Here is a 112,035-nt window from a genome sequence, read left to right on the forward strand (position 1 = left end):
TGAGGTATTGGGAGGGACGATCGATCCCGAGTCCCAGGTTACTATAATCCTTCAGAGTCTTCCCCCTAGCTTCCAGCAGTTCAAGCTCAACTTTGAGATGAACAAACGGAATTATACTTTAGCAGAGTTGCTGACTGAACTTCAGTCGGCGGAGGACCTTATGGTTCAAGCTAAAGTAGCTATGATGAGTATCGCGCCTAATTCCTCTGGCTCTAAGGCTAGAAGAGGAAAGAAAAAGGCACCGAACCAAGTAGCAGTCAACAATGCTAAGGGAAAGAAGAAACAGCGGGGTGACAAGAAGCAAACTGGAAAATGCTTCAAGTGTGGAGAGAAAGGTCATTGGAAGCCAGATTGTCCTAAAAAGGGCAAGGCTACAGGTATGCACCATGCTCTAGTAGTCGAGTCATGTTTGGCTTTGACATCTACTCATACTTGGGTTATTGATACTGGAGCAACTGATCATATATGTTTTGATCCTGACTTGATGCAGGTGACAAGACGGCTACATGATCGTGAGATAGAGGTCCAGCTGGGCGACGCTACGAAAGTGGCGGCCGTTGCAGTGGGAGACGTTTATTTACGTTTTTCTAGTGATAGATTTTTGATTTTGAAGAATGTTTTGTTGATACCCTCTTTTAGAAGAAATTTAATTTCAGTTTCTAAATTGTCTTATGATGGATATTCGATTTCTTTTAATGACAATTGCGTTATTAAGAAAGATGGTTCTTATATCTGTCGCGGTATCATGGAAAACAATCTGTACACGATCACTTCTACACAATTTAATCAACGTAAATCAGAACTCAATGCTACATCGAAAATTTCTAAGAAAAGAAAAGAACCTTCAACTTCAATGAATGAAACGTACTTATGGCACCTTAGACTTGGTCATGCCAACGAAAGAAGGATTCATGCGATGGTTGATCAAGATCTTATTAAAGGTCTTGAGAAGGAACCGTTTTCGAAGTGTGAGTCCTGTCTCGAAGGCAAGATGACTAAGAGATCTTTTAGATCAAAGGGGAATAGGGCCAAAGAAGTACTTGAGCTCATTCATACTGATGTGTGTGGACCAATGTCAACCGAGGCAAGGGGCGGTTTTCGATATTTCGTCACCTTTACAGATGACTACTCGAAAATCGGATACATCTATTTGATGCGCTACAAGTCTGAAACTTTTGACAAGTTCAAGGAGTTTAAGGCTAAAGTAGAGACGCAACATGGTAAGAGTATCAAATGCCTGCGATCTGATCGCGGAGGCGAATACCTAAGTGCCGAGTTTTTGGACTATTTATCGGTAGCTGGGATTGAATCCCAAACGACTGCGCCGGGCACACCCCAGCAGAATGGCGTGGCTGAAAGAAGGAATAGGACCTTATTAAATATGGTCAGATCGATGATGAGTTATGCACGGTTACCTGTTTCGTTTTGGGGTCATGCTTTGCTTTCTGCAAACTATCTCTTAGACGTCTTACCTTCTAAATCTGTTCCTACTACCCCATATGAGTTGTGGAATGGGCGTAAGCCCAATCTAGAACATCTCAGAGTATGGGGGTGTCCGGCTCATGTATTGGAAAAGGATCCAACTAAGCTGGAATCTAGGACTGAGGTTTGCGTGTTTATAGGATACCCTAGAGGAACGAAAGCTTATGAATTCTATAGTCTCAGAGATCAGAAAGTGATTGTGAGCACTCATGCCACATTCTTAGAGGAAGACTATGTAATGAATCATAAGTCCAGCAGTGAGATTGCTCTAGAAGAGCTAACTCAAGTTTCAACTTCCATTAACCAAGAACAATTACCAAGTGTAACAACAATTCCAGAAACTTCAACTAATACTCCAGATATTGTAGTGCCGCGCCGCAGTGGGAGGGTCTCTCATGAGCCCGATAGATACATTGGTTTGGGTGAGTGTATGGATCACTCCTCGGACAGCAATGTACTGCATCCCTGGAATTTTGCAGAGGCGCAGGCTGATGTCGATCATTGCGAATGGGTGAAAGCAATGGATTCGGAACTACAATCTATGTTAGACAAAGACGTCTACGATTTGTCTGTCCTACCCGAAGGCTGTACTGCCATTGGGAGCAAGTGGATATACAAACGTAAACGTGGACCCGATGGACGAGTTAAAGTCTTCAAGGCAAGACTAGTGGCTAAGGGGTATACCCAAAAGGAAGGTATCGATTACGATGAGACCTTCTCCCCAGTGGCCATGCTCAAATCGATCCGTATACTTTTGTCTATAGCAGCTTACATGGATTGGGAAGTATGGCAGATGGACGTTAAGACTGCGTTTCTAAACGGGAGTCTTGAGGAGACCATCTACATGGAACAACCCGAAGGCTATGTAGTGAAGGGCAAGGAACACATGGTTTGGAAGCTTAAGAAGGCCATTTATGGTCTCAAGCAAGCATCTAGATCATGGAACCAGTGTTTCGATCAAACTGTTCAAAAGTTTGGATTCGAAAAATGCCCTAATGAAAGCTGCGTGTATAAGAAGGTTGAAAAAGGAAATGTTGTGTTCTTAGTTTTGTATGTAGATGACATTCTTCTAATTGGAAACAATAAAAAGATGTTGTCATCAGTGCGAACTTGGTTGTCCAGCCAGTTCGAGATGAAAGATATGGGTGATGCGGGACACATTCTCGGTATCAAGGTTCTTAGGAACCGAGGTAAGAAAATGTTGTGCTTATCCCAAGAATCTTACATCGAAACGGTACTTAGACGCTTTAGCATGCAAGATGCCAAGAAAGGTTTCCTACCTTTTAGACATGGCATCCAGTTGTCTCAAGAGATGTGTCCTAAGACAGCATCTGAGATAGCAGAGATGAGAAGAATACCATATGCCTCGGCAGTTGGTAGTCTCATGTATGCTATGCTTTGTACTAGACCCGATATCTGCTTTGCTGTTGGCATGGTAGCAAGATATCAATCAAATCCCGGCCAAGGACATTGGACTGCCGTAAAGAACATACTCAAGTACCTTAATCGGACTAAGGACTATGTTCTAGTTTACAATGCAGCCGAGCTCTGTCCTTTAGGATATACAGATTCAGACTTTCAGGCTGATCTGGATTCGAGAAAATCAACTTCCGGATATGTGTTTACCTTAGGAGGTGGAGCTATAGTTTGGAAGAGTGTAAAGCAGAAATGCATTGCAGACTCTACCATGGAAGCCGAGTATGTAGCCGCTTCGGAGGCTGCAAAGGAGGCTGTATGGCTTAAGAACTTCCTTCTGGACTTAGGTGTGGTTACGAATATGCCCAAGCGCATCACCGTTTATTGTGATAACTCTGGTGCTGTGGCAAATTCGAGGGAACCACGGGCTCATAAGGCGAGCAAGCACATAGAGAGGAAGTATCATATCATTCGAGATATAGTGCAGAGAGGAGACATACAAGTGGTCAAGATTGAGTCAGAAAACAACCTGGCAGATCCTTTCACGAAGGCGTTAGCGGTAAAGCCGTATGAATGCCATGTTGAAGGAATGGGAGTTCGACTAATTCAAGACCTCAATCCGCTTTCAGTATAAGTGGGAGATTTAGACGTTAGCACATTTTGTATACTCGAAAGTGTTTTGAGTATAAGTGGGAGATTGTTAGAGTTTGTATACTAGAAATCACGTTTCGAGTGATTGAATACTGTAAAACTCTTATTTTATTTTCCAATGAATAAAACAGATTATTTTTGTCATAATGTTGTTATGTTTTACATTTAATGGATGTTAATGCATGTTTAAATGTATAAGTTAACTTAACAAAGTCTAAGTCTTTGTTTTAGTAGACCGGTTGTGGGCGTCGTCCACTTTAAGGTAATACGGTCAGTTCTAAACAAAGAAAAATATGAATTTCACAACCTAGATGGAATTAGACTACCCATCGAGAAAGGTTGCAATGTCAGTCCGTATATTTCTAAGCCTTACTGAAATAAGATGACATTGGTGTGGTATAGCACTGAACGGATCTAACAGCAAGACTTGCCTTGGGCTATCTACTGAAAGGCGAGGTCTTGATAAATATTTATTTCTTAATCAATGTAGGTTAGCATTGAGCATACGGTATTGATTATGCATTGCTTTGACTTATCAAATGGTGCGGGTTTTTCGTAGCCCAATTATCCTGATATATTGGGCAGTGGTGATCGATATCTAGCGGTGCTAGGATTGCTATTATATTGAATCGTGCACGAGGTGAGTCTCGTTTGATAATGTCCTCAAGAGGAGCGCGAAACGAAGTTTTATTATTCGGAACCTAGCTAGTTGGAGTATGATTACTCTATGAATAATAAATAAGTGTTTCATGCTAAGTCCACTCTTGGAATTAATAAGAAGTTAATTAATTAAGTCAATAGCAGACATTAATTAATTAATGGACATATTAATCTTAAGCACGGGAAATGAAAGATAAACGGAAACCCGGATTACTTATAATTTCGGATTTGGATGGGGAGAGTTCAATATTACTTCTGTAGTGGCTGCTCGTAATATTCCAATTATAACTTATATTAAATTGTGGGTTCAATTTAATTAGTAAAAAGTAAATTGGATGAGCCCATATCCAAAGCCTTCCATAGATCCCTGTCTGGGCCCAAAAGGAACTTAATATAAATAGGAGAATAAAGGAGACAGAAATAACACAATTCAGATTAGTGTAATTTTCGAAAATTATAGCTCCAAGCTGTAGAGATTTTCGAATTCCTCTCCTATTCCAAAAAGGATTTCTTCTGTCTTCTTTATTTAAGTCCTAGTATTCTAGTAAGATCAGCCCACACTGATATTGGGATACAGTTCGGGAACCAGAGAGAAGATTTGTGGTTTAGTACTCAAAGCATCACGTGGAGAAGAAGCTAGCCATCTTCAATTCTTTGGAGAATTAATTAGGTATTTTTCCTGCTCCGTAGAAAAGCATGTTTTAGGTTTTCAATATTCTTAAAGCATGATTAATTCAAGTTATGAGCATGATACATGTGATAATTACGCGAATAGCTTTTGTCTAAATAATCTGCTAAATAGATCTGATTATTATGTGATTGTTATTTATGCACCCGCTTCCGCTGCCGGTTCCAACAGCATCCCCCCCGACATCCCCCCCCGCCACATCATCCCCATCATCTGCTGCAGCATCATCTGCTGCTGCATCTGGGGCATACCCCCCCACCCGGGCGCTGACTGCCCGCCGCTCCCCTGCCCGCCGCCCGACATCCCCCACGGCATACCCCCCGGTATACCCCCCTGTTTCCCCCCCCATCGCCCCCCCGGCGCACCAGCCATCATCCCCATCATCTGATTCCAAGGGATGTTAAATCCCGGGCCCATCTGCCCCCATCCAGATCCCACGGGTACTGTGGGAGTCTGAGAGCCGCTCGTCGCCGGACTGGACTCGTTGTTGTGATCCATCACTCGATGATGCTCTTGAACAGAAAGTTAGAGAGAGAGAAAACTCGTTAAAACAAGTGGTGCAAATGAAAATGAAACGAAAATCGTGTTTATATATGATTTAAAAAAAAAAAAATCTGAAAATCGGCGCTGGCCGATCGGGCCTCCACAATGGCGGCTAGCCGATCGGCTAGCGTTTCGGCCAGCGACGAGCGATCGGCGAGCCCACGCCGATCCGCTCGCCGATTTTGCGCTGGCCGATTGCAATGGTTCGGCTAGCCGATCGGCCAGCGCGACGAATCGGCTAGCCGGTCGCTAGCCGACCATTGCGGATGCTCTAATACATACACTTTTTTGTGAATTGCATAAATCTGGAAAAAGAGTGGAGGAAGTGACATAAATATTGAAATAAAATAAAAACAAAATTTCACCAGCACACAAAGATAAAAGTTGAAAGTCCAACAACGTTGTATAGTTAAAATTGATGATAACCTAGTAGTGCATGTGGGCCCAAACACATTCTTATAAAAAGGTGGAGCCCAAAACACTAATACAAAGTCTCAATATGAGCCCAATTCAACTATTGAAGGCTTGCCATTTATATCCCATTTTTGTTGCTAATAATAAAGATTAGTGTTGCATGGTTAAATCGGAATCTCTGGTTTTAGCCTGGGATTGGACCGGCAAATAATGGTTTGGAACCGGAACCGTGGTCATCATACTGGATGAGAACTGGCTTTGCGGTTTAGGCTGTCCGATCACAATTTTAAAAATCTTATAGTATAACCGAAAATCCTATTAAGATTTTTTTTTTGTACATCCAATTAAGATTAATTGTATATTTAGTTAATGCTAGAAAATTTGATTTGACAAAAGTGAAGTCAAAAGTATGTTGCCTGCGTCCTCACACACCCATAATTTTTTTGATACAGTCTAAAGAAACTTGTATGATCAAGAATAGAAACTTCAATTGCAAATAAATAAAAATAAATCCATATGGCTAAATTGCGTGTTTTTCCGGCCACAATTTCCAAAATAGGCAAAGTTTGGATTTGTCTCAAGCATCCCGCGACGAAAATATGGATAGGCTTCATCGCAAACAGGTTTAACAATGTTGTTTGTTCAGTAAGAATTTTTTTATCGCGGATGAGTTAAACGATATCGCTTGGTCTATGATTTTTCTAGCTAATTTGTAAAGTTGGGACAAAACCAGAATTTGACAAAATATTTCTTGTTTAGACAATTTATTCTATGTATAATCTGTTTTGCTTTTCACTCAAATAATAAGTAGCAACACCACATCTCTCAATAATCACTGAACACTTTATATATTTGTATAAAATAATGAATTAAAGCTGGTGGCGGCAGAAATTAGGGTTTAGGGCTAGCCACCTCCCTATGCAGCCCCCGTGAAACTCGTGGCGGCAATGCAGCGTTGCAACGAGTCCACGGTGGAGATGTTCGAGACATATGCAGCAGTCATCTTGTCCATCATCAACAACGTCGCGGTTGCTGTAATGACGCGTCTCGAATTGAGAGAGAACCTCGTCTCCGCCTCCGCCTTCGTCTCTGGGCGGCAACCTCGCAAGGTAGACGGCGGCGATCGCCTCCAGCCGCCGTATTCGCCTCTCCATCTCATCAACAACGTTGCTTTCCACACTTTCATCCATCACAGAGATTCACAGTTTACGAAAGAATGAAATTTAATCAGAGACTTTGATTTATTGGCCTTTATATATGGGACAAGGAAAGTTTTCCATATATAAAACGGGTAGAATTTTAGTGTAATTATATTCATTAGATTTTGGCCTTTATATTAACTCAAAGTTTTCCATATATATGGATAGATTTCGAGTGTTATTACGACTTTAGAATTCGATTTGGAAAAAGGATTGTTGAAGATTTAAATATTGTGTTACATGGCCGTGCGACGTGGAGTATACTTTTTTTTTAATTAATAAAACTGATATAAAATTTCGCATAGTATTTAAAATAATAGTACTAGGTTTAAAACTAATAATTATATGCACATTAAAAACTACGTTAACAATACAAATAAATATAATTTGATATATTGAAAAAGTTACATATAAAAGTTACATATAATCAACAACATAAGATATAGTAATAAAGATATTTACTGATTAATAATACTCCATTTATTACTTAAACTCAAAATCCCAACAAATAAAATAAGTTTATCATTATTATTATAAATCTTTACCACCATGAGCTTATAAATATAATAAATTTACAACAGATGTATCTAATGGCTCTAAATTCCTAAAATGAAGGTGGCGAAATAAAATAATAATAAGAATAACATATTACTCCCATCGTCCTATAAAAATATGTGTACTCATAAAAATATGGATATTTTCATTTATGAAAAGTTTTTCAACTCATTACTCATATTCGTACATCAATTTATTTACAACTTATACATTGTGACCCGTCATTACAACTCATCAAACACTCTTCAAACTATCTTTCAAACATTTTTCTCAATTCAAGTATATCTAGAGGAAGGGGACGAGACGAGCCAAACCAATTGAGAGGAAGGGGACGAGACAGGCCAAACCAAAAGACCCATGATTCTTTAACAACTATTTTATTTGGAATGTTGCACGTCGCTACAACGGCAAACACTTCTCTTATGTTGCCGTCCGAACGAGCGACACATCAACAAACAATTGCACTCCTCATGTCTCGTTTGAACATGCTCCCACCGCCGGAAGAGTAATTTTTTTAAGTATGATTTGAAATAATGTAGTAATTTTTCATGTGATTTTTAATATTAAGGATTAAAATTATGTACTCTAAAATATTTAGGATTTAAATTATGTAAGTTTTAAAATTTTAGGAATTTGTAATGCCATTTTCGGATTATTTAATGATGTTTTACTATTAATCGGGTTTTTAAATGAAGTTTTATAGTTTTTAATTGAATAGTAGAATAGTGGAGCACGTGAATAATAGGATATAAAATGGAGACTTTCAAGATTTAAATAAGCTCTACTTGTAGAAGAAAAGTTTCATTTATAGTGTTAATTTTGGACTCTTGTTCAAGATTTAAAAAGCCATGTTAAGTACTACTCCCTTCGACCTAATAATTTGATACCATTTGACTCGGCACGATTTTAAAAAATGTAATCAAAAGTGGGTTGAAAAAGTTAGTAGCATGTGTATCCTATTTTTATATATTAATTTTAAAATAAAATGTGAGTGAAAATGAGTTAGCGGAATGTAGGATCTACTAAAAAAAATGATAAAAGTAAAATAGTTGACAAATTTTTAGGAACGGACTGAAAGAGTAGTAGTTTATATACAAATCATTTACTCCATTAAAGAATTTTTCGAGTGTAAAAAGCAGTTAACGAGCCAAATCTCCCTAAGGGCAAATTGCGGTATAACTAGTTTAATTTGTTCCGTAACTTTAAAAATCATTCAAAATTTGGATTTGACTCAATTACTAGTCATGCATTGACGCCCTTGCTGGCAAGTTAAACAATTATGTTGTTAATTCATAAAGAAAACATCATCGCCGACGAATTGAACAAAATTGTTTGTTCCGTGACACATCCTAGTTTTTTTGATAATTTATTCTGAATATAGCGTGACTTGTTTTTCACCCAAATAAGTAGCCACACCACTCCTCTCAATAATCAATCAACACATTGTATACATGTATTAAGTATAAACAATGACAATTGACAAAATATTAAAACTAGAATGAATGGAAATAGTATCCTTTTCAACAATTTGTTACTCATATTTTATGTATCCAATGGAGAAAAAAAAAATAGTACTACTATGAAATTAGGTCACTTGAATTGATAGCCCTAGCTTTGCAGAGAGGGCAGAAATTCCGGCCACCGCGGAGCCACCTCCCTATGCAGCCCCCGTGAAACTCGTGGCGACAATGCAAAGTCGCAACGAGCCCACGGTGCAGACGCTCGAGACATATGCAACAATTATCCGTCTCGTCTCCATCCTCAACGTCGTCGGTATTGTTGTATTGACGCGTCTCGAATAGAGAGAGAATGTCATCTCCGTCTTCGCTGATAACCAGCCATTCCCGCCGATACATCGTCGCAAGGTAGTCGTTGACGATCGTCTCCAGTATCATTCGCATCTCCAGCTCTTCAGCAGCACTTTCATCCATTACAAAGATTGAGAGTTTGCGAAAGAATGGAATTTAGTGATTTGAAAGACTTTGATTTTGGCCTTTATATAATGGGAGAAGCAAAGTTTTCCATATATAAAACGGATAGAATTTTAGTCTAATTATTAGGACTTTAGAATTCGATTTGGACAAAAGGATTGTCGAAGATTTAAATAATGTACCATGCGAAGTGAAGTATACTTTATTTGAATTAAAAAAACTGATATAAAATTTCGCGTAATATTTAAAATAATACAGTAGGAGCTGTGATCAATGTCTAACCTTTCTTAAAGATCGAACTAGAGACCAAATTTGGGCCACTCATTTTTCTTAATCTTATGGTTCTGATTAATTTACAAATAATTTAGTATTTTATTAAATAAAAATGTTTTTTTATTTAATTTTATTTTAATTTTAATTTTTTTTAATTTTTTTTAATTTTTTTTATTCGATAAAAACTTGCTGAAGTAAATAATGAACTATATTCACAACATAATGAACTAAATGAATGTATGTTATGAATTAATTTTTCACATTCATTATATACTGAATTTACTTCAACTGAAAGATAATTATGTCATAACACATTATGAAGTAATAAACTAATGAAATGAAGTAATAACATAACTGAATGAAGTAATAAACTAACGGAATGAATTAATAGCATGACTGAATGACGTAATAAACTAACGGAATGAAGTACTCTGTATTAAACTAATAGAATGAAGTAATAACATGACTGAATGAAGTAATAAACTAACAAAATAAAGTAATAACATGACTGAATGAAGTAATAAACTAACAGAATAAAGTAATAACATGACTGAATGAAGTAATAAACTAATAGAATGAAGTAATAGCATAAATAAATGAAGTAATAAACTAACGGAATGAAGAAATAGCACGACTGAATGAAGTAATAAGTTCATAACATACTTCATTTAGTTCATTATTTAGTTCATTATGTAGTGAATATAGTTCATTATTTACTCCAGCAAGATTTTATCGAATAAAAAAAAAATTAAAAAAATTAAATAAAATTAAATTTTTTTTATTAAATAAAATATTAAATTAATTGTATATTAATCCTAACCACAAGATTAAAAAAAGGAATGCCCCTAATTTGGTCTCTAGTTCAGTCTTTAATAGTAGATTTGTGGTTAATATGACTCAATACAATAGTATATACATATAAAATATAAAAATTCATATAATCCTAAACATTAAATGATAAATCTATTTATTGATAAATATTTTTTTTACTTAAATTAAAATACTCTACAAATATAATAAATTTATTATTATTATAAATCTTTACCACCATGAGTTTATAAATATAGTACTAATAAATTTAAGGTCTAGTGTGTAAGATTGGTCTTAGTTTTGGATTTGAGTACTTCATGCAATTTAACATGACCCATTATCATATACTTAAAATTAAATTTTTAATTAACTTTATTTCTTTTATGTACATGAATATTGTTAATAATTTATTCATTTTCTTATGAAATTATTTTAAATTTTTAAAGAATATCATTGAGAGTAGAAAGTTAAAATAAAAGAAAAGGAGAAAGTTTTTTTATTATTTGTAATGGTATTTATGTTAAGTATCCAGAATCCTAAAATAAAGGGGAAAAAATAAAATATAAATTATTATTAACTTTAATATGCCACACAAGACGTGCACGGTCCAATATAGGCACACAAGACGGGGTAGCCCTTATATGTCAATTTAAGTCCAATTAATACAGCAACATAGCATACGTCGTCTAGAGATTCAAAGCATACTAACTTGCTGTGTTTGTACATCGGGATTTCAATCTATAGGAAAAGAGTATAAAGTAAAAGTAGAAATCGCTTCTAAAAATAATAAGTGGCATTTTTAATGTACAATTGGTCCAAACCCTAACTCTCTGAATTTGAATTGAATACAATGTAAGCAATATAACATGAAATTAGGTCACAGGAGAGACCCTAGCTTTGCAAAGGGGGGCAGAAATTGTGGCCACGGCGGAGCCACCTCTGTATGAAGCCCCCGTGAAACTCGTGGCGACAATGTAAAGTCGCAACGAGGCCGCAGTGCAGACGCTCAAGACATACGCAGCAGTTATCCGTTTCTCTATCAACTTCACTAATCGCGCCATTGTTGTAGTGACGCGTCTCGAATTGAGAGAGAATTCCGTCTTCAACTTCGGAGACAGCCAGCAATGCCCGATTCAACGTTGCAAGGGAGTCGGAGAGATAGTCGTAGATCGCCTCAAGCCGCCTTATCGTCATCTTCATATCAACCAGAGTTTCTTGCATTTGCCTCACCACCTCATCAACAACGTTGCTTTCCACACTTTCATCCATTACAAAGATTGAGAGTTTAATTTAGTGATTTGAGAGACTCTGATTTTGGCCTTTATATTATGGGACAAGCAAAGTTTTCCATATATATAAAATTATATATGGATAGATTTCGAGTGTTATTAGGATTTGGATAAACTTTAATACGAGTATTATATTTATTTGTCTATCTTATTTTCACTCCAAGATCTACCACCGAGTTATATTCTAAGTTTCTAACGGCCGAAGCCAATATCCAAACACCAACTCTCCAAATTTAAATACACTATTGTACAATGATGTTTAATTAAACTATTCTAAATTTTAAAAAATTAGGCAATATCTATAAATCAAAACAATAATAGTATGAATAAATATGTGTATGCAACAACAATTATATTCTCATCTCTCTAAATATATCTTGTTTTACTTTTTCCCAACTAAGCTTAATAAACAGCAACCATTTGAAAATATATTTGCATACATATATACCAAAAAAAAAAAACGACAATTACCAATTTGTCCAAAACCCTAACTCTTCCAAATTTGAAAAAATACATCCAATCAAACAATAGGTCGCCGGAGGGCCCTAGGTTTGCAGATGGGGCAGAAATTCTGACCACGGCGGAGCCACTTCTCAATGCACTCCCTGTGAAACTCGTGGCGACAATGCAGAGTCGCAACGAGTCCACAGTGCAGCTGCTCGAGACATACGCAGCATATATCCGCCTCTTCTCCACCATCGCCGGTACTGTTGTAGCGACGCGTCTCGAATTGAGAGAGAACCTCATTGTCGGAACTGTCCTCTTCGACTCCCAGCCATTCCCGAAGCCGCCTCTCAAGGTGGCCGGAAATAGCGTAGATGAGTTGCCTGGCGACCACGGTCGCGAGACGGCTTATTATCTCAACCACTTCGTCTCTCTCCATTACAACCATACAAAGTTTACGATATGACAAAAAAGAGATGAAGGAAAGGAATTGAATGAATGATCTGACAAGTCAAATCTTGATTGGTTTCTTTCTTCCCAAGACATACGATGGATTGTTACTTGATGTTCAAGTAACCCATAAGGAATCTATTTAGGGCTCTCGCCTGCTGCTCGTGCAGGAGGAAGGCCGCCAAGGGAGCCGCGGCTGTGGCGGCGTTTCTTCCCCCGGATTTGATTTTTTTTTTTAAATTTTATAGTACATGTATTTTACTCTATAAGACTATAAATATTTCTGAGTTCCATGAGTTTATATGTGAACATACTTTAATGCCCGAGAAAGAAGTCCATGCTCAACTCCAGCGAGATATGATCGAAGAAATTTGGTCCTGTAATTATTGAAGTTTGTTTGTACCTTTTTTTCTAGTTTTTTCTCGTTGTGTTTTTTCTGCAATTAATATTATGTAGGTTTTAATATTTTGTTTTTAAAAACTTAAAAATGGTGAAGAAAGTTGGGGCGGATTTTGGCGCTAATGCTATTGCAGGTGCTGAGATGAGACTGAAATTTGAAATGCTGACATGGTAGGTAAACATGAGTTGAAATTTGAAATATGGTCAAATATTTGTTGTTATTTGACTGATTTAGAAGCTAGACAGATCATATTATGCTGCATATAAATAAAAACAAAGAATGATCCATCACCAAATGTGTGTCGGGGCACGTGTTTTGAAAAAAAAAATAATAAATAGTTAAAGTAAGAAAATTTAATGTAGAAGAAATAGTTTTTATTTATATTTCTTGTTTTCATCCCACTATATTTGCTTATGTGTGATCACTGTTTCTGGAATATCGCTGTTTCTTGTGACCGACTTATTTAAATTTATGATTGTCACTGTTTCTAACTAAAGTCATATCCAAACCAACTCTCCAAATTTAAATCAATGTATCTAATGAATCAACAAAAATAAAGCTCCATATATATAATAACCCCAACATGAGATGGAGTATGCAAATAACTAAATATGAATGTGATCACAAACCACATGCAATAGAAGAACATCACTTAATTAAAAGCCCTAGGTTTGCAGAGGGGGCAGAAATGCTTGCCACGGTTGAGCCACCTCCCTATGCAGCAGCCGTGAAACTCGAGGCCACGGTGCAGACGCTCGAGACATATGCAGCAGTCATCATCTTCTTCGCCGTTGTAACGATGAGCATGAGTTGGGAGAAAAGGTCATCTTCTTTATCCTCAGACGGGGCGGAATGGGTTTCGCTGGAATCAGGCGTCAGCGGGCCGAAGTAGTTGGGAATAGGGCCAGGCTCGGACAGGAGGCGCTTCCTAAATATTGTCCTCACCACTTCAGCCATAGCTTCTTCTGCTATCCTCTCCGACTCGGCTATGCGTTCTTCCATGGCCATGACCTTAAGAAGAAGGAAAGGAATTTAGTGATTTGAGAAGTAAATTAGAGTTTGATTTGGGAGTCTATTTAACTATACCATATGGAACAAGGACAGATTCTTGATTGTCATTATCTTTTTGGGGTTTAGATTGTGATTAATTTGGGATATTAATTAATGCCTTTTCAATAATTAAATTAGGTGTATCTCTACTTTCGGACAACATATACCTCTACTAATAAGCCTTTTGATATCTGCTGTTTGTTTCTTGGCATTTAATATCATTAACCTTTTATTCACGCTTGCTATTTTAACAACTTCTCATTTATACTCTCTCTGGAGAGCCCTAAACTATTGCTCTTATTTGGCTGTTAATTCTGATTTCACTTTTCTTAAATTCGGTTGATTTGTATGTAGCTGTTGAAAATTTTATAACTTCAGCTCCATTACTAAAAAGATTTCTACCCTTTCTTAATTCATTGATATATACTCCATCAGTCGCAATTAGGAGTAATAATAGCTTCAGCTTCAGTTGTTACAAGCTTTCCAAACATTTCGATGCAGAATAGTAGAAAGATACCTATTGGAAAAGATTTGACCAGAAACAAACTTATTGTTGGATATTGCTGCTATGTGAACTCGACTTCCAAATCATAGAATGGCCTTTTAATCATTGGGATCAAAACTTACCCTGAATTCATATATATACTTGCAATGAAAAACGCATGAACAAGTTGAGTTTTAACACTAAACACAATACAATAACATCACTTAATTAATTAATAGCCGTAGCTTTGCAGAGGGGGCAGAAACGGCGGAGCCAGCTCCCTATGCAGCCCCCGTGAAACTCGTGGCCACAGTGCAGACGCTCAAGACATATGCAGCAGTTATCCGTTTCTGTATCATCTTCATTTGTCGCGCCATTGTTGTCGTAGTGACGCGTCTTGAATTGAGCCAGAATGGCCTTGGCTGATGACCGCTTCTCGGAACATCCTCAGCAGGTAATTGTCTTCGGCCCATCGCCGCTCTACTATGCTCTGTAGATGATCAATATTCACGTTGCCTTGAATACTTTCTCCCATCGCCTTGCCTTGAGAGTTTGAATTTGAGTTTATTCTCCGAGGGGGAAAGGTACATTGAGAAAGTATATTTCTCATTTACCTCCTCAAAAAGGTTATTATACCTTCTTAAAAAGTAATGGACTCCAAGGAAAGAAGGTAAATTCAAAAAGCAAATAAAATAACTAACTTTATACCTTTTCTATCAAGAAGAGGTAAAGATACCTCATCAAAATAAAAGAAGGTATAATACCTCCTCAAATACCCTTTCCCTTGGAGCATGAAATTTTATGAAGAATATCTGCATCACTTGCTCCACGTGCTCTTCCATAGTCTCCTCTATTATACTATATATTCTCCAGCGCAACATCATCATCACTCAAGCCTTCATACTCGACTATACTCTCCATTTATCACAATTTCACCAACTAATTATTTCTTATTGACACAAGACTTAGGTTTAGGGCTATATGTAAAGAGCCCAGGGGAAACTGAAACTTTCCATATTTAAATTCAATAATTTCCGTTTATAAAATGGAGACTTTCAAATTTAATTATGCTCTACTAGCTCGCTCAAGGAAAGTTTCCATATTGGAGTCTCTTTTTTTTTTAAATTGAAATGATAAATTTTGATCGGCTGTTAATATCCATTCAATTTTCGATTATGAAAGATGAGTTAATATTGCTTTTCATGATGTTATAAATGAGACGGAGTGAATTTCTTAATAAAACACTGATTTATACTCTTTTAAAATATTTCTTATAAATGACTTATACAATTACATGGGCAAAATTGCCATTTTGTATAGTGGACTGGAAATCGAGATCAAATCCTTGTATGTTGATGAAGCTAACTAACTTAGTTGTCATTATTTTGCAGCTCTAATAAACAAAAGTAAACAGAGTGATGTTGTCAAGATTCTTGATTTAGCATAACAAAATCTTGATTTAAAGATTCAAGGATACACAAAATTCAGCCTTTTTTCATTCATTAGTAGAGACTACTGTGCTTGTAATTTTGTAAAGTAACAACAGAGGTGATGGCAGGGGAAATAGGTTGCAAGCTTTTACTTAAGTATTTTATTAAAACACCGAAGGCAATAAAACATGAAAGGAAATTGAACACCAACTCAAATTCATCAAAACTAAATGGACTTGAGGTTGATATGTACAATCTTGCAATATTTTTGGATTAAGAATACAGAGATTATTGTTGGAGATGTATAAGAGTTATTCATAATTAATTCAAAACTTATAGTGCAAATATTTAAGAAAAACGCATGAACAAGTTGAGTTTTAACACTAAACACAATGACTTAATTAAGAGCCGTAGCTTTGCAGAGTGGGCAGAAATTGTGGCCACGGCGGAGCCACCTCCCTATGCACTCCCCGTGAAACTCGTGGCGACAGTGCAAAGTCGCAACGAGCCCACAGTGCAGACGCTCAAGACATATACAGCAGTTATCCGTTTCTTCTCCATCATCTTCATTGTTGTTGTAGTGACACGTGTTGAATTGAGCGAGAACGTCATCTCCGCCACCATCGTCTTCATGGCTGACAGGAAGAACAACGTTGGAGAGTTGTTCGTCGAGACTAACCGCTTCTATGAATATCGTCATCAGGAAATCTTCCCTCCATCGCCGCGCAAATATGCTCACTAGATCAATCACGCTGCCTTCATTACTTTCTCCCACCGCCTTGCCTTGAGAGACACAATTTGAGAGTTTATGATACGAAAAACAAAGGAATTTGGTGATAGAATTTGAGTTTGTTAGAATTCTTTAGATTTTGAGCTTAAGTTTGGCCTTTTTATTATTAGAGAAGTATACTTTTCCATATAGAAAAAGGAGTGTTATTAGGTTTAGACTTGAGAATTTGATTCGGGAAAAAGATTCGGTAAACTTTTTAAAATGTCTACTCTAGCTCTTTCTTTTAGATACTTTAGGGTACTACATATCACATTATAAGTGATGAATTTCTTTTGGATATGAATTTTAAGAAAACTATATTTATTTGAGTTAATTGGAGAAAGTAAAATGAAAAAATATGAGAGATAAAAATATAATAAAGTAAGAAATAAAAAATAAAATAATTAACACAGAATTAAGTAAAAAAGACTATGAGTTGCTTTTTGACCAAAAAAAATCAAGCATTTATGTTGGAATAAAATAGAAATAAAATAATTTCTATTTTTAAATAATGAATTTTAATTGAGACAAACTAAAAAAAATTAGGTCAATCTTTAAATTTAGGTTACTTAATAGCCGTACAAAAATTCTGGCCTCAGCGAAGCCCACGTGGCCGTGGACACTTTCTTCCATGGGATGAAATCCCCTGCTGTGTAGCAAAACACAGCACCAGGTGCTGTGGTCTAAACACACAAATTTATTAATGAAATGCACCTGCCAATTAATTTAGTTATCAAGCATGAATTTTTTATAGTATTGATATGTTTAGTTATCAAGCATTTAATCAATCCTATATTTATTCTATTTATATAGTATCTGACGTAATATTTTAATATGTTCCCTTTTTATTTATGTATATGTCAGAATTAAATTTAATATTTTATCACATTCGATATTTATGTAAAAAATAAATATTAAACAAAACTAGGGGAGCACTAGGGTGCCCCCTTATTTAGAGTCACAACGTACATCCAATCTGGTGCTGCCATGTGGCACAAAACATGCAATATTTTAAACACAAAAATGCAATCTAGTTGTATATGCATTTTCGCAGATTGCATTCTAGTTGTATGTAAATTGCATTTTATAGTGTTGAGTTTTGCATTTTCACATAAATTGCATTTTTTATTGTTAAGTTTTGCATTTTCACATATAAAAATGCAATTCGTCTATATATAAAATGCAAATTAAACAGTCAATATCAAAAATGCAAAACTCAATGATAAAAATGCAATCTGCATATAACAAAAATGCAATCCGCCGAAATTTATTTATAGCTTCTACAAATGTGTATTGCATTTTTCGTGCCACATGGCAGCACGTGGTTGGATGTACGTTGTAACTTTAAAATTAGTTGTTATACTAGTACATCCCTATATATATATACTAGCCCCACGATTTTGTCATCTGACGGTTAGATTAATGCCACATGTCATTTAATAATGCACATTTTCATTCTAATAATGCACAGCGGCTAATAATGCAACATTATAGACTAATAATGCACATTTTCATTCTAATAATGCACATCGGCTAATAATGCAACATTATAGACTAATAATGCATTGACCACAACCATCCAATTCAAGGATCCAAGGGCTGAGATTAAGAAGGAAATAGGATACTTAGGGTGCAAAGGAGCCTAACGCACCCCTATATATATATATATATATATATATACTCCATTCATCTCCTAAAAATAGAAATTCTTTCATTTTTTGTCCGTAAAATAGAAACTTTCATTTTCAGGAAATTTCTTTCTTTCTAATGAGACGTGACTCATTTTCCACTATCACACTTCTCATTTTATATCTCTCTTACTTTATCAATTTTGCATTAAACTCGTGTCGTTTCAAATGTTTTTATTTTGAGGGGACGAAGGAAGTATATATGAAGATGATCACAGTATAACTAATACTCCATCCGTTCCACAGTAATAGAGACATTTCATTTTGCGCACTCATTTTGAAAAAATAATTATAAATAGTTAAAGTGAAGAAAAAGTAAAGTAAGATAGAGAATAATATAGAGAAGAGTCTTATCTACAATATTCTCTCTTACTTTACTTTTTCTCCACTTTAACTATTTATAATTATTTTTTCAAAACGAGTGCAGAAAATGAAATGCCCCTATTACTATGGAATAGAGGGAGTATTAAACACATAATATGTGAACACAAATTTAGTTTACTATTAAAATAACTATAAGAGCGATTTAGAACACTATAACTTATAATGAAGTATTTACTTATTAAAATATTTAGTTCACTATAATGATATTTTGGTTTATTTTGTGTTTTGAACTTTTAAATAAAAAAACTGAATAAAAATAAACTTATTAAACAAGAAAAAGAAGAAAAATAGGATTGATTAAATGCTTGATAACTAAACATATTAATATTACGTCAGATACAAAACTATGCTTATATAAACAGAATAAAAAAATAGGATTGATTAAATGCTAGATAACAAAACATATTAATATAAAAAAGTCAAGCTTGATAACTAAGTTGGCAGGTGCGTTTCATTAACAAAATTGTGCGTTTAGACCACAGCACTGTGTGCTGTGTTTTGCTACACAGTAGGGGATCTGATCCCTTCTTCCATTGGCTTGCCGTTTGAGAGAGAGTGTGTTTTTGATAATAAAAGAAAGGAATTTGGTGATATGAGAAGTAAAGACTTTAATTAGGAGTCATCGGAGTTTAGATAGTGATTTCAGATAAATGCGTTTTCAAAGAAAAAAGAGATTCAGATCAACTCAGTCATGATGCACTATCAAAACAATCTTTGTCTATTCTGAAAAATAATTGCACATTGTAACTCAATAATAGGGTTTTACAGGTGAAATAGCAGAATATTGGATTTTGTTACACCATAATTGAAGTTATGGTTTAAATGAGAATTATGTGTACAATCTACATTATATCGGGATTACATTCCAAACCCTATCGGAGAGCCGCAGCTTTGCAGAGGGGGCAGAAATTCCGGCCGCGGCAGAGCCACCTCCGTATGCAGCCCCCGTGAAACTCGTGGCGACAATGCAAAGTCGCAACGAGGCCAGAGTGCAGACGCTCGAGACATACGCAGCAGTCTTCTTCTTCTTCTTCTTCTTCTTCTTCTTCTTCTTCTTCTTCTTCTTCTTCTTCTTCTTCTTCTTCTTCTCCATCATCGCCGTTGTTGTAGAGACGCATCCTGAATTGGGAGAGAATCTCATCTCCATCTCCGTCATCTTCACCCAGCCATTCCCGCATCAACATCCGGAAGTAGTGAGCGATAACGGGAGCGAGTTGGTGAGCCAAGTCCCGCGGCGCTTCGAGATGAGCGAGCACAAGATCAACCGCTTCTTCCACCGACGACAGGGCGCCGGTTGCTAGTCGATGAGTGGATTGGATCAGCGTCGTCGGGTAGTCATAGCAGCTCCATCGCTGCCCTAATATCTCCTCCAGTTCCTCCACCTGCTCTTCCATGCTTTCGTCTACTATATTCTCCAGCGCTACTTCTGAATCGCTCCATGCCTGCCTTTCTTCTATACTCTCCGTTTTTCACATGACACAAGACTTAGGACCTTAGGCCTATATATAAATTAAGGCGACGGGAAAAACTTTCCATATTTAAATTCAATTAGTTTCCATATATTAAATGGAGACTTTCAAGATTTAAAGGAAAGTTTTAATCGCCTGTTATATCCATTCAATTTCCGATTTTGAAAGATGAGTTCATATGCTGTTATAAATGATTTTTACTCTTTTTAAATTCTCCCTTCGTCCCCCATTAGAAGTCACACTTTGACCATACACATGTTTTAAGAAATGTAAAGAAAAGTTGGTTGAAAAAGTTAGTAAAATGTGAAACCCATTTTTTTTATATTGGTTTTATAATAAAATGTGAGTGAATTGAGTTAGTGGAATGTGAGACCTACTTTCCATTTATGGTAAAAATGAAGTGTGACTCTTAGTTGAGGACGGACCGAAATGAAAAAGTGTGACTCTTAATAGAGGACGGAGGGAGAGAGTACTATTTTTTACAAATGACTTATACAATTGTGTGTATAAATTACATGGGAAAAATCGATTCGAGATTATTGATTTAGTCTTAGAATTATTTTTGTCATTATTTTGCAGCTCCAATAAACATAAGTAAACAGAGTAAATGACTAGTGCTATAACAATGATATTTGATGTCAAGATTCTTGATTTAGTATATAACAAAATCTTGATTTCAAGATTCAAGGATACACAAAATTCAGCCTTTTTTTCATTCATTAGTAGGTATCAATAGTACTGTGCTTGTAAAGAAGCACTGTTCCATAAAAAATAAACGTTTCCTAAAATGGAAACATCTCTATCTCTATTTTTTCATCTCTACTTTACTGTTTCTTTATTAACTCATAAAACAATACTACATAAAAACTCGTGTTAATTCTCAAATATTGCATATTTAATGGGACGAAGGGTGTACAATTGAGTGTATTACATGGGCAAAATCGCCATTTTGTGTAGAGGACTGGAAATCGAGACCCAAATCCTTGTATTTTAATGAAACTAGCTAGCTTAGGATTTTTTCTTCTTCTAATATAATCTTATTTTCAAGATTATTGATTTAGTCTGAGAATTTTTTTTGTCATTATTTTGCAGCTACAATAAACAAAAGTAAACAGAGTGATGTTGTCTGATGTCAAGATTCAAGGATACACAAAATTCAGCCTTTTTTTTCATTCATTAGTAGAGAGTACTGTGCTTGTAAAGTAACAACAGAGGTAACGGCCGGAGACGGTTGCAAACGGTAAGCAATCGAGTTAGGGTGGTTAGGCTAACGAGAATGAAAGTAACTGACTCAAGGCAGAGGCGGAGCCGGTTCGTCGAGAACCACTCGCACATGCTCCGAGCTATGCGACGTCCCTCGGCTCGACTGTGTTTCTGCAGCATCCCCCTCACTGCCGTTCTCCGACCGTACGGGACGGAGAAACCCCTGCATTCTCAACAGATAGCTTTGGCTAGGAGTCTGGTTTCTAACATATGGAGCAGCAGTGACAACGTTGGTAGAGGGCGGCGGCCTCTCTGTGTCAGTGGGGATGTTCGACAACGCACTCAGGTCGAGGTTCGGGAAGACGGAGCAACGGCATCTGGGGCATTTCACGTTCAGCCGGAGCCACTCGTCGATGCACTCCACGTGAAAATTGTGAGCACAGGGCAAACCTCGAACCTGCAACAGACAGTGTATCATCCTTTACTCGGACTTGTAAACACACCAACGTCGCCTTTGTTAGACTAAACTAGACCTTTTTTTTACCTCGTTTCCAACGCGAAACTCCTCCAAGCATATTGGACACTCACTGCAATCAGTTGGAACTGCCTTGAGCCTGAATTTTGGAAGTTCTTGAATGAGTGCCTCCACTGCTTCTCTCTGTGTGCAAAAAAAAATCAGTAGCTCATTCATTAGAAGACGAAGGTAGAGTTTTGCTCGTTCGTTACCTGAGCTGGGGTCATGTAAAGTCCTGGGTGGTACGTCGCTGCTGCATCTTGACCCATCCCTCTCATCTCTTGCCCAGCAGCTTCAACGGCCCAATCTGGCACTCTAACCATGTCGACGAGAATCTATAGGAGAAACATCCCAGCGAGGGGAAAAAAGGTTAGACACAGCTTGTATTGCACAGTGAACGATCAGTGATATTCAAGGGGGAATGATTCGGTATCAAAATCGACATTATACCACTATCACTGAGAACCACTGACATTTAATCTCTATTTATAGCAACGTAAATGTCCTAACTCGGTGCAGTTTCAACATATGCAATCTTTCCCCACAAAGACAACATGTGAAGGTTCCAATAAAGACAAAGCTCGTAAAAGCTAGTGAACTCATAGTCATGGAATACCGAGCGAAAACATTGTTCCAGAACCACTTTGACCAAGTGTAGTAAAATTTTCACATACAAGTTTAAAGCTATTGAATGAACAAGAAGTTAAACGAACTTACTCCATATTCTGAAACGGGGATCCCTTGTTGTGCACGCAATTGATGTGCCTGTCTCCTTGTTAACCACTGCACGATATGAAGGATGATAAACTTAGAATAAAAAATTGTTAAAACGAACAATCTGTTAAAACACATGACATTAGCGTCGTCATCTTATAGGCTCATTCACGTGCAAAAAGAAGCTTGCAAAAGCTCGGACAAAGTAAGGTGAGGTCTAACTAAAGGCATCTCTAACCTTTCCCATACAGATGCAAGCAATGCACACGAGTCCACAATAGCTGAAAAGCAGCCAAATAAGGAAACCCCATTTTTGACCATCTTCTGGCAACTGAAAAATGGTTCTAAACATTATATCCGCTCCAGTTTTACCGCAGTGTAATATACTAGCTCATGCTCAGACGAGACAAGGGGAGACTTACGCAGGTTCTTGAACGATTGAACCAAAGAGTACCGATGACCGTCCAAGCCAGAAGGAAGGGATAAAGTAGCAGAACAAGGACGGACAGCACAACAATCCTTCCGTAAAAACGTTTATATCTCTGCTGCCAACCGAGATCTCTGAGCAATTGTCAACAAGGCTAAGGTTATTACATAAAGAAAAGACGAGTAAAAGCATCTCCAGAATTTGAACATTTTGGCCAATGAATGAACATCTGTTACTATTCTTTATCTAAACGCACCACTTACTATATAGCTTAAATATATAGCTTGACCTCTTACTATTACTAATCCACGATTCTACTATGATGTTGAGACCAAGATTTACATCAATATGTTACATCCTAAATAAATACGGCAAAGAACTATAAACCACACATCCTAGTAAATTTTACAATATAATCATGAATAAAACCGAGGCTGGGAGAAGAAAGGTCCTTACAATCCCATTCCAGCAGCCAACCCATTATCCACAAACATCAAGAGCCGGAAAATGAACACAGTCGTATAGTCAACCTAACAATATGAAGAGAAAAAAACACACTGATTATTAACAACCTCAATACTCTCTTCAATAAACCCCATTTAGCCTTCTTGAAAACTTAGCAAGCTCACCACAATCCATATGTGCAACGGGTTCGCACATGAATGGTATCTCTTCCAATTGATTGCCACAATGATTCTAATATTCAGTCAAGGAAACTATACAAGATGAATTATAATCATTTTTATATTCTATCAATCATGAACAAAATATTGTTAGATTTTACAGATACATAACATCCCAATATCTGAAATTGATAGAACTAAAAGATATCATTAATCAAGAAATGAATTCTACAACATCCATTCATCAAAAGGATACACACTTGTAGCTAGCATAGACAAGAAGAACCCATCATACCTGCAAGAAATTAGAACCCAAATTCAAAATCCAGAAGTGAAAACCATAAAAATTGGAACCCTAGATAGATATTCACCCAAATTCAAGAAATTAGATAGGAACTACACAGTCATGAAGAAACAAGCAAAAACAAAAACAAAATCAAAAGCGAAAACTAAAGTTTCTGCTTGATTTACTCAGCGAAATGGAAATTAAAAGTTGCAGTGAAGACATACCACTTGAAATCAACCCCTTTGATCGCCATTTGAATTTTCAGCTGTGAATTCAAGATTTGATGTTCATTTCTCCGATTGAACTCCCAATTAAACTGAGCTCAATTGAAAGTAAACAACAATTGGTCAAGCGGAATTATGAAGTGAGTGTGTAGAAATCGAATAAGCAAGAAACTATATTTTGAGGCCGACAAGATTAAAGATTTCAAGTTTTTGTTTTTCCTGGGAAGGGAAAACAGAATTTGGGCTCTGTCAGTAATTTTCTTTTCCATTTATAAATGATTACCGCGATTACTCTTTTAGTTTTACCTCGATGCAAAATACTATAGCTCCAGTCAAATATATTCATAGGATAACTTAAAATAAATAAATACTGTAAAGTTTCAAGGAGTCTCGATCACTTTTGCAAACTCATTTTATAAAAATTATATTCCCTCCGTCTTTGATTAAAAGGCACACTTTGACTGCACACGAATTTTAAGAAATATAAAAAGAAGTTAGTTGAAAAAGTTAGTGGAATGTAGGTCCCATTTTTTTTATTGGTTTTATAATAAAATGTGAGTGAATTGAGTTAGTGGAATGTGGGGCCTACTTACTATTTATGCTAAAAATGAAATGTGACTCTTAATTGGGGACGGACCAAAAATGGAAAAGTGTGACTCTTAATCGGGGACGGAGGGAGTAATAAATAGTTAAAGTGGAGAATGGTAAAATAATAGAGAAAATAATATTAAGAAGACTCTTTTCAATATTATTATTTTTCTTACTTTACCATTTCTCTATTTTAACTATTTATTATCATTTTTATAAAATGAATGCGCAAAAGTGACCGGGACTCCTGTTGGCTTACAGAGGGAGTATTGAAGAAGAGAAAAAGAAAAGAAAACTGGGAGAATAATGCATTTTATTCATTAACCAAACAAAGTCATGAGGCAATCCTACGCGTAGTAAAATGATTAAAATAAGTAAATAATAATCAATACTTTCTGTATTTTAAAAAATAGTTATATTTTTTTCATTTTAATACATCCAAAAAATTAGTCAAATCCTATTATCTTACAACATTATCACTAATTATATACTATTAATCGCCTTTATGGGTAAGTATTAAACAAAAGCCTAAATAAAAGTAATTTAATGAAACACTTAGTATTTTTCTATAGGATTGCCTCACATGTACTTAAGTGGTACTTAAGTGGTGTTCGGATTCAAAGATAAAATAATAATAAGATATAATATGATTGAATTGTAAGATTATTTTAGTCATTGGAGATTAGCTATGACTAATTATCCCATGATTATTTATCTAGGATTAATTTATGGAGTTGAATCTAATAAATTAAACATATTACAAATTTAATTCGTATACAATCTTGCAGATCGAACACCCCCCAATTTATTACGTGGAAAAGTGAATTGCATTACTAAGGCTGCTTAACCGGTCGGTTCCGGTTCTATCCGGTCCGGTTTGACCGGGTACCCGGTGACAATTTTTCATGAATCCCAGAATCGGAACCGGAACCGGATCCGATCGGTTCCGGTTCGGAACCGACCGGGTAAGAACCGGCCGATTCCGGTTACGAACCGAATCCGATTTATAGTTTTTGATTTTTTTTTTTAAATAATTCAACATCTAGAAATATAGCAATTAATACCTACAAATTCAAATAAACACACAAAAATACAAATCAACAAGATAATAATATTTATCATCCAATACCTAAAAATAATAATTCAATTAATACCTAAAAAATATAACACCTAAAAAATAAAATCAACACAACAAAATACTAACTAGTATACAACCAATATTCCAATAAGATAATAAATAAGAGTAATTTAGTTAAACTTACCGTAAGATTAAGATCCTGTAATATTATTATTTATTAGGGAAAGTTATGTAGTATATTTATATTTGATATTCATAATATTATTAGAATTTAAAATTGAAAATCTAAAATTGATTTATTATTCGGTTCTGGGTAAGAACCGGTCGGTTCCGGGTAGAACCGGAACCGGAACTTTTTAGAAACATTAGAACCGGTACCGGAACCGGAACCGGAACCGGTGAACCGGTTCCCGGTTCCTCAATTACCCGGTCGGTTCCGGTTCCGATTCCGGGTACCCGAGAACCGGAGAACCGATTAAGCAGGCCTATGCATTACCATGAATCTGAATTTCTTTATTTTATGGAAATAAGTAATTTTATTTTCTTTTTAAAGTATTGTGCATTGTTAGGTCGGTTTAGGTAAGTCGGCCAAATAGGCTTACCAACCAATCATGTAATTCAGTAGTATTATTAAATTACAATTAGATATAAAAATATTAATTTACGAGATTAATTGGTTGCTTACTCGATGCAATTCTCAACTCAACACCTTTTTTTCTGAATAGTGCATAGGACCATAATTTAAATAAAATACTAATAAATCTAATTTACTATTTCATCCCTTGAATTAATAATAATAAATTTGGAATTTTTCTCGAATTCTCTCTGGTTTTATATCGATTTTATTTCGTGTAAATATGTAATCAGAAAAACAAATTTAATTTCTTTAATTTAACATCACCTTAATTTCATGCATTGTCATATACTATCTGTACATAGTGAAGAACAACTGAAACTGAAACTAAGATGTTTGCTTCATAATGTTTTCAAAATATACAAGGATTAAGAAAAAGACTAAATGAGAGTATCAAGTGCAGTTAGGAGGATTGAAGCACTTGTAAACTGCAGATGCAGGCGGTTTGTAGGCTGGTATGCTGCTTGCATCAACAAGCCTCACTTCACCGGGACGAAAAGCAAGATCCATATGCCTTCTTAGTTCAAGCCCAACCATCCCGGCTTGCAGCACCGACAAGTTGTCTGAATCTGGGGAGACTATAACGACCGTGTTTCCAGAGTATTGAGTCTCAAGAATCGACATCAGCTGTGTCACGCGAACAAACACATCTTGAACGCTCTCGTTTGGTGTTCCATCGCTTACTGGTGGTGGCTTGATGTTCGCGGAGAGGCTATCCGAGGCGTATACCTAATTAACATGGTTTATACCACAAACTATTAGATAGGAAGGCAGCTATTAAGGTTAGCAGTTAGCACTACGTGGAGTAGTATTTTTTTTACCTCTGAAACTGAATCTAGTGTTTTCCCTTCGTACGCGCCCAATCCTCGAGCATCCAAGAAGCTGTATTCGGGTACTATATAACTGCAACAATGTAGTAGCATTTTACATTGTTGAATTCGGAGCTTCTCATCCCAATTTTTGATCAATTCTAGATAGTTGCCAATAAACATGTAGTGACATATTATTTCACATGATTTTGAGGACAAGTGCAATAATGTAGTAGTAAAAAGCAAAATTCCTTTTCTCATACTTCAGTATTGTGCCATTAATCACATCTACTCTTAAAAAGGATAAGTTTGCATTTGCCATTCTCTAGTTCAAGACAGAACAAAGTAATTCTATTTCAGAGTTCGAACACGACTTCAACCACACATTCAAGAGCACATCGAACAAGATAAAACGCACAACACGGCAACATTCAACACGCGATGTAGCTTAGAAACTCAAAGCAATGAAATGAGCAAAGTGGGATGAGAAAAGCAAATAGGAGGTGAGAACCTTCTAGAAATGCCATTAACAGAAGCAATAATCTCAGCAGCCTGATAAGCCCTCTGAGTAATAGAAGGCCAAATCCAGCAATTGCTTTCACATGCCCCTATTGATTTCAACTCCAATGCAGCCCTCACTGTCTGCTTGATCCCTTTCTCAGACAGCCCATTATCCACCGATGTTTTCGCAACCGGATTCGTGTTGATTATGCCCAAACCCTCATACTGAGACTCCCCTGCCCTCACCAAATAGTACCTTCACAAACATAACCCACAAATCAAAATCACTTTTTCCAACCATATAGAAACCTATTAACAAAGTTGAAGATTCTTAACACCTTTACACACATAACCCAAAAATCAAGATCACATTTTTCAACCCCCAAAACATGTACTACTGAGACTCCCCTGCTCTCACCAAATAGTTACCTTTACAAACACAACCCACAAATCAAGATCACACTTTTCAACCCCCAAAAATAAGTAAACACAATACTGAGACCAAATAGCACCTTTACAAACACAACCCACAAACCAAGATCGCATTTTTCAACCCTTTGCAACTTAAAAACCTACATCTACATGTAACAAAGAAACTCTTGAATTGGTCGTCTAAAGTGAAATTAAAGCAAGATTAAACTCAAGTAATGGCTAAAAAATTGTTTTGGGGTGAGAAACTATACCTGTTTACGAGGCGAACAGGGGGCATTTGGAAGAGGCCACGGGCGTGTGCATAATGTGAGTAGTTCTTGAATTCATCGAGTGTAAGAAATGGAGCGAGAGTTAAAGAGAGAGAAGCGAGAAGATTGCGGCGGTTGACGGAGATGATCTGGGATTGTTTGGAATCCGATGAGAATAGAGGTGGAGTGGGAGGATTTGAGCTAGATGATACCAGTTTTGTTGTGGCAAGCATTGTGTTGTGTTAGTTAACGGTTAAGATTCCTGTTTTTTGATGAATGTAGCAAAAAAATATCTTTGGGATGAAGCACGTGATAGCACGTGCTTGTGTGATGTAGAGTAAGGTAATCATGTGGCATCCTTTGCAAATTACTCCACTAATTTTTGAGTTTGAAAATCTTGATTCATTTTAAAAAGCAGCAATATGATAGATGATAGTTGTGTAATAAATTGTTGTTGGAAAATGGTCTCTAAAATCACAAATTTTGATCCAAATCTGATAGTTTGAACTAATTTAAAATTTGATCATTGTATCATAAACTTACACCTTATAATGAATTTTCCACAAGTTTGATAATTTTTTAAAAGTTGAATTTGAAGTGAGAGGTCAACGGCGTTGTATTATGCATTACTTGAGATCTAAAATCTCTATCAAAGTTTACTAAAATTTCATATTTATATTTTAGATAAATAAATGTAAATGACATGCAGAGGATAAAGATCCACGTGGGCTATATAACTTAAATGTGGCCCAAGTTTCAATTCAAATTAATGGGCTCGTGGAGATAATATACTGTTTCAAAAACTCATACTATGATTAATTTAACTTCTTTTTATACTCTAACGAGGGGTATAATTTGTTAGTTTTCTATTATAATTATGATTTATTTTTGTTTATAGTTAGGATAAGAGAACTCTATAACATAGAGTTTTTTCATTGTATAACTCATACCAAAAGATTACTACTATAGTTAAGCACTTTGAATTGATATCGCTATCAAATATAGAGACACATAATATTAAATTGGATAAATAATTTATGTATTAATTTCTTTCTTTGTTCGTGATTATTTCCTAACAAAATTTCCCTAAATTGATCTTGTAACTATGTTAATGCACCTGGTGCCTCTCAAATTTATTACTACTAGTACATTTCTGTGTTTTATGATTCAATTATGTGGAAATCGGAATCTCACTATATTCAAAGTTCAAACTCTAAATGCATATATTATCCGTACCGTACGTACAACTAGGTACGGTATACTATAATTTGTCGGTGCTAACATGGAGTCTAATTAAATTAGTAATAACCACATAAAAAATGAAATACTCCTATAAAAGATTTACAGCTTCAAGCAGAATATAAAAGGTTCTATACCAGTCCACATCATGTAAAGATGATGTGATAAAACACAAACATTTTGGGAAGACGCTAGTTCAAGAATCACATTTAGTTCAAAAATCCATAATTGTTGGCGGGTTTTGCTGTTTTTTTTTCGATTTTTTTCCAATTTTAGATCAAAATCAGTGTCACGCGCGAGTGATTAAAGATGGATACCCATCACGTGGGTAGGCAATGCAAGAGATAAGAGAGAACCATCATCGATGTGGGCCGGAAAGGACATCGGTCTTCCACTCGTGAGGTAGATAAGAAATAAAGAGAAATCCATCATCGACTTGGGTCCGCTCTGATACCATATTAGAAATGGGCCACTCACCCCTTAAAGGCCTCTTAAGGGGGAGGGTTATCCACACTTATATAGATTAGATTGGATCATCACCAAGTCGATGTGGGACAGAATTGAGAGAATTTAACAATAGAGTATAAATTAAAACATAAATATTTTAGGACGTGACACGTTCAAGAATTTTAGTTTTGTTCCAAAAAATGTAACCATAACTATTGGTTATTAGACAGTTTTAGCCGTTTTCATCAATTTTTTTCATTTCTTTTGTTTTTGACCAAAATCAGCTGCTTAACCATCAACTACAATTTCAAAAGTTACGAAACCACACTGATGGAACCGATATGTGGTTCCAGTTTATCAAGTGTGAGGCAATTGAAATTCGAAAATCAGAACCGTTGATCTGTTTCCTGACGAAATCGACGATTTCGATTTAACTATGCATGGTCCTTATTTCCGAGGAAAATTAATACTCCCTCCGTCCTACTTTAGGAGTTCCGGTTTATCATTTTTGGATGTCCAACTTTAGAAGTCCGGATTGAAATATTCCATAAATGGTATTAGGCTCCACATTTCACTAACATTTTTCCATCCACATTTTATTATAAAACTAATATAAAAAAATAAGACTCGCGTTTCACTATCTCTTTTCACCAATATTTCTGTACGTTTTTTAAAATCCATGCCGAAGTCATGTGGGACTCCTAAAGTGGGACGAGGAAGTAGTAAAATACAACATGAGATTGCACTAACAAGTACTCCAGTACTAGAGGATTTGAATGAGGAAAATAGAGTGGTAGTCAAATGTGGGTCATACACACACGTTGCCTCAGGCAATTCCATGTGCCCACATGGCGCTGCTCTCTCATCATATTTACTCTCCAAATGAATTCAACCCCATTTCCCACCCCACCATAAATCAAATCAACCAAAAACCAAGATTCGATTTTGATTGTCGTATGCACCAACACCCTCCAAGAACCAGTTGAGAAATGGAGAAGAGCAGCAGCAGTGGGTTTGTGAGGGCAGACCAGATCGATTTGAAGAGCTTGGATGAGCAGCTCGACCGCCATTTGAATAGGGCTTTGACTTTGGAGAATAACAGAAACACTCAACACGACTTTTCTCACTCCTCCTCCGCCGCCGCCGCCGCCCTCAGGAGGCCGAGGCAGGAATGGGAGATTGACCCTTCTAAGCTGATCATCAAGACAGTCCTTGCACGTGGCACTTTTGCCACTGTCCACCGTGGCATTTACGACGGCCAAGATGTCGCCGGTCACTCTCTCTCTCTCTCTATCTTTTTCAATCATAAAGTTGTAAACTTTATGCATATTCATGGTTAAGAAATCTTGTTTCTGTAAATTTGTCACAGTTTTGATGGATTAATGTGAAAAGATGGAGTCTTGATGATGGCCCAAGACATTAGTTTGGTCCAAAAATTAATTCCTTTTGATATGTCAGTTTGTAATGTGCCTTGTTCCCTTGTGGGGTAGCTCCAAGAACTCCAAAGATTTCATCTTTTTCCACCAATTTTGTTTGGGAGTTAATTTTTTTTGACCTTTTTCCCTTTTTGTGTGTGGATGTGTGTATGGATTTAAGAAATTGAGAGTTGTGTAATGGAATCCATGACTAATGGTGGGGTTGAAGATGATTGACATAACTTAATCTTGTATTTTAGCTTTCATATGATTGAACCATTTTATTTTAATGTTTTGACTTGTAGTATGTATCTCTCAACATAGATATGAGGGGAAAAAAGAGTTGTTTAGTCTTGGCAAAGAAAGGCCTATTATTTTAATGTTTTTTAACTGTAGTGATTAAGTGAAGATACATTACACTTAACTTCTACCTAGAATGCAGGATCTTGGCTTTCTATTACAACTTTATATACATCATGTGATGTTAACTTTTATCATAGTTCATGTTTTTGGAATTTTTTGCCTTTTGTTGTTTCATTGCATCACAGTCATAGTACTTTGTTAGCAGCTAGTATCAGTCTATCACTCCTTTTTCCCTATTGATTATTCAACATTTTGCTGAGGTTAGTGTGGTTATTAATGTTTCGGTAGTGTTTTGCGATCCTCAGTTAAACTGCTCGATTGGGGGGAAGAGGGCCACCGGACAGAGGCTGAAGTCCAATCCCTTAGAGCAGCTTTCACTCAAGAAGTTGCTGTTTGGCATAAACTCGATCATCCTAATGTAACAAAGGTCGATCTCCGTTGCTATTTCTTGCACCTTATTTTGTCGATATTGGAAAGAAATCACGTTTAAGCATCCATGTCATCCAATTGCAGTTCTTAGGTGCAACAATGGGCTCTTTGGGGCTCAACATTCAAACAGAAAACGGCCATATCGGCATGCCTAGTAACATTTGTTGCGTCGTTGTGGAATATCTTGCTGGCGGTGCGTTGAAATCCTACCTCATAAAGTTCAGGAGAAAGAAGCTAGCGTTCAAAGTTGTCGTGCAGATGGCACTCGATCTGGCTAGAGGGTACCTTCCTCGTTCGGTTAATTTGCAGTTTTTTTCGTGTTGATTTTTTACACGTAGCATCATCTTGTTTTGGCCTTGTAGGTTGAGTTACCTTCATTCTCAGAAGATTGTTCACAGAGATGTTAAAACCGAGAATATGTTGTTGGACAAGTCGCGGACAGTTAAGATCGCTGATTTTGGAGTGGCTCGTGTGGAAGCCTCAAATCCAAACGACATGACAGGGGAGACGGGAACGCTCGGATACATGGCTCCAGAGGTTCTCAATGGCAACCCTTACAACAGAAAATGCGACGTCTACAGCTTCGGAATCTGTCTGTGGGAGATATACTGTTGCGCCATGCCATATCCCGACCTCAGCTTCTCCGAGGTCACATCAGCGGTCGTGCAACAGGTAACGGACATTGCTCGTTTCTGATTAGTGTGGATCGACCTCGATCTCACTGTGCTTGTCAACAGAACTTGAGGCCTGAAATACCGAGATGCTGCCCGAGCTCCCTTGCAAACGTGATGAAGCAGTGCTGGGATGCGAATCCGGACAAGAGGCCCGAAATGGACGAGGTGATCGCCATGATAGAGGCCATCGATACGTCCAAGGGTGGCGGAATGATCCCGGTCGACCAGCAACAAGGCTGCCTCTGCTTCCGTACGAAACGAGGTCCGTGAAATTAAAGTTTGATTTGTAACAACAACAAGATATATAGGCTAATTAACAACCTTAGTTTGCTTCATATCTTTTGCTTGGTGTAAAATTACAAGTATTCTTCATCTCCATTCTATCATTATTAATTCATTTTTATTTTCTTTTCATTCAAGATGTGATTACATGAAGAAAAAAATGTGTTAAATTTCACTAGCTTAAGATAAGCTTGCAAATGTAGTAGTAGAAAGCAAAGGAAGGTAAAATGTGTATTGATGTAGTGATTATTGGGATTACATATATAAGAGAATGCAACATCAAATTAAATAAGTGAAGAGGAATAACCAAGAGCAAACGCTCATCTAGGATTATTAATGATGCGTGCATCGAAGAATTAGGCCTTGTTGTGGAGCTCCGTTTCCGTAACACTATCGTCCTCGTCCCAGTTAGTCGACTTGTAGTAGAATGCGTACAACCCCAGCTGCACCAATCCGGATATTGTTCCCAAACCATTTGGAATCTACACACCACAATCAAATTAAATCATACACATTGTCTCCGAGAACTGAAAATCATGTCAGTTTGCTGAGTATCTGTTGACATCAAAATATATTAGTAGTTTCTAATATTGAGTCTGACTTATATTCATGAATCATCGAACTAATATGTTTTGTGATGTCAACTAATGTTAATGTATTTACGAATTGATATAATTTAGTGTTTCTAAGTTTAAGAAAAGTTGTAAAATGTAATTACCAAAATGTAGGAATCAAACTTGATAAGAGCATACATGGACCACACAGTGCCATTGGCAAAGTTGGCCAATGATAAGTAGAATGGCAAGTACTTCACACTCTTGGTCTTGATAACTCGTTTCTACACACAACCATGAGTCATTGAATAAACTATAGTGAAAAACATACGTATCAAATTTAGGTCAAATTAATAGGTACCATGACGGTAAGGGGAGCTGTGTACATTCCAATGTTCATGACGATGCAAATGAGTCCAACGAGCATGGACCGATTCGTGGTTCCATGGAGGAAAAAGAAGGTGACGAAGATGACTGCCATGAAGAAAATGGCTTCCCCGACAAGGCACATGATTATCGTTTTCTGGTAAAATCAAATCAAATCAAATCAAATAAGAAAGACGTGACCTATGTATAAAAAATGTAGTGACTAAAAACTTACGCGTTTGGGCCAGGTGTTGGAGTAGATAAAGAAGATGGCAACATAGATTAATTCAATGACAAGCCCGATGCCGTTGATAGTGATGACGAGGAGGCTGTCGGGATGCACGGAGGGCGTGCCATACAAGCACCACAATGCACAATTGAGCACCGTCACGAGATAAGGGTGTGGTTTGAAATGTTGTACTGATTTATCTTGCCATATCTTCATGAATGTTGGACTGCATGCATTCACCAAATCATTACATATAATTTATTGCAGACCAAACAGTAAAACTCATCAGTATCAGTAAACTTCACATCAGTTGATGTGGGATACTAACTAGAGTCTATAGCAGAGGGTCAGAAAATTACACGGGGGAGAGGAATAGGAAGAAGGAGATCACATTTCCTACAAATGGAAATGATCAAATGAGGATACATGCATATATAAATATATGTATTGATTAAATAGAAAAAAAAAAGGTTAAATAACAAACCCATGACCCCAACAAGGGTCCTTAAGGCATCTGGATCCATAGCCATATTGAAGACTTTAATTTGTGCGAGATGTGAATGAGATGATTGATTGTGCAAAGAAGATGATCAGTGTATGTTTTGAGTGGGAAAGTTGAGACATATATATACAAAATAAGTGAGAAGTGGAGGTTGAATATTGACCGTTTATCTTAACTAACGAACTGAACGCACACAGTTGAATATATTTCTCTTTCGCATGGTGAGAGTTTTCGGGATAAATATGGTTTTGGTAAGTCTTGTGTCTTTTGAAACTTTCCAACTACTGATTTACTTCTACTTGCTTTGTGTAGTGAATTTTAATTATTGTTATAAAAAGTCATGTCACGTTAAAATAAAACACGAATGCCATGTAGAAAAGAGAGTTAATTATACAGCTATTAATTTTTATTATTTTTCTGAAATATTTAACAAATAACTAAATTATATCATTAATTTAAAACATATAATATGTCAAAATCAACAATATATTACAAATTAAATAGGAATTCGAAATATTTTATTGTGGAAAATTGAAGAAAACATTAAATTCTACTCCATGATTTTTACGGCTAACTTTTAATGTTGCTATTTTTCGTCGCTATGATAAAAAAAAGTCATTGTTAAATTATTAATAAGAGGATATATCAACGACAAAATCTAACCTTAAGGTGTCGCCGTGAAAAAAATAACGTTAGAGTCCGTTATCATAAATATTTCAAAAAAAAATGATCTATTCTGTTTACAAAAAAATTATCTACTTTTTTACAGCAATAAAAGCTTCATAATCTTTGTTTGTAAAATAATAATAGTCTCACAAATAAAATAATCACATCATTAAATACCAAAACAAAGAAAATGCATGCATAGCGATTACACATTTCCCTCGTAGATATAGCTGATCTTTCCAAAAATATGTTAATATGTTTTTTCAAAAAAATTCTAATCTGTTTATACAATGATTGAATTTTATTTCATAATAAATATTTGAAAAGTAAATTTATTAGCAGAACATTATAGAACACATAAAATTATGGGACAAGAGTTTCACCCAATTCTCGCAATATATGATTGGAGTCGTCGTTGACACAAATGTTACTTAATTTACTAAATAACATTGCACCAATATATTAGGTATATGAACCTTATCTCCACATTAATGATCCAACCACTGGAATAGGAGGATCTTTCTTTTTTGGGATAATTAAAACAAAAGTCTTAATCTTTTGGTAATTTACAAAAATGGCAAAAACACATCAAATGTAGTGCGCATTTTTTTAAAAACGACATCTTAGATAAGCATAGCGTATTAAGTAAAAATCCGATTGCTGAAATGATTATGAGGATATTTGACTATGTATTAAAACATTATGTGGATAGACTTAGGTTCATTTAATAAAATCTATTAAGAACATTGGATAATTTATAGAGATAAAGTTATATTTAATCACAAAGTCAACTTCTAGTCAGCCAGTAAGGCTTGAAAATTGAATTAAATTTATCATGAAGATTTAACCTTTTAGTTTGTCCACTTGTGTACAAAATGACTTTTTCTTTAATTCTCAAAACGACGTCGTTTAGCTAAAGTAAGTGCTCTTTTCTTTTCTTTTCTTTTTCTTTACATTTTCTTTTCACATATTTTAACCGAATAATGACAATTTTAGGATCACTAAATATATCATTTTATACATGGATGGACAGTTGAGAAAATATGAACGTTGCAATTTAATTGTATTATATTTTTTTAATCTTATGAAACTGGCCAAATCTTGCAATTTAAATGACTATTATAGAACATCCGCATAACTTTCATAGTTGGCATGCACTCGCTGCGTTTGCACCGCTGATGCAACAATCCATTCGAGGGCGAGGCCGCATTTCCAGCTATGGCTGTGGACGAAAGTCGACATGGATGGAATGCGGCCTCATCGCAGCTCATGTGGCAGGTGATAATTTGTCTAGTATTTAATTTTAGCTGCTGTTTTTTTCATGGGGTTTACATTTATAATAATATTTGAATTTATCTAAATCTCTCACTTTAATATACTCCCCTATCAAATCAAATTAATTTTAGTGGATGAACTAAATCGAAAAATAAAGTTGATTTTTGTAGTCTCTCCAAATATTGCTTATACCATTGTTGAATATATGGATGTTTGACTCAATATTATACTATCAACTTGATTATTAAGCTAACATCAAAATAAGGTTTGATCTTGTAACACAAGCCTCAGTTGACCTTCCCCTTCAAACAAACTAATTTCACGAGAAGTCAAAATTCACATACACTCATGTTAGTCCAAATTCATGCTCTAAAAGAAATTGTTCCATTTCTAAATAAAGGTAGAAACATTAAATAACAATCTATCTTCTCAATTAATAAAATTAACTACCAAAATTTCAAAAAACAATCATTCCAGCCATTTTCCTCCTGGATATCATACTGGAATCCACATATAAATATCTCTGCAAAATCAAGAATTCCAAATTCAGCAGAAGAAAATAAAGAGGGGAATAGTTATGGAAATAATCATATCTATGATAATACTATTTTTCGTGGTAGCCATTTTGGTAACCATTCATTGTTGTGTTGTGAGATGGGCTTTTAGTGATGATCTGACCGCTGGGAGGCCGTCTTCGCCTTACCAAAATCCGAGCATGAAGCCCGAGGAGATCAAGAAGCTCCCGTGCTTCGATTACAAAGCGGAGGAGGAGGAGAAAGAGATGGCGAAGAATTTAGAGTGTGCAGTTTGCTTGGAGATTTTTGGTGTGGGTGAAAAATGCAGGATTTTGCCAAAATGTAATCACAGTTTTCATGCCAAATGCATAGATTCTTGGCTTTTGAAGACTGCTGCCTGTCCAGTATGTAGAGCTTCTGTAAATTCTTCACATTGTATTAGAATAGATGTAGTTGGAGTGGTGTAGTGATTCATTCATTTAATTCTTGCTTTGGTTCACCTTTTTTAGGACTGAATTGTGACCAATTTATTTGGTATACATAAAAAGGAATCTTGCTTTTGAAATATGGAGATGTATTTGAAGTTTATCTTGTTCATGATCAAGGCGTGCATCTAGGCTAAATTCAACCTGTTCGAATTTATTTAATGCTTTATGGCCTGGCTGGGCCATCAATAATTTTACTCTAAATTTATGAGATTGAGATCTGGTAGGAGATTATATACTACTATCTCCGTCCAAAAAAAATAGACAAGGTTATAGATGACACAAGTTTTAATATGCAATTGGTAAAGTAAGAGAGTGAGAGGGAAAAAGTGGTAGAAAGAGTGTTAGTGGATTGTGAAATCCACATTTGAAATGATGCACGCGTAAGGTTAGTAGTTAGTACTCCCTCCGTCCCAAGGAAGATGACCCCTTCTTGGGACGGCACGGGATTTTATGCATGTTAATTTTAAAGTTTTTAAAAATAGAAAAAGAAAGTTATTGAGTGTTAAAAATCGGGTACGTCCACGGTCCTTTTAATCTATGAGTTGGAGCCATGAATGCTTATTTTGATTCAATTTCATATTTTTAAAAAATAAATCGGGTACGTAAAGATATACTAGTAAATATTATAATAAGTACTCGGTATAAAATCAAGGTTGTGCATATACATTTTCACCTTAATATAATAATTAATTTATAATTAAACAAGACAGTCCTTTTATAATCATTTAAAATTTATTTTTATTTGTTAAAATCTTAGCCAATACCTGAAATATTATGAATCACGATCAATTGCTCAGGATTAATAACATAATGTTGATTTCTATCCCCTAACATATAATTTAGTTAGTGCTTCGATGATAAGATCATTTAAGATAATTAAGCTACAATGAGCTATAATTTAAGATACAAATCATGATGAGAAGATAATAATTTTAGTTATTGTTTGGTTGACGGAAAACAAGATAAAAATGATAAATACAGTACATTTGTTAGACTAGATTGCATAGTAGATAAAAAAACATTTTTTTTAATTATAAGATCTTATACAAATATTTTAATGTTTATTTTTAAAAGCACCATTTTTCGGTCAGTTACCTTAGCACAAATTTATATTACTCCCTCCGTCTCACAAAGATTGTCCTACTTCGACCGGACACGGATTTTAAGAAATGTAATGAAAAATGAGTTGAAAAAGTTAGTGAAATATGAGTCCTACTTTTATATATTACTTTTATAATAAAATGTGAGTAGGAATGAGTTAGTGGAATATGAGGTCCACTACCGAAAATAGTAAAAAGTGAAATGGGACAAACTTTGTGGGATGGGCGGAAATAGAAAAATAGGACAATCTTTGTGTGGCGGAGGGAGTATAATTTATGTTTTTAATTTATTTAACTAATTTTCAATTAAAAGTACTTTGATACCCTAAATTATTTAAAGATAAAATGTAATATAACATTTTTGTTATTGTGCAATATATGAATATGTTTATCTTATTATGATTACGATTAAGTAAACAATTAAATTAAAAATTAAGCTAAGTTAGGATTAATGTGATCCAAATGAATTATTACATCTACTTAGGATTGTTTAAGCTAAATTAACTGATATTTAGGCTGTTATATTGATGAATAAATTAGTTAATTAATAGTATAAGGTAAAATAGAGAGTAAAATAGGGCCGCGTTTCTCTTTCTGGCGGGAACGGCCCATATCCGAGTTTATCTAACCTTTTGACTTTTTGTGAGGGTAATGGCCCACCAATACACCAACATTACTTAAGGGCCTGAGTCACAAAACTTGAGATAGCAAACTGAAATTCTCAATACAGTAGCGGAGAAGATAGTGATGGTGAGTGATGTGTGGTTACCCGTCCGCAACTTTGCATAGTAACTCCCGTTGGTCGTCTCTCAATAAACAGAAGACAAAATCAACAAAATAGTGTCTTAACCAAGAAATTCTCTTCTGGTTTTAATGAATTCAATCTGGTCACTTAGTTATAGTAGCTGCACCAGTTATTGTGGAACCCTTGAAAGATGTATTGCCCGTGGTAAGTGCTCCTTCAAGCTTAGCATTGCTCAAATTCACCTAATTAAAAGAGGGGTCATACAAACACTTCTATAAGAGAACAGAAACAGCATTGACACCTTTGTTACATTAGCCAAGGAGAAATCTGCTCCTCGGAGATCAGCTCCTGAACATGACAAGTCTTTTTAAGAAAGGTAAAACAAGATATACATACATTTCATTGGTTCAAACAAAACAGTATCTACTAGTTTCATATGTCGACTTGTTAGCATGAACAAGCTCCCATAAACGAAGCTTAAGATTACAGAATGCCATCTTCATTTTATCTGCTCTCTATGTCAATTATGTAGGCTACACTTTCGGATGTAAATCATTGTCGCCATGAGTTACCTTAACTTTTATAGGGTAATAAAATTTAGTCACAAAATCGTAGACATTGGTGCCCGTTGTCGGACGGTGACGTAAATGTGATGGTGGGGATGCCTGATTGATACTCCTATTAGTTGTGCACAAATTAATTTATAATGATGATGTTTTAATATGTCAGTGATGTATGATTGCTCTATTTGTACTATAGTAATTTATGATATTTATTTTAAAAGTTTTTTATTAAATAAATGAAATTTAAACATTAAGCTATTTAATATTTCTTTATTTCTCTTGATAGTATATTGCAATTATTTTTAGATTTATATATAAACTTTTTTTTATATTTAATATTCAAGATATTTAATTTATAAATATTCAAGCTATTTATTGTAGTTAGAATGACACGTGTCACCATTTTTGGCGGGAAAATGAGTGTTATATATGCATTGTACTACCACAGTCTGTGTATATATGAAAGCATACGTATTATCAGTATTATCGAGAAAGGAGAAAGTGTGTAAATAATCTTTATCAGAAAAAAAAGGCTTGCAAAAGCCTGCAATCTTTATAAGTTGTCATGGGAGCTGGCGTGCCAATTCAGCCAAACATATCAAAAGTTCTGTAAAGCGTGTAGTAATACTTAAATTTTAATTTTAATTTTAACTTTAATTAAAAAAAGCTAAAATGCGTAAAAATAATTTGTGTATAAATACCAAGTCACATGTTGGTGAAATGCAGTGTACAAAATCAGAATTTGTTTGCAGTGAGGAAATACTCCAAGTTTCACATATAAAAAAATGGCATCATCAAATTCATAGTAGGACTTTTGTTTCACTTCAGGGGACTTTTTGTAGTGGGAATGGAAGAAGAGAGTGAGATAGATAGAGAGAGAGATGGTACTTCTGTGTGAAGCTGATGCAAAGACCACCATCTTCTGTACTTGTACACCACGGGTGAGAATTCTTTGGTATTGTGTATGAGAAGTTTGAAGAGCAACATTCATGAATGAGTAAAAGCCAAAAGGGTGTTCCAACTTCCAAAATGATGATATGCAATAAATGAGATTCTTCTTTATCAAGAAGACCCTTCCTTACTTGGAGATCTATAATGGAACACTTGATACTCTCGCTGAATTTTTATTAAACGTTTTTGGGTAGCTGCCATAAGAATTTCATTTGTGTTGAGCTTTGTAGAACCAGATCGACACCGATGATGGGCTCCTAAATCGAGACATGGTCGCAGATGAAGGTCTCGGGTTGGGCTTCGGCGGCGGATTCGCTATTGCAGTCGATGATGATCGAGCGGAGGATTATGGTGACAGCTGACAATGAAGAAGCAAGCCATGGCCGCCAGAATTGATTGAACAAGACGGTGGATTCTAAAGAGTAATGTGTTGAAACTGAAAGTGTGTACTATCGCAGTGGGCCAAATAGATTTTGAAACTGAGTCAAGATCACATTTTTGTATCGATTAGTAAATCTTTTGTTTATTATAGTCGGTTTATAATAATGCATGTATAATTTTGTTATTCTATACTTGAATGAGTACTAATGATATTTCCATCTTTGTTCTTTAAAATATAGAATTCACTTCTTTTTTTCTTTTTTTTTATTCAATTTCGCGCTCTAAAAACTTTATTGCCTCGTGACGTTGTTAGAATGACCTTTTTGATTTTATGAATTATTGGATCCAATAAAAATAGTTTTAAACAATGATTGTATACGATTAATTTTTTGATGTGTGTGTATTTGTTTGTACCTTTATATATCGTAATTCCATATTATATTCAAAAATTTTATAAAACGACAAAGAAGGTTAATTACAAAAATTAAAAGGTGAGTAGTTGATTTGAGCACATACAAAGTAATGGTTAATTGTAATTAATAATTCCTAGCTACAATAGTTTTGAACAATAAGGGTAGTGGCAAGTTTTACTTCCACTAATGTTATTGTAGTTAGAGAGAGATCCAATGATTTGGGAAATGACAACATAGGTAACTATCCCTCATTAACTATTTATTTAAACTTTCTTCTCAAGTTTATGATGAACAATAAATTTTGTTTGCCAATTTAATATTAATGGGAGGAATGTTTTTTATGGACGAATGAATATAAATTCAAAGTTCACACCACAATATACTTGAACCCGGGGAAATTACCACTCTATTACTTGGTCGACTCACACACATATTGGATGAATGTATTTCTATTTATGCATGGTTAAAAGAGACTGAAAAAACTTTCAAATGTAAATCATTGTCGGCATGAGTTAGCTTACGAAAAAAAACTTTTATAGGGTAATAAAATTTAGTCACAAAATCGTAGACATTGGTGCACGTTGTCGGACGGTGACGTAAATGTGATGGTGGGATGCCTGATTGATACTCCTATTAGTTGTGCACAAATTAATTTATAATGATGATGTTTTAGTATGTCAATGATGTATGATTGCTCTATTTGTACTATAGTAATTTATGATATTTATTTTAAAAGTTTTTAATTAAATAAATGAAATTTAAACATTAAGCTATTTAATATTTCTTTATTTCTCTAGATAGTATATTGCAATTATTTTTAGATTTATATATAAACTTTTTTTTATATTTAATATTCAAGATATTTATAAATATTCAAGCTTTTTAATTCAAGCTTTAGCATAAATATTCAAATTTTTGTAATGACGTGGTTAATGGTACATATGATATAGAAAAAAAAATATTTACAAAGTTTTCATAAAAAACATATCTTAAACTTATTAAAAGAAAAAATTATTAACCCTCATATCAACCCAATCATTCATTATTTTCAATTTAAATTATAAAACAACTACTACTACATTAGACCGTACATTCGGTGTCACTTCAACTCAAGAGGGAAAGTAAAATTTCAAATCCTTTTTACTAAGTAATTATATTAAAGGCGTGTTTGATAAGTTAGTAATACCAAGATAGAGAATTATATATGGACATTTCTAATTGTTTGATACTCCCTCCGTTTCTTCATAGTTGAGTCATTTTTCCATTTCGAGAAGTTTCTTCATAGTTAAGTAATTTCCATATATGGTAACTTTTTTCTCTTTCTTACTTTACTCTCTCTTACTTTATTCTCTACTTTATTCACTTTATATTTTATTCTCTCTACATTTTCATCTCTCTTACTATTTTATCTATTTATTTAACACACCCAACATTCATTTCTAAAACTCCGTGCTGAAAAGTTCCGCATCAACTATGAAGAAACGGAGGGATTATCATAGTTAGCTTAACTCAAAGCCCAATATAAGACAATGGTCCTCTCCAATCTTACCAAAATTATAACTTTAACCATGTTTATGTAACTCACCAATTTGTCAAGTTAAGCCATGTTATTTAATATACTATACAAATTTAGATAATTTCCGTTCTATCAAACAACAACGAAAAAAATCATATCTTTGCATATCTTGACATAAAGCCCGTATTTCTTATCTTATTTTACATATCTTCTCATATCCCATCTTTTTTATCAAACGAGTCCTAATAGTATATAGTTAGAATTCATTTGACTTTGATTTAAAATTACTCATATTTTCTCTTTTTAGACTTTTCAAACTATTGGAACATTAGCTAAAAATTATTATGTGTATTTGCAGTTTGATAAGTGGCTTATATGGCAATATCACGCGAATAGGATGAAAAATAAAAATAATTCTAGAGTGGGTAGAATAGAATGAAAATAAGATAAAGAAACAATCTTTTTATTTCTATCTCAAAACCTTTTCAAATAGAATTACATTTTTCTTTATTTATATGTCTTATTCTATTTCATCGACACGTGCTCTTCTTTTGTTACTCCGTATTTCTTTTATACTACTACACTCATATCAAATTTTAAAATAATATACAATCATCTGCCAATATATGAAATGTTTTATTGAGAGTGGGTTGAAAAAAATACAAATGCCTTTTTGTTGTTGTTTATAATATTTTAATTATTTAATATTACAAATACTTATTTTAATTAGTTCTTAGCTGTAAATATTTTTTTATATTTATTTACTCTATATTCTTTATTTTAAATTAATATATCTTCATTATTCAAAACTCTTTTGTCCTGTGCATAACACAGGTGGTAACACTAGTTGGTAAAGTAAGAGAGTGAGAGGGAAAAAGTGGTAGAAGTAGTGTTAGTGGATTCTGAAATCCATATTTGAAATGATGCACGCGTAAGGTTAGTACTCCCTCCGTCCCAAGGAAGATGACCCCTTCTTGGGACGGCACGGGATTTTATGCATGTTAATTTTAAAGTTTTTAAAAATAGAAAGAGAAAGTTATTGAGTGTTAAAAATTATGAGAGGTGAATAAAGTAAGAGAGATTAAAGGTTGTTGATGTTTAAGAGTAAGAGAGATGCAAAAAGTAAGAGAGATAAAATGTTGTTGGGTGTTTAAAAGTAGGAGGGATAAATAAAGTAAGAAAGGGAAAAGATAATTGAGTATTTTAAATATTTCCTAAATAAGAAAGGGGTCGTATTGATTGTGACGGACGAAAAAGGAAAGTGAGTTATCTTCGGTGGGATGAGGGGAGTATTTGTTTATAACTGGTCTAATTATAGTGAACATTCAAAATAGCAAAATTAGTTTATTTTTTTTTTGGACGAGGGCTATATTTACATACATAAATTAAATTAAGTTTTTTTTTATAAATTCAATGGTGTGGGGCTTTGCGTTTCTAGCCCAATAAAGCCTCAACGTACCTTCAATAAGTTAATAGCGGCCATATATTAAGGGTGTCTCCAACGGCGCCCTTTCCATTCGTCCGTTGGCGACGTTCGACCGGACGAGCGCCATAGTGGGCGGGAAGGGCGCCCACGCCCGTCCCGAGTGCCCCTGCGATGGCCTCGCCCCTTCCGTCGACGGGCGAGTGGGACGGGCGCCACTGTGGCGAAGGTCGCCCATCCCGGTCGGACGTCCGACATTTTTATTTTTATTTTTTTTTAATAAATAATAAACTATGTCTTTTTTTTAATTTTGTAATTTTTTTAAACTATGTTTTTTTTGGAAGGGGATTATGTAATTTTATTTTTAAACTATGTTTTTTTTTTAATTATGTACGTTTTTTTAATTATGTAATTCTGTTTTTTAATGTAATTTTCGTATTTCCCGTTCGTAATCGTGTCGAATTTTATTTCCGTGAATTTAAATTTTAATTGTGAATTAATTTAATTGTGGGAAGGGCTAGTGGGAGGGGCGAGTGGGAAGGGCTAGTGCAGTGGGAAGGGCTAGTGATGTGGCAGTGGAATGAGAGGGGCTAGTGCTGACGTGGCATGGAAAGGACGAGTGGGAAGGGCGCCGCCGGAGACACTCTAAGAAATGGGCCAAAGAATCAATATAATAGTAAGCTATATATGTTAAAATATAGTAATCAAATAGAGATAGAGAAATTTTTTTTTGGAATACTGTTAGTTGAAAATGGATAAATGGGAGAACGAAAATATGTAAGAGGAATAAAACTAGTGAGAGAAAGACACTAGTATTTTAAAAAAAATTAAAATGAAAAAAATGAGGCTATTAGTCGTGGTATGATGAAACGAGCCGTTTTAAGAAACAGGGGGACATCTTTTTTGGTCCACGAACTTTGTCAAAGTATCATTTTAGGTTCGTCAACTTTGAAAATATCATTTTAGGTCCGTCAACTATGAGTTAATATCATTTGAAGTACTTTTTCACTATTTCCAAATTTTTCTGGACGAAAATGTCCTCAATACCTTGAAGGGTATTTTAATAAACTTTATCACATACTCATACTTTTTATAAATATTTTTACTATATATTTTTGACGAATTTTATAAATATGATTTAACCTTCAATAAGATATGGATACTCGTAAAAATTAATGTCACAATCAATAAACGATACTTGAATATTGATATATTGATATTATTTTTAAATAATATATCAACATTCAAGTATCGTCTATTGACCGTGACCTTGATATTTTACGAGTATCCATACCTCAAAAATATTTTAAATTTTTTTAATAATATAATGTTGAAGAAACTTTTCTTGCATGTTACAAAATTAAGTGATAATATTGAAGGCCAAATTATATTTAGAAAATTCGTCGAAAAAATATGAGTATGTGATAAGTTAGTTAAAAATATGTACTTTCAAGGTATTGAGGATATTTTCATCCATAAAATCTTGGAAATAGTAAAAAAGTACTTCGAATGATATTAACTCATAGTTGATGGACCTCAAATGATATTATCAAAGTTTACGGATCTAAAATAATACTTTGACAAAGTTCGTAGACCAAAAAAGATATTCCCTCTAAAAAATAATAATCCACTTGTACTTAAGACATAGTTCATTTTGTCTTTTTGGTGCGTCAACCTAAATTAGTTTATTTATAATTTTGGAATCTGTCTTTTTCATCACGCTTTAAACTACCAATGATGTAGGTTTTCACCGTCCAATAATATTATTTTCACAAATTCTTTTCTCATTTTCTTTTCTATTTTTTTAGTTTTTTATTAAACTTTCTATCTTTTTCAAAGGTTTTATTTTAAAAGGTCGGAAGAGAATATAAGAAAGTGAATACAATAACTCATCATGTTCTTCAATTATTTAAACCGAGTACGAAGGGTATATGCAGCGCCATGCCTTGAACAAGTTTTATTAGATTGTTAACATATTTACTATTTATATTACTCCCGCGTCCCATAATAGGAATCATATTTGATTAAGCATGAGTTTAAGAAATGTAAAAAAAATTGGATTAAATAAGTTGTGGAATATGAGTCTCAATTATATATACTGGTTCTACCCCTGCCCCCAAAGATGGATTCATTCTTTGTATGTTTGTCACCGTGAGAACTACGTTTGGGCATTCATCTCAAACTCCATCTCCTTCCATCCCTCTCTTTTGACCCAACTCAGCACCTCTCTCAAGTTAAGAAGCTCGGCCATAGAAGGGTCAGCTACCCTTCCCACCTGTCCGCACATCGCCGCTACCATCATCCCTTCAGAATTTCGAACAACCGCCTCACAACCTACTTTTCTTTGCCCCAGGAACACAGCAACATCTATATTGCATTTTAGTACACTATTCTGCGGCTTCACCCATTTTTCCTTCGATGAGGTCTCCCACCCCGTCCCCGTCCACCAATATCATTTGAACCTGAGCTTCTCTCCAAGCCGTCAGACAACGACGAGCAGCACCAGTAATTCCAGCAGCTGACCCGTTCTCATTCTGCCAAATAATTTTGTTTCTGTTAAACCATAGATGCAACAACACAACAACCACTTCTTCAACTTCCACCTCTAAATCACCACCCACTATTTTTTCCAACCATTCAATTAACCCCCTCTCACCCGGCGAGATTATTGGCACTCCAAGCCTCTGCCAACAATCACGAGCAAGACCACAAGAAATAAGACAATGGATAATAGTTTCTGTCTCAAAGTTGCACACCGGGCAGATCTCCGAAACCTCCATCTGGAGTTGTCGCAATCGGTTCCTCGTTGGAAGGAAATTTTTACATGCCTTCTATAAAAATATTTTCACTTTAGGTGGCACTTTTAATTTCCAGAGTTTACTCCACACCATCGAGTATATATCCACTCCAAAGGAGCCGTCGCACAAAAACTTATATGCTGAGCGTATAGAGAAAGATCCCTTTTGCTCCGGCCACCAGAATAATGCACCCTCTCTAGAGCTCCGGGCCAGTGGGATGCTCAGCAGCTGCTCTGCTTCTTCTTCATTAAACACAGCTCTCCCCACTGCTTCATTCCACACATGTGCACCCTCAAAGAGCAACTTTGATAATATAGCATCACAGAATCGAACATCTCTACAAGAGATTGGATGGAGTATATCGACACTCGGCCACCAATTTCTCCCATAAATGGGCGTTTATCTTCCATCGCCAATGTGTTGCCTAAAGCCAGCCTTCAATCGATCTTTGACTGCCACTAATCCACTCCAAAACGAACTTTGATTACCCACCTTTCTAGCATCAAGAATCTCATGTCCAGGAAAATATCGAGCTTTAAGAACCCGTCCAAATAACGAGTCAGGATTCTCAATCAATCTCCATAGCTGCTTTCCCAACATTGAGATATTAAATTCTTTCAACTTTCAAAAGCCCATACCTCCTTTACATTTTGGCACACAAAGTCTATCCCAAGCCGCCCAATAAATTGTTTTCTTATGTTCTTATCTCCCCACCAGTGACCATTTAGTATTTTTCCAAGGTCATCACAAATTCCGTCTGACAGTAGGAACATATTTATCCAATAGATGGGTTAGGAACATATTTATCCAATAGATGGGTTGGGCCTGTATCCCACTTTTAATAAGTACTTCTTTCCCTGCCTTAGAGCAGAGATTTATTCCATCCTACCACCCTTGTTCGAACTTTTTTTTTAGAAACCAAAAAGCAACCTTTTTATCTCTCCCAACAAACATAGACATCCCTAAATAAATACCACATCCATCTGATATATTTACACCAACCATGGAAAAGTATTGAACCTATAGATGAGTCGGTGACTAGACGAAATATTTATCACCTTCCATCCATCCCATCTAATGTGTTATTCTAGCATATAGTTTTATACTACAATATTGGTATTTGTGAGTTAAATGAAAATAGAATAAAATTAATAGAGTGATATTTTTAATATTAATAAAATGATAGTATTTTTTAATTTGAAAAATATGTCATTTAAATGGACGTCTAAAAAATAAAATTTGTTACTATTTAAAATTAGACGGATGAAATATTTATTTTATACTATATACAAAATATGAATGCAATCAATAACGAATAGGTTAATACTGTTCCGCCACAAATTCTCGTATCAAGAAGCATCACAAATCATGACATGTAGAAAGGTGAAATCTCCAACATAAATTATCACAATAAAAATGAGCCGAACCCGAATATTGAATATATCAATTTTATAATTATAAATACAATTAATTATAAAATTAGAGAAGATCTTCCTAGAATAAACCGTGGGGACTAAAGTCCAATTAATTAGCCGATTACATTAAATGCTAAAACCGCTTGTAGTGAATCAAACTCCAGCCTATAAAATTAATAAAAAAAGTTTTATCAACTAAACTTGATTTCATAGTCTACCCCTATTTATCTTCGTCTACAATTAATAATTTTATTTTTCTAATTTGAATAATCCATAAATATTATTCTATTTTTTATATATTTATCTTTGAAATAAAGTGAATTACATATTTCCCTAATATTACTTAAATTATGAAGTGCTATTTTTAGAGAGTTGTCAAATTCTAATATATTCACACTTTTCAAAATCTGAAAAATAAATCACTAAAGATAAAATTATATGTTTATGTGAAAACATATTTAAAATTCGCGAACAAAACTTCTTTCCGAACTTAATTAGACATTATCATTTTGCCCTAACGCCATTTTATCCACGTGTTTTAAACCGGTTGCCACATCAGCACGCAATTTTCCAAAAAAGAGAAAGGTTGGGATGATTGTCCTTTTCCCAATCCCAATTTGCCATTTTGTAAATATCTCTAGTGAGATTAATGTTAGTAATTAAATGAAGGGAGTATAAAGTGACACTCCCCCACTCTACAAAACCTTACACCATAAACAAATTTGTCTCAACACACACAAAAAAAAACTATGGGTTCTAACTCTCCCCCAACCCTACACTTTGCCATCTTCCCCTTCCTCTCGCAAGGCCACATCATCCCCCTCCTCCACCTCTCCCGCCTCCTCCACCGCCGCTCCGCCGCCGTCACCATCTTCACCACCGCCTCCAACTCCCCTCCCATCCGCGCCGCCCTCTCCGACACCAACATCTCCGTCGTCGACCTCCCCTTCCCCCAAAACACCCCCGGCGTCCCTCCCGGTGTCGAAAACACCCAAAACCTCCTCTGCGAGTCCTCCTTCGCCCCCTTCGCCAACTCCACCAAACTCATGCAAAAAAGCTTCGAATCCGCCCTCGAAAACCTCCATCCTCCGCTCTCCTGCATCATCTCCGACTCGTTTCTCGGGTTCACTCTCCAATCCGCCAACAAATTCAACGTCCCGAGGTTCGGCTTCTTCGGAATGGGGGCTTTTTCCTGCACCATGTACGAAACCCTAGGCCGAGAGAGGCCTCATTCCGCCGCCGCCGATTTAGACGAGGCCTTTCCGATGCCGGGGTTTCCCGGCCTCATGCTGACGAGGAACGACTTCGAGCCGCCGTTCAACGCGGCGGCGCCGGTGGGGCCTTATGTCGATTTCATGAAGGAGCAGATGGCGGCTCTGGCGAAGAGCGATGGCTTGATCGTCAACACTTTTTATGAGATGGAGCGGTCTTATGTTGATTACTGGGATCGGAAAATCGGGCCGAAAATGTACTGCGTCGGCCCGCTGTGTGCCGCCGCGCCACCGCGCACGGCGGCGGCGGCATATTTCCGGTTTTTGTATGAGAAATTGGCGGAGGGGAAACCGGTTTTGTATGTGGCGTTTGGGACGCAGGCGGAGGTGTCGCCGGAGCAATTGAGGGAGATCGCAATTGGGCTCGAGCGATCGGAGGTGAGTTTTTTTGAGTCCTCTGATGCACTATTTATTAGCACTAAAACTAACTGTAAGTATACGATATATGTGAGTTTTTTTGAGTCTGATGCACTATTTATTAGCACTAAAACTGACGGTAAGTATACGATACAGGTGAATTTTCTGTGGGTTTTGAAGGGGGAGAGGGTTGAATTTGTAACCGGTTTTGAAATTAGGGTTGGAGAAAGGGGGATTGTGGTGAGGGAATGGGTTGATCAGCTGGAGGCGCTGAAGCATGATGGGGTGAGGGGGTTTCTGAGCCACTGCGGGTGGAATTCGGTGCTGGAGGGGATGGCCGGCGGCGTGCCGATTGTGGCGATGCCGTTTATGGCGGAGCAGCACCTGAATGCGAGGCTGGTGGCGGAGGAGCTCGGAGTGGGGATCCGGGCGATGCCTAAGGGAGGGTCGGTGAGGGGATTGGTGGAGGCGGAGGAGGTGGAGAGGGCGGTGAGGGAGCTGATGGGAGGGGAGAGGGGGGCGGAGGCGCGGCGGAGGATGGTGGAGTTGGGTGAGGCGGCTCGCGGCGCGGTCGGGGAAGGGGGGTCGTCGGTGCGGACGTTGGATTTGCTGATTGATGAGATGAGACTTCGTGCTTGTGTAATGTGATGGTATAATGTTTTTATTAGTACAATATTTGAAGTATTAATGCAATTACAATTACAATATTTATTCAATTTAATTAGCTCTTCTATTTCAAATTTTGTTTAGATTATAAAAATTATGACTTATCATCAAACATATATACTATCTAGAAAATTGTAAAAATAATTAAGTTCGCACAAAAATAAATTCATCCAATACTGTAGACCATCGTTCAATATAACAACGAAAACGAAAAGTATGTCTTAGACCAAAGGTATCGGATTCGATTATTTCGTGATGCAATCCTTAAATTTATGTTCCTTTACTATTAGAAAAAGTAAATAAAAGAAATATTCTTTTTGTCCAATTTAAAATGTCCATATTATAAAATGATACGAGATTTTCAAAAGAATTGTTAAGTGGAATATGTTTAGGAAAAGATATTTGAATATTTTAATAAGGATAGAAAAAGATGAATTTATTTCTAAATAAAATTTGGACATATTGGGTGGAAATATATACGTACTAAAAAGTACTAATTGAAAGATAGAACTTTGACTCCGTGTATAAATCCACAGTCAATAAAAGTAATTCAAAGATAGAACTTCGCTTAAATCCCTTGGGGTGCAATAATAAATGAAAATTGCTAACTGCTGGAAGTTGACTTTGCTGTATATCATAAAATCTCCACTAATAAATTTAAATTGTACTAAAAGTTAAAGTATCTACATTAATGGCATTAATTGGGATGTTTGCCTGCATACGGTCAATTTCAAAATCAAAGTTAGTGTAAAATTGTTTTATTTTAAATTGAAGTCGTTCACATGCAATGCATCAATCCTAGCCCCACCAGAAATATAATTTCGACTCTAAACTAAATTATTTTACTACGAATTACAAACATTCGTTGCCAAAACAATTAACCATGTTACTTAATTAGTGAGGGTTTATTATAGTATATCCAAATTAGTTATAAAATTAATTTTCAACGTTCATTTTTCTTACATAGTAATTAACTGTTGGGGTGGACAAACAATGTTTGTGAATGCTCACAGATTGCCTAATCTGAAATTCTGTTAACAAGATTGATCACGCTGTTAATTATTTAAAATTTTATAGAACTCTCATGTGTTTTTTTTATATCATAGGAGAGTATTAGTCTCAATTGAGTCGGTAGTACCAATTACTCCATTAAATCATGCAACTTTCAACAGATAACAAATTATTTATAGTAATTTTAAATCATGCAACTTTGAAAGTCTTTTCGGAATCGACCCCATAAAATTAATATTTTTGGTCTGATATTCTAACATAGTTAGAAGGACGAATCCATCCAAAATTAATTGGGATATGAATGGTTTCCTCAGCTGATGTAGCTGGGCTCCACGCAATTATTTATGTAGTACTATAATTTAGTAACTAAATAAATAATTTGGTCAATTATTAATTGAATAAAGTATTAAATTTAATTGGACTTTTTTAAACACAAAAATTCAAGATTTCTATATATGATATTCATATAAAAAATCATTCTATTTGGTTATATGTATTGTGATTGGCAAAAACATATACTCGTTCAATCTCATTCAAGATTATCTCCATATTTTTTAATGGTACGATGTTTTGGGTGGAGTAGTTAAATATGATCAATGTGATTGGATATTTTAATGAGGAGGTATGAAAGAAAAATTTGTTTCTAAATATGGAAAGTGGAGAATGAGATAAAATGTAAGGAAAAGATGAACATCTTGAATGAACGGAGATAGTATATTTCTCTTTATGGTTTCAAAAATAGTTTCTCTCTCTTTTATATTTCTATCTCTAGTAGTACTATATTTATTCACTAAATATTGAAGATAGGAGCACTGTTGTGGTTATAGTTGAAAATATTGTGGTAACATAGTTTTCCAGTTTTGACTGAATATACAGTCATAAATAACATCTCCATTATTAAATTAGTGTTTCTATTTGTTTGCTTTTCCCAAGCACAAGCTGACTCTAAAATTGTTGTCTATCACTTTAAGTCATTCACATCTAATAACTAAACTATAGGAACAGAAATATATGTGCGCATGTGAGTTGGCGTAAAAATGTTGATGTCGAGGCTAGAGATTTCAGATTAAAGTTCTCCATATCGCAATTTTTAAATTTGAATTTATTTACCTAAAAAAAATTAGAAACATGGTTTACATAATTTAGGAATTTCAGAGTATCTAATTAATTAACTTAACACTAAACATATAAATGGTTTACATACTTCAGGAATTTCAGAGACACGCCTCAATCAATTTCAAACAAGCTGCTACCAAGCTTAGCAATATCAATTTTAGGGTTAGTAGCTAATTTAACATTAATTTTTGTTAAATTCATGTTTTAAACATGAACTGTTAATATGGTGAAAAATTAATTTGTAGTAAATTTACCAGGTTTAAATTTTACAGCAAATTAAAATCCTCTGTCTCTTAAAAATAATTTTTTTTTGAAATGATACAAATATAAAATTGGTAAAGTAAAAAAAAATAGAGAAAAATGTGTTAGTAAATGGGTCTCACCTCATGAATTTCAAACTATATATTTGAACTAACCATTATGTGTTATTTAAATTGTAAAATACAGCCTAAGTAGAGTTTTTTTTTGGAGCTCAATAATTCAAGCCCAAACTCATAATTTCAAAGGCCCATAGTCTAATAATATCTTACAACATTGCATTGCTTGATAGTTGAAATTTTATACTCCCCATTTTCTAAGATTTAATGGTCCCAATATTTATATGGTTGGAATGGGATCATGTTCGATTTTGTAGTATAAGAAACGTGTATGCCATATAATGTTTTGTGCGTAGACACATATTAACATAGCGTGATATATAAATAATTTGACGTTATATTTTTTTAAATTTTAGTGATATTTTTTAATACCATTTCATATAGATCCTGACATATTAGACGATGTGACACAAAAGCACAACACTATGTCCAAAGTTCAATAATACTAACAGTTAATAATAGGCTATAAATTTATAAATTTTGACCGAAATTCAGTATTTCCCACTGAGTATGAATTACCCTGAATTGAACCGACGGAGAACCTATGATTATGTAGGTGGTCAAACCGGTCAATATTAGAAACAAAGTCGATTTTGTATGTAACTTGGAGCTTAAAAATTTCTTTCAAATTTCAACAAATTCCAAATTGTGAGAATTAATACAACATTAGTTCATATTTTTGCAACTAAATTTTAAGTTTATTTTTAGCTAGTCTAAATAACGTCATTTTTAATAAGTGCAAACAACATTTTGTGCATAACTTGAGCTTAAAATTTTCTCACAATTCAACAGAGAAAATTCACTATACTAAACAAGTTCATAATTTTGCAACTAAATTTTAACATCATGAAAAATACTCCAGACTTTTATCAAAGTTTGTAATTTTAGGGACAAATAACCCTATTATCATTATAAAAAGACAATTACATGATCAAAATAACACATGGACCTTATTAAAACTGTTTTATCCATCCATGTCTGAAGCAATTAAACAGTTTTATCTTACAACCAAGCAGGATTCTTCAAAGGGGAAACCACAGCTTTCACCTGCAGGTAGTTGCTGAGGCTGTAGATCCCCTTCTCCCGCCCGATGCCGCTCATCTTGTACCCTCCGAACGGGATCCCCGCGTCGAACACGTCAAAGCAGTTCACCCACACCGTGCCGGCCCTCAACCCCCTCGACAATGTGTTGGCCGTGTCAATGTTAGATGTAAACACGCCCGCTGCTAGTCCATACCGCGAAGCATTTGCTCGTCTGAGCACCTCGTCGATGTCCCTGCACGCCCCAACATCGATCACTCGTGCCACACTTGTACAAATGTGTAACCAAATTAACAAGAGTAGTGCAAGACTTACTTGAACTTCAAGATGGATTGGACCGGCCCGAAAATCTCGTCCTGTGCTATCAACATATCGTCCTGTTTCACACTCGTCAATTAGGATCGTAAATAAATGAGTAAAGGACAATTTTGGTCATAAACATATGACCCAAATACGAATTTGGTCCAAGACATTCACTTTTTGGAAAACAGATCCATAACAAATGAAATCCTTGTCGGAGTATTCCTTTTTTGACTGTTCCGTCAAAAAAAGGACTACTTCGGTGACATTTTCATTTGTTATGGACCTGTTTTTCAAAAAAGTGAATATTTTGGACCAAATTCGTATTTGGTCATATGTTTAGGACCAAAATTGACATTTACTCTATAAATAAATCCACATCGACTTGGACCTACTCTGATACCAAATATAGACAGCCATACCTTAACGTTGGAGAACACCGTTGGCTGAATGAAGTAGCCTTTTGATCCGAATCGTTCCCCTCCGCATTCCAGAGTGGCATTGCTGTCAATGCCCGATTTTATGTAGCCAAGAACCTTCTGGAACTGCTCCGAGTCGATCTGATAAGATGTCGAAAGCAATCTTTAAGCAGATCATACGACGAATGTGGTTACAGTGTACAAATGCAGAAAGTTACTTACCTGTGGACCTTGCTCGATCTCTTTCTTGAAGGGGTCGCCAACCGTGCGTCTAAGAGCGCGTGCCTTAGCCTTGGCAATGAACTCGTCGTGGATCTTTTCGTGGACATATGTGCGCGAACCAGCGCAGCAGCATTGGCCCTGTTTGATGGTGGATTTGAGTGATGAAATTTAAGCATTTGATCATCAAATTGAGGTAGTTTATTTAACCTGGTTAAAGAAGAGAGCAAAGTGTGCTAGCTCCACGGCTCTATCGATATCAGCGTCCTCGCATATGATGAATGGAGATTTGCCCCCGAGTTCGAGTGTTACCGGCTTGAGATTGCTCTTTGCAGCTAGCTCGAGGATGATTTTACCTGTCTCGGTTGATCCGGTGAAGGCAATCTGCAGAAGAGCAGCAGAGGTTTCATAAACTAAGTTGAGAGTTTGAAACTTAGATGTCACAAAATACCTTGTCTACATCCATGTGACTGGCGAGAGCTGCACCGGCAGTTGGGCCGTATCCAGACACGATATTGAGAACGCCCTCAGGAAGGCCGGCCTAATGAAAAGCCGAAACGAAATCAACCTTAGGCGGATGAGTATAACAAAAATTGAACTTGTTGGTAACAAGTTCAATTTAATCACATTGTTGATTTCAACTATGTTATGAATAAAGATACGTTGCACGAACAACAAAGACGAAAAGAAAGCTACCTCGTGGAACAATTTGGCAACGTACAAAGCAGTCAAGGGCGTCTGCTCGGCACTCTTGAGGACAATGGTGTTTCCACAAGCAAGAGCAGGGCCAACTTTCCAAGCGAACATGAGAAGCGGAAAGTTCCACGGAATGATCTGGCCAGCAACACCGATTGGCTCGTGCAGAGTCTGAACGTGGTGAGGTCCGTCAGCAGGCACTGTCAGTCCGTGGATTTTATCCGCCCAACCTGCACATACACGAAAAACAACCAGACTCTCACAAGTTTTGCCTCATTCAACAACAACATATCGGGCACTCAAACGATACGTTACCAGCATAGTAATGGAACAATCGAACAAACATAGGAAGTTCAGCTGTCAAAGCTTGCTGGTATGGCTTGCCATTGTCCCATGTCTCGAGCTGAGCTATCTCTTCAATGTTTTTCTCGACTAAATCAGCGAAACGCAGCATTATACGCGACCTTTCCTAAACCATCAAACACCATCAGGTATGTAACAATCTTAAAAAATGAAGGGGAATCAAAATGCACATATCCTTACATAAGCACTCATTTTAGGCCATGGCCCTTCGTCAAAGGCCTTACGAGCAGCTGAGACTGCGCGGTTGATGTCTTCCTTATCGCCCTCAGCAACGTGGGCGATGACTTCTCCGGTCCGGGGATCCAATGTGGGGAATGTTTTCCCTGAACAGAGAGAATTGCTGCTGATTAAGTCCATATCAATTGAACTATGCAGAAAGACTAATTCTTGCATAAATTCTATTACCAGATGCTGAATCCACAAATTGGCCATTGATGAGAAGCTTGGTGTAATTGATTTGAACAGGAGGAGTTATTGGCTCCTCAAGAACTGCAGCAGTACTAAATCTTTGCATTCCCCTTCCATTTCCATATCTTCTACCTATAAAAAGTACATCAATTATTAAAAAAACACATCTTTGCATTAATATCAAGTAATAGAATCATTTTGGTCTAAATCAATTCATTGGATGCTCAGAAATTGGATTCCTTGCAAGAAAATGAAAAAAGGGTCATTTACTACACGATAGAAAATACAGAAACTCATCATCAAAACATAAAACCAAGAAAAAAATCTCATCTTTAACTAGGATTATCAAGATTATCCACACCCATAAGTCTCAAAGTCCTAAAACACTTGCTTGAATCACTAGCAAAAACATGAAAATGAATCCACCATTTAATTAAACCAACAAAAAAGATCACAACTTTATCTAGGATTATCAAGATTACCCACACCCTTTAAGTCTAAAAGTCCTAAATCACTAGCAAAAACACAAACAGGAGAAAATCACCAAATGAAAAACAACAGTGGAGGTGAAGATGGATTGAAAAATCACCAAATGAAAAACACACAGTGGAGGTGAAGATGGATTGAAAAATCACCAAATGAAAAACACACAGTGGAGGTGAAGATGGATTGAAAAATCACCAAATGAAAAACACACAGTGGAGGTGAAGATGGATTGAAAAATCACCAAATGAAGAAGCAGAAGAGGTGAGAGAGAGAGAGCGAGAGAGCATGGAGGAGATTCTTCGAGCTGCCATGGAGAATCTTTTTTCCTTTTTTGTGAGCCTGCAAAATTTTGAAGATATGATGAAAATGGTGAAATGTATAGTCACCCTCTCACTTCACTCCAGCAAAATCCCCCTTAAAAGGCCTGTTTGGAAAGGTATATTCCAGAATTATAATAGGCTAACCTTTTACATCATGACGTCTAAATCCATATTTATGTGAGAAAATGAGCCAAACACGGCCTTATTTAATCTCCATATTCAACAAAGGTGACTTGTCTTTATCTTGCATGTCACTATTTGATTTCATAATTATCTCTATAGCTTTCCACGCCTTTAGAGCATCCGCAATGGTCGGTAGGCCAGTCATAGGCCAGCCATTCTCTCCCCTGCCACGTCAGCAACACTAAAAAAATCACCTGCCACATCAGATTTAGGCCAGCCATAGGCTAGCCATAGGCCAGCCGCAATAAAAATAATTCAAAATATACTACATTTACGGAATTAAATTTACGACACATATACTGAAAAAATTCGTTAATTTTATTTAAATAAAAAAAGTACATTAACCAAAAATAAAAAAAATTACATAATAAAATAAAATCCGGGCTTCAACACACGAGCCACCGCCCCACTCTACTCCTCACTAATTTATTAAAAAATACATTAACAAATGTTAGTATGCTTTGAATCCATTATAGTTTGCCGCTAGCCGAACGGGGGTCTCGCTGATCGCTGGCCGATCGGCACGCCACAATGGCGGCCAGCGCATCGGCCAGCGCAACGCGATCGGCTAGCCCACGCCGAAATTTTGGCCGATTTCCCGCTAACCTACTCCAATGGTTCGACTAGCCACGTTAATCGGCTAGCCGATGGCTAGCCTACCATTGCGGATGCTCTTACCCATTCTCTCTACCAATCCAATCCAATTAGTGTTTTGATTAAGCATTATCGTTTAGCTTTTAATGATTATCGTGGCGTTTAATAATTAATGGCATAGCAACTAGAGAAAGAACAAAAGAGACATGCTTCAATACCAGATCAATTACCTTTTATTTTTCTAATTTTGAGCAAAATGTTATCATCAGTCAACATTTTCTTTTTGAAATTGACAGAACGCCACATGGGATATTTGTACTTGAAACTCAAAGTGATATTAGAAATAAAATATTATTGGTGAATGAAATAGAGGTAGGACTTAGGAGTACTCCATTTATTAATGTAAAATTTAGAATTATTTATTTAGTTAGGGAGAAAACTCATTATGCTTCCCATGTGGAATATAGTAGTGAGATAGTGTAAAAAGATTTGCGTTTATAGGTTGCGTGATTATGTTGGAATACAAAAGCCTCTAAATTTTCGTGTGATTGATTTTTTAATAATATTACTTATTTTATTCAAAAAAAGGAGATATAGAGATAATGTAATATAATAACTTATGGACCTTATACCTTTTGAAAAGATATTTTGAAAACTAATCCTTTGAGAGGATTTCGAGATTTGATCTGAATAAATAAAATTTATTTTTTATTGACACATGTCACTTAACTACCATCCTTAATTATTGACTTATATTTTGACTGATGAACTCGCCATAATTATTATTGCTATAATAAAAATGATCGCAAAACGTCATAATATATCAATCAATTTAAAGATATAATATAAATAGAATTTTCATCCTACCCCCTACGTTTTGAAAAAGTATTCAAAACTAGCTAGCAAAATTAGAATTGATTTCCTAAATTTAGAAAGAATACAATTTACAAAACTAGCATAAAATATTTTGAATAATAAAAATTGATATTTTGCTTTTTTCTATTTGTCACTATTTCTTTTATGTAAGTATTTTTATATCTTGTTATTTGGCTATAGTATTATTTTAGTAGCAGTATCATATGAATAATAAGACAAGAATGGGGTGGAAAGTTGTTACCTCGGCTTTCGAACACCTCTTTCCACTTTCTAGATGTTAACGAAGTGGCTTCACATTTATGGCATTGGCAACTCTTCAGATTGTAGAGATTTCAAAATAAAAATCATTGTTTTGAGAAGTTGAAAAAAATAAAATAACTGTACTGCCTTAAAGAAAAAAATATTTGTATACTTCCTATGTGTGTGTATTTATAAATAATAGAATAATTTGATTAGCAAAACCAAAGCCCAAGTTATATGCTACTATGTCCTCAACTTATAATTTTTTCCATCAAAATATCCATAACTTTCGATTTTTGTCCCTAATTCATAGCATTTGTGCTAAAACAATATTGTTATTTTTGCTAAAACAGTCATGTGTAAAAGAGCATCTCAAACTATGGCAAAATGATTCAACTTTTTGTGATCAAATTTTGTATAGCATTTTATGATAAATGCTTAAAGTTGTGGACATTTAACGAAAAAATGAAAATTGGGATATTTTTAAAAATTCACTAAAAGTCAAAAAACAGAAAACACTAACTACCAAAATATGACTATAGGAGTAAGAACAAGTGATATATTCCAAATGGATCACACTAATTCTCTATTGTTCTCGGATAGTGATTTAGAGACATAATGTCTCCATGACATAATACCCCTATGTCTCTTTGACATAAGATTAATTCAAATATGGACTAATATACCCTAATTGGATTATACATGCCAAATCAAATTAGATATATATCTGTATTGATTTTAGCTAAATTGTAATATTGTTTTCGTTAATGCGTAAGATTAGACTTTATTTTTACAAATATTAGGCAGATTTTTATATTTTTTTAAGCAGTAGTATTAGGAAGCTAGTATATTTTATTACTATATTATTTTTATATCTTAATTATATTCGTAATGTGCTTTGTATAAGTTTGATTTTCTTTCTATTTTTTATACTTTTTATATACCATTAGTTAGTTTGTATTTTAATTTTTATATAAGATATCTCCATATTTTGTATTTTATTGTTTATTTTGTGATTATAATATTGTTAGTTTTACATAATATGACTTGTTTTCTTAATTCTGCTATAAAATAAGTAACTATTTTAATTTTATATTATGTATGACTTTGAAATTGAACATTATGGTGATAATAACATTACTAAACTTAAATTAGTAATATTAGTCTATATAATATTATTAAACTTAATTAGTAATATTATATAGAATAAAGACCAAAATTGGTCCTGAACATATGCCCATTTTATGATTTTAGTTCTAAACTTTATCTTTTGAATTTTTTGGTCATGTACATTTCAAATCGAATCACAATTGGTCATCCGTTAACAATTCCGTTGAGTGGAGTGGAGCCAAAAAGTCTAATAGTACTATTTTATAAAAGAAATTTGACGAGTTAAGAACATATGATTTTATGATTTTATTTTTATCGAGGTTCAATTGTAACGTTTCAGAAATTAAGGATATATAGAGATTAAATTTTGGAAAGAACAAATATTAATTATGTAGACTTAGTAATTTATTTAAATTAAAATTATAAAAACTAATTTGATAAGAAATCCATTATAAATTATTTGCGGATAAATATATCTTACTTTATTAGATCGATAAATGAACACTAAATATATAGATGGAATTACACTATTTTAAAACTTTAAATATGTGTCTTTAAATAAAGTGTAAAGGCCAAAACTGGTCCTGAACACATGGTCATTTTATGATTTTGGTCCTAAACTTTATCTTTTTGATTTTTTGGTCATGCACATATAGAAATTTGATCATTTTGGTCCTCCGTCAATATTTCCGTTTAAAACTAAAATCAACGAGTTTAATCCCAATTTAGACCAAATTAGACTTTTAATTCTAATTTTGTACTCCCTAATTAATTCCCTAATTTGTAGAAACCCAATTAGCAAAATGCACTTTTGGAGAAAACCCAATTAGTCCGCCCTCTTCTCGCCGTCGCAAGCCACCCTCCTCCATCTCACTCTTTTCTTTCTCTCTCGCAGCTTCCGTCTGCCGTTGCTGCCACTGATTCTCCGTCGCCGCTGAGTTTGGTACGAGCAGCTGCTGTCAGCCACGATCATCCAGCGCTGCCGCTGCTGTGCGGTCGCGATGCAGACTGAAGCCGCCGCCGTCGTCGCGGTCAGCCCCTACTCCCCCTCGCCGCCACTGCCGGACACGCACAGGCAGCGGCGTCGCCTTCTTGTGTGGTGAAGAATCTGCCTTTGATAATCTGAACTTCTGCCCACTCTCTTGAGGGAATGTGTAACGTGAAAGTAATAGATAATTTTTAGGGTTTGCTGAAACTGATTTGGTTCCTAATTTTCAGGTAGTGCAGATCATGGCCTCAGTGATTTTGTGGAACGGAAAATCTTGGGTTGGCCGTTTAATTCTCATGGAATAATTGGATTTGCTATGATATGTGTGAGGTGATGTTGATAAAAATGTTTTTGGTCAGAATCTGAGCAGGAAAACGACGGCTTGGCGGCGGGGGCGCTGGGACTTTCTAGTGTGAAAACAGAGGCGAAGATAGAGAAGGAGAGGGTGAGGAAGAATGTGAGGAGAGAGACGAGGAAGGAGAAGGGGAAGATGGAGGACTGAAGGAGGGAGGGGAGGTGCGGAGGAATGGGAAGAGGGAGTAGAGCGAGCGGAGGGTCGACAAATGGGGCTAATTTAGTAAAATAATTAGAGAATTAATTAGGTTGTAAAAATCAGAATTAAAAGTCTAATTTAGTCAAAATCAGGATTAAACCCGTTAACCGTTAGTTTTTAACGGAAATATTGAGGAGGACCAAAATGATCAAATTCCCATATGTTCAGGACCACAAAATTCAAAAGATAATGTTTATGACTAAAAACGTAAAATGGTCGTATGTTGAGGACCAATTTTGGCCTTTACTCTTAAATAAATGAAAGAAAGATGTGATTAAAAAAAATATTGTCAATCATAAATATAAAGGTCGTATGCTCAGGGGCGGAGCCAAGAATTAAATTCAAGAGGGGCAAAAATATACATAAGCAAATGATTGAAGAATTGAGAAGGAGCATTTTAGAAGAAACTCAAATAAATATTTTAATTTAAAGAAAAATTAGTATAGAAGAACATTTTTGAACAGGGGCATTGCCCCACTACTAATACATGTGGATTCGCCCTGCGTATGCTAACAAAATAATTGAATACGCATAATTAGAGCAATGTCCTTAATTAAGTATATTAATGAACAAAAGGGTAGTAAACTATATAAACATAACATCATTTTGAATACAAATAATAATATAATGTACAATTACGACTTTAACCTCATAATGTCTAAGACATTATGTCTCCAATACATTTTTGTTCTCTATTATAGGATATAACTCAAACTTGTCAAACACAAAATTTGACTATAGGATTAGTTGATCTTAGTTAACTAATCATTAGTAATTAATGAAATACTATTGATTAAGCAGCTAACACTCTTCAAAATAAGTACTTTTCCTCCGTCCCTGAAAGTTTGTCTCATTTTACTATTTCCATCCATCCCAACAAAATTTGTCCTATTTCACTTTTTATCATTTTTTGTAGTGGATCTCATATTCTCTTATCTCATTTTTACTCACATTTTATTATAAAACATATATAAAAGTAGGACTCACATTCTCCTAACTTTTTCTAACTCACTTTTCATTATAACTTTTTAAAACTCGTGTCAGGTCAAAGTGGGACAATATTTGTGGGACGGCGGGAGTATTCGTTTAATGTACATTTGAAATTTAAACATGAACTGTATTGTGAGCCCATTCTTTCCCTCACTTTCAATGGGGGAGTTGATCCGCGGATTCAACGATCTCCTTCGTGTTCATAGACAGTACGCACAGCCAGTGCGGGAAGAAGAAGAAGATGCCAAGGAACACGAGGACTCCCAAGTCAGCCTCCTCCCCAACAGCTGCACGACGAGGCCTGACCAAATAAATCTGGCTCGCGCACCACAGGCAGTATGCAACTGCCACTGCCAAGGTCAAATTCAGCGACTTGTGGTATTGCCTTCTCACCGACTTCAAGGGCTTCACTCTGCAAAAGGGGTAGAGCAACGATAGAATGAAACATCGCGATAGCCATTTGCTAGATCTCGACAAATTTACTGACAGACGAATCCATGAAACCTGTAGATGTATATAAAACCTCCAATTAAGGCTGCACAGAGAAGGCCAATAACAACAACAGCATCGGGATTGACTGGTGCTCGGGTTTTCCACCAGCCGGTGCTCAATATCCAAGTATACATGGAAGAATGCCCATTCTCCTGTAAATGAATGAAATCGATCCCGTTCAAGAAACTCACTCCAAAGCACGCCTCATAACAACGAAACCTCAAAAACTTCACTAGCATAGTAACGTTCATATATAGAATGATTTAGTCATGATCAAACATCGAGCAGCCTTGAACTCTAACTGCTGTTCGATAAAGGACATAAACCAGCAGAAGCATTACCTCAAACAGATGATCCAAGAAAAAATGTGACAAAGATCCAGCAAAGATCAACAAGAAGCACTGTCTCGCGTTTAAGGGAACCTAAACCACAAAACTCTTCATGAGTAACTACATCATCCTTTATAACGAACAAAGTTAGGACTGAATAGAAAGATCCGAACACAAAATGCATACTATACCATTCACTGCTGTAAACTGAGGCACACTACGAAAACATAAAACAGTTTGAACTTCATAATCCTCTACATTTCTCTAAAGACAGCCGAAATGAAGAATGATCCGTAACTATTTCCACTCGCGCATACTTCAACACAACTCATAATTTTCATACTACTATTAGCTAGTATAGTTCCTAAATTTCCTATCTTATATACACAAGTATAGCCTTAAAATCAACACTGACCCAACTTCTAAACAGCTTGTATACACATAATACATGGAGAACATCATATATGTGTTAAATTCTTCCATTTATTGGAGCAAACCATGTTTCTTTTAAAATATTTAACTGAGCATCATATTTTTTTTTTAAATTGAGGCAATAATAGCCTATGATGCACCGAATTCAAAATCTCAGCTAAATATTCTGGGGAAAAATGCACTTGACAAAATTTTAATCAAACTCAAAATTTCAATCCCTTTTAGGGTTAGGGTTACCTACCAAAGAGATCGCAATTTTAGGATACATGATCATTCAATTTCAGTTGGTGATGGCTTAAAATTTCCAGATTCGCCAGCAAAATTCATACATATTCCAACCCGAAGTTAATCCAAGTCTATGTAAGGAAATTCCTAATAAGGAAAAACATTTAAAAAACTAAAATTCATCATTATAAGTGAAAGTTGCGTTGATACTGACTGACCCCAGAGAAAGAATCAAGGACGCCCTTTTGCAGGAGAAATCGGGAAACCCAGGTGTAGAGAAGTGAAAGAGGGAAGCCCAGAATCAAAGCGTAGTAAAACGGGTTGTGGATCCATTGCTCGACGGAGGAGCCCAGGAACCGGCCCGAACCCATAGTTGAGCTCAGCCACTCACAGAACGACCCTATGTCCGGCCCGAAGAAGGCGTTGATGGCGTACGTGACGCAGTGGTGCGGCCCGAATCGCCCGTTCGAGACATGCATCAGCCCTTGGCCCGACCCGATGGCGTAGATCATGTGCGGGCCCGGGCCCGGCATGCTGCGATTTTGCGCGATTTGGGATTTGCTCAATCTTGGTATGTGATTTGTTTGAGATTGTATTTATCTTTTATTCAATGAAGTGTTCTTTTTTCCCTTTATAGATGTAAGACATTTATTAATATAAAAACATTTATTAAGATTTGGGGGAAGAAGACATTATTGATACCTTATAGGGGAAATTACAGCTGATGCTATTAATCACTAATTTCTACTGAGGTGTGGAATTAATTATTTAGTGTATACTAGTATATATTAGTAGTATAAAAACATAAATTACTTGACAACATGTGACTAGTTGCAAAACATTTAGGCTCACGGCTTAAATTGGACAAACTCTGTGATGGAGATTCCAGTTGGTGCCGACTGTTGGGCTCGGGCCTCGGCGATGAGGTTGAAGTGGAATTGTGTTCGCTACTACTATGTTGTGTGTGCTTAGGATAACGCTCATGGCATAGAGTGGTCTCATATTTGCGCTACCATATCATGTGGGCCACATGAAACAATGCATTAATTACTTTAATTATTTCTTAACCAATTCAATTAATAGTAATAGTACTTAATAAGTAGTTACCTTCAAACATTTTTAGAATTTACTGTAAAATTAATCTGCGCACGGAATATGCACGTATATCAAAGTGTTTATCTTATTTTCAAGATGAGAATATGTTTAGTCATTAAATTTATCTTCAACTAAAACTAAAACACAATGTTTTACCTAGGGGTGTCGAAACGGGTACCCGCGGGTACCCGCACCCGACTTTGGCCGAAAACTTTGTCCCGATACCCGTCCCGCAGTGAGTTGGGTATTACCCGATACCCGAGTCGGGTATCCCGCACCCGACACCGCGGGTACCCGACCCGAAGCCAATTTTTTTTTTCCAAATCTTCTTTTTTTATTTATTTGTATAGTTTATAATACAAAATACTACTTGTTGAATGTTGTAAATTCTCACTTTAACCCTTTAACTTTATTAATTAATTTTGCTGAGAATTGAGATGAAGCATGTAATGTAATTGTAATATTTGATTCTCTGCCTTCGTGTGTTTCCAAAATTTTAAGTTAAAATGCTTAATTTCTCCTTCTATGTTGTTTACATACTGTAAATAAGGAATTAGAAACTTATATTTTTTTAAAAAAAATTGAAATATCTGCTTCAAATTTTCATGTTCCAAATTACCACCTGTAAATATGTAAATTCAAATTAAATTACAGTGCCAAAAAATCCAAACTCCTAAATTCATATCACCATTCAAAAAACTAAATATGAAAAATTAACAAAGTAACCAACAATGTCTCACTTTCATCAAAAGTAGTAAATAATTATAACCAAAAGTCACCAAATATTAAAATTAAAAATAAAAAATTATAAAATATTAATATACATATCGGGTATGTCGGGACTAACGGGTTACCCGAGCGGGTATCGGGTATACCCGATACCCGCAAAATCCAAAATAGTCATACCCGATCCCGCCCCGTTACCCGACTCCATCGGGTATCGGGTACCCGTTACCCGACGGGTATCGGGTCGGGTTCGGAAATACCCGTTACCCGCTACCCGTTTCGACACCCCTAGTTTTACCACTAATAAGTACCGGTTCGGGAATACCCGTTACCCGCTACCCGTTTCGACACCCCTAGTTTTACCACTAATAAGTACCTTCAAACACATTATTACCTAGACCTATATCAATTGTTTTCAGAAACAATGAAGTGAATAGTTCATAAATCGTTTTACCACTAACCAATGAGCTGACCCTAGGGTTAGGTTCACACGGGCTACAGAATTAATGTAAAATTATTATTTATTACTCCTATATTTTAAAAATAAATATTATTATTAGGCACGGTCCATTTGTATTGGGCCAATAAAAGATAGCCCACTTCTCTGATATGATCAGTGGAGCCCAAGAATCAATTCTTGAAAAAAAAAAATGAGAAAGAGAAAGAGAATGAAAAAGGTAAATGTAAAAGGTAAATAACGTCGCTCAAATTCACAAAAGTTCACTTCTCAAATTGTTTCACTGACGTTTCCATCGTCGTAGCAAGAACATGGGTCCCCATTTTAGGGTTTCTGTTACACCCCTTTTTCTCTTGATCACTCTCATTTCTTCCTCGGCGCCGCTAATTAATAATTTTATTCTCTCTTTCGAAATCAATTAAATAAAATGTGGTACGTGATCATTCATATATTCACTGCTTATGTGAATTTATTTGTATGCGTGCGTGTGTTTCCTTTCCCCTTTATTCCTCTTTTTTGGCGATAGGCATTTTCTGAAGTAGAATCATCTTTGCCGGAGAGTGTCGACACCTTTCTCGATCGCAATCGCCAATCTCCAAAATCAGATCAAGTAATTATGCTCATTTCCGCTGTACACCATTTGTTTGTATTTAATTTTGACACATTGTTGAAATTTTGCTCTATGGTTAAACGTGGTATTACTACAAATTTGATGAAATGCTTATGCAACGAGCTTGTAGCTATACATTTCGGAGAGTTGGATTGCTGCGACGAGCAATGACGCACTCCTCCTACTCAGAGGAGAACAACAAGGCTCTAAGCGTATTGGGGGAAAGTGTCATTTAAACCTCTGTCGTGTTGCAATTGCTAAGGAAAGATGTGGATATTTCGGCCAAGGATTTGAACCTTGCGATTGCTGAGGCGGCTAAGGTGGAGGGTTCCTGCAATGCTGAGGGGTTCCGGCTTGGTTTGCAGAACGTTGTGAGGGTCGCGAGCAAGACTAATGCCACAGCTCCTGCTGTGGTCTGTGGTGCGTTCCGTGCACTTTTTGGGGCGATTGCCATTGATTCTGGGAGCTCAGACGTGGCCGGGGAGGTCTACGGGAAAACACGCGGTGGAGTTTGGAGCACGGTGACATTGTAGGTAATACTACATACAAATGGTGTATGCATTTGATAGTTCTGAGATTGTGATCTATCATCTATGCTTACTGTTATGTGTTTGAATTAGGTAGTGTTATGTTTATATTACTTGACTCTGTGTTTTGAGTATTCCGTGGTGAAATGACGATTGTAACTTTGCTTGAGGGCTGGACTCTCTAGCCTTTCAGTTGTCTTATAAATGGCTCTGAGTCGGGTTCTTGTCCTTACGAATGACAATGCAATATTGTAAGAGAAAGGCCTTGTTCAATAGTTTACTTAGAGCAGTATATATGTAGGTATCATCTTTGGGGAAGGGAATGGGGTATATGTCTCTTTCAATTCTCTGTTTCGAATTCAATTGAATCTTATGTTATGGTATTTATCATCTTGCAAATGCAAGTCTAGGATAAGTTATGCATCTAACTTTTTATACATGGAATTGGATCCAATTTGGCTAGAAAGGTTATACTCATTTCTATGAGTTTTTTTAGTCTGATTTGAATTAATAAACAGTTTATACTCGAATTTAAGATTTATTGGAATTTTTGGATTTGAATCGAATGGTTATACAGTTATACTCGTTTCAAGCAGTTCTTAAATAGTTTGTACTTGTATTTAGGAGTCTTTGAACTTGAATGTTTGAATAGTTTATGCTCATATTTAGGAGTTTTTGAATGAGAGACATATAATGGAATGATAATTTCAAGAGCTGGAAAGGACAGCGAGCGTCACGCAATCAACTCTTTGCTGTGTATCTTCATGTTGATTTTCTATGAGAATGACTCATGTCTAACTGTGCAAACTTGTTGGATACTTTTGGTATCTCATTTGGCATATACTCTTTGCTCTGTGTGATCTGTCGACGCCCCTGATTGTGATACTATATGGGCATGGTGAAGAGGTTACTTAATGTAACAAAAGTGTGTCAACAAATATTTGCTGATATTTGATGGCATATTAGGTGCATATCATTGTCATGTATATTGGCCCTATTAGTAGAAATTGACATTTCTGCAGATTTTTTGAGTTTGGGGGATTAATATGATGTAACATTGTGATATTCTACTATCCATGTCCATCACACACAGATACACAGTAACACATGTGGTTGTGTGTGTATGTTTTTCTTCAAAAAAAAAGTTGTGTTAAACTTATAAAAAGTCATCTGCTACAGCTACTGTAGAGGATCAAGTTAGTCATATTCTAGCATATGTTTGGTTCTTAGTTAGAGGTGACTGCTGTCTTTTACATATGTTATTTTTTTTGGCAAGGTTGGTGGCTGTCTTCCAACAATCATTAACTGTATTTAATATTTTAGGGTCCCCACTATAATCTGGTGCAAATAATATTCATTTAATTAAATCCCAGTCTGATTGGAAGTATTTATTGGATATTCTTTCAGGCCTCATCTTTATCCTAATCTTAACTGGAATGGAGTACTAATTATTTAATTCATAAATACTTTTTTGAAACTGTATCACAATTAGGATTTAGGTGGTCGAAGATTCAAAAATTAATAAATGTACCCAACTATCTTTCATCCAAACTAAAGATATTTAACAACTCATTCAAACTTTGTTTGAAAGGTAAATTAGGTATGGCAGAGCCAGTTTAATTCCAATTGGATGATAATTAGGTATGACTGAGTGAGTTTTAATCCAAGTTGATGATTTTAAATCCTGTAATGAGCGAATCAAATGTGATAAAAGAAACCATTAATATTTTGGCTGTGCTTGTGCCAAGCCACCGACCATTAATACACACAAAAAGTGAGCTTATTATTAATGTTTAATTCCATGATATTTAATTTCATAATTAATGTTGTCAATATTGTGAGTAAAGATATGCGCGCCCAAGCTTTCATATTAATGTTTTATAAGACTTTGTAACACTTCAATTACATCATAGGAGTAGTATTAAGTCAAATAGAAAATTAGAATAAAGTATAAAGCGCATTTGTCTTCACCTGTCTAGTGAGAGAAAATATCTATTGACAGCACACTTGAAATTGGGCCATTTTAAAAGAAAAAACATTAAATTTGATTAAATTTTGATGTCATGCAATTTTGTAAAATTAGTGGGAAAACAATAAAAAAATTTACTTACATGTCATGTTATTGATTTTTTCAATCAAATTTATTTCTTTACGAATAAACAATCTCGTTTAAGTCACTTGGCATTGACATAGTAGCACTATGCCTGATTCCCCGACTACAGTATCGGATAACTACTCTCCCGTCCCATAAAAATATGGGTAATAGGATGGCACAAAAATCAAGATAAAAATTGGTTAAGTAAGAGAGAAAAGGAGAATGATATGGTAAAGTAAGAAAGATGACGAGAATTGTAGTGAAAGTAGTGTTAGTGGATAATGAGATCTGCATTATTAGATTGATACTGTAACTTTCCAAAAATGGAATGTATATATTTTCGTGGGAAGGATGAAAATGAAAAGTACATGTATTTTGGAGTATAATTTAACCGAAAAATCTTAAATAACTACAAATAAATAAAATTTTTATATACTTTTAGCTATTTTTTATATTATGAGACGAAATAGAATTGGATTAATAGAATTTGGTTTTATGGATTGTATATTCACGAGTAAATGAGTAGTGAAGACTGAACCTTATCTCTTGATGACACGTATACAATGGGTTGGACTGGTTTCCGGGCCCAGTCTGTTCCGCCAAATTACATTTTTACCCCCAAACTCCCGCTATACTCCCCTATACGATAGAGCCCATTTTCGGAAACATCAATAACTATTTCATCCGTTATTCGCTGCAAAACCAGAGCTCACAAACACACAGAAATGAGAGAGAGAGAATAATTCGCCAACCATTTCACTCTCCGCCGCTCTCACATATACACACACACAATTATTGAAGTATACATGCTAATTAATCAATTCATGGAGCCTCCTCGCGAATCCCCAATCCAAATCACCGAAAACGCCGACGAATCCTCCGAATTCCGCCGCGGCTGCTTCAGCCTCCCCTGCTTCGACCGCCGCCGCAGCGACGAATCCTCCGGTGCGACGACGTGGTGGCAGAGGATGCGGTCGCGCGGCGCGGGCGCGGTGATGAAGATCCGCGAGTGGTCGGAGCTGGTGGCCGGGCCGAAGTGGAAGACGTTCATCCGGCGGTTCAATCGGAACCGCAGCGGCGGAAAGCACGCGAATTTCCAATACGATCCGCTGAGCTACGCGATGAATTTCGACGAGGGGCCGGGGGGGCAAATTGGGGATTTCGCCAAGGAAGGGCAAGACGACGCCGACGGTTACTACTACGCGTCGCGGAATTTCTCATCCAGGTACGCCAAGGGATCGATGGACATGGGCAAGGATGGGCCCACCTTCGTCTAGCTGTGTATTGTATTCGTATACACTGCAATCATTTTCAATTATTTGTAAGTATTGTATTTTCATTACTTGTTTGTGAATTAATACTTTTTATTTATTTATTTACAGCTCATCGATGTTGGACTCATTTCTTTATAGTTTTTTTTATTATTGTTTGTTGTTGGAGGCATAAAGTTTTGATGTGGATTAGTGAAATTGGAAGGCATGCTTACTTTTTTTTGTGGATAATTTTTGCATTATCCCAATTGGTGAGGTATAACAGAAGATATGCTGGGATGGTGAGTGAGTGGTGCCTTTTCTATTATTCTTGACCTAAAAAGACCTATTTTTCTTAAAGCCATTGATTAATTTTGGATTATTTGCTATGAGTCATGATATTTTGACAAGTGTTTTCTAGATTTTCTTTTCTAATAGTAAACTAATTTTTTAAAATATGAATCAACTTATTTGTCGAAAGTGACTGTGCAGCAAATTTTGACTGACTGTTTGTTAAAAGGAGTCTTTTTTAATAGATGTATATTAAAGAAAAGAGTCATATTTAGAGAAAGTAGATACGGAGTATTTTTCTATTTTTGTTTAAATCTAATACTTCCTCCGTCCCCGATTGACCAAACATGAGTTTTAAGAAATGTAAAAAAAAGTTATTGAAAAAGTTAGTGGAATGTGTGACCTATTTTTTTATATTGATTTTATTATAATAAAATGTGAGTGAATTGAGTTAGTGGAATGTGAGACCTACAAAAATGAAGTGTGAATCTTAATTTAGGACGGATCAAAATAAAAAAGTGTGACTCTTAATCGGGGAACGAAGGGAGTACTCCTTTTAAAATTTTGGCTTGATATCCTTTTTAGTTTTTACTGTAACTAATTTGGAGATGCTAAAGATTAGGATTGAGAGCTTTTGTGCAATCGAAACTTGCGCCACTGATATGTGTTAAGGTTTTGTGAGAGAATTTTATTTGAATCGAGTGTAATCAAAAGTTTATGACATTCTACAAGTCAAGATATCATCACATTATATTACTTTACACTTAACAATTTGATTATGAAAAGAAACGAAAAAACCCCTCAAGGAATGCCTTGACAGCAGTATATCACAACCTCGGAGCCGAGCCCAGTTTTCACCTTTACGGCGAAAATCCATCAAGAAAATGCCATCGTCTATTACATAAAAGAATCAACACGAAGATGAAAATATCCAGAAGGCCTCAGCAACCCAATGGCAATACCACGAATAGAATGCACACGAAGCCTAGCAAACCAACTAGTCCAACTCATCCCGTGAGGCTCAAACCCAGCGTACTGAGAATTTGAAAACCACAATTTTATGAGAGCTATGCTACACTGCATGCACGCAAGTGAGATTTGAATCCAAGACCTCTTGCTAAGAAGAGATTTGTGATGTCTCAACTTTATTGCAGCACAAGTGAAAAAGAACCTCACTACTTGAAAATCTGGGTGGTTTTTCACTATTGGAACTAAAACGGACGCATGCACAAAGCCACAAATCGTATTTGCCAAACGCTAGAGAAATTCGGATGCAAAACAAGAAGCTGAAAACACAGGTTCAAGAATTAGATAAAACTAGAACATCAAACCATCAAAGAACCTAATGATGGTTATACACAAAAATTTCTAGTGAATCTATTCTTGTAAACCTAACCTAGTTCAGAACTTCCAGCTAATATTCTCCATAAGCTTTATATATACAGAACATGTGCTAATACAACAAAACCACAAACCAACCGACTATTAGTTCTTACCAAAGTAGGAAAAGAGAGTTGGTTGCTTATCACCCGCACCTTGTCCTTGTTTATCATTGGCCCCAATTCTTCTTTTCTTGATTGGACTCATGTGCAGTAGCCTTAGCCTATCAGTTTCTTTTGCAGATGGCTTTGCATGATCTGCATCTTTGGTATCACTCTTGCCTGTTTTTGTAACAGATTCTTCTTGGCTACAAGGTTCATCTTTCACAATTTCTTGTTTTGGTTCTTCCATCACACTAGCTTCATCCTTCACTGCAGCGCTTTCAACTTTAGACTGATTTTGAGGTTCCTCTTTCTCAATTTTTGGTGCAATACATTCCTGGAGCTCTTCTTTGATCGGTGTTTTTTCAGGTGTTGGATCCTCTGATTTGCTTGCTTGTTTCTTTGAGAAAAACTGAGAGATTCTCTTGGTCTCCTCCAGTTTTACCTGTGTAAAGAGATCTCAGTCTCGTTACAATATTCAACATGCAAGAATGTAACATATCATATCATTATCTAGTTATGCCCAGAATGATGACATTTAAGTATACTTCTTTGACTAAATGCAGCATATCTTCCTAATGGTGATTGACTACAAATCAAGTCTTGATCTGATTAATAACTGTGTGTGTGCTTAATAGAACATTATTACCTCCTTAATGCACTCAGGTCCATCAAAAGAAATTTTACCAACTGCAGGTGAGACAGGATACCAGGCCTGTAAGAAAAAGCCAATTTCTTTTAAATCCCAGTTCACATCTCCAGCAACATATCACCAAGGACAAAAAACCAGAGATTTTGGGTTCTCACCAAATCTGTTTCTTCATATGGTTTGAGTATTTTGTCAAGACTGGACAAAGAAGAATCATTGAGCCACCAATCAGTTGATTCTTTGCTGCCCAAGATTACAGGCATCCTATCTGCAATGGGGTAACAAATAATCAAACAATTGCTGCGAATACGAATACAGACAGACATGAGTTTGAAATCAAATTGATCTCCAAAAACAGCAGCCATGACAGCTGAGTGATGTTGTACTTAAATGAACAAACCATATTATGATCTGTTCAAGTGGAAGTGTATTTCATCATCAAAAGGAGGGAAAGCACAAACCATGAAGCCATTCCAGAGATGACGAGGATGAAGTAGTGATAATAGTGAAGGTGTAAAGCGTTTCTCCTGCATAATGAATGGGAAAAACAGTACAAAAATGGCTCAGAAAAAGCGCATGGTCAAAGTCTTATGGACATGTTCTTCATTAATGTGTATTTCACCTTCTGAATTTTTCCAAGAATCGAATAGAGCAGCAAAAACCATTGGACGACCGTCCTTAAAGTGGACATAGTAAGGTTGCTTTTTAGATCCATCCTTCTTCCATTCATAAAATCTGAAAACATAATTTTATCAGGTAAAAACTGGAACTAATAGTCATAGGAGTATATCATAAAAGCATACATCACATTTTTTCAGAGCAGAAAATTCAGAAATGATGAAAATCAAATGATGACGATGTTGGAGCAGGTGCACAAAACATGATATTAAGGTGTTAATCACTCTATATATGAACTTTCAGAAACAACAAACAAGAATATATGCATAGAGTTGCAGGTAGACATACCCTTCAAAAGATACCAAACACCTGTTCTTTGGAAGAAGTCGGCGAAAAGGAGCCTTCTCTCTTATCGATTCACACCTCGCATTGAACTGTAAAATCACAGCACAAGTGAGATAGCTACGAAACAAAAACAACCTTCATGCTTCACCCATCTCTCTCTATCTCATCAAATGCACACACATGCACAAATGTAAGTCAAAATAGGAAGTTACAGCATTAGTCAACTCTCTCTCAAATGCGAATCAAAATTAGAGAGTACAGCACTAGAGAAAAACAATTAGTATTACCATCTTAAAGTGATCGATTTTATCAGTTTTCTTAGTAAAGCTAGGAACCAGTCCCCACTTCATGCAGTGCGAAACGACGCCGTCGCCGTCGCCACCGCCGTCGTCTAGTCGAACCACCGGCACGCTGAACCCCGGCGCGACGTTGTACGACGGCCGATACCTAATTCACACACCAATTTCACTCAAAATCAACAGTTTTCTTCTTCGTTCGAGTTGGAAGCAAGTGTAAATCAAACTAAAATCGGCGAAAATGCGAAAATCAAAGGGCGATTAGCGAGAACAAACCGATCGATGTCGACATGGCGGATGGGGCGAGAGTTGAAATGGCAGGCCTGAGCAATGGCATCCGCTCGAAGAGTACACCTTCCTCTTCCACACATAGCTTGCTTTGCTTCTCCTTCCTCTTTCGCGGGCTTTGTGTTTTGAGGGTTTCTGAGAGTGAATATCGACCGTTGGATCTATCGTTATGATGAGGTGCTGATAACGATTCATTTGGACGGCCGGATTTTAAGACGGCATTGGAGTTCGAGTTTACTCTCTTTTATTTACTGAGTTTTCAAATAATATTACCAACAACAAATAATATTATCAATAATAAATGAAATCATGCCAATGAAACATTATAATACTCCTAAAACATTTCATTAAATATAAAATTACTAAATTTTGTCAAATTCTGAATTTATTCTGTATTTCTTAAATTTTGAATGACAAATTATGAAATTTCAAGAATTTTCAGTTGTCCCATGATAACTTCCACAAGGAAATCGAAAGCTAAATGGGTATATAACGTGCCAAATTTTGGTGATATCAATCAATAATGATGATGTGGATGATTAAGCAGCGTATTTTAGGCTTAAGAAACTAAAAAAAGTAAAATATAGTAGTAATAAATTTGGTCAATAGAAAGAAATTTTAAAATTTCATTATTTGTTAAGTATTTAGAACATGTGAGACAACAAATTTCGCAATTTAAAAAAATGCAGGATGTACTAGAATTAAATCTATGTAAAATGATATTATTTCTTTTAAATGTAAAATTACCTTCATAAATTATACTTTTAGTAAAACCAAAGTACTCTCACCCTTATTTCATTTCATTTATTTTGTTTAGGGTTAAGTCTCATTTTTAGTGTGATGATGAAGCTGTTGGTAAGATGTTTTTTTTTCTTCTTATTAATAGATTATGGATTCGAGTCTCAAAGGAGAATCATTATTGATCTTTTTTTAAGCCTCATTTTAGGTGTTTCATTTTATTTCTCGGTCATATATGTTGAAGAAGTTGGGGTCGAATGCTGCCTCCATTGCGTAGTCTCCATCGTCATAAAATTTTTCTCTTTCTTTTATTTAGATTTCAAATTCTTTATACATTGATAGTCAGAATTATCTTATGGAGTATAAAAAAGAATACATGGTAGTTTAATTGCTGTTTAAAATAAAAAATAAAAAACAGAAAAATATGCTATATTTCCTTTAAACCACAGATAGGATAAAGATTTTGCAAGTGAGAATCTAATTCCATTTACATATTTAATCACTATGAAAGCAATTAAAAAATTCGACTTGCCTTATTTTTTAGCCTTCCCCTTTTTTCCTTTAAAGGTCGAATAAAATCTTATTCTAAGGCTTTAACTAATTTACCTTTTTTCATGCAAACTTTTTCTCTCAATAAAATGCCATTTTTTTTACCCAATGAATGAAAATTAGTCAGAATCCTCATAATTAGATATCACTAATTCACAAACATAATCAACTTTGGAGTATTGACTAAAAACTTAGTCAAAAAGGGCTTCAAACTTATAACAATAATGGTAGTGCTTCAAAATGAACATAAAATCAATCAATTGCACCTAAAAAGAAGGCTAAAGCCTAAGAAGTCTTCACACATGAATCACATTAACACCCCACCAAAATTTTCTTCTAAAAACAGAATATGGTATGTGAAAATGAAGCATGTTGTCACATACTTTTTCACCTTCATATATGTGAAAACTTGCAACATGATTTGTAATTTGTACTGACAAAACTAGTTATAGTAAAAAATTAGTCATCTTTTCTGCTAAGGTAAAAAGACTAATGCTTTTCTCTATTGAAAACAAAATACTATAGTTTCTCCTAATCCAAACATCATATCAGAGCAACCTATTTTTCATACTAAATCACTTACTACTATATTTTCATTTGCTTGTGATGTAGGATTGAGCTTGCCTTTCTTGGACCATAGCCAAATCTTGGATACAGAGAAGCTATCACCTCTACTCCTAACACCAATCTTCTTCTCATCGGCTTCCTCGCTGCCAAGTCGCGCTTTAGTCCTCGTTGCAACGCCACTGCAACGAGGCAGCGCCACTTGAAGGTTGGTGTCACCAACAACATATTGAAAAGCACCCATAGAATAACATCTCCTAGCATCAATGTTGCTGCTACTGACTTCATTTTGCATCTGGATTTCACTACCTACTCCTTCATTAGTGCTCCTAAACTTCCCAAGACGAACGGAGAGCGTCCTGGCCGCGCCAGCATTGCTCGTCTCGGGCCTAGAATTGGCCGGAGACGAGCCACTAGGCCCATCAGGGCAAGACAAGCTGCTCCATTGGTGATCCAAATCACAAGTGCTGAACAAGGGGCTATCAGCAGAATTCCCGAATCCGATTAGGCTTCGACATAGAGGGCAGGTCGAATTCGACAGCAGCCATGTTTCAATGCAGTGGATGTGGAAGGCATGGCTGCAATTAGGCAGGACCTTGAGCTTGTCGAGAAATGAGAACTCAGAGAGACAAACAGCACAATCAAATGGCTCCTTCAATCCTATGATGTCCTTGTAGTAAAAAAGAGGCAGAGCATCGATCAACGACTGGTCGAGGCCCGAGTCATGCAGCCGGAAAAGCTGATGCAGCTGCCTCTGGAATGTGTGGGAAGCAGCAGAAGCAGCATCAGGGAACCTGCTGGATTGTGAGATTGAGGAAAATGATGGACTTTTCATCACACACCTAATCACAAGCTGTAGTAATCCAAGAAGGAAGAAGCCAATTGCAAGAATCACTATCACTAGGAGAATTATTGGGCTAATTCTACCCATTGATGAGAACTGCTGAAATTCAGGGCTGGAAATCAAGATTCTGTCTTTGGCCTAAAACTTATATAATCAGAATTCAAGAATATGGTTCACAACAAGGGCTTTAAAATAACTTGCCAAGATTCATGCTTTCAAATTGACACTTCAAATGGAATTCAGACAGGAAGAAGTTAAAAGGAAAAACTGATTAAAGAATGCAAGAAATGGAACAGGGAGAGAATAAAAATCTGATCTTGCAGGCAACCTACCTCTTTCTGAGAATCTGAATTGAGCTGACAGAAAAGACTAACAATCTACATAGGGATTTTCTGGGTTGGTAAATATTGGAACTACTTTTTGAGAATATCAAGACTGTGCCAGAGAAAATATGTCAAAACAAGATTGACAAATAAAAATAAGAAAAAATGGAGTTGAGATTGTGAACTGAAATTTGCAAGAAAATACAGAGGGAGAGAAGGTTGGATAAAAAAGGCAAATTTGAAACTATGGTTTCTGTCTTTTAGTTAAACTGATATCAGCAAAAGGGTGCCCTCATTTGTCACTCTCACCAACCTTATGGTGTGTGTATTTAGTGTCTTTATCTAATTTTGTGGACACATTTATTCGATTTCCTTTTCTTTATACAAGATTTCGGCAATCTTTTGTTTTCAAATATTTTAAGTCTTGTCCTTCTCTGAATATTCCTCATGCTCACTTCACAACCTAACTTCGTATGATTTTTCTTAGCCATTTAAAATGCACTAATAAATAATTAATTGAAAGCCAATGATTAATCATTATAATAAGATAATATAAGGGCACATTAAAAAATAGTAACATAAGTAATAAACGAATAAATAAATTTTGATGATGATATAAAGGAGACATGAATTTGGACAGGAGCTTATGGAGGGTCCATTTCAATGGATAAAAAACACTGCTAATTTTGCCTTGCACGCATGCCAACTAATTCCCTATTCAAGAGGGTGATTATGACTAATCATAATTTGTCATTTTTTTCTCCAACTGATAACTGAGTTACTGAGAAGCAACCCCTTTTGTAAAAGATTGTTCTTTTTTTGGATTTGTATGTGAAGTATAGAATATTTCTTCACTTACGTGTAGCATATATATGTTGTTAGAATCAATGGTGAAGTTTAGACAAAGTTTGTTGTAAAAATTTGATCTTTTTTCTTAAATTTTATTAAAACAAGAAAATTAAGGCCAATGTCTGGGTAAAGCAGTGTGTGTGTGTGAGATAGACAGAGAGAGGATGGCATGGAGTGTGTAATAGAAGATTGAGAAGATTCTCATGGCCTATCATACTTGAACCTCAAGGTCAAATATGACACATAATTATGTAGCACTGTCTTAATCAAATAGCATAAAAAAGAGTAAAATGCATTAAGACCAAAAAACATAAGTAATGATCAAATTTCATGCTGGCTAAGACAGTTTCCTCAAAAAATCATGTCATATAATTATTGTTTACAACTTTTAACAAACTTCTCTTGCCTTCACTATATATAGACTTTATCATGTCAGAAACCTCTCATTCTCGGCCTTGCTTCTGATGAGGAACTCATACAATATAGGGTAGCAAAGCATTGCTGCAAGAATTGAGTGCAATCAATTTTTCAAACATTCACAAAATGAAGAGCTGAATAAATATCAGAATATACATTTATGCCTGATCACATTTTTTGTAATGTTTGTTGTCAATTGGTTTGACACTTTGACTGCTTAGTAATCAATTTATTACAAAGATCATAGCTGAAAAAAAGACTCCACCTATTTTGGAGAGATCGGAGAACAATCTAGAAAAGTTGAATTATAGTTTTAGAGAACCAACTAGAATTATCTAGGTTTATTAAGTCGGCTAAGATTGTTGCTTTGTTGCTTATAAATAGGAAAAGGGATTAATATGCAAGGGAGCATGAAGAGGTAATTAAGTTCTTTCAAATATTTATAGAGGGATGATGAGGTTTGCCCCATTTAGTTAATGCCAGTTTGATTGGTATATTAAATTAATCAAAGATGATCAAGATAAAATTCAAAATAAATATAATCCAACCTGATCAAGAAAAAATTCAAAATAAATAATTTAATGATCATGTTTGGTAGCTAAAATAAAAATTAGGAGAAAAACTAAAATTATTAATATAATCTCATTGAATTAAATTTTATTGCAAAAATATTCAGCTCTCAATCAATTTCTCTCGCAGTTCCCGGATAGCAAGAGTCCTGATTGAACAAGGAACAGTAAAGAAAGCCTACATTGCCAGTCACAAGAAAACAATAAAATCTAAAATGAAGTTATTAAAGTCGATTTAGTGATAAAAGAAGAGCTAGAAAGGCTGAAGCCCCTATTCACGCGTCATTTTTAAGGATGACACAGCCACACCATTTCTAAACTCAAATAATACCTAAATTAGTGAATGCCTAAGACCATCTCCAATGGTACACTAAAACCTAAAATGGGATAGGTATTTAGTTCCAATAGTACTCAAAATCAATATTTAGTGTGAGATTTACACTAAAATGAGTTTGAGTTTAGTGGAATGGTTGGGGATGCTCTAAGGAGATTGCAGTCAACGGCGGAATGTGCTAATATGTTGGAGACAATTGATCGGCGGCGAGATTGAAGGATCTTTCCCAGAAATTAGGGTCGATATAGGTGGAAGAATTAGAGATTTTCATAAATTAGTAATTTTATGTATTATGTTGGTGATGGATATTGGGCTAATAAGTTAACTCACCTTGTTGCTGATAATATAACTGATTAAATGAACTAAATTGCTTCGGGCCGATACGGGGCTAAGCTTAAACATAACCCATATAGATAAATAATTTTATCTACCAAACATTCAAATAAGCATAGATGTGTAGGTACTAATCTATCTAAGGCTTATCTAAACAACCAAACAAACACCGGTATGTAGGGTTCTCTTCATCCGGATTTCTTGTTCGAAAAGATTTTCAATTTGATCGAATCTGCTCAAATGAGATCCATAAAGTCTATATAGGGTTTTGGTGAGATCCATATAGTCTATATAGGGTTTTGGTGAGATCCATATAGTCTATATAGGGTTTTGGATTAATCATGGTAACACCAAATATTATCTAATTTGTGAGTTCTTTGATTTATATTTGACTATTTTTGATAGATTTGACCTAAAGATCGTAGTAACACCAAAAAAGGAGTTGTGCTATTAAAATACTCCACATAATAAAATAAAGAAAAAGGAGATAAATCATATCCTTTTCTAGTAAAATTATTATACCGCGGTAGGCAAACAAAATATACTCCTTTCGTTCCATAGAAATAAGTTATTTAGGATTGACACGAGTTTTAATGTGTAATCGATAAAGTAAGAGAGAATGGGAAAAAGTAGTTGAAATTGTGTAGTGGATGATGGAACTCATACATGATAAAGTAAAAGAGAAGGAGAAAATTATTATCATAAATGGATGTAGACTATTCTATAGGACGGAGAAAAAAGGAAATTTGGCCAATTTCTATTGGACTGAAGGAGTATTATTAATTGAGACGGAGGAAGTATTATTAATTGAGGTTAGCGCTGAAAATGTTACTTGACCATAAATTTCATTAGAATTTTTTTATTTTGCTAATTTGTGGAATATATGTGCTTTTGATATTATACATTTATTTATTTATTACTTTCGCTCTAAAAAGATATCAAATAATGTTATCACCAAATCTTTGACTCTCTCACATACACATATATGCCATGAAATAATGTTCACCTAAAATTGGTGATCTAATCTTGAAATTATGGCAGTATAATTGTATTCAAAATGGGTAGGAAATTGCATAAGATCCCCAAACAACAATGAGGGCACGAAAAATATTTTGCAAGAGAAGCCCAAAATTGTAAATAAATCGGAGGCCACAAATTACATAATAGTGATGAGATATCACAATAAACAATGTTGCTCATCAGATTTCTCTCAAGGATCATGAATTTTAGAAACAAATTAAAGAATTAAAATAAATTGAAGAATTTGGAAGAGAAATCAACTTTGAGTAAGTAAAATGTAAATAAAGTTCAAGGACTATATAGTCATTCCAATTTCCACATCAACTTTAATTAGGTGGATGTAAAAAATGGGATTCAAAAAGCTTAATTAGAGACTCAAAAGAGTCTTCACTACTCACTCGACTAGATCTAACTCAACTTGCTTGGAACAGCTTTTGAAGTCCATTTCTAAATAGTTGACAATAAGGGTAGCAGAAAAATGCAGTATAAGGAGCTACTTCCAATCAAGTAGTATATTGAAATCATCTAAGGTAACTTTATGCTCGGTCTCCCAATTGTTTCTTGCGTGGCTACGGGTACCACCCGATAAGACTGAATACGTATGGTTGCACCGTATCATGCTTTGAGATCGTCCGACATGGCTGATGGTATACAGTGGGTCGCAAGAATGTCCAGGGTTGCGGCTTTAGCAGTCTTTGTCTGGAGGACCACAATCTACACACAAGAAGATTCAAGGTTAAGATTTGCTTAGCATGAAATATATGAAAGATCAGTACCAAAGATAGAAACAGGAAAGCCCACCTGTTGATATTCAAGATCAAATTTCAAATATTCGTCATTGCAGCTCTCGACCATGCTAGCCAAACTCTTCAGGTTCTTCACAGGCTGGCCATTGAAGGCGTGGATCTAGATGCATAGAAAGACCATTGTAGATAAGAAAGATTGCCTTTCAGTGGTTCATATCAGGTTATCTATTATTGACTGACCCTTATATCAGAGGACTATCATTTTTCACTAACCTGGGTGTTGACGATATCCTCGTATCCAATATTGATGTCAGCCACAAGCACCTTTAACAAGTTACACAAGCAAAGAAGTGTTAATGATCAGTATATAACATTAAAAATGAGCATCATGGTGCTGTCAATATTAACCTGAGAAACAACAACGATTTGTTCATCCTCTGACTGTGGCAATTCATGCAACAGTTTGTCCAACAACTTGACTGGAGCTTCATACTCATAATCTTTTCCATACTGGAGACAGGCACAAAAAAGTAAGATAATAAAGCGAGACTTACACTAATATAGGAATAAGTAGGCATATCTTGAATGTTCATATTGTTGGGAGCAGAACTCTAACCTCAGAACGTAGGTATGGAACGGAAACAGTAGAAAAAACAAATCCAGCAACAATATAATATGAAGGAGGCCGTCCCTTATTGTGAGCCGGAACGAGCCTTCTGTGCTTGCCAAGTTTGACTTTGAACTTCAGAGTTTCAGAATTTCGGAGAACTTTAATTGCAGCAGTATCCCCAGTATACTTTTGGGACACCAGGTAGCTAAAGCCTATGCGCTCACCATGCCTAAATGGAACTGCAGGCGACCAATGACGAGTTATGAGCCCCACATTGCAAGGCTTAAAAAAGAAGAGAAGCTATATAAATCTTGTGGCAGTAAAATTAATGACATGTAACACTTCATTCATAGTTATAGTTATTCTTTCTGAACTACTTTCTAGGCTAAAGTTTCCGTATCCTACCCATTTGCACCATAGCTATTCCAGCTTGTTTCTATAAACATGATAGGCGTTTGTCAACAAGAAAAACTATAGTATGTTACATAACTGCTAATATATATTCCTTGATACCAACTGCATGGGTTTTCAAGAAACTGCCTTCTGGTAGTGTTTAGGAAGATGATTCATTGATAAGCATATAAGTGAACTTGTGGTCTTCAATGCTTATCAAGAACTTTCTCAGAGTGCGGGGTAGATTACTCTTTCTGCATGCTAGAGATTTATTTAGGAAGTTCAACTTAATAGAAAATAGAAAGCAGCATTTTAAAAACAAAAGTCTGTTTCAAACAACCAGCCAAAATAGTATAGGTGATGATAATGTAAAAGGAAGGCTGTTATAAGAGGATAGATTTACAAAAACTAGCATATAGTTCAACAACCACAAGTGAGCGAAGAGGTTGATAAAGGAAATAGAAGTTGTAGACATATTCATAAGATTAAAACCAGAGAACCCTTTATGTGCACCATACCTGTTCCATCATTAGCAATATGGACCCCATCAAAGCTAAGTATAACATCCGATGGTTTCAAAACAGAATACTCAGGTGTAGTGGGATCAATTCTTCTTATGCGCACACCCTTCTGATCAGGTTTCATCCCCATGGACAAACGTAAGTCTGGATTTTCGATCTTTTGCCACTCAACCCCAAGAATTGGGAAGCCTGGCATGCAACAAATACTTCGTGTCAGGGACTCAGGAATAAGCTTTAGGCAGATATTTGCTAGATGCAAGTCAAGGGATACATATAAAGTTAAAATACAAAGAAAGAAACAGCATGACATACAGCAATTTACTTCCATACTAATCAATAAATTGCAATTACAGTCTAGACGACAATTATTATCATGTCAATTGAGGAACAAAGTCACGACTATCAATCAAGTACCAGAGACCAAGATCATACTTACATCCTTAAGAGCACATTAAATGAAGGCTTGTCTAGAAACATGGAAATTCATGTGTAACTACAACCATAAGACCTGTAAACTAAGTTATCTTAGTGAAGGAGGAGGAGGTTCATACAATCTTAGAGCCCCCGATCTCTACTACCAAAATATTCTATATTTTGCAATTGAGTCTATTGGTACTCTCATTTTTTCAATATTTAAAATATCATTCTCCCTCATGTCTCCACAAATTTCTTATCAACTATAAATCAATCCAGAAATCTAAGAGACTGCCAAGAATAATTACCAGTATATGTTCCATTCTTCTCATAATCTTGGATGAAGTGCATAATGACTGGTGTTGGTATGACATAACCAATATTTTCAGCATCCTCGTGCTTAAGTGATTGGAATGCAATACCAACACAAGTTCCCTTATCATTAAATGCAGGTCCCCCAGAATTTCCAGAATTGATAGCAGCATCAATCTGCAAGAAGACAAAATTCAGAAACATCAGTGCTACTTGCGAGAGTACAACTTCATTTAGGAATTCAAACCAAGGAGCTCAAATGGCTTTTATACCTGCAACCCCAGAAGTTCGGTTGATCCGTGAACGTATGAAAGAATTTCTATTCGTGAAACAACACCACTTGTTACAGAGATTGTATCGCCCCCAATTGGATAACCAACAACGGTAACTGCATCTTGAAGTGCAGGCAGATCCCCAAATTCCACCGGAGAAACCCCTTCCCAGAACTCATCATCTTCTACTGTTAGCAAAGCTGCAGCACCATATAAACCAAATAAATCTCATCAGCATTTCATGTACTTCTAGTCTTGTCCATAAGATACATGATAATCCAAAGGTACAACAAAAGAAAGTTGTAGAAGTAAAACTTGAACGCTATCACCAAAAAACAAGTCTTTCAGAAGACTAGTCCTTAATTTCAAGAATTGGGATCTTGTAAGAAGGGCGGCTTTATAAAAGGAAATTAGTAATGGTAAGTAAATGAAAGCCTAGCCTATATTTTTTCTGCCAGGGAGCGAAAACTGTCCTGACACATGAGCAATACAATGTATAATCTCCAAGCAGAGTCAGTTCGTCGATGCACATGCTTGAAAACCATTTTTTATTAAACATGTATTACAGCATAATGTCAGGAGCAACTTTTTTCATACTACATACGTAGCATACTAGCATTATAATGGAAACCAGTGATGCTGCCTTTATGACTATATAGAACCACAACAGTTCATTTTAAAATCTGGAATATTCTACCAACATAAAAGTTTAAAGATTTGCAAAAGCATTAAAGAAGAACTAACAGTGCAAAAGAATAATCCGAATGTTATAACTACTGGTCCTATATTTTCATAAATACCGCATCTTTTGGTTCGTATAAATACAGCCTCCAATGTCCCACTCAATTAGCCAAGGAAAAGGGACTACAAACACTAAGACTTTGTCCGTCTACCTAACATTTCAGACTTATCATTAATCCAACACTGAAAAACGTGTGGACGGATATGAATAATCATAGCTTGCTCAACTGGAACAAAGCTCGAGTCAGAAGACTGCACAAATCTTGCACACCAAATATCAAACACCATAAACTTTAAAATTACCCTATTTTGCTAAAATAATCCAAATCTCTCTGAAGAATAGGACAAAATTCATTTCACCAAGCTTTCAAAAATTCAAATGCTAAACTTCAAAAAATCAAAACAGGCCTCACCAATATCGCATTCTGTCCCAATTGCAAGCACAGTAGCTACATATTTCGTATCCGAACCCCTCTTCTTCAACTTAACCTGTGTATAATGCTCCACCGAATGCGCATTCGTCAAAACCCTCCTTCCCTTGATAACAAACCCACTGCTGCTCGAGCTATACTGCCGCTTTCTCTGCCACGGCAGCGAGAAGTTCGGCTCCGTGTGAACACAAAACACCTTAACCACCGCGTCCATCTCCGGCACAGCCCTAGCCACAAAATTCTCCGCCTTGATCAACGAATTAGACACTGCGCCATTGGCAACGGGCAAAGCTAGGGTTTTGGCATTGGCAGCTGGCGCGGATGGATCGGGCTCGGGGACTTTGCGCGGCCGTCCGCGGCGGCGGACGCGGCGGTCGGAGATGGAGGGAGAATTCGTGTTGGCGAGCTCGACGTTGTTAGCGGAGAAGACCGCCTCGTCCTCTGCGGCGCTGGGGGAGGGCGGGGAAGCTGTGTTGTTGTTGATGGTGGCGTTATCGAGCTCCGGCGATCGGGTTTTGGGGCGGCCGCCGCCGCGCTTGCGCTTGTGCTTGGTTTCGGTGCACATTGGGGAAATGGAATTGAAGAGAGGGGTTTCGATTTAGAGGGAAATGGCGGAAGGGATTTGATATAAGGGTTTATAAACATTTGGAACTCAACATACGGCGTCGTTTCATTGCGTTTTACCCACTTGTCAGATTTTTTTTATTATTCAAAGATTTGTTATGCTACTTGTACTAATCGTTACAGAATCTTTAAAATATTACTCCCTCACTTACATAGCAATGAAGGTATTTCTTTTCGTCACGTAGATTAAAAAAAATTGTGTTAAGTGAGTTAAATAAATGGAGAATAAAGTGAAAAATGAAAAAGGTAGAGAGATGGAGATAGAAAAAGTAAAAGAGGGTAAAGTAGGTGTGGAAAAATGTGTTGATTTTTACTAAAAAAGAAAATGACTTTAATACTATGAAACGTACCAAAATGGTAAAATGACTTTATTACTATGGAACGGAAGGAGATTTATTTTTATTATGAAAAAGTCAGTTGAATGAGATTACAGATTAATGATAAGTTGGTAATACATTGTACTTTCCAATAATAAAATATGATTTCAATGATCAGAATTAAATGAAATTTTTTTTATTGATTCTTAACAACACTTCTTGAGTGTCTTTACTAAATTGAGTTTGTATCAGATGGAAGCTAGAAAGTCTTGGCAAACCCCCCACATTTCGGTCCCAACATCATATGAGGGGGGTTCAACCAGGGCCTAATAGGGTTCAATCAGGGTTTCACTGAGGGCCAGAAGTCCATCTCCCAATACCTCATTTCCACTATTTTTATTGCTGAGAGGGGTCGAACTCGAGACCTCTATAAAAAATGTCTAAACTCAATGCCACTAAGACAAAAGCTCAGGACGAAGCCCACCTTATTAGTAATGGAACATGTGGTATTACTTAGTTTCCAAAAATAAAAAATTGGGTAATTTTAAGAACAAACTAAAATGGAAAACGAACTATTTTTGGGAAATGATAACACAATTTTAACAAACCAAATCGATGATTACGCGAATCCCACCACTCATCCCTCGTTTACCAATGATTAAATAAAAAACAAAAAATAAAAGAAAAGCCCGATGGAATGTATCAGCACGTCCAACTTTATGATAGGGCTTAATGGAGGAGTTGTTGTTGCATGGTATCCTTTGGGAGGCATTAAACATAATATACTTGACCAAATGTAATTCCTCCTTCCCATTTAAAATATTGGCATTTTTTATGACACATGATTTTAGGGAGAAGTTGGTAAATTGAGTAAGCAGAGAGAAAAAAATAGTTGAATATTTTAATAAGAAAGATGGGAGATATTTATTTTAAAATATAGAAAGTGTGAATCTTATCTGGAATAAATTAAAAAGAAAAATGAGGATATTTTGAGTGAGATGCATGGAGTAGTATATGTTAAGGACTAGTTTTTTTTTTTTTAGTCCATGAAAAATCACTACCGTCTTGTATTTAATCATCACCGAACAATGCCGAGCATCGTCAGTCTCACTATCACGCGGACGACGAGGACAATGAGTTGGCACAAAGGTCAGGGAGAAGGTAAAAAAAAGTGTGACAAAGATTTGAAAAATAAAATAGGGTATAGGTACCCAAAAAATGCACAACACAACTCCATAAACAAACAAATTTTCTGGAATAAAAAAGTCCCAACACTGGGACAGGCTTCGAGTGGCCCATCAGGCTTGTTGAGGTTATAAAATTGGACCTTCTATATTTGGATCCTATACCCCCAGGGGTATTTTGGGAATTACAATAGAAGATGGCCATCGAATCATCACAATATGGAATGTGACATGTGGTTAAGGTTGTCGGGCCATGTGATTCCGTGCCGAAAAAGCTGATGCAGCTGATATGTCGGAAAAAGTAGCAGAGGATGTCGCTGTTTTGCTAGATTTGCGGCGTAAATACCAATTATTCCCTATGAATCTAATGACGATTAACTCCTATTTATGTTAATTTCAAGTTCTTATACTCCTACTAATCATGGACACGTTTTTTCTCTTTGTTCTCTTTTGCTTATTATTGCATCACCCTTTTTAGCTAAAAATTAAGATTAAGATTCTTTAAATCTTTGTCAATGTGAAATTATAAATCAAATTTTTGTTAATGTGAAATTATAAATCAATTTTTTCTCGATTGTCTCATTCATATACAAAATATAGTCTTTTGATACCGTCTATAACGATATGTTTTACCAAAAAAATTTAGGTTCTTATTTCTTTTCTTATTCTATTAAAATAAGATTTTCAACATTACATAAAATATCAGTTTGTTTACTAATGTAATAAATGAAAACAAAAACTTGATGTTTTGATATATCAATTTCAAAGGTTATATGCGTGATAAGAATTTGACTAAACTTCATGACCTAAATAACTATTATCTCAAATATTAAGAGAATTGGTAGTACCAAATTTGTTAACAAATTGCACATAATGAACGTATGCAATAAACTCTGTCTTAAACACACTTAAATACTTCTTCGTCTAATACTCTCAGTCCCACTATAATGAATGTATTCCTTTTTCAGTACTCCCACTGTAAGTGAGACAATTTTTTTATGGAAACAAAGCAACACTCTATCGTTTTCTTACTTTATCGTCTCTCATACTTTTTTTATCACTCCTATTTTATTCTTTCTTCATATAACCACTAAACATCACTACCTAAAAACTTGTGCCCCAAAAAATGCGTCACATGTAATGGGACAGAGTGGGTAATTCTTTTTTCCCTTTTTGCACCAACCACTATAGTATTATAAAAATACACTGAATTAAATATTTTATCAGGTAGGTAAAAGTACAATATACTACTTCCTCCGTCATATAAAAGATAATTAAAATGTTATTACGAGTCTTACCTCATTAGTGAGATTAGAGTTGGCAAAATTAAAAGGTACATATTTAGAACAAACTAAAAAATGCATATTTTTATAAAACGGAGGAAGGATTAAGCATCAAATCAATTCATACTAGTCCTTTATAAAATTGCATAAAGAGCACACTTGCTTAAAATTGTGTTTAGTTCACTGGTATATGAGTATGCAATTCTTGAAACTAAGCTGCGATATAAACGCCTGTTTTTCAATGCCATAAAGCATTTAAATTTCACATCACTGTTATTTTCTCCTCCAACACTGCTGCTGTGGGCAGAGGCCATGACGCAAAATCTTGATCGTCTTTTACACTTGCCAATATCGTGCATCAGAAATACACAACAACGAATTTCTCTGCTTTCATGCTATGTAATCCTATGTAAACCGAATGCAGGCTGAAAACCCAAGATGAAGTACAACAAAGGCCATTACAACTAAACCTTGAGACGAAAAACCATCAGCACCAAAATTCGACATAAATCTACTTATAAATATGTGGTCCTAAAAAAAATAAGAATAAAAGTATAAAAGTGCAAAGGATGATGACAGTAAAAGCTCAAATTCACAAGGGCTTGTATAAAATCCAAGATCCAGCCTCCTCAGAACGGTTAGCCAGAAACTATGCACATCAATCTTCAGTATATCTTGGCGCCAAAAGCTCAGGCTTCTCCAGGAGTCAAACTATGTACAGGTAGATTAGGACCTCTATCCTCCCAGTACTGTTTGGAGAGGTTATCATTGATGCTCAGATGAGGTGGGACTTCAGAGACCTGATAGATAAGAAATGAGTTTTTCAGATAACCGACAGTTTGAAGATTATCCCAGCAGGATGAGGGTTCAGAACCTTCTGAAGAGCTAGGACAGTTAAGATACACGAATTAGAACCACATAAAATAAAGTCCAGTTTTAGAAGTAGATTTTGTATGTCATAGTGCAGCCAAACACCTGACACATGCACATATTTACAGTCAAAAAATGACATGGACAGAAAAATCATGCAACAACTGAAAGTGGGTTCCGACCTAAAGGTGGCCCACTAAAAGTGTAATACTTAAGCCGGGTAGGATACTTACAAAGTGTAAGACTAACGAGTTTATTTCCCCATCAGGAGTAAAATGGAAGTGGGTTCCAACCTAAATGCAAAGGCAGATGTGAAGACCTCTGCCTCATGCAATATAGTGTTTCACAAGCGCATTATTTAAAGTGGCAAAAAGTATATTTGGAATCTCCAGATAAGAAAAATGCCTTACAGTTTTTCTCACAAACAAAAGCAGAAAAGTAACCGTGCCCTATCACAGGTTTTGGAAACTTAACGATACCTATAGGTTTAAAAGTTATACTCCCTTTTAGCTATTATCAGTAAACTATAGACTCAAATGGAAAGTAAAGTAAATTGTGTTTCAATATGCACAAAACTATATCCAGATCAATCATACCGAACAGTCAGCACTCAGCAGAATAAAAACAAGAAATTATATGAGCATGGGAACATCAATTAAGCATGGGAAATAGAAGCAAACTTACAGGACTTGAATTGAGCAGGTAGCCTATAAATTTACAGTCCTACTGCCATGACTGCTTGTATCTGAAGTTTTCTTTATCCCACCCTCCGTCGGGTTCCGTCCTCTTCAAACCTGAAGCTGGATAGAGCCTAGCTTGCTCCTCTGCTTGTGCATGTGAATTGATAACTGAGTGTTGACTTGATGAACGAGGCAAATTATCTTCCCTGACATCACCTTCAACAGTTCCAGGGCCAGCATTGAGGTCAAGACCTTGTCTACCCCATGTTCGGCTGTTTTCCAGTCCACTATTGCTGCTATTATCTGGAAGGCTGACCATAAACGGTCTCTGAAATTGGGGTGAAATTGCACTAACTGGTCCCAACATCTGAGAATTGACAGGTGGTGCATAAAACCTAGTACCAGATGAGGCATCTGCATATGAGGTTCCACTGATTGGAAAACTGGCAGATGGAAGAGGAAAAGAGGGTCCATAAGGGAACACTGGAATCTGGAAAGGACCAGATGGGTATGACGCAGCAGGAGATGATGACAATATTGATCCACGGTAAAAATCAGGTGTAAATGGAGATATGCTAGCAGGGCTAAACATTCTCTGTGATGCTCCAGGTGGAATTCCTGGAAAGGATTGGTCAGCACGATCAGGTATAATTGATGGAATCGCCACAGTTGAATAAGCACTAGCTGGTGGGAACCAAGACGACAAACCACCTAGTCCTGGATTATTTGCTCTAAGACCAATAGAAGGCAACTGGGATGTCAAAGCAACTTTGACTTGTTGCGTGGTCCTTAAGTGCTCTGCACCACCATCATCAAGCCCAGGCTGATCATTGAGATCAAAACCCCTTTGAACATCAGCAGGCATTAAGTCTCCCGAGGGTTTGAGATGCAATAAAGAACTCTCTTCATTATAACCCCGGCTGGTAGAACACTGTCCATTCTCATTGGATTCATCAACTCTATTCAAATCAAGATCCAGCCCACCAGAGCCAAGAACCGGTATAAAACCAGAACTTTTATTAAGCAATATAGAACTATCATTAACCAAATAACAATCTCGAGAAGCTGTCTCCTCAAGAACTTTTTCATCTGGCTCATTCAGGTCTATATTGAGATCTATATCCAACATAGTGCGGCCATTTTTACTGGTAGAAGCATCACATGAGAAATTAGTTGTAGCCAAAGGCGCTTCAATTACTTTTCTAGGTTCAGCTGGCCGAAATGCACTAGTAGCAGCAGATCCCTTCCAACCCAATTCCCCTTTACTTCTCAATAGGTCCTCTGGAGGAACAAAGGGGCCCTTTGCAGCAGCAGCCACCGTAATGGAAGTAGGATGGAGGGTAGGAAAAGGATTTACAGAAAATTGCAGACTGTTGGACATCTGAACAGTTGTTGAAACAGAGGCCGCCAAAATCCCTGGCTCCCCAAATTTTCCATCATCAACAGTAAACCCTTCATTCAAATCAAACCTTACTTTTGTATCTGAATCTGCTCCTGCTGCAGCAGAGGGCGTTTTGGCAACATTTGAAGCTGATTCTACTTCGTCAACTTTAACGCCAAGAGGCTGTGATCCTCTAATGTTGTCATTTATATGCCGTTTGTTGGCAACAGATGCAGGAAACCCTGTCTCAGGCAGTGAAACTGGTTCGCTGATCACCTTCTTTTCTGTAGCTGTTTCCATATCATGACTTTTAAGACCGTCACTAGTGGATTCAACCTCACTCACATAAGCCCTGATATTCTTTTCATCAATTTCTCTAACTTTCATTTCATCACCATCTTCAGAAAGTATTGGTTGTGATGAGGTTTGTTGTGGCTTCTCATCACTAACTCTATCTTTGAGTTCAGACTTTACAACTGTAGCAGTGATTTTCTTCATGGAATTAGCACCCACCATCAATCCATCCTTCACATCACTCTTGCACTCGATATTACACAATTGGTCCAGAGATGCATCTTTAGCAATAATTATCCCCTTAGCTGTGTCTGAGGGATCATCACCAGATTTGTACTCGGGCCCTGCAACATTAGTTCCATTTTTTTTACAGTCGACAATATTATCCATGCAAGAATCACTTGTTGGGGTCTTTTCCACCTGATATTCTTCATTTACTTCACCATCTCCAGTCTTCTGATTGGCACCAGTCAATTGAGTCAAATTCTTACTAAGCTCCCATTTATGGTCAGCAGTGCTTCTAGACTCTGTGCTAGCATTGTCATAGGGTTTGTTTTTCTCTCCAGCTGCCATGTCTGCAGAAGTATGGGATGGACGACAATCCACGTCCGGAGAGAATGATGCTTGTTTAGGCACATGTAATCCACCTTCCAAGCATGAACCATTTAAAAAAACCTGTTTCTTGAGACCACCTTCTCCGTCATCACAAAGCTGCTGACTTTCAGTTCCTCGAATTTGATCTTCGGGGGAAAACTTTGATTTTGCATCATCACTAACGCAAACTCCTGTTGCAGGTGTGCTTCTTTCAGTTGAACCAGTAGGTGAAATCAATTCTGATCTTGACATTTCACCAGCTGCCACACTAGCAAGTAAGTTCATCCCTACATCATCCTCAGGGGACAATGAAGAGTGCACTTCCGAATATTTAACACAGCTTTCAATTAAAGCATTCATTGGGCTAAAAGTAGTTTCATGTGACTTTCCACATTTCAGTTGGTTCCTTTTTGTGCCTTCCGCAGATTGCCTGGAGTCTTCGGTTGACATACTTTTTTCTTCTTCGAGAAGAACAGCAGCCGACCCAGATCCAGTCACTATACCTTTCATATCATTGACTCGACAAGATTCAGCATTCTCGTCAGGACTAGCCTTGCATCGAAGAGCATCACTCTTCGTTCTTGAGTTATTGTCAACCTGATCAAGTTTGTCCAAAAGCACTGGTTGAGATGATTGGCTACTCAGAGCAGAAGGATCTTCAGGAGATACTCCACTAACACCTTGACTTGGACTCCGTGACCGGTTTGGTATCTTAACAATTAGCTTTGGACTGCCTGCTTCAAGCAACGGTCCATCACTAACCCTTTCAGTCGCCATACCAGATTGAGAAACTTTATCTGAGGTACAATTTCTTATCGATGATAAACTTCTGCTAGAGCTGCTATCTTTATGAACTCCACTAACCCCTGGAAAACAACCACCTTTTCGATTTCGAGAACTACTGCTTGATATCTTACTAGCAGATGCAGAAACAGATGCCGAACTCTTTCCCTCCTCCTTTGTTGAAATTGACGGACTGTAAATATGAGACTGGTTTGAACTGCTGCTCCTATCCTCCCTAGTCAGAGGGGCTTCAGGAGTGTCACTGCCACCAGCAGAAGCTCCAGGTTGGCTCTCCTTAACAGATGTCGGTGGCGAAGATGGTTTTACTGGACCAGGAGAAGAAGATGCAGACTTTGTGTTATTTTCTCCATGTGAGGACTTTACTGAAGTAGTTTTAGATGTAGAATGTTGAGTGATAGAGCTTTTCACGGCAACATCAGATCCACTAAGTGTTCTGCTACCAGCATGGGAAGCCTCTGGGAGGCGTGATTTGGAAGACCACACGGGTCCACCTTGGGCGGAACCAGTCTCTGCGTCATTATTAGTCATTTCCGCTTGAACACGTTTCTTCCACGTGTCAACTAAACTTCGAGCCTTTCTTTGAATTTCTACGTTTTTATGTGATCGTAGATGATTCACAGATCTACCAATGTTGCATGTTTGGAGTGCAGGAAGGTTCACAGGAAGTCTATCCAGTGCGCGAAGTAAAACCAAAAGAAATTCTTCAACGGATTTGTCAGCATCCTTTGAATTATTCCCACCACCAACCTTCCCCTTATGGATCTCCTGGAGCCACTCATCAAATACAGATAAACCCTTCAGCTGCACAAACAGACTGAGGAACTCAATCCTCTCAGTTGCAGCTACTACACCAGCAAGCATAGAACGGCTACTTAAATCCAATTTCTTCTCCACTCTATGTTGCATTAACTGTAAAAGCTTCTCAACCCCTTCAAAATCTACAACTCCACCTTTCTCAGATATTTTTGCAATATCAGATTTCACATTATTTTCAATTTTGTGTGGACCAGAGCCACTATCATCTGTCTTTGAGAAACGCTCCCGTTTAATAGGATCAGTGGAATGATCTCCTCTTTCCCTTTTTTTACCCTTGGTTTGAGAAGGAAAGGAAGTTCCACTATTCTGAGCATTCTCTGAACTAGGTTTCAATTGTGATGCTGAAGTCAGGCCATTAGCTTGTTTCGGGGAGCGGCCTCCAGGCTGCAATGTTCCGTGCATTTCTGTCTTTGTTTTGTCTAAAAGCTGGTTTACTTCTTCTTGATGCTCCTGCAAGTTATGCGTAAATGTTTAGACAAAGATTCAGAGGGGCGAAAACTCAGCAAGGCTACCTTACCAGTTCCCTAATCAGTAAAACATATAAGTGAAAGAAGAAAAAATTATTGAAAAATGCCAACGACAACTAACATTAAAGTAATCTTGATCTGTTAGCCACCATAAACACTTGTTTTCAATGTCATAGACGCGCCGACAAACAAAAGAGGATGTCCCTGTGGGAAGTTCAGCACCTCGAGGAAGAAATGCAACTTTACAAGGATGAAGTAAAGAGGCAGCAAGAGCTTCGTCTTTATGAAAGGAGTAAAAGATTTCGTTTGGTGCACCGTCCAAGAGAGGGCCTTTTTCGAGAGTTAGCTCAGCAGGTCGATAAAGCCAATTTACTCCAATCCGCAAGTTATTATCTTTACTCAATGTCAAGCGACGAATTAAACCAATAAAAGGCGGAGAATCCTGTGGAGGTTTGAAAAGAGCACAATCGCCAACATTGATTTTGCGACCATCCTGCAAAACATGAAGCCAACACATGGTAGTCAAGTTTCATGCAATCCATTGACATTTTTCTTCTTAAAAAATAAACCTGAAATGGCTGGCAAGCCATACTATATAACTGAAAAAGGTGCAGTAAGTTTATTTGGGATGTGTACTTCAGAAAATTAGTCCAAATTACACTTAGTCACATGGTATTCCATTTTCCTCAAACAAAATGTAAAAAAGAATCAGAACTACGATTGGTTGAGATTACTATTCCCCAAAAGAAAACATCATTAGATTCATCAAAAGTCAGAAGCAAGTATTAATGATAATAAGTAGCAGTTATAGATGATATAAGGTAATAAGGTATACAGAACCAACGTTTCCATTCCTCTGAGAAGTACTATAAATTAGACGAACTCACTTACTCCATATAAAGGTGAGAACCTAATCTAATTCAAAAACCAGTGAATAATCATCATCCACAAGAATCAAAACAGCATTGATTGATCAAATAAACAGACAAAGCCTAGACAAAATATGATCACCTCATAGCCCCTTCATTAGAATGTACCTCAATACCCATTTCTTTCCTGACCATTATTTCTTATGAAGGTTTAGATGGCCAATTACAGTTAAGTCTATAGTTTCTTAAGCAATCCTTCATATTATAAATAAGATTTTCTAAAATTCGCAGGGTTGTAGTAGGTATCAATTCTCATATGACATACTTGGTAAACATGGTAAACTACTAGCTATTTGAGGAATGAAATTGCTGTTTCTGAAGTTTTGGCAGGTCAATCTGTCAACTGCCAACAGAAAACAAAATCCTGGCCCAGCTGTACAACTAGTACAAAATCCACTAATACACTATTCATGAAGCATAGGGAATATTTTTCTATCTGCATAAAATTAACATAGAGCCGTTCACAAAATCCACGCCAAATCACAAGGCACAAATACAATGTTTTCATGGTAAATCTTACGCATTAATGCATAAACATCAACAGTTTAAGACATCATACACGATAATCGGTATCTACCTAATAGTTCAATTGTTTGCAACGCTGCTCATGAGGGCAGAAAATATGTCATGGCTAAAATCGTCAATTATTGACATATTCAATCGAATCATGATATATTCAATCAAAACAATCGACTGATACTAGTAAAGAATCAAAACTTTGACAAGCAAAAAAAAGGAGTCCACACCTTAAAAAATGAATTTGAATCCGCAGCAATTACAGTTGGGTGCATATGCCAACTGATACTGCGCTGTAGACTTCTGCAGTTCCCCTCACCTTCCCTCCGAAACCTCCCATGCATAATAAAAATCCCTTCTTTGCATTTTTCCGAGATTCAACACAACCCCAAAAACTGCCTTCAACCATCAATTCAAATCAATTGCCCTGACACACCACCCTTTCCGCTTCTCGCAAATCCAAAACCCTAAATATCTCGATTATTAAAAAAAACCCTAGAAATCCCTAATTGGCAATCAAAAAACCCTAAACCATCCGAAATTATTGATCGAAAACGGCCTTCAACACCTGAAAGTAGCAGCTGCTTCAATTGCGCGATCTGCAAAACGTGGAAATCACAAACTCGTTCAACCTTCCGATCCGAACCTGTGATATACATAAACCCAAATCGAGTGAACTAATCAGCACTTTCGCGGGATTCGGTAAATCTATATATAGGTTGCTGGCACAATTAGCGGATTATGTGAATCTGATACAACGAGAATTTGTTTTTTGAGAAATGAACAGACTGACAAACGGAGCGACGCAGTTCTTATTTTCTCATTGGGCGCACGGAATTTAGTGATAATTATGAATCTACTCCTTTAGATTTAGGAAATCTCATTTGTAGCCTCTCTGTTTCCATAAATAATTGTTGACCTAATATTCATTTACTAATTAAAGCCAATAATTATTGTTCCTTATACACCTGATATGTTGCATAGAAGTAATATTCAGAATCTAAATATGTAAAAGGAATAGCAAAAACAGAAACTATATCTTGCACCATGCTACTATTTTAAAAACTATTATTGTGTGCTTCCTCAGCCCCGGTAAATGTTTGTTAATGCGAGTTTTAAGAAATTGATTAAGTTTATATTCTCTCTGTCCCATTCAAGATGGTCACATTCTTGAGTGACATGAGATTTTAGGAAGTATTGTTAGGTGGAATAAAGTAGAGAGGAAAAATGAAGTTGAATATTTTAATGAGGAAAGAAGAGCAAGGAGGTTATTTCTAAAATTGGAAAGTGACCATCTTGATTGGGACAAACAAAAAAGAAAAGGTGGTCATCTTGAATGGGGCGGATGGAGTAATAAGTAATAGTAGTAGATATATATTGACTCTTGATAAACTTGTATTTTGCATAGTTTTAGGGGGCAATTTTAGCATGCTTAACTTACTTTTATGACTAGTTTATATTTTTTTTATGTCTAATCATCTGTAAATTATTTTTGTTGATAAGTTTATTAGTTTTGAAGGACAACGGGACTGAAATAATGATTTCTAATCGGTCTCTGGAGGATACAAATCTCTTCGTTATTGAAAGAGCTTCACGTGGGTATCTTGCACGCCTCAATCAGAGCTACGTAAAGAAAGTTATACTCATTTTTACAAAGACTGTGTAATCCATCCAGATACTTCAAATCGACCGAGTAGGTTCCGCCACAGCGCCATTCGACCTTTAAGATAAAGAAGAAAGAAGAAGAAGAGGCCATCTGGGATCAATCTGAGCTCAAAGCCGGACTTCTATTCCGATCAAATCATCCTAAGGAGTACTTAGAGTGTATTTCTGCTTATCTCTTTAGTGTATAACTTTGACACGATGATGACAATAGTGGCTAAACATTTTGTATAGAATTATTGATGAAGGTTATATGTTTGAATGTTAAATTGTGTTGTGTGATCATAATTGCCGATTGTTCTAATATGCTGCTTAAATTCATGCCTTGAACTTGATTTTTTATATGTCATTTGGATTAACTATGGTATTTGAAAGATAAAGTAGTTAATTGGAATTAAGAAAGAATCAAAGACAAAACCAATATACTACTACGTGTGAAGATTTTGTGTGAAGACTTTGCTCCTATGTTCTTAAGAGTGTCCACAATAGCACTGCTGCGGCGGCACGCAGTCAATTGCTGGACAAGGGTGAGCTGCGACGAGGGGGGCTGGACGGGAGAGAGCCGCATTTGCGGCGTGGAAGGGGCGGTGGGGGCAGAGCCACGACGCCTATTGCACGCAGGAATGGGAGTCGTGGTAGACCTGCCCAAGGTTTACTGAACCGGCAGTACCGCGTAACTGCCAGTTACGGTTCCGAACCGAAACCGTGAGAATTTACCCGAATCGAAACCGTCAATTTTTGAACCGTGATTCGGTTCAGGTTAAAAAATTTTCGAACCAAAACCGTGCTGGAACCGCCAGTTCCGGGCGGTTCCAAACTGAAACCGCAAAAAACCGGCGGTTCAGAACCGTGAAAAATTATAAAAAACCGTCAGTTCGAAATCAAAACCGTAACAGCGAAATACCCTCGCAGTTTAATTCCGGTTCGACAATTTCTAGAACCGGAACCGGCGGTCCTGAACCGTAACCATGGGTTCCAGAACTGTGGGCACCTTTAAGCCGCGACAACCGCCGTGCCATTTTTTTCATTTTTTAAAAAAATTTCTTAATCTATTTTGTGATGATGTGGCGAAAGAGTTTTTGTGACTGTGGAAGAGTTTTTGTGGTTGTACCTTGGCAGAATCGTGGCTGTTCCACTCTACTGTGGACACTGTAAGGAGTTTAACACTAGAGAGTTAAGAGTGTCCACAATAAGAAGACCATGCCCAAGCCCTAGCCACAAAAACTTGTCCACCCTACAAGCCCACGCCACAAATATTATTATTTTTTTCAATTCTTGGTAGGCGTATATTTTAATTTAATTAGAATAAAAATAATCGGACTATAATAATTAGGAAAAACCGCATAATTTAATTAAAAAAATTAAAACCAACTCTTCGTTGTATTATAGAAAGGGGAAAATTATACAACAAAAATTATCGACATCACACAAAGTAGTCTTCCATCAGCCGTCGGTCGGCCCGGGCATGGTCACGGCAGATTGTCCGCTGATGATGAATCGGCCGAGGGACCACCGACGCTGCCGTTTCCTCCTCAGCTTCACGTTGCACCTCTTCAACCAGTTCATCGAACGCCCCATCGATCATTTGTTAATACTCATCATTGGTATTCATTTTTTGAAAGTAGAATAGAGATAAATTGAAAAGAATGGAGATTGGAATGTGGCGAAAAAATTGAGAGGAATGGGTATATTTATAGGAAATAATTAAAAAAAAAAAATTAGGCAGAGCTGCGGCTCACGCCCAAGAGCCGAGTCCAGGCCGACTACTCGGCGCGCCCAAGGCCTCCCCCCCGCGGCCCTGCATGTCCTCCACTACAGGGAGCCGCGGCCTGGCCAAGCCCTTGCCCAGGAGCCGCGACTCCCTATTGTTGACACTCTAAGGGACACTTTGATACTACAAGAAAGGCACCTAATAGCATAAGGCTATATATTGAATCTTATAATTCTACATTTCTTTCCTGTAAGTTTTACAAACCATTTATCTAGTTTTGTTTTGTTTTTTCAATTAAGTAGACTTAATAAAGTAAAAATCGAAATTCAATTATTAGATAGCTATTACACTGATAAAGATGGCTCCATGGTACCTAGGCCTAATACATTAGTTTCAAGGGATCAATAATTTTACTACTTGTCATGCTACGATAACTATATACACATAACGGTTGAGGTTAGTCTTAAACTATTTAAATAAATTTAAATGGTAAATGAAATTGAAAATAAATTAGAAAAAATGTTCATGATTCAATACAAAACTATTCATTCATATGTAGAATGGAAGTTTTGGAGAAAATAACAGAGTGAAGAGGAAAGTTTTTGATTCTTTGTGATGAATAGAGGAAGTAAAAGTGAAAAGTTTTGAAAAATAAATTGAATATTCATTTCATAGACTAAGGTTATAAAGGGAAGACCAAATTTAGTTCTTTATATTTGCTCTAAATATTTTTTTTGTTCTTTTACATTAAGTTTGTTATCTTTTGGTCCCAAACAATATGTTTTGGTTCAAAATTAACCTTTTTCGTTAAACTTAACGGTCAAACATGATTTGACCAAATTAATGACTTAATTATAAATCCAATTAATCAATTAACATTCAATATTAAAATTTATAATTTTTTTTTACATATATTCATAAAATATTTTAATACATATAATAAAATATTGAAATTTCTAAAATATAATTTTACCTATATCAAAAATAAAATTTAATTAAAATTTATAAATATTCAAAAATTTAATAATATAAAATTTTATAAAATATTTTCTTACCTAGAATAAAAATAAAATAAATTAAAATTTATAAAAGTATTCACAAATTTAATTTTTACTATAGGTATAAAATATAGGTAAAATTTAATTTAATGTTTATAAAATATTTTATAAATTTTAAGTTAATTATAGGTAAATTTTTTTAATAAATTTTAACATTAAATTAATTAGATTAATCTGACTAACTAGATTCATAATTAAGTCAATAATTTGGTCAAATCACGTTTGACTGTTAAGTTTAATGGAAAAGGTTTACTTTGGACATTGTTTGGGACCAAAGGTAACAAGCTTAATTTAAAGGACCAAAAAGTTTTTTAGAGCAAATGTAAAGGACCAAATTTGGAAGTCTGTATCCATGGTATATTTCAAAGCAACCTTTTCTCGCTGTCGAATCTACGAAACTTTTATTTCATTGTTCGTGAAAAAAAAAAAAAGCATTGTAATCAGTATGAGCATCCATGGTATACCAATATACTAGACGTTTAATTATCTCATAAGGGTCAGATTTGTTCGGATTTCTAATATGTACTATAGAAGTATAAGCATATTTAATTTCCAATTTAGTTTCAGATTCGCTAATAACACCTCAAATAAAGGAATGTATGTCATTTTGTATCCGTTATTTATGTGATTAAGTACAATTAAACACATACAAAGATTGACTGATTTAGTACAGATCTATGGTGAAATCAGTGATACCTTAGTGAAGTTGATTGCCCGCTTTATATGCAGAAACGTTTTCCATGTTCTTCGGTTTGATGCGCGAGAAAATCCTGTAAATACATGGATGCGAGATCTATAGATGAGAGGCGTTCGATTCTTTTTTAGGGTTTTTTTTGGAGGCGCTGGAATAATTTTAGTAGGTTTATAACCGGGAGTGCACATTATATACATGTACAATATCGGCCCACCTACTATAAGTTTATTATTTTTATAGTGGCCCATTATGTATTTCTAAAGTTAATTTTCATATTGACGATAGGTCTAATAATTCATTTTATTATTTACCTAAATATGTATGTTTATATGTTTATGTATGTCTAATTATTATTTTCTTTTTCCCATGATCTAAACTAATATAAATGAAAAGTTTTCCAATAGTATTTTAATTCTAGTCTTTTTCACACATTTTTTTTTGTTTATATACCCTAATTTATTAATTAACTGTTAGCAATTTTTGGTTTTTGTTTATTCCATAATATATAATTTTTACATATATGGGGATATATATCACTTATATTTAATAATCAAAATAATTTAATAAGAAAAAAAATAGACAATATTCATATTATTTAAGTATAAAAAATAAAATAAGACGTCACGATTATAAAAATTAAATTTAAATAAATATATAATGACGTAATTATAATAATTATGACTAAAGATTTATTATAGAAAATTTAATCTATTTATAAACAAATTATGATAATAGAGATTTAAAACTATAAACGATTGATATTTTGAATTTATGTAAAACTAATAATTTAATTTTATAAATTAAGATTAAAATATAAAGTAAATTAAAGACCAGATGCTACACTAGTTTGGTTAAACTTGGAGATTATTTTCGTCCAATATTTAATTAATTATTTGATTATTAGTAAGAAATTATTATTTCATTCGTCATATAAAAATATACTACTATTATTTTTCCATTTTGGTATGTCTTTATAAAAATAGATACTTACATTTTATAACTTTTTCCCTCTTCAATAAAGTGGCAAGTTTTCTAGTAATTTTGAATTATTTTTATTGCGGCTGGCCTAAATCTGACGTGGCAGGTGGTTTTTTTAGTGTTGCTGACATGACAGGGAAGAGAATGGCTGGCCTATGGCTGGCCTATTTGCCATTGCGGATGCTCTTATCTGCGTGATTTAGTTTGTACGGGGAGAGTTTAAACTTTGAGAAATAGGAATAAGAAATATCCTCTTTCTTGTTAACGGAAGAAGAAATTATGCCATGATATATACTAATTGAATAAATATTGATTCAACTGAATTGATTATAAAATATATATGCAATTGATTACTGAAGACTTAATTAATCTTTGCTAAATGATCATAGAAGGGTAACTCGGTAATACATGAAATTAATTAATAATTATAACTTTATTTATATGTAAATTGCCTAAAATATCCATTTTTTTATATACAATTTTTGTTAATTTATCACTACCCAATAAAATTATAGCGTGTAATTAGTATTGACTATACTCGAAAAATTAAATGAACCCTTATAACGTTATCAGATAATCAGTGATCTTACATAGTTTTTTCTGATATAAATCGATTCGTCAATTTAATTTACGTATTTCTAATATACTTGTAGCAACGTAAATGAATTTCTATAACTGGCTCGATAAAAGCCCAATTATATACTTTGAGTAGCCCAGTTTAGTTTCGGTTACTTTATGGGCTCAAAAGGGCACGATTCAGCCCATTAGTGGAATTGGTAAGATATGAATCCATTATACACCAAGCAGTATTTATTTTATTTATGTTGGAATGACAAGTATAGACTTTAAACATTCAGCCCATTTTTTTTATTTTTTGTTTTTCCCAAAGGTATAAACTTAAAAAATACTCCACATAGCAAACCTCTTGTTAACTACAAGTTGGGATAAGTTTAGAATTAGTTTATAAGTATATATGAGAGAGTAAGGCCTACAATTCTATTTGTGTTGGTATGCTTTTGGGAAAGTGAATAAAAGAGAGAAAGATATTCCCTTTGAATATTTGGTAGCTATTATACAAAATAAAAAGGGAGAGTGGCAACTTTTCGACTATGTAGAATCAAAGCATATACAAAGCAAGCTCCATATCTAAAAAAAAAGAGCATCAGACAAATTTAATAATGTGTATGGAATTGTAGATAAAACGTGAGAAGATAAAGCGACTAATATTACTTAAAAAAATGCGAGTTTTATAAGATCCATCCATTTTCATGTATTTACAGTGAATATTTTGCCATTTACCTTCAAAATTCATTTATTTTATTAATCACTCTATCTTCAAAATAAAACACTTTATAAACTTTTTAATACTTAGAAGTACTTTAAAGTACATATATAATTGACATTTAACACAAATAAAAAAAATTTGAAGTACAAAAACAATGTCATCCATTATTGCATGTCCTATATGGAGCACGTAATTGTTAAAAAGTAAAAAAAAAATGGTAAAAATGTGATTTCCTCATTAGATTTCAACCAATTGTCCAAAAACCTGACTAGTTTGAATTCAATTGGTTCTCCTATACCAGACTGCAGATGAAGACCTGATTTTCAAGTTATAAACTGTACCGATAACTTTTGGCAACAGTAAAATATTCAATGAGGTTACACGTCCACTTTGTTAGAATTTGATTATTTATTAGCTTATTTAAAGGATTTAAATCATCAAATTATTTTATCTAATCAAGAATACACATGCATTGAGAGAGATTCCAGTATGAAAAATTGGGACCAGTTTTCATCTTTTTATCTTCACATTTAGCATTGGCACCTCTCTACAAAGTTCTTTCCTTTTTCAGTGCTCATATCTTTACCTCAATTTCTCTGAAGAATGAGAGATTAAGTTGATGTTTACAGAGAGAAAGAAATGGCAGCAAAGCTAGATGAACCAGCACCACATCCTCCTAAAGATCAACTTCCAAATGTTGCATATTGCATCACCAGCCCCCCTCCATGGCGTCAGTATTTCATGATTTTTTTTCTATTTTTAATTTTCATTTTTAGTATGCTATGTTCTCTCTTTGTGATTGTGGATTTCTTGGCCTTTAATCCTCTCTCTTTTTCTGATTTCTGCATATCTATTATAGATGGCCATGTTAAGTGTTCTGTTTGTTTGACCAAAGTTTTGATCTTTTTGTGGGATCATTCATGCTTTTGCTCATTTCTATTCATTCATCAAATTCATAACTAGAATTCTGTTTATATCATGTATCACATGTTTGAATACTTGTTTATTTTGTGAGTTTTAAGAATATAGAGATGTTTGATGTCTTGGTTTTGCTTGCAGCTGAGGCCATCCTTCTTGGCTTCCAACATTACTTGGTGGTGCTCGGCACGACTGTCCTCATACCCACTGCGTTGGTTCCTCAAATGGGAGGAGGAAACGTGAGGCGAAACGCAGTTTTTGCTTTCCAAATGATCCCTTATTCATTAGTATAATCTACTTGCATTTATGCAGGAGGAGAAAGCAAAAGTCATTCAAACTCTGCTGTTTGTTACTGGGCTCAACACCCTCCTGCAAACATGGTTTGGAACCCGATTACCTGCTGTGATCGGAGGCTCATACACCTTCGTTGCGCCCACAATCTCAATCATCTTATCCGGTAGATGGGACGATCCAGATCCTATAACGAGGTTCAAGAAAATAATGAGGGCCACACAAGGCGCGCTTATTGTTGCCTCGACCATCCAGATAGTGATAGGCTTCAGTGGTCTGTGGCGCAACGTTGTTAGGTAGATGATTTACACAAAACACCAGTCTCTTATTTACTTTTGATATGAGTCATGAATTACTCTTATGTGATCAGGTTCCTAAGTCCGATTTCAGTTGTTCCGTTGGTTTTTCTTTCTGGTTTTGGCCTCTACGAACTTGGTTTTCCCGGGGTACGTGAAAGCTCACTTGCCCCCTTATCTGTATGTTTTACAAACCTTTATGGCTTGAAATCGGACTTACAAGCCTTCCTTGTTCAGGTTGCTAAATGTGTTGAAATCGGGTTGCCCGAGCTAGTGCTTCTGGTGTTCTGTGGTCAGGTATAGTCTAAACTGGTTTTCAGTTCAATTTCCTTTTCTTTTCATGAAGCCTAATTCCACAGCATAATGATCATTTGTTGCTGCAGTATCTCCCACAAATAATAAAACCAGGAAAGCATATATTCGAGCGCTTTGCAGTCCTTATCACCGTGTCAATTGTGTGGATCTACGCACACATACTCACCGTTGCTGGTGCCTACGACGGTGCATCACCAAAGACTCAAGCAAGCTGCAGAACTGATCACTCTGGCCTCATCAGTGCTGCTCCATGGTATGTTCCACTTATCGATGATTTGTCACGATATCCACGGATACATACTAATGATCTTGAATTGTGAAGGATAAGAGTCCCATATCCCTTTCAATGGGGAGCGCCTTCGTTTGATGCTGGTGAATGTTTCGCGATGATGATGGCTGCGTTCGTTGCTCTCGTTGAGGTCTGTCTCCACTTAGTACTTTTCTGTCTGATTATTTCTCTCCAAAATTTATTCATGTTTTTTGTATATAGGCAACTGGTGGCTTCATTGGTCTGTCTAGATATGCTAGCGCAACCCCTCTGCCTCCGTCCATCCTCAGCCGGGGCATAGGCTGGCAGGGCGTCGCCACCTTGCTGTCCGGTTTATTTGGAACCGGAAACGGATCATCAGTATCTATGTAAAACACACAACTACTATAAAGCTTTCAATTTCTCTTTTATAAACAACCTATGATACTAATCAAGGCTTTCTTGCAGAGAGAATGCTGGCCTTATTGCAATGACTCGCGTTGGCAGTCGAAGGACAGTTCAGATATCGGCCGGTTTCATGCTTTTCTTCTCTGTTCTTGGTAACCTATTTTCCCATATCTTTGATTAGGAATATGTCTACCAAAAACTTCAACATGTATGTTTATTTTCAGGCAAATTTGGAGCAGTTTTTGCTTCAATTCCAATGCCTATTGTGGCTGCTTTCTACTGTGTTTTCTTTGGCTATTTTGGTGAGCATTTCATTACTTCAAAACCTCAGCTATTAGCCTATTTCTATGACTCAAAACAACATTGTTATTACAAGGTGTTGGAGGGCTAGCTTTCCTACAATTCTGCCAGCTCAACAGCTTCAGAAACAAATTCATACTAGCAGTTCCCACTTTCCTGGGCTTGTCCGTGGCTCGGTACTTCAACGAGTACACGGCTGTTAAAGGATACGGCCCCACACACACGTCGGGGAGATGGGTACGTAAGCGCTTCTTCGTCTTGATCAAGAGCATTGGTGGCCTTTTCTTGACTGATTTCTTTGGTTGTTTTCTTGGCAGTTCAACGACATTGTGAACGTGCCCTTCGCCTCCAAGGCGTTCGTGGCAGGCGTGCTGGCGTTCCTCTTCGACAACACGCTGGACAAGAAGGATCCTCAGATAAGGAAGGACAGAGGCAAGCATTGGTGGGATAAGTTCAAGGATTTTAAGACTGATAATAGGAGTGAGGAGTTCTATGCCCTTCCTTTCAACCTCAACAAATACTTCCCATCTGTATAAATCAGATTGTAATTTTATCGGGCTATAAATTTTTAAATCTGCGAGCTATTTGTGCCTATCAATAGGTTTCGAACTGTACTGACATCCTTAAAATGAATTATTATTATTAGTACTACTACTTATTTTTGGGAGTGTTCAGTTGGCAAGACTAAATCTCATGATTAAATATGAATCATGTTTGTTCATAAGATTGACCCCCACAACTTAATCCTAAATGGATAGTCTCATGATAATTAGTCATAGCCTCCCCTCTCCAACTAAAATAATCCCACAACTTAATCCTAGATTGATAGTCTCATGATATTAGTCATGACAACCGAACACCACCTTTAAGTATTCCAATTTATTATTTCATTTTATAATTATGATTAATATTGCTTCAATAGATTGGAACGGTTACAACTAGTATGCCCCTTTTATAAATTGAGTGTACATCCAAGAACAAACAAAGGTTTAGGTGATAGAATTGGAAAATACTAATAATAATTTAATTATCCTTTGTTATGATTAATATTATAATTATTAGCAGTTACATTCTCCTTACAATAACATGTATAGTGAAGCAGTTTTGTCTCATAAATCAGAAACCAATAAAGAGAAAAGTGGAGCATGAACTGAAAAAAGATTTTTTTGCTTTCAAAAGAACCAATGCAATCTAATTTTTAAATAATTCAGAAGATTGCTCGACCAAATTATAGTGATATTAAATTGAGTTTTTATTACAAAAATGTGGACCACTATGAATTGTCATTCGTCTGATCTGAAGACATAAAAACCTAATAAATTAATTAAGCCAAAAATATTAAATCATTGCGATTTTCTTTGTTTTCAGTTGGAAAGAAACCACTTGATCTACTCCTCTTTGTTTGTTATCAAGCTCCCAACCACTAATAATATCACTTTTACATCTGTTAATTCTATGTCATTTATGGATTTTCGTTTGACAATATATTCATCAATTTAATGATAATATTTTCTTATAAAACGAGTAGATAGCTGATATATTTTTTAAAAAAAATTGCAATATATCTTTAATTTTTGACTAACTACAAGAATTATGAGCTCTAATATTGTGAAGCAAAAGAAACTTAAATATTTGTTGAAAAATATGTAGTGAGTCAGGTGTATGGAATTAACCAGTCGTATAAATAAATATCAGACCAGATTCGTTTAATGTGAATCATATTAATGCTAGGGGTCTGAAGTAGGTATACAGACATTAATTTGCAAATATATTAAAGTAGTATCTAATATTCATTAATTAATATATTAGGAACAATAAACTTTCTTCACCAAAATAAGATTCTTTACATCAAATGACCAAAACAACAATTGACATCTTAGCTTATTTAATCTCACTAATAAACAACAGTACTGAATCGTACCATAAATAATTCAAAATTAATTGGAGATGACATTTTAAAATTATTTTCTTGTAGAAATGGATCTCTCAGGCTACACATCACATGTTTTTTAATTTTGGAAATTAATAATTTTGGACCAATGATTAATTCCAATTATTAATAGTTTTAGATCTGGTCCTACTAGGCTTGTACTCGCTTGATGCCATTAAAATTTAGTAGTATGTAGTAGTATAATTAAATTTATTAATATAAATAACTATAATTGTGAAGGCGATGGTACAACTATAAAATTATTAATTTAACCAATCTAGTTTATTGAATGATTGTATAGTGAAAATTACTTGCGATTTTTATTTTTTGGGTGTATCTTAAAAGAAAGGAAACATCAATTTTGTAATGAATTAAAGAAGCACATACACTTTGAAAATAAGCATAAATACAAATGATTGATTCATGGGTCGTACTATCACAATAATTCAATCCTCTAAAATAATCTATGTAGAGTAGGAGTAGCTATTGATGATAAAACCTTTAAATCTTACAAATGTTGTTTTTAAGTACTAAAAATGTGGTAACAAATATGACAATTGTGAATCGAAAAATAAAAGAACGTAAATAGACACGGAATTTACGTGGTTCACCAACGTTGTGTTGACTACGTCCACGGGCAAGAACGGAGAACAAATTGTATTATGACTGCGGTTTTTAGATACAATGATTTCGTACCCTACTTCTATTTAAATAGGTACAAACGAGGAACTGAGCCTAATACAACAATTAAGGTCCAAACAGAAAACATATCATACCGTCAGACCGGGGGCCACTCCGCGCCCCTGGACCCCCAAGGCAAGGGACCCCCGTTTGGCTAGCGACAAATAGTAATGATTCAAGATGTCCTAACAAAAAATTTCCTCTAATTTTATTGTATCTTCTTTGTTGTTGACTAACACCTAAATTTCTTGGCACACTAGTAGCAAAACTATAGAAACGAATATTATTGATGGCTGATTTCAAAAAGAATTGGAGGCATGGGCTAATAGAGCGTTAGAGCTACATGTTTCATGATTAAGATCACATCACCCTCAAAATGGATTTCCTTTTCATTCCTAAAAATATCAATAAATAATTTGTTTAATTATTTGAATCTCAAAACTAGTCAAAGATAGGTCATGCATAATTATTAGAAGCAAGGAGTGCTACATTACACATCAATTGGTGGTGGTGCATGAGCAATAATTAGTGTCTTACTAGATGTGAGTGAAATATGTAAACATAACTATCCAAATTTTATTTTTCCAAAACTTTAGAGAAGAATAAAGAAAAAAGGGGAATTCCTTTTAGTCAATTATTAATTTAGACAGAGAGTGGGGTTAGTTTGTGTTCAACATTTGGGAAACAAAATTAAGATGAAAGTCAGTAAACCAAGAGGGGTTGTTAGTAATATTATTATGGAAATTGTAATCTTGAAAATGGCAGGAAATGTTTGATAAAGGAGGAAGTGACCATGGACAAAACCTGAACAATTTTATAGGAGTAATTTTTAATGTTGTTGGTGACTCATCAATCGATTGTAATCCCACAAAGATAAATGTTTGATCCAAAAGAAAATTCACATGCGACATCCACTTAATTATTGGTGCTTCTTCTTTATGAGAGTATAATTCAAATGCAAGAAATTGAGTGAACAAATGAATTAAAATTTGGTACATTACTTATTCTATGTTTCTTGGTTCTCTTATTATAATCTTATTTGCGATTGGATGTTAGTATAGTTTTTTGTTTTTTGTTATTTGTTTATAGTTTATTGTCTATATATGAACTCAATGCTTGACGTGGCTTAGTTGAAATGGTGTACATTTTGCTGATGTGCTTTTTTTTTTCTTTGTTGATCTTCTTCTACTCATTATTTTGAGTTTGAGCATTTTGTGATCATT

At 35.7% G+C, this 112,035-nt stretch overlaps 13 protein-coding genes and 2 pseudogenes across 15 annotated transcripts; 6 read left to right on the forward strand and 9 right to left on the reverse strand.

Moving 5' to 3' along the window:
• Positions 1 to 21,625: 21,625 nt before the first annotated feature.
• SIS3 (SUGAR-INSENSITIVE 3) lies at positions 21,626 to 24,701 on the reverse strand. Its single transcript, XM_048111424.2, has 10 exons — positions 24,471 to 24,701; positions 24,217 to 24,255; positions 23,967 to 24,033; positions 23,794 to 23,867; positions 23,333 to 23,471; positions 23,149 to 23,241; positions 22,914 to 22,979; positions 22,409 to 22,531; positions 22,227 to 22,340; positions 21,626 to 22,139 (listed from the first exon to the last, which is right to left on the reverse strand). Exons 1-10 carry the CDS (start codon positions 24,497 to 24,499, stop codon positions 21,771 to 21,773), a joined length of 1,113 nt encoding a protein of 370 aa, XP_047967381.1. The 5' UTR covers positions 24,500 to 24,701; the 3' UTR covers positions 21,626 to 21,770.
• A 2,385-nt stretch (positions 24,702 to 27,086) lies between these two features.
• Positions 27,087 to 29,010, reverse strand: LOC125212608 (Phosphoglycerate mutase family protein). Its single transcript, XM_048112820.2, has 4 exons — positions 28,764 to 29,010; positions 28,091 to 28,336; positions 27,592 to 27,673; positions 27,087 to 27,499 (listed from the first exon to the last, which is right to left on the reverse strand). Exons 1-4 carry the CDS (start codon positions 28,991 to 28,993, stop codon positions 27,164 to 27,166), a joined length of 894 nt encoding a protein of 297 aa, XP_047968777.2. The 5' UTR covers positions 28,994 to 29,010; the 3' UTR covers positions 27,087 to 27,163.
• A 2,268-nt stretch (positions 29,011 to 31,278) lies between these two features.
• LOC125212429 (serine/threonine-protein kinase 52-like) lies at positions 31,279 to 33,741 on the forward strand. Its single transcript, XM_048112602.2, has 5 exons — positions 31,279 to 31,718; positions 32,530 to 32,651; positions 32,738 to 32,934; positions 33,016 to 33,325; positions 33,391 to 33,741. Exons 1-5 carry the CDS (start codon positions 31,436 to 31,438, stop codon positions 33,595 to 33,597), a joined length of 1,119 nt encoding a protein of 372 aa, XP_047968559.2. The 5' UTR covers positions 31,279 to 31,435; the 3' UTR covers positions 33,598 to 33,741.
• A 71-nt stretch (positions 33,742 to 33,812) lies between these two features.
• Positions 33,813 to 35,370, reverse strand: ATVEX1 (Nodulin MtN3 family protein). The gene is made up of 6 exons (XM_048110241.2): positions 35,243 to 35,370; positions 35,118 to 35,154; positions 34,765 to 34,984; positions 34,525 to 34,686; positions 34,328 to 34,447; positions 33,813 to 34,091 (listed from the first exon to the last, which is right to left on the reverse strand). Exons 1-6 carry the CDS (start codon positions 35,286 to 35,288, stop codon positions 33,966 to 33,968), a joined length of 711 nt encoding a protein of 236 aa, XP_047966198.2. The 5' UTR covers positions 35,289 to 35,370; the 3' UTR covers positions 33,813 to 33,965.
• A 2,408-nt stretch (positions 35,371 to 37,778) lies between these two features.
• On the forward strand, positions 37,779 to 38,313 carry LOC148930411 (putative E3 ubiquitin-protein ligase ATL44). The gene has a single exon (XM_089067268.1). The coding sequence runs from the start codon at positions 37,779 to 37,781 to the stop codon at positions 38,181 to 38,183; it is 405 nt and encodes a 134-aa protein (XP_088923394.1). The 3' UTR covers positions 38,184 to 38,313.
• An 11,919-nt stretch (positions 38,314 to 50,232) lies between these two features.
• Positions 50,233 to 51,844, forward strand: LOC125212716 (UDP-glycosyltransferase 90A1-like). The gene is made up of 2 exons (XM_048112953.2): positions 50,233 to 51,158; positions 51,294 to 51,844. The coding sequence occupies exons 1-2, from the start codon at positions 50,259 to 50,261 to the stop codon at positions 51,783 to 51,785; spliced, it is 1,392 nt and encodes a 463-aa protein (XP_047968910.2). The 5' UTR covers positions 50,233 to 50,258; the 3' UTR covers positions 51,786 to 51,844.
• A 3,327-nt stretch (positions 51,845 to 55,171) lies between these two features.
• LOC125214559 (benzaldehyde dehydrogenase, mitochondrial-like) lies at positions 55,172 to 58,642 on the reverse strand. Its single transcript, XM_048115639.2, has 11 exons — positions 58,481 to 58,642; positions 57,751 to 57,885; positions 57,526 to 57,668; positions 57,298 to 57,451; positions 56,983 to 57,212; positions 56,738 to 56,827; positions 56,497 to 56,670; positions 56,290 to 56,427; positions 56,071 to 56,208; positions 55,664 to 55,725; positions 55,172 to 55,583 (listed from the first exon to the last, which is right to left on the reverse strand). Exons 1-11 carry the CDS (start codon positions 58,548 to 58,550, stop codon positions 55,310 to 55,312), a joined length of 1,608 nt encoding a protein of 535 aa, XP_047971596.1. The 5' UTR covers positions 58,551 to 58,642; the 3' UTR covers positions 55,172 to 55,309.
• Positions 58,643 to 64,097: 5,455 nt separating this feature from the next.
• LOC125212289 (uncharacterized) lies at positions 64,098 to 66,185 on the reverse strand. The gene is made up of 4 exons (XM_048112409.2): positions 65,790 to 66,185; positions 64,927 to 65,007; positions 64,598 to 64,737; positions 64,098 to 64,505 (listed from the first exon to the last, which is right to left on the reverse strand). Exons 1-4 carry the CDS (start codon positions 66,102 to 66,104, stop codon positions 64,250 to 64,252), a joined length of 792 nt encoding a protein of 263 aa, XP_047968366.1. The 5' UTR covers positions 66,105 to 66,185; the 3' UTR covers positions 64,098 to 64,249.
• Positions 66,186 to 68,140: 1,955 nt separating this feature from the next.
• LOC148930412 (protein NUCLEAR FUSION DEFECTIVE 2-like) lies at positions 68,141 to 69,247 on the forward strand (annotated as a pseudogene). Its single transcript, XR_016136704.1, has 3 exons — positions 68,141 to 68,230; positions 68,374 to 68,459; positions 68,590 to 69,247. The product of XR_016136704.1 is annotated as a protein NUCLEAR FUSION DEFECTIVE 2-like (transcript).
• Positions 69,248 to 71,779: 2,532 nt separating this feature from the next.
• LOC125209716 (uncharacterized) lies at positions 71,780 to 72,482 on the forward strand. The gene has a single exon (XM_048109298.2). It carries the CDS (start codon positions 71,888 to 71,890, stop codon positions 72,356 to 72,358), a length of 471 nt encoding a protein of 156 aa, XP_047965255.2. The 5' UTR covers positions 71,780 to 71,887; the 3' UTR covers positions 72,359 to 72,482.
• Positions 72,483 to 73,909: 1,427 nt separating this feature from the next.
• LOC125211659 (embryonic stem cell-specific 5-hydroxymethylcytosine-binding protein) lies at positions 73,910 to 76,440 on the reverse strand. Its single transcript, XM_048111551.2, has 8 exons — positions 76,288 to 76,440; positions 76,003 to 76,162; positions 75,719 to 75,804; positions 75,375 to 75,487; positions 75,214 to 75,279; positions 74,911 to 75,020; positions 74,753 to 74,818; positions 73,910 to 74,548 (listed from the first exon to the last, which is right to left on the reverse strand). The coding sequence occupies exons 1-8, from the start codon at positions 76,380 to 76,382 to the stop codon at positions 74,108 to 74,110; spliced, it is 1,137 nt and encodes a 378-aa protein (XP_047967508.1). The 5' UTR covers positions 76,383 to 76,440; the 3' UTR covers positions 73,910 to 74,107.
• A 1,501-nt stretch (positions 76,441 to 77,941) lies between these two features.
• Positions 77,942 to 79,600, reverse strand: LOC125212644 (RING-H2 finger protein ATL46 pseudogene; annotated as a pseudogene). Its single transcript, XR_016136660.1, has 2 exons — positions 79,327 to 79,600; positions 77,942 to 79,132 (listed from the first exon to the last, which is right to left on the reverse strand). The product of XR_016136660.1 is annotated as an RING-H2 finger protein ATL46 pseudogene (transcript).
• A 3,490-nt stretch (positions 79,601 to 83,090) lies between these two features.
• On the reverse strand, positions 83,091 to 87,876 carry LOC125215173 (protease Do-like 9). Its single transcript, XM_048116508.2, has 9 exons — positions 87,262 to 87,876; positions 86,108 to 86,307; positions 85,832 to 86,012; positions 85,107 to 85,298; positions 84,202 to 84,434; positions 83,994 to 84,095; positions 83,859 to 83,909; positions 83,641 to 83,745; positions 83,091 to 83,553 (listed from the first exon to the last, which is right to left on the reverse strand). The coding sequence occupies exons 1-9, from the start codon at positions 87,842 to 87,844 to the stop codon at positions 83,455 to 83,457; spliced, it is 1,746 nt and encodes a 581-aa protein (XP_047972465.1). The 5' UTR covers positions 87,845 to 87,876; the 3' UTR covers positions 83,091 to 83,454.
• A 3,250-nt stretch (positions 87,877 to 91,126) lies between these two features.
• LOC125210656 (uncharacterized) lies at positions 91,127 to 98,830 on the reverse strand. Its single transcript, XM_048110208.2, has 4 exons — positions 98,269 to 98,830; positions 96,715 to 97,086; positions 92,242 to 96,576; positions 91,127 to 91,487 (listed from the first exon to the last, which is right to left on the reverse strand). Exons 1-3 carry the CDS (start codon positions 98,380 to 98,382, stop codon positions 92,281 to 92,283), a joined length of 4,782 nt encoding a protein of 1,593 aa, XP_047966165.2. The 5' UTR covers positions 98,383 to 98,830; the 3' UTR covers positions 91,127 to 91,487; positions 92,242 to 92,280.
• Positions 98,831 to 105,980: 7,150 nt separating this feature from the next.
• On the forward strand, positions 105,981 to 108,852 carry LOC125216950 (nucleobase-ascorbate transporter 6-like). Its single transcript, XM_048118741.2, has 12 exons — positions 105,981 to 106,156; positions 106,486 to 106,583; positions 106,657 to 106,931; positions 107,006 to 107,081; positions 107,169 to 107,228; positions 107,315 to 107,499; positions 107,569 to 107,665; positions 107,737 to 107,882; positions 107,962 to 108,053; positions 108,126 to 108,203; positions 108,278 to 108,438; positions 108,519 to 108,852. Exons 1-12 carry the CDS (start codon positions 106,066 to 106,068, stop codon positions 108,735 to 108,737), a joined length of 1,578 nt encoding a protein of 525 aa, XP_047974698.1. The 5' UTR covers positions 105,981 to 106,065; the 3' UTR covers positions 108,738 to 108,852.
• The last annotated feature ends 3,183 nt before the right edge of the window (positions 108,853 to 112,035 follow it).

Source organism: Salvia hispanica, chromosome 3, assembly GCF_029641045.1.
Source record: "Salvia hispanica isolate PSC_SH4W2 chromosome 3, Shi_PSC_v1, whole genome shotgun sequence".
Taxonomy (NCBI): Eukaryota; Viridiplantae; Streptophyta; class Magnoliopsida; order Lamiales; family Lamiaceae; genus Salvia; species Salvia hispanica.

What these genes read in the sequence shown, in the direction of transcription:
- SIS3 (XM_048111424.2), bottom strand. Translation starts at nt 24,499, where the DNA reads ATGGCGATCAAAGGGGTTGATTTCAAGTG. An exon ending in TCTATGCTAGCTACAAGTGT is followed by an intron (nt 24,034 to 24,216) that starts GTATCCTTTTGA and finishes ACTGAATATTAG; the next exon opens with AATCATTGTGGCAATCAATT. An exon ending in TCCCCGTTTCAGAATATGGA is followed by an intron (nt 22,532 to 22,913) that starts GTAAGTTCGTTT and finishes TTTCTCCTATAG; the next exon opens with ATTCTCGTCGACATGGTTAG.
- LOC125212608 (XM_048112820.2), bottom strand. Translation starts at nt 28,993, where the DNA reads ATGCTTGCCACAACAAAACTGGTATCATCTAGCTCAAATCCTCCCACT. An exon ending in CCTGTTCGCCTCGTAAACAG is followed by an intron (nt 28,337 to 28,763) that starts GTATAGTTTCTC and finishes ATGTTTGTGAAG; the next exon opens with GTACTATTTGGTGAGGGCAG. An exon ending in GTTAATGGCATTTCTAGAAG is followed by an intron (nt 27,674 to 28,090) that starts GTTCTCACCTCC and finishes ACATTGTTGCAG; the next exon opens with TTATATAGTACCCGAATACA.
- LOC125212429 (XM_048112602.2), top strand. Translation starts at nt 31,436, where the DNA reads ATGGAGAAGAGCAGCAGCAGTGGGTTTGTGAGGGCAGACCAGATCGAT. An exon ending in CGACGGCCAAGATGTCGCCG is followed by an intron (nt 31,719 to 32,529) that starts GTCACTCTCTCT and finishes TGCGATCCTCAG; the next exon opens with TTAAACTGCTCGATTGGGGG. An exon ending in ATCATCCTAATGTAACAAAG is followed by an intron (nt 32,652 to 32,737) that starts GTCGATCTCCGT and finishes ATCCAATTGCAG; the next exon opens with TTCTTAGGTGCAACAATGGG.
- ATVEX1 (XM_048110241.2), bottom strand. Translation starts at nt 35,288, where the DNA reads ATGGCTATGGATCCAGATGCCTTAAGGACCCTTGTTGGGGTCATGG. An exon ending in TTCCTATTCCTCTCCCCCGT is followed by an intron (nt 34,985 to 35,117) that starts GTAATTTTCTGA and finishes GAATGCATGCAG; the next exon opens with TCCAACATTCATGAAGATAT. An exon ending in CCAACACCTGGCCCAAACGC is followed by an intron (nt 34,687 to 34,764) that starts GTAAGTTTTTAG and finishes TGATTTTACCAG; the next exon opens with AAAACGATAATCATGTGCCT.
- LOC148930411 (XM_089067268.1), top strand. Translation starts at nt 37,779, where the DNA reads ATGGAAATAATCATATCTATGATAATACTATTTTTCGTGGTAGCCATT.
- LOC125212716 (XM_048112953.2), top strand. Translation starts at nt 50,259, where the DNA reads ATGGGTTCTAACTCTCCCCCAACCCTACACTTTGCCATCTTCCCCTTC. An exon ending in TTGGGCTCGAGCGATCGGAG is followed by an intron (nt 51,159 to 51,293) that starts GTGAGTTTTTTT and finishes TATACGATACAG; the next exon opens with GTGAATTTTCTGTGGGTTTT.
- LOC125214559 (XM_048115639.2), bottom strand. Translation starts at nt 58,550, where the DNA reads ATGGCAGCTCGAAGAATCTCCTCCATGCTCTCTCGCTCTCTCTCTCTC. An exon ending in CTCTTCTGCTTCTTCATTTG is followed by an intron (nt 57,886 to 58,480) that starts GTGATTTTTCAA and finishes TACTTTTTATAG; the next exon opens with GTAGAAGATATGGAAATGGA. An exon ending in ATTGTTCCATTACTATGCTG is followed by an intron (nt 57,213 to 57,297) that starts GTAACGTATCGT and finishes GTGTATGTGCAG; the next exon opens with GTTGGGCGGATAAAATCCAC.
- LOC125212289 (XM_048112409.2), bottom strand. Translation starts at nt 66,104, where the DNA reads ATGCCGGGCCCGGGCCCGCACATGATCTACGCCATCGGGTCGGGCCAA. An exon ending in TCTTGGATCATCTGTTTGAG is followed by an intron (nt 64,738 to 64,926) that starts GTAATGCTTCTG and finishes ATTCATTTACAG; the next exon opens with GAGAATGGGCATTCTTCCAT. An exon ending in GGTTTTATATACATCTACAG is followed by an intron (nt 64,506 to 64,597) that starts GTTTCATGGATT and finishes CCCCTTTTGCAG; the next exon opens with AGTGAAGCCCTTGAAGTCGG.
- LOC125209716 (XM_048109298.2), top strand. Translation starts at nt 71,888, where the DNA reads ATGCTAATTAATCAATTCATGGAGCCTCCTCGCGAATCCCCAATCCAA.
- LOC125211659 (XM_048111551.2), bottom strand. Translation starts at nt 76,382, where the DNA reads ATGTGTGGAAGAGGAAGGTGTACTCTTCGAGCGGATGCCATTGCTCAG. An exon ending in TGTTTGGTATCTTTTGAAGG is followed by an intron (nt 75,488 to 75,718) that starts GTATGTCTACCT and finishes TTATGTTTTCAG; the next exon opens with ATTTTATGAATGGAAGAAGG. An exon ending in ATCTCTGGAATGGCTTCATG is followed by an intron (nt 75,021 to 75,213) that starts GTTTGTGCTTTC and finishes ACCCCATTGCAG; the next exon opens with ATAGGATGCCTGTAATCTTG.
- LOC125215173 (XM_048116508.2), bottom strand. Translation starts at nt 87,844, where the DNA reads ATGTGCACCGAAACCAAGCACAAGCGCAAGCGCGGCGGCGGCCGCCCC. An exon ending in TGGGACAGAATGCGATATTG is followed by an intron (nt 86,308 to 87,261) that starts GTGAGGCCTGTT and finishes ATGGTGCTGCAG; the next exon opens with CTTTGCTAACAGTAGAAGAT. An exon ending in GAAGAATGGAACATATACTG is followed by an intron (nt 85,299 to 85,831) that starts GTAATTATTCTT and finishes GTTGCATGCCAG; the next exon opens with GCTTCCCAATTCTTGGGGTT.
- LOC125210656 (XM_048110208.2), bottom strand. Translation starts at nt 98,382, where the DNA reads ATGCATGGGAGGTTTCGGAGGGAAGGTGAGGGGAACTGCAGAAGTCTA. An exon ending in ATTCAAATTCATTTTTTAAG is followed by an intron (nt 97,087 to 98,268) that starts GTGTGGACTCCT and finishes CATGTTTTGCAG; the next exon opens with GATGGTCGCAAAATCAATGT. An exon ending in CAGATCAAGATTACTTTAAT is followed by an intron (nt 96,577 to 96,714) that starts GTTAGTTGTCGT and finishes CATAACTTGCAG; the next exon opens with GAGCATCAAGAAGAAGTAAA.
- LOC125216950 (XM_048118741.2), top strand. Translation starts at nt 106,066, where the DNA reads ATGGCAGCAAAGCTAGATGAACCAGCACCACATCCTCCTAAAGATCAA. An exon ending in CGTTCGTTGCTCTCGTTGAG is followed by an intron (nt 107,666 to 107,736) that starts GTCTGTCTCCAC and finishes TTTTGTATATAG; the next exon opens with GCAACTGGTGGCTTCATTGG. An exon ending in AACGGATCATCAGTATCTAT is followed by an intron (nt 107,883 to 107,961) that starts GTAAAACACACA and finishes GCTTTCTTGCAG; the next exon opens with AGAGAATGCTGGCCTTATTG.